The sequence below is a fragment of the Eretmochelys imbricata genome, chromosome 5 (genome assembly GCF_965152235.1).
Source record: "Eretmochelys imbricata isolate rEreImb1 chromosome 5, rEreImb1.hap1, whole genome shotgun sequence".
Taxonomy (NCBI): Eukaryota; Metazoa; Chordata; order Testudines; family Cheloniidae; genus Eretmochelys; species Eretmochelys imbricata.
In genome coordinates, this window is record NC_135576.1 from 92,835,713 (window position 1) to 92,979,891 (window position 144,179).

A 144,179-nucleotide genomic window follows, 5' to 3' on the forward strand; every position below is an offset into this window, starting at 1 on the left:
TACAAATTGTTCCTGAGTGTGGAGAGTTTCCAAAAGACCTAATTAGCAACTCACTGCAAACATTTCTTTGCATTAGCTAATGATCCGGCTACACTTGTAAGCAAACAGTACCAACATATCTAATCAATGCAGAAAAACCAACAGAATGCTTATTAAACATCTGGATGTATTTTTCTAGTTAGAACAAAATGAAAACATATGCAGGTTCCTTTGATCTGTGCTTCAACAAAGAAATTGTTGATAAAAAAGCATACTGGCCAGTCAATGTGTCATTTTCATAAAGTCTGGTCATTTCTCTTCAGATGTTCCCAATTTAATTTTGTTGGTTTCCTGCAATCTCTAATTTTACCATATTGTGCGAAACCACAAGAGATTCTTTGGATCTGATTTTATTTGAGGTTTTACTGCTGCATGATTTGCTACTGATTTTTTTTCCTACTTAGTCTGGAAGAATTTTTTTAACAGCAGGAGACTGAGGGAAGGTAACATAGAGATGCTCTTCTGGAACTTTTCAAAAATTCCTGTGCATAAGGAAAATTATTAATTTGAAAGAAAAAGTTGAAATCATAAAAAATGTAAAGAACAGATATTAACTGTAAGATAGTGAATTATGAGAAATTTAATTCTTTTAACTTTCTCACATCATTTGATTTAATAAATAAGGTAGAATCTTAAAAACAAATACTCCTTTTGCATTTCATCATAACAATTATAATCCCAACAATATTGCACTACTGTATTACATGTACTGTATGACTCAGGCACTTTTACTTTTGGCTCCTAGCTGTACTCTTTGCACATTGCAAACAAATATTTAAACACATGTACTTTCTTTTTCTGACTGAAAATCCAAAGAACTCTGAAATCCAGAATTTTAAAAGCATAAAATCTATTGAATTTTATAATTGTCCTTTTAACATATGTTTTCTCACTGCATTATGGGTTGGAAAAGAGTGAAATAAAATACAAATTTTAGAAAGAGTTTTCTTCTGCATTAGCAAAGTCCTAATAATTGACATCATATAGCATTTTATTATATTGCCACTTTGTGGGAATTTTTAAAAACCTGAAAACATATATTCATATTGCTTGTAACCAATAATGTTAACTGGAAATGAAAAAAAACAACAACCCATAAACATCTAAGGTATAAACTGAATGTCATTTCCCTAACAGAGCAAGATGCTACATCTGAAACCTAATATACTAAAACTACATTTTGTGCCTGATCCTGATTTGTTTGTTCACCCAAAACTCCCACTGACTTCAATGTTAGTATTGGTACATAATCAAAACAGAATTAGGCTCTTATGCTGTTTGAAGTAAGAAAATTACATTAATATGCTCATAGTGGGAAAATTAACAGACTTCAGACAGAAGAGTAGAAATTATGATTAATCGGAAAGATTTCTGGTATATTAATATTGAAGGCAGCCTCTGCAAATTGTACGTTTATTTAAAACATAAGACTAAAGCAGTTTGATTGTTTAAACACCATTATTTTTAATGCAGTTAGAGAATTTAGTAGTATAAATATTACAGCATAACAATCTGGGAGAATATATTACCTTGAATGGGATACAGCTTTCTATAGGCTTATTCACTTATCCAAATTTTGCTCTTGTTCCACTGGTTTAAGTATTAAGGAACATCATAGACTCCAATTGAATTAAATTCAGGTTACATTTACATAGGTGTAACCAAGAACAGATTTTGGTCCCCTTCCATCAACAATGATATTCAACTGTAAGTTAAATATGTGAAAGAGTTTATTTATTTATTTAATTTACTTACTTATTTTATTCATATAGCAGCTTTCATTAAAAAAAAAAAAATCAACCCCCAAACAGTTCTACTACTGGTTTTACTGCTCTTTCATACTGATTTTGATGGAAGAGGCTCAAAATACCCTTAAGTCTCTTCTCCTAGCATCTCAGTAGGTCAGAAAGCACTTGTTAAAAGGTATGAGGAAAACAGAGAGCTGTATTTGTTAAAACATGCCCTGAAAAATTTAAATATGGTAAATAAAGATCACAAGACATTTCAACTTTCATGTAGGTGAGCAATTAAAAAAATCCACTTCTGTTCTTGTTCCAAAATACACTGTTGTTTTAATGCTTTATCTGTTTTTATCTCATTAACAACTTGTGCCAGCAGGTTAAGCATAGTATTAACCAAAACTGGATAAGAAAGTGTTATGTTGTCTCAGGTTCCATAACTACCAGGTGCACCCACAACATATATAATAATGGTTTGTATTTTATAGCACTTTTAATCTGGGGAATCTAGAGTGCTTTATAAGCATGAATTAAGCTTCTTAATGCCTGTGTGAGGTAGCTAAATATGCTAATACTTATTTTTATATGGATAAACCAATACACAGAGAGGTGAACTGACTTGCCCAAGATAATGCAGAAAATCGTTGGCAGAGTTTTGGGCATAGAACTCTCAGAAATTCTGACTCCCAGTGCTCTGCATGGACCACTAGACAAATTTACAGTCTGGTGCCACAATCACTGCCTTCTACTGAAAAGCAAACCTTTGTTGACTGCCCCTAGGAAACGGTGAAAAAAGAAAATATACCTTCTTACTTATGAGATTGCACTCAATTTCAAAACCCTGAGGAGTGCAAAATTCATCTGGTGTTTTGCAAAATACTCGCAGGTAATGAGAGTTTGCTTTGTTTTTTTGTCCTTCCCACCCCCGCCTTTTGTCATTTTTTATTGTAGGTAAAACTGGTAATAATGCAGTTTAAAAAAATAACACTGAGAATTGAATAAAGCCATAAATTGCTCTTGTTTAGGGACGTAACAATTTCACTCCTATTGAATTTTAGCCAAAATCAGTTCTAATTTAAATTACATAGTGAAATTACATAGTGAAATTACATAGTGACAATTATGAAGAAATCACATAAACGTTTAAAGGTAAGTTTAATTGTAGGGTGAGAAAATGTTTACTATAAAATTGCTCCTTTTATGTTCCAGTGATTCCCTTTGATATTTTAGGACTTTTCCTTTAGGTAAAATATATTACCTGAATAAGTATATGAACATTTATTAAAGCATTATTTTAAATTATTTTAAAGCATTAAATTTAAATTATTTATTAAAGCATTATTTTAAAGCTACTAGTATATAATGCTTGATTATTAAATTCTGTTATGAATAAGATGGTTGTTACTGGAGGATGTGTTCTGAAGATGTTTATATCCCATTGTGGGCTGTGTGAGTATTTGGCGGGGCAGTAGTCATACATGGAGCATTTGGAATTTATTTGACCCCTAGTCTACTTCCAATAGACCAAAAACTGTTTATAATATTGGAAGTTTCTGACTACTTAACTCCAGTGGAACCCTCTTGGAAAAAGTCAGTTTTATCCAAAGGACAACTTCAGTTCTGTCTGAAGGCCACTGTAACTAAATTGCAGTTTGTGCATTACAGTGCATTAGATCAAGTTTGAGACTTTCATTTCACTTTACTATATTTTCTCTCTATGGGAGTATACTATAAACAAGTGCCACAGTTTGTGCACCTATGTGTATGTAACCTATAAATTAAATGTGTATGCATGCCATATTTGTCCCTCAGAATTAGATGTAAACTCTGGGATCAAAAATCATAGGCCCAAACGTGCTTTCAATTTACAGCAATGAACAGCACTCAGTTCTTCTGGATAAAAACCTGAGGAAAACAGAGCAGAATGGGACCTGTTTTTATTTGATGTGATTTCAATATTGTTTTGGATGGGCTATATATCTGTATTATAACAACAACTTCCGATGAAGTGAGCTGTAGCTCACGAAAGCTTATGCTCAAATAAATTTGTTAGTCTCTAATGTGCCACAAATACTCCTGTTCTTTTTACGGATACAGACTAACACGGCTGCTACTCTGAAACATAAAGTCCGTGTGTGTAAAATAGTGGGCCACAAGTAGATGTTATGGGTAAACCGTCTTTCCCTACAACCCCCATTTTGTCATGTTCATAATTTTCTGAAAAATTCTCTTTTGGGCTACAGTTGTCCATGTTGGGTCTGGGCGCTGAGGCGAATTATTCTAAGAAAAATTTAAAACAGATAGATATGTGAACACCAACCTCAAAGCCTGGAGCATAACGCTCCACCCCCCCAGCTAGTGTGTGTAACCAGGGTACTGTATGTCTGGTTCTAACTGCAGCTTGTCCTGCTCTATGGAAGGATGCAGTATTTCTCTCTCCGTGTTACTTTCACAGATTGAGACTAGAGAAAGGGGAGAGGGAAAAGTGGAGGAATAAACCAGATCCCAGCAATACACGCCTCCCATCATTCCCTTTCCCTCCTCCTCCTTTTCCTCTGCCCCCCCGCCCACGTTACTTTGATTGACAGTTCAGCCTCTCCCCCTCTCCTTCCCACCGACCTTCCCGTTCTCCCTGCCTCTCTGAGCCTTCCACGGCCTCCTATTGGTCCGCTCGGAAGGGTCCTGCAGCTCCGCCAGGAGAGCTGGCGGGACCAGAGCCTTGTCCCATTGGGCAGTTGAGAGGAGTACATCAGCACCCCACGTTGGCTGGTGAGCAGGCGATTGGCCAGGGATCCCCTCCTCCCCTCGAGTGGGCGGGGCCGGGTGGCTGGTTAGCTAGAGGAGTGCGAAACCGCGTGTTAATGTAACCAGCGCGGGCGGATACACTGTGTCCCGTTTACAGAGAGCCTGCTAGTGCCGCGCCGCGCTCCCCGGGCCGTACCCCGCGAAGTTTGCATACTGCGCACTATTATCCATGGCGGGGCGGCTGTAATTGCGGGGCTGCTCCCCCCCCCCCACCCGGCCGCTGGGATCTGGATGTGTCGCCTCGGGGCGCTGGAGAGAACTTTGTCCCGGCCGTGAGCGGGGCGAGGCGAGGCGAGGCGAGGCGCCGGCTCGGGAGAGCCCAGGATGCTGCTGCGCGCGGCGCTTGCGGGGCGCTGGTGAGAGTCGCTGCTCCCCGATGCGCGCCCGGCCGGAGGAGGCTGAAGTGGCGGCGGTGCGCGGAGGAGCTGCCCTTTGATTAGTCCCGCCGGGGGGTGGGTGGCTTGGGACCAGGGCGTGGGTGTTGGTGCCTCTCTTTGCAACGGCCCGAGGAGTCTCCGCCGTGCGGGGTTCCCCTTCCCCGCGGTGCACGTGCCGCGGGAGCCGGCCCCCGCTACTCTGCCACCGGCCCCTTCGCCAACGCCCGGGAGCAGCGCGGCGCTCGCTGGGGACTTTCTCTTGCGCCCCCGTCTGCTGAGTGTCCCGCCGGTGCCAGCCCGCCCGCGCCCCGGCCTGGATTTCCCCTGCGGGCAGGAGCCGTGGGGAGAGGAGTCGCCTCCGCTCGGAGTTTCCGGTCTTACAATTGCACGAGTTACGAGCCTGCGAAAGGGGATTATTTACTCTGCGGACAGAAGCAGCGGCCAGAGGAGGAGGAGATCGGGCAGCGAGGGGAGCAGTTACCCCCCGCCTTGCACCACCCCCGCCCAGCGGAGCCGCGTGGCCTGGGGACCGGCTGGGGCCGACGCGCCCACGGAGCCGACACCTGCCGGTGACTTTTCAGAAAGCGGCGGGGGCGCGTTGCTGGCCGAGCCCCCAGCCCTACAACAACAAAGGAGGCGGCGGGAGGAGGATGCCGCGGCCGGGCCGCTGAGCGGCGGCGTCTGCCCGCTGGGGCTGCTCGGGGCTCGGGATCTAAAGTTGGGGACTGAGTGGAGAATTGAGCTACAAAGGAGCAAAGCGGCGGCCAGAGCCATGTTCCCCCAGAGCCGGCATCCCGTAAGTAACCCCTGGGCCGGGCTACCCTCGCGGCACCCCCTCCCTGCCTGCCTTGCAGGAGCGCTATGGCAGAGGGGATCCCCTTTGCCCTGCTGAGTGAGCGGCTCTACCCCTGCCTGCCCAGCCAGCCTCTGTCGCTGCCTGGAGGGCTTCGCTCTCCAGCCCTCGCTGGCCTGCGGGCCCCAGGGCTTCCTGCCCCAAGAGCGACAGACCCGCAGCAGGCCACGGGGCAAATTCTTGGCTCTCCTGCCCCCTCCTGGGTTGCTCCCCGTGTGTCCCTTTCCCGGACCATGGACCCGGCCTGTGTACTGGAGGGCACTGTGCGACGGGCTCCTTCTCCCTCTCGCCCCTTTGTTTTAATATGTAACTTATTTGCATATAAATGACAATGGCGGGGCCGGGAGTCTCTTTCGCCTCGCCGCCAGGTTGGCTCCTTCCCCCTTCTTCAGTTGCGGCCAAATAAACTCTGCCTGGAGCAGAGACAGGATATGTGCTGCCCCCCTCCCTCCGCACGTGATTTTACCGCAGGGAGGAGTTAGCACCGACTAGTTTCCCTGGTATGGTGGTGACAAGTGTAATGGGCTGGGGGTGGATCCTGTTGCCCATCCCTGTGGAGTTATATCCCAGGGGTGGAGTGAAAACCAACTTTTTTTTTTTTTTTGGAGAGGGGTGGTGAGTAATAGTGACCGGATTGAGGGGTGAGTTGGGTCCCCAAGTCTCTTCCCCCTTTCCCTAGCGTTCTCCTTTTGTACCCTGTGCTGGAATTAAGCTCCCTCTCTTTTCTGGGGTGCGATGTTTATGAGTGTGGGACCCATTGCTGTTGGAGGTGCCCCAGTTGGAGTGTAGGGTGGCATGGTGCTGGGGAATGGTTCCTAACAAGTGAGCTGTGCAGACAGTGGAATAAGTAGCTTATTTTTCATGCCTATCCTAGGGCCTTACTCACTGTTTTTTATTGAAACGTTTTTCTTTTCTTGTGCCTGCTTTTTCCTCTGTTGGCCTTTCTAGACACCGCACCAGGCTGCAGGTCAGCCTTTTAAATTTACTATTCCAGAGTCTCTGGATCGGATCAAAGAGGAGTTTCAGTTCCTGCAAGCTCAGTATCACAGGTGGGTGCAGCATGCTCTGTTCATAACCAATTCTTTCTGCACCATAGGCCTCAGGCACATACTGCGTTTGAGGATTCAGGCTAGTGCACAACGTGTTGTTCAATGGGGTGTGTTTCTTTTTTCTTGTCTCCACTTTCGCTGGTGGGAGAAGTGGTGTTTTATATCCGCGTCCAGATGGTGGCGTGTGGAGTCTCAGTTAAACCCTGTCATTTACTCCTCCTTTTCTTTCCTTGCCATTGTTTTCACAGCCTGTTTTGCTGCTGTTCAGATGAACTTTTTTCTGTCTGGTTTTTAGTGCTTCACAATAACTGTCAATATTTGCTCTTGGGAATTTTGTAACTGGCTGTGTTCAGAACAGCAGGTCAATGGGTGCCTTTGTCCTCATGTTTCTGCATTCCAGTACCAAGGCACTGTTGAAATAAGCTTTTAATAAGAGCTAGAAGTTCAGTAGGAAGCAGTGGAGTCTAGTGGTGAAAATGAGAGTGACTGAGTTTGGGACCAGTAGGTTCTAAGCCCAGCTCGGTCACTTAATATTATGTTCGTGACCATCTGTAAAATGTTCAGGGTGGGAGTGTGAAATTTAACTCTTTGGTAGGATCCTTAAGTGCAAAACCTACATAAATGCAAAGTATTCTGAGAGAATATCCACCCTAACTCTGTAGCAGAAAATGTTACGGTTACTTCTCATGTAGTGTGTTTGCACTTTTTTGTTTACAATATTAATGCAAAAATATAAAAATGAAAATAAACAGTATTTAAAGAGCAAATAAGGATTTTAAAAAAGCATACAAGTATTTTAGTGTGCTACCACAGATAAGTGAATTTCACTGGTTTGGTAGATTTGAGTGATGGTTGCTATGCCATCCTTGAAGCTGGGAACTGTGTTGCTAGTTCTTGTGCTTATTGCTGAGGTCTCTGTAGATATCAAGGGTGTATTGTCTCCCTCATTGCATAGACAGTACTTTTGGCATTAACAGGGAATGTGTTTCTTGGTGTGTAGCTGTATCCTGTGGCTGAGCAGAGATGAATAGGAGGCTTCAAGTACAAATGTCCTTCTTTTTGAAGTTTGGATTAGGTCTTCATGATGGTGTGTGTGTGTATAGTGTTTATCTATACAGATAAAACCCAACTTATCAAGGCCTCTGGAGCCTATTTTTGATAGCTCTTATATTTAAAAATGGCAAAACTTAAACTGTGTACTGTTATATATAAAAAAGGTGAGCATGCACACCAACCACTTTGATAGATTGTTTACTATTTTCTTTAATTAAAAAAAGTCATTTACCAGTCCATATTACAAAGAAACGGTATTTAATATTTTGTTTTAATTAGAGCTGTTGGGGTAGTAAGGGTACAGGTTATTTGAAACTACAGTTCCCTCACTTTATTTTTGTTCTCATACGTATATAAAAAGAAAAAGCGTATCAAATTCTAAATAATGCTCAAAGGCTATACATCTTCAAGGCTTTGGAAAAATAGCTAAGTACAAAATCAGGAGACTTCTTGGAGTAAAGATTTAGAACTGAAATGCAGGTGAGTCTTCTACTGTGGTTATGTTGTTGAACTCTGGTACACTAACTCCTGTCACCTAGAAAGATCTTTTTACTTCATATTTAAACTATAGTGAATTCAGGCAATACCATAGTCTGGGGGTTGTGACAATTTTTGGTAATCACCCTAAGCATAGTGTATTGATATTAAAGCCTTACTTAGTATGTATTTAAAATGAGTCTGATCTGATTTACTGGATGCTATGTACTCTTTATATTCATATTCAGTTTTTCTGTTATACCAGGCTAAAGTTTATGGTATCTACATTGAAGGGAAAGGACTAATAAGCTATCAGAGTGCAAATAGGGCAGGTAGATGTCAAAACAACTGTCATAACATTTACATTAAAGTGTCTGTTTTATTTCTGTAGCCTTAAATTGGAATGTGAGAAACTGGCAAGTGAAAAGACAGAAATGCAGAGGCACTATGTGATGGTAAGTATAAAAGATTTGTTTTTCCTTTGTGTTTATTACAGCAAATATTTTCTACTACTTTACTGTCGTATGCTGGTTTTAAATTCTACTTTCTTTTATTTGCAGTATTATGAAATGTCCTATGGATTAAACATTGAAATGCATAAACAGGTAAGATGTTCATCTAAGTTCATAACTACTAAATTTATAGTCCAACTTGTAATGTGTTTAGGGTACTAAAACACAGGTTTTGGATTTATATTTGAATTGGTGCACTTTGTCAGAAAGAGTGGATTGATTCATAGTTGTGACTAGTAAACATTGTTCACCTACCTAATATAAAATGACGGGACAAATAAGGTCTGCGGAACAGAATGGTTGTGTTGGTGCTGGTTCTGAAAGATGTGGATAAATATATAGGAAATGGTTCATCTCTGTAAACAAGACACTTGAGTTAAATGGTTTATAAGGAAATAGATTTTTTTGGTACAGCCCCTAGATCTGTCGAATCAGTCAGTCTCTTATGCGTCTGCAGCGTATGTTGATAGTTGCTGAAAACCTAGCAATTTAAAAGTATGAAAAGATTAGTGACTTGGAAAATTCTTATGCCTGAGTTTGCAAGTTCCCATAAAATTCACACTTATGGCCACTATAATGGTGAATAAAAAGAGGTATTGAACTGGAACAAGGCACTAAGGACCTCATAAGAGAAGAAAAGCTAAATGATTGCTCAGCCCAGAGGACCCTCAATTGAGTACTCATTGTCTGCCAAAGAAAGCATTAATGGTAGGGTGTAAGTATTCTGTAGATATGCTGACATTCACTTTTTCATCAAGATACTGGTACAATAAGTCTTTCAGAAATCGATGGCCTCTTAAAAAAAATTATCATTAGATGAAGTTGCACAGTTGGACACATTTCAAAGTGCAACAATACAATTCTTTCTTGATGTATATGTGCTATTTCATCTAAAACTCTTGTTTCATTAAATTAAAGAGCATGGCTGACCGGCTAGGGCACAGCAAAGAAATTGATTAGTTCAGGTTTCAGATCTTCAGTACATTCAAAGACTTTCATTAAGCAAGTATATTTCAGAGCTGAATTCTGTTTTTGTAACTCTGAATTCTTTGATATTTTTTTCTTAAAGTGTCATGCCCTGAAAAATATCAAATTTGGTAATGTGGAGTTAGATGTATAGCTTTACATGCTCCGTTGGAGATGTATTTTGTTTAAATTTGAAGTATTGACTAATACAGAAATATGACAACTTTGTTTTGAGGTAACAATGAATTTTGTAGGGAGAAGATTTCTGCTACCATTTGTGATGCTCAGATTAGATCTAGAGCTGAATGAATTTTTTTTCTTTTGCAACTTAAATTTGGAACCTTGTCAGTTTTTTACTTCAGGCAACTATTTTGGACTCAGTGGAAAAAACTCCTTTTCTTCAAATAACTTAATGGTGATAAGTTGATAAAATTAATATCTAAAGGCAAACCTCTTCTGCTACAAGTATTACATAAACTTATAATAGGATCAAAAGTTCTTGTAACTATCCTGTAGATGGATTTAAAATAATGGAACAGTTGATGAGAACGTGCATTTAGTGTATAAATGCACTAAAAATGTTGACCTTTGTCACTCTAAAGTTAAGTCCACAAAATCAAGGAACCTCAGAGCTCATATTTCCACATTGACCATAGCTTCTGTGTATTGCCAGGCTTTAATGATTACATATAAATGGTATGTAATGTTTGTTTGCTGTGGTGATATAGCATAGAAACTTTTGAAATAAATGAAATAATGTATTATAACCTGCAATAGTCCAGCTGGGAAAGGTAGTATGTTTTGGGTGTGCCTAATATTGTGAATTTTAATGTCTGTTTTTATTTAATCATAATCTTAGGGATGAAAGAACAAACTTGGGACGTGCATGGCAATCCAAAAAATGAAAATTGACAAGAAAATAAGCTGCTTTAATGTTAATGGGTTCTTATGTCTTCCATATCCAATCTTCCACCTGAGTGCAGAATTTTTAAAGCAGGGTTTCTCAAACTGTGGGTCGGGACCCCTCAGGAGGTTGTGAGGTTATTACATGGGGGGGGGTCATGAGCTGTCAGCCTCCATCCCAAACTCCGCTTTGCCTCCAGCATTTATAATAGTGTTAAATATATTTTTAAAAGTGTTTTTAATTTATAAGGGGGGGTCACACTCGGAGGCTTGCTATGTGAAAGTGGTCACCAGTACATAAGTTTGAGAACCACTGCTTTAAAGCCTCAAATTCAGAACTAAACTACAGAGATGCAAAATAGCACTGTTACAGTTCAGTATAAATTGTCTTAAATTGAAAAACATCCTTCTAAATTTCAAATACTATGGAGGCATTTGGTAGATAATAATCATAATTCTTATTAAAACTGGTGACGTCTAGTCCCTAGGGTGTAGCCAGCCTCAAATTGATGCTTTTTGCTGGCTGATCACCAGCATGGCCTAAGTGCTCATTATGTTGTAGAGAGGGCCTTTGGAGCTCTCATTACGTTTGACAGGAATTCTCTCTAGGGGGAAACTGGGCATTAGCTAGACTCCTGACAGGATGAAATTATTCCTGCTTTATGGCTTATAACCAAATGCTAGCAAGGCATCATCAGGGGACACAAGAAATTGTCATTTCTGACAACATCTTTGTTACAGAAAAATGCAGTGATGGGGAAACTTTCCATTGAACAAGCTTTAATGTTCTGAAGGCTTGTCTCCTGTGTAGATGTTACCCTTGCTCTGTGTGAAGCCCTTCAGAGTGTTGGTCTGATGAATTTTTTTTATACTACTTCAGTGGCACTTCACACAGTGAAGTGCTGCACCAGTGTTAAAATAAAAGTGTCACCCAAATAAAAAGTGATGTAATTATAGCGTGCCTTTTCATGTAAAAATATCTGTGCAACACACCAGCTATGTGTTAATGTTGTATCAACAGTTCCATTATCTTTAATTCAGGAGTTTATAATAAATTGTCTGGAATAAATTGTCTGGAATAAATTCACAAAGGCTTGAATGTTGGTATAAACAGCCCGTTAAAAAGTAAATAATCTATTCTAAAATATACTGCATTAAAAGAATGCTTAAGTTAGAAAGTGATGCACGCAGGTCAGGAAATGGCAAAGTTAAGGTTGCCTCCACAGCCTTTACTCTGCCCCATGTGCATATATATTACAGTAGTTTTTAATTACATATGCCTTTCCCAGGACTTCTGCCTTACTTCAGCCTTGGAGCACGGACCGTGCTTAGTGAGCAGTGTCTGTTAAATATATTTATCCTCACTGTTCAGTTTGTAGCTTCCTTTCTTGTTTTTGGCATGAACTAGCTTTGGTACACTTACATTAGACTCCTTACATTGTTTAATATAGGTTTTTATGCTGTTTTATAGGTATCCACATTAAAATAAATAGAAATGAAGAAACACAAAACAAAATTTAATAAATCAAAACAAAAAAACCCCTATAGAATTGTTCTCAACTAGTGTTTGGATGTGTGTAGCAGAGGTGAGAAGATGTTCAGGATATATTGACTTGAATTGCATGTAGATTTTATACTGTTTAGGACATTACATTCCAATGGCGGGGAGGCATTTTATTTTTATTTATTTATTTTTTAATCTTAACTTTCATTCTCAATTCTTTCCTATTGTGGCATCCATGGCCAGCAATGGACGCACTGCAGCTGCTGGCGCCGAGGCATACTGTCTGTCGGGTGTTAATAGCCATATTATATTTGAAGGGCTGCTGTCATCGGGTATTAGAGCAATGTCTCTTTATTTTCATCAGCCATGTCTGTCGTCTTCTGGAATAAGTCAGGAGATAAAGCTTCCTGTGTGTTTAATGTCCAAATTGTTTAGGTGTAAGATTAGCTTTTGTTCAGTGGCAGGCAGCCAAAGAGAGAGCCATCACTTTTGAAGCCACTGACAAAGTTATATCAACTACTACAGTGTGTGGTGAGTTTCTGCCATCCTAAAATTGACAAGTGGGTCTCTGAGTTGTGATCTTTGACCTGCCTTCAGGCAAATGTGTCTTTCCACTTTCCTTGGTTTGTTGCCTTTCTTCTTGCAATATAATAAAACCCTTAACTGCATATACACTAAGCAATAGTACAAGAGTTAAAAGTCCACTTAGTTCAGTCTGTCATGTGAAATCACTTTTTTATTCAAGATCCAAGTCTTTTACTATCTCGTTAGAACATCACTATCTCCAGGAGTGGGTTAAATAGAGGAGAATTAAGAGGCTAACTTGGCTCTCTGCAGCTCTTTAATAGGATGGTGATATTGTTGAAAGGGTTTTAAAGATAAATTTAATTTTTTGCCTTTTTTTCTTAATTGCATTTTAATTATTGGAGTCAATACTTTTATGAATTTTTTCCTAAAGATTTTGATGCTGTTTAATGACGACATTAAGTGGCTTTGTTAACTATTGGAAATTTAAGATACACAGAATCTGTTTGTGTCTTAAAGGAAACATCAAGATAGGATCATAATGACTTTCTTCCCCTCTCAAAATGTCGTATTTACTTTACAAATATGATTAATATATAAAAGAACCATCAACATTTCTAAATGAGCGCAGTCATCATTGTATACCCAATCTGAGCTCTGGGTACTAGAAAGCTGAGAGGATTGGTAATGAGACAGAACATTTCACCTCTTGGTCATTGGCTTGCCCAGGTCAATGATGTAGTTACTACTATCTGTCAGTTATTCAGTGGACCGTGCTAAATCAACTGGTAGTCTTCATCCGTTTCTAAGTAGGTAGCTTGCCACTTTGTCAGACACCATTACTGCAGTCCTTTTAACTAGTCTCGGCAGCTGGACCAGATTTAAACACAAGTTAAACAAATGGGTACTTTATTATTATTCTTCAGATAAATTTAGCACCAAGGAATCGTGGACCAGGACCCCATGGCACTTGGCGCTGTACAAACATGAAACAAACAGATGGTCCCTGTCTCAGAGAGGTTACAGTTTAAATACAGACGCAGCCTGTGGGAATTGGAATACTGTACGGAGTTAACAATGTGATGGTAGCAAGCTTTCCATGGGGCTTGTCTCCCTTATCAGCAGTGCATTTGGAAGCGGAAGAAACTGAAAATTGTTTTGTTTTCAAGTTGGTGTCTCTTTAAAAATGAGCCATTTGATTTTCAATCGTAAGTGTGCTGTAACTTTAATTTTTATAGCTGACAATTCAGGGAAAAAATTGATTTAGACAACGTTTTAAGAATTCAGCAATCCATTTGTTAGTAAAAGAGAAACTTTTATTTTTTTTAAAAAAGAACACCTAAGCAAACTTCAAGAAAATGCAGCAAGCCTTCATTGACACAAACAGAACTAATCACAGCTTTACCTGTACTTCGATTCATCAATTTCCTTGCAAACTTAAGTAAACTGGTGTTAATAACTAAATTGTAAAACAAAATTTTTACCAGGGATATACCTGTGTAAAATCCTGGAATGTGGCCTGTACTTTTCTGGTAGGTGTTTCAAAACAAAACATCTTTGGCAAAGTAGTAATTAAGCTGCTAAAGATATTGGGCTGCAAACTGAGTTTTTTCCCAACTGATGATTTTGTTCTTCTTGCAGCTTTTTGATGTCTTGGATAAACAGTTGGTCAAAGTAACTTACAAGTAAGGTGACCAGTCAGTGTATTGACAAGAATAGACACAATAGAAAACTGCTTTAGGAGGCAAGCCATTGGGATTTGCAGTAAATATATTACAGAACACAAGTGAATTGCCGATACTGCTTGTTTAGCAGTTTGCAAGGGCAATGGCAGTATGGATTTTTGAATTAGAAGGGAAGGACTGTTCTTTCTCTGTGCCGGAACATCTAGTTGATGGCTGAGGAGAAAATTGATTTAGAGAACAAAATGCTGCTACCTCTATTTGTGCCATGTGAAAAGCTTCTATGGATTAGTGAGTGAAAACAAAAAGATGGCTTTCCGTTCAGGAGAAGGGGAGCAGAATGGGTCTGTTTGTTTAGCTGCATCTTGATCAGGTATTACGCACATGAGATGAAAAAAACCCAGCTATTGGGAGGTCAGGATAAGGAAAGGGCATCTATAACTGAAGCTTTGGGTTTTACACAATCTGCTTAAGTCTGCCTAGTTCTAAAATAGTTTAGAAGTGCTTATCTTCTGATAAACCCAATCGTTGTACTCTGCCCTGTAGTAGATCCCATTAAGGTTTTATTTTTAGCTTAATTAAAAGAAATGATGGAAATTAGTTAGCTTGAGTAGTTCTGTAAAATAGAATATGGAAGATTTCAGGTATTCTCCATGTGGTAAACTGTTCGCAATACTGCCGCTCTTGCTCATGGAGTCTTATGTCTGCAGTAGCTTAAGGCAACATTCACATGCATGACCTATTGGTATCAGTGTAGAAACAGGTGGATTTTAGTAGATTCAAAATCAATGCTAAACTGAAAGATTTAACTCTTGTTAAAGAAACATGGCCAGTGTAAACATTTCACTTAGCTTCTTTCTTGGTACCATTAATAATGCCCGAAAATCCTTATTCTTTAAATGTAATTGGTTATTAAATTTGCAACACTCCTTGGTAATATATTGTCATTCTGCTGTGTAAATGTGTAAAAGTTGCATAATTAGTGTACATACCTTTCAGTAAAGACTTTCTGTGTGTTATTTTTATACTTCGATGTACATGGGGATGGCTATTCCGGTTTCTGTGGTATGAGTGTGAATTTTTCCTTATGTTACGCTATCTCCAAGCAGCTCCTTCTCTTGATCCTCAAATCTGATGACTTTGTGTCTGAGTTATTCCACTGAAATCCAAATTGCACCAGCATTCTAATCTTTTATTTGGATTTTGATAGCACCCAAAGGGCCTCCTCGATCAAGATCCAAAACTTATTGTTCTAGGTACCATAAAAGTGCTTATTTGGCCTAAAGAATTCATGATCTAACTTGAAAAACTCTGAGGCCTCCCCAGCTGTGCAACACTTCTGGGTTTTTTATTGCTACTTCCTGATACAGGAAATTTCTATAGAAGCTTCAGAGGGCATTCGTGCACATTGGTGCATGTGTGTGGGTATGACTATGTAGATTGGTATAAGGGCCAAGTCTGCTTGTCAAGACAAACACTTATCAGGGATGGTCTAGATAATACTTAGTCCTGCCATGAGTGCAGGGGACTGGACTAGATGACCTCTTGAGGTCCCTTCCTGTCCTGTGATTCTATGATTAGCATAGGGTAGACATGAAAGAGTTACTAAAGATGACAGGCTATTTAGAACTGGCTACAATCAGTGTAAAATGGGTAAGATTTAAAGTAGTTACAAGGTGTCCAAGAGGGAGAAGGCAGATGGAAGTAAAATGTCAGTTCTTGGTCCTTTTAATTCCTATAAAGGAAGGGCCTTAATGTAAAGGACCAGCATCAACGGGAATCAAATGCTGTATAGAAAGTAGAGATTCTTAACTGCAGCACCAGCATCTAGCTGAAGGAGATACTGTATTCCCCCTCTTTTTTTTTTTTTTGAGGGGGAGACTGTTTCTGGTTGGTGTTCTTTGCGCTTTTAAGTTGGATGCATGTTGGATGGCTTTGGAGATGCTCTTGTTCCTAGGAGGGGACAGTGACAACTAGGTGGAATTGGTGCTTCAAGAAGAGAATTTGGTGATAAACAGTTGACCAGAGGCGAAGCTTCCTTTTACATCTATTCAGTTATGAGGGCTAAGAAAACTTCCGTGTGTATTCGAGGCTAGATATTGAAACAAAACAGTGGAACTGAAAGGCTAGTTACGGGCCTCTGTGAATGTGCATAAGTCCTGAGTGTTAAGTCAGAATTCATGAAGTGGGACATGATGAAAATTTGGATTAGAAGGAAGATGTGGTGATAAGTGTCCTTCTGTTAAGCATAATTTAAAAAGAGGCCTGACATACTAAAGATGTGCGAAAGGCTGTTGTCAAGATGCTAAAGTGTTCCTCATTCCTGCCAGTTGGCCTGGGTTCAACAGCATTTACAGCTGAAAGTGGGATGGGCAGTTGTTTACAGTGCTTGGTCAATAGCTGCTGCAGAGCAGCTCACTGTGCTATTACAGAGAAAATTGGAATTGGAAAAGTGAAATGTATCCAGTGACTGTACTTTAAAGTTGAATGAAGTCCAAACCCACATCTGATAAATATAACAGTTGACTTGTGCATCATATATATATATATATATATATACACACTTTGGAATATTTTGGCCTTTCTATAGCTTAAACTGACATCTGAGAGGCTTCAGAAAAATGTAGCCTAGGGTCTCGAATCAAAAATGTAAATTTCTGCATTGTGAAACATACATAGTATGCTTTGAGACTTAATAGAGATCCTGATATTTTTACTTCCCAAACAAACTACGTGCACCCTACATTTTCAGTGGGGAATCATTAAAGCAAATGTGAGGATGTCATCTTCCGAGGTTTACTCTCATAATCTTGTGGCTGCCTGACCTTGTGATTTAAAGTGAGCACAGATACAAACCTGGGGCAGAGGCGGAGCAACATTTACTAGCTGTCATGTTAAACTGTTGGGTTTTGCCCCAAATACAGGAATTGTTCCCTTTATTTGAAACGAGTACCCTTTGCTGCTTATTAGATAGTTTCTCTTTCATAGAGTGTAAAACCTCATCCCTCCTGTTGAGAATATTAGTAATGACAGTGTTTATAATGTTAAAATATAGTTTAAAAGCCGACTTCTGCAGTTTGTCGTATACTGGTTAATATGGCTGTAAAGAGGAGATGAATGTGGCTACTTTTCTGAGTCTATTACTCAGGGGGCCTGTAAATTTGATTGGCTGTTACAATTCTAGCAGAATCATTCGATTTGAGAGCAATAGAAAGATAAGATATCCAATTACCCAAATGATTTGCAGGGTTAGCCAACGTTGTCATGGAGACGCGAGTTGGAACAAATTAAATTTTAAGCAATAAAATAATCTTAAAGCACGTCTGGGAACAAGAAAATTTGGCAGTGGCACTTACCTGAATTGAATCTTAGCTTGACACGCTGTTGTTTGACATTGATATACTGTGGGGGCCTCAACTTTTAAATGGCATGTTGTCTTCATGTTTTTTTCTTTTTGCAGCCATTGCCAAAACAAGGGCCTGTATTAGTTGTAAATAAATGGTTATTAATAATATATGCTTATCTCAGTGCTCAACCTGAATTCAATAATGCTTATGAACAGCAGAGTTCATAGAGTGTTAAACTTAAATATTAAAAAGCCTCAAATGATTTAAGTTTTCAGCTTGTTATATTAAAAAAAAAAAAGATTTGCAACCAGCATTTTTTAGTGTCTTTAAATAACAATTTTTTAGCAGGCATACTGGAAACTAAGAAGTTTGGAAGTGCCTCTTTGTGGTGGTGGTGGGACTTACGAGTTATGAACACATTTTTTGTTTTTTAGGATCTTGATTTTTTGAAAAGCATAAAAGCTTCACTATGTGTACTGTGTTGCTTTTTCAGCAATGCTGCAGGAATATGAGAAAATACATACCTCTGAACTTCGACTGATGAAGAATACAATTTGTAAACAGAATTGTGATGTGTGAAACTATTTTTTTTATTATTAATGCAATGTTTAACTGATTCCTGGTTTCCAGCATGGATTTAAAACAGTCAAGTGAGTCCCATAAAGAGCTTTTATCCACGTCTGTTAGACAGATGGAGATGAAAATTGGTCTGAGGTCAAGCCATTTGCAACATTCTCACATCCTTCGATTTTCATCTCATCCTCTCCACAGATCATCTCAAATGATTCAGTAATGACCAAGAGTGCAACATTGACCTTTATTCCCTGGTGGGTTAGGGTTACACAGTATAAATGGCTGGAAGTACTTTCCTTCATTCAGAAGTTCAGTGCTGTGATTGGCCTTCCATGTGGGGAAGTGCAAATGAAGGCAGAGTACTTAAATTTAGTTTCTAATGCTGTTGTAAACTTGAATTGACAGTCTATAATTTTTGTCCTTGTGTGTGTGTCTGTGTGTGGTTTTTTTCTTTAAGATACTAGTTCCAACCTTGTCACACGCTAGGATGCCTTTTATAAACAGGATAAATTTGGATAACTTGATTAGTCACTAAATTTATTTTTAAGGCCACTTCTAAATGTAATTAATTAGCTTTGGTCTAACGGGCAAAAACTTGACACAATAGGACCAGTTTTCTTCTTTTAGATTTTATCACTTGTATGCCTGCATTTCACATGCTTTTTTGTTTTTACTTTTTTAAAGCTGCTTTTGTCCTACAATAGAATTCTGGTGTAACAGTTGAAATATATTAGTGACTAGTTACTCTAAAGTGGGTTTAATCTAGTAATTCCTGTAAAAGATTATTTTTGCTATTTCATGATTTACAAAGAATACATAAGAGTATGCTCTTGATAAGCCACACTAAGGGTCAAGTCCTGGTCCCAGTGAAGTCAGTGGGAGTCTTGCAAATGGTCATCTTGCAACACTTTCTATGAATAACTTTATTTTTCTGCCACCTGCCCAACTTTTTGTCTGGAGAGACTTCATGTATAGTACGCAAACTTGTTCGAATCACAGATGTCCTTGGAAAAGTTGCAGAGTAACAGCTGTGTTAGTCTGTATCTGCAAAAAGAAAAGGAGTACTTGTGGCACCTTTAGAGACTAACCAATTTATTTGAGCATAAGCTTTCGTGAGCTACAGCATCTGATGAAGTGAGTTGTAGCTCACGAAAGCTTATGCTCAAATAAATTTGTTAGTCTCTAAGGTGCCACAAGTACTCCTTTTCTTTTTGTCCTTGGAAAAGGTGCAGAACATCGCTACAACTACAGATCTTTTATTTTAACGTGGACTGTAGGTTCATTTTAAAGCAAAGACAAGTGTTTTTTGAATATCAGGTTTTTATATTTTAGACTCTAGCACCTTTGGCAAAGAATTTACTTTTTAAATTATAAGAAGACTAACTGAGATTTGGATATTTATTCCTATTACTCCTCTTAAACTGACCTCCACATTATCATTGCATTCTAAAATGGATATGAAATGTGGCATAGAAAACTGAATAATTATAAGGAGGTTAAAAGGCCACAAATGTGGCATGCAAAATCCTGCTCTCACAAGCTTAACATACACCAGAATCAGACTGAATGCTTTCATATCTTGATCTAGTTTTGTGACCTACAGAGTGCTATTTTCAGATCTATGTGAAAAGAGAAGTCTGCCCCCAAAGTACACTAACCACGGTGTTTCTACATGATATGTTGCTAATGTTTTTTTATTTTTCAATTTGGGCTCTAAGTTTTGAGGTGCCTTTTGAAAACAGATAATGGTATTGAATGACAATATTTAACACGTCTTATTAAATATTCCAAATATATGATTTAAGATAAAGTTGGTTGAGATCTGATATATCATTCACAGGGCTAGAGGTGGTTTTCATGGATCCTTGTTGCTAAGGACACTTACGCCCTTTCTATACTTGTAGAATACTCTTAATAAATAAAATTATTGCATTATTAACATATGGTTAGTTCCTACAGTGTTACCTATGTTGGGTGCCCTAGTGTAAAAAGTTCACTTGCCTTATACTATATGTTGACTTGCCCCAGTCAGAGGAGACTTATGTAACACTGATTCAAAATGCCTGGTGTGCCCTCTATCCTAGGGCTTCTTCTAACATTACTAGGAAAGATGAGCTAGTGGTGGTAATGGTGAGAATTTGAAGTATTTTTCTTGTGTAGCTAAGGCCTGATATGGGGGTGATGTCTTTTAAGATTACATTGCGCTTTTTCCTTTCTCACCTCCAAAGCAAAAACTAGCAGTTTCCAAAAGAAACGGTTGGTTTCAGCATGGGCTTGTATATTATGCTTTTTAAAAACAAGAAAAATTGTTTGCAGGTTGTATTTTAGAGTACAGAATCATCCGCTGGATCAGACATTTGTGAAAAATTTTATTGTATTAAACATCCTTGTACAATATGGAATAAATAAATACTGTTGTATGGGTACAAACACTGCTTTATTAAGTGCTTAAAAAGATCTGTATGACAGAATCTTATACAGGAATAAGCATGGCTGCTTTGTTTTTTGTCATTTATATCAAGAATGCAACTATAGCAAAATGACACATTAAAAATACAAACACTTATGCTTAGCAACAGTTAGGTCAAAATATTTGTCATTAATTAGAAGGAACCAAGGCAAAAAAATTATATGAAGACAACACTGCAGGCTCAGCTTCACTTTGCAAAATGCAGCTGAATTCCTTCATGTTAATTTTAATGATGCTTCAAAAAGGAGGGCAGCACTTTGAATCAGGGGTCTGACAAGCTTGTCATTTGCAAATAAATCAAAAGACCATCATTGCAACAGCAAGAACCAATGAATGGAGTTGCTTTGTCATTCTTTGATAGGCCCTACACTCAAGCCTGCTATTAAAAATGAATGTATTCAAGAGGCTCTGCATTAAGAACATAAACAATTAAGGGCACTTTAGATGTTCTGCTAAGAGCTGCCATACAGATACAAGAGATTTCACATGCAATGCAGGCCTGTGCAGTCTGCTTTGCCAGTGAGCCAAAGAGAACATGGGCCATTCGTGTTCATGTCTGTGCACAAGTAGCTTTCTGCATGAATTTTTTTACCCCGCATTGTTGGTCTTCAGGCTTACATAGGGCAGTTAAAACAATCTGAGGATAGCTGCATCAAATGGGAGACTTCCCCCAAGAAACTGCTAAGAGAACACTTTTAGCAACTGCCAGATGACTAAATATAAATATATATCTTTATAAGCCTCAAAAATTGGTGACTTACGTCATGATTAGCTAAACCATTCAGACTCTCTTAAAGGATTTGAGTTCTGGTTTCCAAGCATATTTCTTTCTAGGAGAATTGTGATGTGAGTTTGTTCTTGCAATAATGGATTTAAATGGCTGTAGTCCTCCCTGGATCTGCATTTGAAATGTTCACAATTGGCAATTGTATTGGAACACAGAATACACTCGTGTTCTTTCCTGGATTGCTAAATGAGCAACTAATATTCTTTACAAGGTAATAAGGTGGTGGAGGTGAATATATAGAAACTGAACTAACTCATTACTTGTATACTTCTAGGTAGCCTAAGTTCATGGGAAATTTTTTTTTTTTTTTAAACCCTTGGGGAAGGAAGACTTCAGAGGAGCCGGGGCGAAGTTAAGTGTACTGTGGTCACTAGTCATGCTTCCAGTGTTTGAGAGAGGAAACTGACAGTTTGGATATTAAATAATCCCTTTAATAGATCAATTTAGCTGTTAATGGATTTTTGGTGGATACTTGAACAATCTCTTTCTCTGAACTGAAATTTCTAACTTTCTGTATTTTAAAAGGTCCCTACAGGCAGGTGCAAAGGAAAATTACTCATTTGGTACATGAGTCTGAATAGAGAATCATTGTTACAATAATGTCAAAATAGAAAAACGTATACGTTACGTATATTTGTACGTATACGTAAACGTATATGTTAAATATTGTGGTATTATCTATGGATATTGTAGGAATTGTGAATGTTGTGGCTAGATGTACATGATGACTATTTATTTCTCATCAATATATGTGTTACATGGTTTAGTCATTTTCATCTTTCAAGCTTAAACTTTCCAAGCTTTATATGTTCCTGAAGATACATTTTAAAAACAAAGTTTTGTTTGATTTGAGAGGATGGTGAAATCTGTGACGGGTGAAACTTGTTTTTTCCTATGTTAGTAAGCTCTTGAAACTTGGCATATTCTGGTGAAAATCGGTTTTGATTTATCAGCCCTTGAGAATTTCATTCTATAGATATGGAGTCAACTTTTTCATGAAACTTGTTGCAAAGGTGATACAATAGGCAGCGAAGGCAAGCTAGATTGTGCATGATATTACATAACTGGATTAACTATTCATCCTTTAGTTCCCTGATCTAAAACAATTTCCAGGCATTTTGGTGAAATGAACAATAAATGGGGTCATCAGCCTACTGTTCCATTATCCCTACCAAAATACCTACTTTGCTTAATACTGTATTTGGGGCATGTCCATAGGAGTTGAGGGAAGATGGGAGGGAGGGGCCTCAAAAGACCACTAATGGGCTCACAGAAGACTTATAAATTATGATTGCTAGGGTCTTCAGTAGCAAAGGGTGGGTTTGTAGGGGTGTGAACTTAAAAAAAACAAAAACAAACCCCAAACCATACCCAGACAATGTTAAGGGTTTTGCTTCCCCATTGTTTAGGTTCAGAAGGGACTTTTGGATGAGACCAAGAGCAGATATCTCTTCACTCCCCTTTGTCTCAGTGCACATGTTCATATGCTGACTCTTTGGTTTCAGGTTTGCTGTTGTGGTTATTCTAGTAGACACTTTTGCAGGGCCTTGGGAAATATGTAGGCGTGTGCATCACCAGAACAGTCCCTGGGTGCTGCTCTTATGCTAGCATGTGATTGGCAGTGGTGCTGTCTATCCATAGTTTAATCCTATGAACGTAAAGTTGAATATTAGACATTTCTTTTTCAGCTGTAGTAATAAATGTTAATTTTTACAATACTAGGGCCAGTGTCATAAAATGAAAATGAGATTTTCAAATTGATGGTGCCCCTTTGAAGTAGTAAGTTCCCATTTTTAACATGAAGAAATTGGTCCAATAAAAGATACTACCTCACCTACCTTGTCTCATGTTTTAACAACTAACCTTTCAATGTACAGTAAAAGGTGACATCAAGAGTTAAGAGTTGAGGGGAACAGTGGAAGCAGTGCATTTAAAAAAAAACCCAAAAACCTTTTATTGATTTTTTTTTTCATGTCACAAATCTCTCGTAACTTTTATTTGATTGAACTATGTAAATATCTTAAAGTTCCACAAATTCTGAAATACAGATTAGATCTAAACTAATTCTCAAAGACTTCAGAAATAATAGAAACACTTCAGTGATGTAAGGTCAGAAGGCGGATTATTTTCCCCCAGTATCAAGAGATTCACATTTGTCTGACCCATTTAGTGTTTTTTTAGAGAAAAGAAATCTGAAAATTCCATGAGAATGTTAAATTTCATGGAGAACTACTTGGAATCAAAAAGTTATCAGCAGTCCTGTTGTCTTGCTTTACTGACTTCGAACCATTTTTCATTCAATTTCTTTAATTCCTGTATATGCACAGAAGGCCCAAACCTCAAAGTGTGAGACTGCCATAAAACACCAAATATTTTAGAAAACTTGCTTTAAAAAACACATAATTAACCCAAAAAAGCAAAATCTCTAATCAGTTACAGTAAAGGATTACAGGCCAGAGAACTTAGACCAGTAGTTCTCAAACTTTTGTACTGGTGACCCCTTTCACATAGCAAGCCTCTGAGTGCGACCCCCCCCCCTTATAAATTAAAAACCCTTTTTTATATATTTAACCCCATCACAAATGCTGGCTGCAAAGCGAGGTTTGGGGTGGAGGCTGACAGCTCGTGACCCCCCCAGTTTGAGAACCCCGGACTTACTCTTCTGACCAAAACTGCTTTTCACCTGAAACGAGAACTCATCTCCTCCCATCCTGAAAACAAAGGACTCATGACCTAATTTTAATTAGGTCATTCATTCGATCAGGAACTATATATTACCACTCCTCTCTCATGGGGATGCAAGCCCATTACACAGCAGTCTACTGGCATCCTAATTGCTGGCAGATCTCCATCTCAGGAGGGGCAAGTGTGTGGGGAACATCCTGAAAAGAGAGAGTTTTGGTAACCATGTATGCAACTAACACTTACGTAAAATGCACATAATGCACAAACTGGCCAACAATAGCTTGATCATTTTTAAACCTGCTACAGACACATAACAGCTTTCCTATATTACTGTTGCTATTCATTTTTTATTTGGATTGCACTATCACTGAAGGCTCCAGTCAGACTCTGCCCTTCTGGACTAAGAATGCAAACAAAATTATCTCCACTCCCCCCGCCAACATTTATTTAAATAAAAAAGCTGTTTCTGGGCACTTACCTTTCCTTCCCATTCCACAGGATGACAAGAGAAGCAGCCACCCCTTCCTCCTCCGAGGAAAGGGAATTGCCTGCCTCCTTTCCACCCTCTTACCCCTTTAAAAAAAATTCACATTAAGGGAATACTATTGCTTGTGCTAGTCTTCAGTGGAACAGCTATCAAGTAACTGCCTGCTGGTCCCTGATTCTCTGCTTCAGCTCTGATGCAGGCTATAGGGCCCTGGGACTACTTTAACTTGCATCAGCTGGCTATAGTTCCCTAGGATGCTAAGCTCAGTGCATTCCCCTTCTCTAGCCTCCCTGCCAAGGGTTGTGGAGAGGGGAGCATTCAGACAATTCTACCAGTTCTGCACCCGTTGGGCACTACCGTACACCCAGGGAATCCCCAGCAGGGACTTGCAGGTGGCTTCCACGTCTCTTCTGCTTCCTGGGTGGTGCAAAGAGCAGAATTGGGCAGAAAATCTCCTAGGATCATTAGGGTGGTTGGGTGAGGGGGAGGTTCAGTGATTGACTCATAGCACAATCTTCAGCTGTGAATTGCAGCTAAGATCTTTGAGTAAGAGTTCCTCTATTCACCATAATATTGGAATTTGACTTCAGGTAAATGGATGGGGAATCCTTGCTATCAACAGACAGATGGGGATCTGGGTTCTTCTGATACTGACTTGCTGCAAGTTGGAGGACACTTATTGTATAATTAATAGGTGTGTAGAGAGGTATAAATGTCTTAAATTCTGTAAATAAAAAAGATGAATGTCAATGACAGTTGGGAGTAGAATTTGGGAGTTTCTGGTCCCCCAGTGCGGGGAGAGGGGGGCGGCATATGCTCAACTCTAGACTGTGCTGTGACTGAGAAGGAAGGTAAAAACGTCCTTTCCCTTTTCCATTTTAATTGAAGTCTTGCAAAATTGATAATGAAGTATTTGAGATTTGCCTCTTAAGCTCTGAACTCTACTGTCTTCAATGATACTGATCATTTTCTCCTCTGCTGTTTCTCCTTTGGTTTTTACAATTCTGTAATCTTGTTCTGATAAGTTATCCACTGCTTCAGTGATTCCTTATCCTTGCCATGCCCCCTGTATGTTTGCCCTCAGGGTTCTGTTCCCTCCTTCATCTGCTCCATTATTTCAATTGTTCCTAAATGGATGTTTCCCAAATCAATATCTCTGCCCTGTCTTGCATCTGTCTCTTCGGTATTTCGTATACACTCCTGATTCTATCTTGCTGTCTCAAAACTTCCTAATCTGTCTTCACTGTCCCTTCTCTATTAGATCAGTTTCTTCATTAGCTGCTTCTTTTACCACCTTCTCAGTCTTCATTTTCAAGGTCCTGTAAATTTTTTTCCTTCAGCTCTCAGTCCTCTGTTGCTTTCTGCTCCTTTTGTCCATGTCACATTCTTCATGCCCTTCTGTCATGCTGCCTGCCTCTACTTACCTGCCAAGCACCCTCTCCTCTTTCATATGCACCTCTTCAGTAATCCTTCCTGCTGTATCTTTTCCATCCTCTCCATTATTTGAACTGTTGTGTTCTTTTTTTTCTTGACTTTTAAATTGTAAATTCTTCATGGCAGGCAATACATCTTGCTCTCTAAAAGCATTGTCTAAACTTACAGCACCTGATAAAAATCACATGAAAGGATATTCACTTCACACGCCATTTTCATAGAACACTGTTCTGTGCAACTTGGTAAATTGAGTAATAAATCTGCCTTTTAAAAGGTTTTAGCTTGTGTTGGATTTGAACAAATCCTTTACTTGTTAATGACTTATAAAGACCAGATTTTTTTCTTAAATGTATATAGAGATTAGGTACTTGAGACATAGCAGATGTCCGAGAGTAATGAACTAGGTCAGTGGCCTGATTAGGGACCTATTAGTAATCATTTATACTTTCACTAGACATCTTTATGAATTTTTACAGTGCTTGTACTTAATATATGACCCTATAAAGTAGCTGATATATGATAACATACCTCATCCATGTTTAAACCAAAATAGTTACTTTTTTTTTTCTATAGACAGAAATCGCCAAGAGATTGAATACTATTTGTGCACAAGTCATCCCGTTTTTGTCTCAGGAAGTAAGTAAAACTGTTCAGCTGTTAAAGTGCAATTATGTTGCTTCTCTGTTTGCAAATTAGCTAGTTTTAAGATGTTAATTTTATCACAATGCTCAAGTGTGAGGAACATCTGTTATAGCTGAAGTGTGCAAACCCCCCCTTACTAATTTGGTCTAACATCTGAGTTTAAACTGAAAAACTGGTGACAATAGCTCAACCTCAAATTAATTCTCTTCAGGAAAAACTATAAAATAACAAAACAATTTTTTGTTTTCATTTTTAATGACAATGCTAAGTTCTACTTAATAGTCAAGTGTTAAGTTCTGTGTAAATAAGAATGTTGGCCTTCAATACAAAAATATTCAGATATTATTTTTGGGTAGGTAACACACAGTTGGTAACTCAAATACAAAATGTTGTTCAAGGGTATAAAACATTGCTTGACTACAACTGTAGCATATTAAAGACTACTTCTGTTCAGTTTTGGAATCTGCTTTGGATTAGACTAGGTGATGCTCTTGTTAGATTAAATGTAGGAAGCTGCCTCGTCTTTTTGTTGATACCTCCACTGTGTTCATTATATTGGATGCAGGAGTTATAAATGACTTATAAAACAGACACTAGTTTAAAGTTGTCAGAACCTTCTCATCTCAGTTGGAAACTAATGATTTAGTTCCTAGAAGATATTCTCTTCAAAAGTTTTCAACGTTTGTTACCTTTATGACTTTTGCCTCACTCTTAAACAATGAGTAACAAATGGCATAAGATGACGTATAATAGATAACCTGGGCTTCTGTCTTATTGTGCAAATTTCTGTACAAAAACTTTCTGTGCATACTGCAAATGTTTCTGGTCTCGATTTTTATGGGGTGGTAAGAGGAGAAGCTGGTATAGCTGTTCAACAGCTTGATAACACAAATTTTAATTTTTTTTTTTTTTTTAAATAGCATCAGCAGCAAGTCGCCCAAGCAGTAGAACGTGCCAAACAAGTGACCATGGCTGAACTAAATGCCATCATCGGGGTACGTGGCCTTCCAGGTCTACCTCCTACAGTGTGTATAACCAGCTTTCATTTCTTATTGCTTTGGTCGATTTAAAATAAACTTGAGAATTTTTTGATATCTAATTCTGTTTTGATACCTAATATTGTTGCTCAAACTTATTTGACTTGGCTCACTCAGATTTTAGAGGAGGTAGAATTAACAGCAGCTTATTTTGTAACAGAATGGCTTTTCATTCCCTGCACCCATATATTATATCAAAACCTTTGTTGCAAGAAAGACCAGGGAGTTTGGGAAAGATTTATTATCTATTGATCGTGGGTATTGTATGCTACTTGATCTAAGTTACCTTTGTTTTGCCTCCTGCTTTTTGTGACATTTGAGTTTTTGGAACCTGTACAACTATTCAGTCTTCTTCCTTTTCCTTTCTTCTGCATCTTTCATGAATTTTAAAGTAGCAGGCTAATGAAAAGAAACTTCTCTTGCTTTTGAAGTAGTATTAATTGTCTGACATAATGTTCTAATAGCCTTTCACCAAGTTTGTGCTTCTAACTATGCTGAAATAAGTTAATACTACTTGCTTGTGACTGGTTGTCAATCACAAGTCATTTGTTTTGCATTAATGAAGTCTCTGAACCGTACATTCCTTCCACTGCATGAGTTCATTTTCCCCATCACTAAGTCTAGAATATATCTCATGTTTTCTGCCCTTCCAGACTAAGTGAAAGAAGTAGCGGAAACAAGAAGCCGTCCTTTCTGATTTTATTCATATGTGAGCGCCTTGAGCGGATTCAAATTACTCATTTATCAATTTATGTTAATTGCTTGTGAGAAGATGCCCTGCTGGTCTTTATAGTTCCCTCAGACACTTTGTAATGATAATTAGACATGCTGCTGTACGGATTAACAGTGCCATAGTCCAATGACGTCTACAGACAATGGAACCAGTTAATCCATCTGTGCTTAAAATTACATCCCAACTGGAGATGGGGGGGGGGGGGAGACCCATAAGAGCGAGGGAGGATTAAAAGAATGAGCCTCAGCTTGAAAACTCTCCTTTCATCAGTTTCTCAATTGCAGATCTGCAGTCGGTTTGCCTGTGGTAAGCTATTGGCAGTCAATTAGGTGAAATAAACTGGGAGGGTGACCTTCATTTCCTTTTAATAGCTTTTTTGCTCCCTCAAATGGGGAGGTTCAGTGGATTTTCAGCTTAAATTTTATTCAAGCTGCTTTATTACACTTGACAGATTAGTGTTGCATAAACATACCCCCCCTTCAAATTGGAGCCCTGTTTTTTTCCTTATTTTCAAATTTTGACTGTTACTGAGTTAATTCACTAATCATGTTTAATAAAAGTTACATCTGCATTTTTCTGCAGTCTTCTCTGTGCTTTGCTTGCGTAATGAATTGCCTTATTTTGAAGATCAAATCAAATATACATGCAAGAATACTGTATGAATAATATTTGATTAGCAAAGATTAATAGATCTGTGTTTTCTTGCATGTGTTAAAAGTGTACAATTTCACTGAGCGCAGATCCTGAATAAAAAGTCCTTTCATAGTGGACTAAACTTGTAGGACACTTTTGCAGAGTGTTTTTTGTTTTTTTTAAAAAAGTGCATTAAAACGTCTTTGTCATTAGACTAAGAAATTGTCCTGACAGCGAGGACTTACTGTATAGCAAAACTCCTCTTACCAAACTCGCTATGATAGTGTTGTCCCAAGTGGCATTTGCTGAATGTGTTCTGTTCAGTTCTGTGCTCTTAGGTCTAGAACTACAGTGTACAATTAAGACTTTTTATGGGCAGGGTTTTTTGGAGGTAGGGAGAGGTATGTTAATCTGATTAATAGAAACCTCAGAATTTTTTAATTTTAAACTACCAATGATCCTTCAGTATAAGCATTTCCATTTGTTTTATGAACAAATACTCAGCAATGCTGTCATAGTTCAGATGTTGTGAATGAGGGAATAAACACGTAGTTAGTACAAATGTATTTTAATTTTCAATGTAGATCTGTGTATTATGCATACCAGAAATCAGATGCATGTCAGTGATCTTTTACAGTTTTAGGTGATCGATAATTATCCTGTGCTGCACAATAAGTTTCATGCTCTGACATATGCTTGATTTTGTTTGAAAGGGATTGTGTGCATCCTGGAAAATCAGAGTAGCATAAAATTGGGTTGACAATTCAGTGGACCTTTGCTCTCCTTCATTGAACATTCAGTGTGTCAACCTGTCTCCCCAGAGGGGAGGAGGCATCAGGAGGCTGGCTTTTCCTACAATCAGCAGCTGCACTGAAAGTAAACGCAGACCAGTTTGATAGCAGCTGTCAGTATTGTTCAGGGACCCGACTTAGTGTAAAGAACAATAGAGGGGCCATGCTCTTAAACTGCGGTGTCTTTCAGGCTAAGAAAAGAAATAGTAGTTTAAGGGTTTAGACATCTATTATGAGTGTGAAAGATCATGAAAGACTTCTTTAAAATGCAAATAGGCCACAGCATTCTCTAACAAGTAGCCTATGGCATCATAGTGCTAAAGATATTTCTGTATCATAAATGTTGGGGTTGGGAAGAAAGTTAAGCATTTTCTTAGCAGATGTTCAGTTAGGTGTTCTCCCTGACTAGGTAAAATCTGTATTCTTGGCATTTGTCTGAGCACTGATTTTCTTTCCTTTTTCAAAAAAGGATTGTGATTCTGTGACATGGTATAATGATTCAAAATAACTGTTTGCAAATTCAGTCTTGCCTCATTAATTTGTTATTAAAGAGTCAAGACTGAGTTTGTTTTTCCATTGGGCGCACATACTGGGTTGGGGGAGAAGCAAAAACCAAACTTTATAATTTAGTGAAAACGGAGGGCTGGTGGACACTAAAAAATTAGATTGACCCAGCTATGTCGCTTGGAGGTGTGCAAATCCACACCATTTAGCAACACAGTTAAACCGACTTAAGTCCCTTTGTAGACAGCACTTGGTCGACAGAAGAATTCTTTCATTAACCTAGCTACCACCTTGCTGGGAGAAACCCCCCCCCATCAGCCCAAATAGTGTCTTCACTGAAGCACCACAGTTGTGACACTGTAGTATTTTAAGTGTAGATAAGCCTTAAGACTTGTTTCATGATAGGCCACTTTTAAAATACAAACACACTACTACTTTAGTTACTTGGGAAAATTGAATTTAGAGCAGTACTGCAAGATATTGTGGGGGAAGGAGGGGAATTATCTACCTAATGTAAAGGCAATTTTAGTCAATGTATAAAAAGAAAAAGTATATTTAGATTGGAGGAATAAGGAATAATGAGTGCGTTGTTGCATTCAGAAACTTTAATGAGTAAAAATGAAATAATTCAGGTAGTGTTAACTTCTTTAATTAGATGTTGGAAGATCAGTTGTGAGATGTGTTTGTGCATATACTCATCCACAGCCCCTTACTAATGGTTACTGAAATGTGTTGTTGGGATTGTCTAATTATTCATGTCAAGCCACTACATGTGTGTGTTTGGCGGAGCTAAGTATTTTACTTTTCAGCCATTGTACATGTCTGTACGTGTTCAGCCATTGTACATGTCTGTAATTTTTTGAATTACACCAGTCAGCGTTCATTGTACTACTATTTTTCACTAAAGTTGATTGAGTGAACTAGTAGATTTGCTAGTACTTAAATGAAAAGTTTTGATTGTAAAGGATCAGTGCACCTGTTAACTCCTTGGCACCACTGATTTCAGAGGTTTGCCTGAAGTCTATGTTTGGGGGTTGGGGAGAATCCTGATCATGGCATGAAAGGATTAAGTGGATTATCATGGTAGAACTTGAAGGGATTTTTTTTTTAGATATAATTAAGCAGCAAGATGGAAAATCAGATGCCTATCAGCTCACACCAGGAAGAGCTAAGGGACAGTTATAATTAGTCTATCACAACGTCAGCAATAATGTAATTTTACAAGACTTAAATACGGGCAACATTAATAAAATCCAGACATTTATATAAGTGTACATTCTTAATTTAGAACTACAGATCTATAAATTGGAAAGGTAGAGAATGTAGCATACAGATGTGAATACTTAGTTTGACATTAGTTGCTAATGATTCTGTAAAATGTATCTTTTTGGATTGACAATACTTTTCAAGACAGATTGAGTTGTAGACCTCCAAAAGAGCTCTCCACTGTTGCATGAGGTGATTGGCTAAAGGATTAGCAAACTGCTGAATTATTTTTCTCTCCTTGGCTGTGGTTGCCAGCTATCTCTGGGATGGTAGTGTGTGAAGCTTAAGAGGATGAGGTTAACCTCTTGAGGGTTTATTCTTATGAGTGTGTAGTTAATCCTTGGAAAGCCTATAAATAACTAGGCTGTATGTTTTTTGTTATAAAACAGAAATACAGACTAGAGCAGAAATGAATGCGAAATTCTGTGCAGGGGAAGAGCTAAGCAGCTGTAGCATTACTTTAGACCCTTCTCAACAGTGATCTGTATTTTGTGCCATTTGTGGGGGGTTTTAGAGCAATGACTTATTAGCTTTCTGTAAAAAGAAGCTGAGTGCAAGATACTTATGCATCTTTTGGTACACTTCATAGTGTACCAGCCTATAAGAAACAAGCTAAAACTTTGCTGTTCAGATATTTATAGTTTTTATGTATGTACAAAAGTGTGTACACAAACTTGCTGCTGTACCTTAAATTACATGGGATTTCTTACTGTGTATTTACATTAGATACAACCCAAGTAATCTGTTTCCTTTTAGTTATCACTGCTGAGGCAGGATTCATCATTTCGAGAACAAGTGACTTGCTTAATGTTGGGGATTAAGTAGATACCTTGACTTTCAGCTCTTATTTTATAACCTGGTTTCTCCCCCACCCCCCACATCCATCATAAAAAAAGCAAAAAAGGACACAATACTTACATCACTTTAGACTGGTGCATAATTGAGCTAATCATCTCTGCATCTCAAAACAGTATGGACATGCTTGCATTGGTTATGTTTTAGAGGTGTAATGACTGAACCTGCAAATAAATGTAGATGGAGATGGGCAGAATTACAAAGATTATGTGTTTGACCTAACAAAAATTTATTCTTTGCTTTTAGTTGAAGAATTTTGAGAGCAGTACACGTGCTGACAAATTTATTCTAGTAATATTCATTAGACTTGTGAATTTCCAGAACAAATTGCACATATTTGTCTAAAATAGAAAAGCATGCTTTAAGTGTTTTTAAAGGCTGCTCCTCTGTCCCCTAAACCACTTCCAAAGTGGATTAGGCAACTGGTTTCAGATGCCCAGCCTGTAGGCTCACTCCAGATGTAACAATCTAGTTCCATGATGGAGTAAGATATTACAGAATATACCTGCTTGATTAGTTTCTAGACCTTTATGGTTAGGAACACTCTTTGAATGTCAACCAGTGTAGTATTGTCTTCAATGTTCAGGGACACTCTTGGCAAATAAGCCAAGTGTGCTTTCCTTTATTGTGCTTTACCCTCTCCCCTTTGTACTGTTCTCCTTGGTCCAATAGTCCAGGCTGCATCCTAACTTTTTTCACTTTTCACAAATTAACTCAGGTAGGGAGAAACTTACCAACAATTGGGTTATGATATTATTGAACTTAGAGATACAACTAATTTGACAGCTTCATGGACAAACACTCCAGCCTCATGGATGCTGTGCTTATATAGCTCAAAAAAGAGCACATCACAATGGTTGGGAAAACGTATTCTTCTCTGCTGACGGCCTCTCGTTGGCATAACCCAGGATGGAAGTGTATGGTATCTAAAAGATAGATTTGAGGGACGTTTGGCGTCTGCTGTCATTGGAAAGCCTGGGATAACATTGTCCTTAATGTGGGCCTTTTTGCACACTTATACTAGTACTGGGATTTGTTTTGGTATACAATGTACTTTACAAAGTTCTTTATGCTAATCAAGAACGTACTCCAGGGCACCACAGGACACTCTTCCCGCTAGACTACCTTCAGAACTCTAGGTCTCTAGCTGAAACATTTTCCTATAAGTGTGGCTGTGGAAGTACAGATAAGGGGCAATAGCGCTTAGGCCCTCTGTATCTTACAAGGTGGCTACTGGCTTTAACTTTCCTGACTGCTAATATACTTTTGAGTGAGCAACTAGAGCAACAGTATGATTTCTTTTTGACTGTGCTTCCGAAAGGGTAAGCAGCTGTATACAACACCAGGTGGAGACCCAAAGTGGCCTGTAAGATTAGCTCCAAAATCAGTGGATTTAACCTTGAGGCGACAAAGATGTATGTATCCTTGAAGAGTGATGACCATTTTTGAGCTAGCAGGAACTGAAAAAGGTGTTTCTGGCCCCTGCTGCTTTTGTTGTCATTCAGGAATATTGAGGAGTCCAAGAAAACCCTGAGATTTTCTTAGCTATCATGAGTTTCCAAAGCTGTGGGTTTTTTAAAATTGGGTGCTTATATTTAAACAAGGCAACACTAGCACACATGAGGATGAAGAGGCAGTGAAGCTGAGTGTAGCAATAAATGTTTCCAGACTTTCTATTTTGGCTGAATTTGGAAAGTCTCTTTCTCGCAAAAACAGGTATTTCAAGGCTTTAAACGGTATCTGTGCTTCCCAAGCATTCTTCAGGAAATCTCCCACCTTTTCAGTACCCCTGGAACAGCTCCAGTGGTAGTAACAATGGAAATATTGCGGGAAGGGCATAGGTGCCTTACCATTGTGTTGTATGGACATGCTTAGAACTAGTGGCTGTGACATGGTGGTAGAAATACTAGTCTTTTCTGTGCTAGTACTAGAATCCTGCCACCATCGATGGAGCTGCTCTAGTAGTGGTGCAGAGTCAGAGACTTCCTGAAAAATGATTACATAGACAAGCAAGGAATCACAGGTGTTAGAACACTTTCAGAACCACCCCCCATTATTCTCCATAGGATTCTCCATTCATCCGTGGCAGAATCCTGGAGGGCCAAAAGTCCTTTAAGCTCCATGCTCACCAAGATTGATGTAGAGATGGAAGTGGGAAGTATGACTATAAAGTTGGGGGTGTTTTCACTCCGTTATCTATCTCAGTGCAGCTTTGATGTATGAGAACACGCTTCTTCCTTCCCTTTCAAATTCAGCACCAATTGCTAACAGGAGGGTGTGCAGAAAAGTTCAGCTTTCCTTAGTTAGGACCCTGTTCATTCTGGGGCCAGTTCAGGATGTGAGACACAGTGACATAGCCTTTTTCCTTAGCCTTCCGTATGATAAGAGACATTAATGGCTGTTGGAAGAAACATATGCCTGAGACGGTTTACGTTTTGCAACGTGTACTCTGTTCTTATGACCTGAGAGAGGTTATGAGTTACAGGAATGAGGGTGGGAATTGGGGTAAAGTTAGATAAAACGCGTATATCCACACAGAAACTAAGCTCAGTTTGTTCTCTAGGAAAGTGCCACTACTTCTTCCAAACTCCATGTAGGTGTGCCTGTTTTAATTAGCAATTTACAAATGTATTTACGAAGAGTATGACTTTCTGCTCAGAGTGCACGCTGCACATCTTTGACCTCGCATTCTCTAATGGAAACACACAGCAGCATGTACATAAAACACAAAAACCAAACACAGCATTGCAATACACATGCACTTCCTCCCTGAGGGAAAGGATGTGAGAATGAATGCCATGTAACAGATATTAACTATGTCACTTAATACGCTACTGGAAGGTGCTCAGACACTATCCTGATGAGGGCAGTATAAGAAGTTGGAATTAAATATTTCATATGCTCATATACGTTCATAGCTGTTGTCATCTGTCGTCGTCCCTCTCCCCCCCCCCCCCCCCTCCGGTTTTAATTAGATGTTCTTATTATTGGGGGAAAACCATCTGGATACAATATTTTTGCTCATAGTCCAGATTTCTAGGGTTGCAGTAGAGGTGGGATAGAACTTCAACTAGCACAAAAGAAGGTGGCAGAAAGACTTGTGGCTGTGGGGAAGGCAGCTTTAGTTTTTGAGGTTAAATCTGGCAATAGCAGTACTTATATCTCTCCTACTCATCTTGAGTTTCACCAAGGTAGTCTGAGCTTACCGCTCTGTACATAATAGGCATTAAGAATATGGTTCAGGCTTCTGCTTGGGTGGTGAGACTGTCTGCACTAGCCTTGCTCTTTGGTAGGTGCTGTGTTGATCTCTGGCTTGGAGATAGCCCTGCAAATTCTACTTGCACCAGGGCCTAACTGCAGTACGACAAATCCCAATTTAAAAGTCTGCATCTACCCCATGTCCAGGCTGCTGAGCATACTTCACCTTTTGAGTCTGTAACCTGGTCTCAGCCCAGTCAGGTAACCTCTGAGTGCTTGTTCATTTCTAAGTCCCTGGCTGCTGGTTTTTCCTCTCTACACCTTGACTCTAGCCTGCTGCTCAGAGCAGGGACAGAGAAGCTACATCTGCCCATAATGAGACTAGTAGGATCTGTAATTTATGGCATTTTTAGTGGTGGGCTGGGGATCACCCTATAGGAAGAGCTGAATATGTACTACCCATAACCATTTTCAGAGCTTAGTGCAAAATGCATGTTTTTGAAAAAACATACAATCCTAGGAAGTACGAGGAGTGTATAAAGATATAGGAATGGCACGTATACTCTATACTGTGCTGTCTTTATATAATGTGTGACTATATTCATGCACTGTGCATATGTGACAAGGTGGAGCTCTCCCAAGATGGTAGTCCCCCCTCACTTGCTCTACCTCAACTCCTTTATGCAGCATAGATAAGGAATGTATACAGCATCAGTCACCTTAATATCTAGGCACTACACATGAAAAATAAGGGACACAAGACATAGATCTTCTGGGGCTCAGCCACTTACCTAGAAACTAAATATGCTTCCGTTACAAGTGACTGAGCCCCAGAAGGTGAAAGCAGAAACTGCTTTTTCTACATCTCATGCCCTTTATTTTTTCTGTCCATTGGCAAGATCTTAAGGTGATGGATGCTTTGTACATATCTTATATCAAATTGCATAGAGAAGCTGAGGAGGAGAAAGTGAGAAGAGACTTCTGCTGGGGAGCTCTCCACCTTGTTATGTATGCACAAGTGAGAGAGACTACTAGTTTGGGAGTGCTTCCCTTAGTACTGCAGTAACTGAGGAGGGGTGGAACTGCTGCTTCTGTCTCTGCTTGACAGGGAGACAGAACAAAGAACTTACTAGACAATTGCATGGAATACCTCAATTTTTTTCCATTGTCAGGAACTGGGAAAAGAGGGGAGTAATGGAAGTCAGGCTGCGGGGGAGAGAAGGTTGAAGAGGAACGTGGGATGTGGGGCAGGAAAAGGATGACAGAAAAGCCCGAAGCTATCAAAGTGAACACGTAGTTCACAGCAAGATGGGGTGTAAACCTGCCCCTCAGTAGCGTGCTGTGCAGTAAGTGTTCGCTTAGAGAAGTCCTTAGAAACTTAATGTAATCACTGTGTAGGGAGGAGAATGGGCTCCTGGCAAAGATTGCTAGCCTTGGGAACCCTGGATTAAATTCCCTACTCCACTACAGGCTTCCTGTGTGACCTTGAGCAAGTCACTTTAGGACCAGATCCACAAATCTACTTGGCTGTTCCTCCGCTCAACACCTAACCAATAGGTGCCCTCTGCCACAAGCTGTGTGCTCACATTCCCTAAACAGTGCATGAGGAGAGAGAAAGAGATCCTCAGAAGTCAGCTGATGGGAAGCCACCTAAACTAGTCAGCAGTGAAATGCTGGGGAAGGAGGGATTGGTTTGTGCGCCTGGCTGACAGGCTGGAGATAAATGTTTCCCTGTGCTTAGGATGAGTCATGAACCCTGTCCAGCAGTTAGGTGCCTGACCCAGGTCAACTGTTTAGATAGCCCGTATGCTAGCAGCCAAAATCATTTGCACAAAATAGACACATTTAACAGCTTTTACAATAAGGGAGTCCCCACAATAGCTAGTAGGCCAGGGGTTAGGACACTGACTGCACATGTGGGAGACCCAGGCCTGATTTAGAGCAGGGACTTGAACCCAGGTCTCCCACATCCTGGGTGAGTGTCCTAATCCCCAGGAGAGAGATGGGAAGACACGCACACAAACATCCTACCTTGTCCCCAGGTGTCTTGTGCTGGCTGTACTATACTGGCCCCCTTCTGCAATCAATGGCCTGCATCTGGCCTTACTTCTGCAGGGTCTGATGGTTCCTAGCCATACTCAGAGCATGCCTACAGTACTGGGTTATTCTAAAGAGAGAGGTACTTCCTCTGCAAAGCTTCAGGGCCTCTGTAGCTTTGATTTAAGGTATTGCTCCAAATAGCTTGTTAGTTCTGGGATGGTGTCAGGGCTTAGGTGGCTTTGCAAATGGCAACGGGTGGAAACTTTGGGGACTTAGGTGCCTACAGCATTAGGTGGCAGCTCAGTGATGGCTTTGAAAATGTCAGTGTCTAAGGATCTTTGTCGGTCTTGGCCCGGGTCTTGCCTTACCTTGGCTTCCCATCTGTAAAACAGGGGTAACAGTACTTCCCTACCTCACAGGGTGTAGTGAGGATAAATACATAAGAGTGTGAGGTGCTGAGATACGACTGTGGTGGGAGCCAAATAAGTATGTAAGATATAGACATAGGAACCCCAGGCTAGGTCAGTCTGTATGGGGTAAGTACAATCATATGCTAATGTGACACACCTCTGCAGACTTAAGATGTTTGAGGTGGTAACCATAAGAGAAATATTAGTGGTTTGAATCATTAGAACCTCTGTTTAATAGATATGAATAATCTAGACTTAAAGAGCATCTTTCAAAGTAAAGGATTCTAAATCTTATTACAAACTTGGAGTCTTGCTCTGCAACCTTTAGTAATGTGGCCCACTGAAGTTACACTCTGTTAAATTTGGTGGAATGTGGCCCTTGATTTTTTATATATATACATACAGAGATCCATTTTATCCTCCACAGAATTGCAAGTGCCTCAGAATTTGAAACATAACCTCTGTTTTAGTAGCATACAATGTACTACACAGCAGTTGAAGAATGCAAGAACATTGGAAATGTAAAACTACAGGAGAATTTAAGTAGGCCGTGGGTATTTAGACACTTAAGAAATCACACTATATAGATGTATAAAAAGAGCTTACAATCTAAATAAAGTAGATGAGTTAAAGAAAGGAAGAAGTATCACCATTTTGCAGATGGGGAACTGATGCACAGAGATTAAGCCTGCTCAGCAGATCACAGGAAACGCCTGACAGAGCTAGGAATTGGACCTAGATTTACTCGGTCGCAGTCCCATGCTTTAAACAAAACTATTTTCTTAATGACTAGAGTTGTACTTTGACAACACCCTTACTCCAAACCAGAGGACCAGTGAAATATTGCCCCCTGATAGTATAACTGAGTTTTTTAATACTTGGTCTTTTGGGCTTTGAGGGTGAGGGGAAATTGGGACAGAAATTTTGAGGAAATAAACGCTGCTTGAATCAGCTTTCAAATGATAAACTGAATTGTTCTTTTGCCAATATTAAAAGGATTTGGGGAGGCAGGGAAAGGTGGTTGTAACAAAGCAGTTCTGGTCGAATTAGAGATTATTTTTAAATCAATACTCTGCTTAAGTACCACAACACAATTGCTTGTGCATGCATCATTGCAATCCCCACCCCCCAAAACTGGACACTGCTCTTGCTCTGCAAGTAATAATAGTAATTGGTGGTAAGGCAGACCTGTTACTCATCCTTCTGAGCACATTTCTTATGGTAGGTGTCTGGGTTTTAATTAAGTGCTAATGAGCATGCCTAGCAGACCTTGATACTCTACCAACTTCTTCAGTTTTATGGCTCACTATTGCTAAACTCTTAAAAAGAGACAGAGCAGGCATTAGTGTCTTTGAAGTGACAGGTGGTTATACGTATAATATAATTGTTACCATCCTCTAAAGTGGTGAATGCGTATTTTGTAAATATGTCCTCTGATTGTTGCTGTTATCTATTCTGCTCCCTCTTTTCATTTTCCCCATTTGCAGACAGCACAGGCTGTCTGTTTGGAGTGGGTGCTGGGGAAAAGGACTAATATCTTAGGCTTAGTCTACACTGGCACTTTGTCGGAAAAACTTTTGTCATTCAGGGCTGTTAAAAAAAAAAAAAAAAAAAAAAAAAAAAAACACGTCCCGAACGATAAAAGTTTTACCGACAAAAAGCGCCGGTGTGAACAGTGCTTTGTTGGCAGAAGCGACAAACAGCCGCTACACCGCTCTGCTTTTAATGGCATGGCTGGAGCAGCACAGCTGTCAGTAAAAGATGCGTAGTGGAGCCATACCTTTAGTAACCGAGTTTTTCTAAAGGACACAGAACATGAGTTCTTTGGGGCTTGGATTGTCTTCATCTGTGTTTCATATAGCACTCTCAGTGCTATGCATGGCTGGAATATAAAGTAAGTTGTTTTAAATTGAAGCTAGATTCAAATCATACACATTCAAGTGCAACAGCTCCAGTGGTGCAAGAGACCAAATTTAGTCCCTTATTTTATAGCAATTATCAATTTATAATCATTCTGCAGATCGTTATATAATGGAGAGTCCTTACAAATAGGCCAAGGTCTGTCCCTCTCTTAGTTGCTGACACAGCACGGACCAAGATCAGTTCTGTAAAGGATCATGTAGGATTCTTCCGCAGTTCTACCGGAGAAAGCGTTTTCCCCATGGCTGCTGCTTTGATGTTTTGGTGAAAACTTCAGAGTACAGCAGGTGAAATGAGTGATTGCAGTCTTAGCCCTGGTCTACACTAGGGGGCAGAGATCAATCTAAGTTACGCAACTTCAGCTACGTGAATAACATAGCTGAAGTCTATGTACTTAGATCAACTTATCATGGTGTCTTCACCGCGGTGAGTCGACCGCTGCCGCTCCCACGTCGACTCAGTCTGCACCTCTTGTGGAGCTGGCTTACAGGAGTTGACGGGAGAGCGCTCAGGGGTCGATTTATCGTGTCTAGACTAGAAGCAACAAATTGATCCCCGCTGGATCGATCACTGCCCACTGCTCCAGCAGGTAGTGTAGACATACCCTAATTAAGGAAGAATACCCTACTCTTTGATTTCCCAACAAAATGCATGCCTGGCACCACTATGAATGGATGCAGGAACAGATGGCGGATACCAAACAAATTCAGTTTTAATATTGATATACTCAAATGCTTTCACCAAACCTTTACAGCTACTGAACTTAGCTAAAAGGAGAGTGAGGTATAATAGCTGCCCCAAGGGAGGGAGGGAAAAAAAAGCTAGTTTAACCCAAGCACTTCAGGTGATGTACACTAGAGAATGCAGGTATCTACAACAGACCTGGAATGCTCATAACATTCCAAGTATTGCTACAGCTTCGGCTGTGCAAGTCCAATAACTTTACTAATATCAGTTCTGTCTGAACTCTTGGAGTACTGCTGTGGGCTGGAAGCTGCACCATTTCAGTCAAGTAGTGTTCCTGGTCCACAATGCTGTGTCAAGTGATAGCTCTGATCACTTAAAGGATTGGATCAGTCTGCTTGTTAAGGTTACCTAGCTGGCTGTGTGTGGGCGCAAGGGCAGCTGAGAAGATACTTGGCTGGTCTTGGCTCTGCTCCCTTCCTCCTCATTTGACACCGCAACCCCAAGACAAGAAAGAAGGAAACAGCTTCTTTAAACCACAGTTTTAATGTAACCTTTCCCCCCTTCCACCTCATGTGTACAAGCCCAGTCAGTCAGTAGGGGCTAGAGATCCTCAGCCATATGTATGGATTGTGTGGAGATGTAGTAAGGCATAACTTTTCCCTTTCCACCACTTGTGCAAGACTGTTCTTTTTGAAACAGTAATTGGACCAAATAATAATGTGAATCAGGTGCAAATATGCATCTTGTGCTAATATTAGATATGTAATATTGCATAGCTCTGAGAAATGTAACCAATGCTTTACATGTGAACACACAAAAGAAAAATATTAAGGTTGCAAAGTCAAGCACTCTGAAGTTACTATGGTAGTCTGTGCAACATTAATTTGGTGTCCTTGTTTGTGTGCATTATGATGCAATCTTTAATTACATGATCACATGCTGTTTTTTCCACAGGCCTCTTCCCTCAGAGTGTACAGAAATAATTGATCACTTAATGAGCAACTGTTCAGTATTTTGTTTTCTTGTCATTGATCATGCCCCATTTAGTGCATGCTATTCCAACCCTGCTCTGCGGACAGAATTATTAAATTTACTCTTGGGCTTTTCTGTGACATTCATTGCCGTACTATTCAAGTGCATCACAAATATTAAATTTATTTTCACAACATCTTGAGGAGGCTGTTTTAGATGGGGAACTGAGACACAGACGTTAAGGTCAAAAGTATCTACTAAATATGGGTGCCTAATTTGGGATGCATAGATCTGAATTTTCCTCAGCCACTTGATCTTATGGAGTAACTGATAGCACTAGTAGGTTGTCATCTTCTGTGTGGCCCAGCACATTCCAGAGGGGAATGAAACGCACTTTGTCAGTGAGATTTCACAGATGTTTGCAGACTGAGGAGGAATAGGGAGACACAGGAATTTTGGGTTCCATTCCAGGTTCTGCAGAAAAGTGTCTATAGTGGTCACAGATATTTCTGTCAAGCCTGACTCCCTTCTGCTCCTCCAGCCTGTCTCTCCCCTCCTCTTTCTCCTCCTCCCAGTCTCTATCCCCATGGTTTCTTGTCCCAGACCCAGTTTGCTAACCAGTACCAGTCTCCACACACTCAGCCCTTGAGCCCAGACCCACTCTCCTTGACTGGTCAGTCCTAGTCTATTCCTCTCCCAGGCCTATTTCTTTCCATCACCCAATGGCTCCTTGTCCCAATCTGTACCCTCTGCAATGTCCCCTTGCCCCACAGACTGGTTGCTGTTTCCTCTGCACTCCAATAAAGCTACTCTTTTCCACACTGCCATGGTGCTAGCACAGGGTGAACTGAAAGCACAGAAGAGATGAGACAAGCCCTTAGAGCAGGGAGACTTCACTGGCAATTTATAGCTGTAGCAAAGCAAGAACTCACCACTGCAGCACCTCCTGCTGGTTATCTCAGGAATTAGCTCTTCCAGCCCAGAGCACCCTCTGCAGGCCAGTGCCTCACCTGCTGCTGGGCCCTGTGTCCCTCTCAGACCCCCGGTGCCCCTTTACCTTGGGGTACTGCCCCTGGCAGTGCCCCCACACTCTGGGTCTCCCCTCCCAGGGGAACCCCCCAACCCTCTAGCCACACCCTACCTCAGTGGCTGTTGCCAGTCAGCATTTAGCCTCTGCTCACTGGGGCAGACTGCAGTCTGTAAACCACTCATCAGCAAGGGGGGTTTGGACCTGCTACCTTTTGCCTATTCTCAGGCTACACCTCTGTAACCCCAGTACCTTTCCTGGCCTTAAGCAAGGCCTGGAGCTCCTCTAGCCCTACCCCAGCCCTGCTCCACTCCACTCCACTCCAGGTACCCTTTTCTCCCAGGCAGCCAGGTCCTTCTTGCTAGAGAGAGAGAGTGCCTCAGCACCTGGCTCACAGCTCTTCTATAGGGCCAGCTGTGGCCTGATTGTGACGTGGCCCCAGGTGTTGCTGTTTTCCCAATCAACCTAGAGCCTTTTCTCTCAGCCCCAGTCTTCTCCAAGGGCTGGCTTTTAACCCCTTCTGAGCCAGAGCGGGGTGACTACCCCGCTACAACAATGCTGTAACTTTCTCGCTCAGGAGGGTGAAAAAATACCTGCCTGAGCACAGCAAGTTTCAGTGTTGTAAAGTGACAGTGTAGACAGTGCACCAGCGCTGGGAGCTACGCCCCTCGTGGGGGTGCGTTTTTTGGAGTGCTTTAAATTGCCAGTGTAGACTAGCCCTTAGTTCCTGCGCCCAGGGCCACAGGTGTGCATAACAGTCAGGATCAGCAATTGCAGGAAAATCGCTGCCTAACTGGAGTGGCACAGGCCCTTTACAAGTGAAATCTTTGTGGAAATTAGCTGCCAAATTCTAACAACTGCACATTTAGAAATTTTGATGGATTTACATGGGGCAGTAAAAGGCACATCCTTGAAGTGAAGGAAACCCCCTGCCAAATTTCAAATCCCTACTTCAAAACAGGAGTTCTCAATAAACTAATTGAAGGAGTTTTTTTAACTTGAGCAGAACAACTTATTTTCCTCTCATCTTGTTCTTGAAAATGGCAGAACCGTTTTTTGCAGAAACTTGACCCAAAAATTTCCATTTGAGGCACGCCCCCAGCATGGGAGATTTCATCCTGAATGGTTAATGTTTGGTAAAATTATAAGCAACTTAAAACAGAGCCTTATAATAGGAAGTGTTAGACAACCTTAAATATAGGCAGAGGTATTCACCTGATCTAGGAAGCCGCACCTGAAATTGAGAGGTCATAATCCATAAGCACCACAATGCTTGCAGGGAGTGCTGTATTTGAATACACAAACTGCCTGATGCTAGCTAGGTTTTTTAGAGTGTAGACACTAAAACATTTTAGGAATACAGGTTCTATAAAAGCTCAGTTGGACTATTTAAGCATGAAAGGATGTCTTGTATGCTGTCTTTTTGGTAGACATTTTTTCTTAAAAATGGCACCCACCATTTCATCGCTGGTGGCAGTGCTGTTGTAGACAGGGCTAATGTGTTTTTAACCACTTCGTTTAGCTTTACTCAAATCAGGAGTAGGAGACACGCAGTGTGGTGGGGTGGAGAGGAGAGGAAGATGGGTAAAAATAGGATATTATTGATTATGAATAGCTAACCAACATTTTTCTTCTCTTTTCTTCCTCAACTATGTGCTTCGCATACTTCCTCCTGTGAATAACAATGCCATCCATAACAGCAGCAGCAGCTGCAGGCTCAGCATCTTTCCCATGGCCATGGACCTCCAGTGCCTCTTACACCACACCCATCAGGACTTCAGCCTCCTGGAATTCCTCCGCTTGGAAGCAGTGCTGGCCTTCTTGCCCTCTCTAGTGCTTTGGGTGGGCAGTCTCACTTGGCAATAAAAGATGACAAGAAGCATCATGATGCAGAACACCACAGAGGTGAGAGGCATGGCAAGCCTGATTAGGACGTTGTCAGATTCGCACATTGCTGCAAATTATGTGCATCTCTAAAGAAATCGAATTATATAGAATGAAAACGAGAACAAACTGTTGTAAAAAATTTTTTTTTAAAAGTGTGTCTGCATTTCTACCACTGAAGCAAAATTAAGCTTGGAAGTTTTCAGTATTTGAAATAGGCTATCCATTAGGTGTCTCCTGCTTTATAGATTGCAGGGCATTTTGACATCCTGGGGAATGATTAGTGTAACACCAGTGCCTGCACAATATTGTGGATAATTGTTAAACTGCATAATCGGGTAAATTTTTTCAAAGAAACTAATGTTGTTAAATGGGTGGGGAGAAGGGAAGACGGGAATGAGAATTTAAATTTTGAAGTGAATGTGTTAAATGAAAGGTTTAGATAACTGTATCTGTTACTTTAGTTTCATAGGCTTAAGTTCTAGTACACATTTAAATATTGGGCAAAATTGCACTTGACTAATTTTTGAAAAAAATAATTTATTCTGTCATGAAATAAAAACTAGGCTTTGTGTATGTTTAAACTGTAAATCTATCATGTTTACAAAATACTGTAATTTTCAGGAAATCACTGTATTAGGAATGTGCAATGACTTATATAAATAAAAGCCATTTTAAAACTGTTCGGGGCTTGTGTTCTAATTTTTCCCCCCTTTTTTTATTTCTGTTCTTGCCTCTGTGTCTGAACGGGCATGTCTGTGCATTTCTTGGTTACTACGGGAGCAGACAGAGAGCCGGGCACAGTAAGTACCAATACTTCTGTTAACATTAAAATGTTTCTGCTTCAACAGTACTTGATAAACAAAAATTACTCACACCTGTTCTTTCTCTGTAGGTGTCCTTGTTCTCCCTCCTGTGTAGTCATAGTGTGATATGATAGGCATAATATGTACCCTGTTCTGATAATGCAGTACTTTTTTTAAGTTGGAAAAATTAAAAGAAACTGTTTAATTACAAAATTTCTGTGGTCATGATAAAATCATGGCAATGGCGGAGATTTGAACTTTAATCAGACTTGATTTGTTTGGCTTCTGGAGCTACTTCTTTTTTTTAAGTCATGTTTATTGCTGCTCACATTTTGAGTGGCAGTTAAGGTGTTTTTTAAAAAAAAAATCTGCAAAAGTTTAAGTTGCAGAACAGGTGAGAAATCAAAATCCACACATTACTGCTGTTTGCAGTCTCTTGGGCATTGTAATTTCTCTAACTGAATCTCTCTACCCATACAAATGTCTTCATTACTTGATTTATGCATCATTTGCAATTTCCCTTGAATAATTTTCTTTCAAGCATGAACTGTAATAAAAATTTCATTATAAAATAAGGATCTGGCTTAGCCCCCACCCTTCTGTCCCCATCCCAAGAAAAGTCTGCCAAAGGGTGGTACTTCGTTTTTTCTTCACACTTTTGTGTCTGAGTAATGATGTCAAATTCAGGTGTCAGCAGGTATTTATTTTGATTTATAAAATGAAACTGTATTCACTAATGCCATGGTTGAATTTGGTCCTTTTATGCAGCAAAATGAGTTGTGATTATTCTTTCTTACTCTCAATTAGACAACAATGTAAGATGCAGTTTCACTGGGAAGGGTTATTCATTGTCTGATAGCCTTAAGACACTTACCTCTTTTTGTTTATAATGCTTGTAAATGCCAGTTATTTGAATGGCAGGGCTTGAAAATATCTTAATTAAAAATGTCCTGCATGCTTTTTATATGATAAATTGATCTTTTTCTCTTGCTTCCAAGTTGGAATTAACAGTTTTTGTTCATTTCCTTGCTCAGTGCAGTGGCATCATTAAAGTCAGTACGTCTGTGGAAATGGTTAAAGGGTAGGATTCTCAAAAGCACTGAAGGGATTGAGGAGCACAAGTCCCATTATAGAACGATGGGATTTTATGTTCCTAAGTCTATTTGGTGCTCTTGAGAATCCCACCCTCAGTTAAGTATTTTCTCAGAGTCAAAAGATGGATCTAACCACACTTTTTTTTTTTTTGGTTCTGTGTAAAATACTTTGCTAAAAATATTCTGCAAATAATTTTAAGAAAAATGTGATAATTTGAAAAATATGCAGTATGCTTAAATAGCAAATATGCAAAGGATACTTGAGATGTGTTGACTTTAAAGTTTAGGTGCCCAGAATGACAAAGCAATGTTATAGAATGCAGACTCTGTGTGCAACCCTTCATTATGCACAACAAAGGAAGTAGATGCAATCTAAATCTGGTCATCTGTGTAGCGCTGCCAGAAAAGCCTTTTTAGTACATTGGGTGGGTTGCAGTTTCATTTTCTTAATTATAATTCAACTCATACAGTTAACTAAAACAGTTCCACCACAGTCACAACTTGCCACCATACGTCAAATCCATGTTACTCCGCTGTGGGTGTGAGGTAACTAGTATAAGTGCATTCTGGGGTGTCACTTAAGATCATGCAAGCAATGTGGGACTTCAGGGCCCTGAAGAATGAACAGTAAATGTAAAGAAAATTACATGCTGATTGTCTTTCTTGCTGTTTGGATATGCCACCTAAAATTGGATGTCTGCCACTCTTTAGATCCCAGTTCAGCAAAACAGTTAAATGGGTTTACACGTTTTGCTGAATAGAGATGACCTTAAGCATGGGACTTAACACATATAAAATGTGTTGCTATTTTGGTGTATCCGTTTCATGGCAAACAGAAGTTTGCTTTTTTATTTTTTTTAAAGATATTTAGAATCCATGGAACGTTATCCAAATTCAGATTTAATATTTGTGGCTAACATTTATTTGACAGCGAGTTTTGGTTGGTTTGAATTTTCTTTCTCAGTCACATCTTTAATGTCACTTTGAAATGGTTTTTATATTTAAACACCTTTTAAGGCTAATATTTAAGTGGTCATAGTTACATAAGTCATATTCACATGACTATAAATCTTATCATAGTGTTTCCTAACCTAGTACTATAGTCTTATCTTGCAGATTACTATTTAAATCATTCATCTTAGTGACCTACATATTTATTTCAATGAGGCTTTGCATATTAAATGCATATGGTGATGCTGCCAAAACTGCTGACAGAAATATGCTCTGATCACTCAAGACACTAGAAACCATGTTGTTAATCTAAGGTAGCTGCAATATTGCTTTGCAGTACTTCACTATAACTTCCAGTGAAGTTAACTGGTGTGAGCTTCCAGTGAAATCAATGGGTGTTGATTATTCTAAGTTGCAAGGTAAAAGTATTCAAATACAAAGCAAGCTTTTAATGCTCATCTGTAATTAATGTAAATTAATTAATGTAAATTAATGTAACTTAATGGATTAAAGCTGTTCAGGGTTTTTTTCGTGAGGCTCTTTTTGGAAAAAAAAAAACCAAAGTGCACCCAGACTAATACATGCAGTCAGAGTTTATAACTATGGTTTGAAACAGATGCATGAGATAGTGAAAGCTGGGAGTAAAATACTCCACATGTGGAGGTGCATTAAACAAATTTATTATAATTCTGGATGATTATGTGTGGGCAATGCCTATAGAAGTTGCTACTGTACATACTCTCACTGCATCTGGGTGGCTGGACTACAAAATCTTTTTTTCTCCCTTACCTTGTCACTCTTCTTACCCTAAAAATCCGGAAATTGGTATAAGTGAAACTTGTCTGCAAGATTTTATTTTTCAAAAAGTTATTTTGTGCACAATTTCTGATGAGAATAATAACTTTAAAATTCAAACTGGTCGGTTTTGAAGGCAGAGGTGTGCACTTATAACCTCAGCCAAGTTTCCACTGATGTGATCTCAGCTGTCCAGAATTGAGCCACCTTAACAGAGTTTGGTGGGGGAATGCAGACATTTTAACTATTGCGATCCTTTTGGGGTATGGCTAATGAAGATGACCAGTCAGTTATGCTAACTAAGTTCTGTAACTGAAGTTTAATAAGAGTTTTAGGAGACTCCGATGCAAGCAAGCTTTGTCCAAATTTTTCTGTAAAGGGTACAATAGCAACATCCATCAGACTCATCTCATGTATTCATTTATCACTTGTGCTGTCACTGTTCTAGCAGTCTATTTGGACAACATAGAAATGCAAATGTTTTCAAGTACTGTATTGTATCAACAGTAATTCATAGATAGTGGAGTTTTAATCTTTTTTATGCACTTGCGATTCATATTGTCTGAAGACAAGAATTCCGACAGTAAAGTATATAGAGTATATAGTATAAAGTATAGTATACTTATAAAGTACCTTTAGGTTTGAAAGTAGTTAATTTTTGCTTTGATTACCATTTGTGAAAACAGCAATATTTATAAAGCAGTCACGTTCTTTGTACAGTGAATAGAAAACTCTTTCTCGCTCCCCCACCCCACCCACAAAGAACTCAAACAACACCCAAAGACAAACATCCTAAAATATTTCTTTGGGTGCTTCTCTTTCTTGGGGAAGGTGATTGTGGTGGACATAATGTTTTAAGTAAACTATTTAAAATGAAATTTTGAATAAATAATAATTTGAAAAGCTTAGTATGCATTTATATATTAAAGAACCAATACTTTAATATCTTCACAAAGAAGATAGTACCTTTCCTAGAGCTTGTAAGAGGGACGCTACCATGCTTCCTTTAACCATATGTTATCCCTCTCTTATTTTTAAGGGCCATGTCAAGTTAAAACATAAGGCCCAATCCTGTGTCCAAATGCATGCACAATACCAATTAACTCTAACCAGAGTTACCTGCATGCAAGGGCTGTGGAATGCTGTGTTGCAGTCTAGTGTGAAACTAACTAGAAGCCACAAGTGCTGATGGCTGGCAACAAAAGTTACAAAACAAAAGAGGAGAGCAATGGGCAGTGGAGCATAAATATTTATGGATAATTCCTGACCCCCATTTTCACAGGCATTAGCTAGAAAATATTGAATTCAACAGAAGCCTTATTTTATCCGTTGTTAACCTCTTCTGATTATTAAAGCACAGAGGAAAGCAATTTAGAATTTCTCACTGTGCTCATATTATCATGTGACAATACCAGTTTTTATGATGGTGGTTGCTGCCATTATTAGTTGAAGTTCCAATTAAACTTTTTCAAATACACTTCAGTTTTTATGTAGGAAGCCTTCCTCATTCTGTGCAGGTCATTACCAGTCTACAGTAGTGGTTTCTGTAGCTTATGATAGGTTCTGACAATTGTGATATTGTATATGTAAATAAAAATAATTATTAAATTAGTGTGCACACTCATTTCAGTTAACCTTTCCTCCCCCCAAAAATCCAACAATGTACTCTTCAGTCTGTTTCTCGGTGTTTGAAACTTCTGCCCCTGTTTTCAGGCAACTTGTCCCGCTGAGCAGGTAAATAACTGGCAGCTTTTTAATAGTATCTGAGGTGATGCTCTATCCTGTAAAAATATAAAATATTTATAATTTCAAGTAGAGGAAGAAAACAGGGATGCAGGGTATGGGAGGATAAAAAGAAGAGAAATGAGGGAAGATGGCAAAAGAGCAATAAGACTTCATATTTAAAACAAAATCAACTTATTTTAACATTAATTTTCTACAACTTATTTTTCTGGAAGAAAGTTCTAATATCTCAGGGTGGTGGGGGTTGGGTAGAGAACACTGGTAGAGTTGTTACTAACTGCAAGTTGTTAGGACTTCAGTCAAATAAATCTTTACTCTTAGGCAGATATTTTAAAAATTTACACCCTATAGGATCTGTGAAATGATCTTCCCTCCTATTCAACTCATGCTGTTTATTCTTGTTTACTAGTGGAGCATGAATAGTCATCTTTCTCTTGATAGTGAGCACCAGAGCTTACATTGGCCCTCTGATATTTTGGTTGTAGATGTTAGATTTGCTCCTGCTTTTCTTTCTGACAAAGGATAAATGTTTGTTTTCCTGGTATATAGGGATGTTGGCAGATAATGCTGGTGTGCAGTGCAGGAGATCAGGTCTACTGTGTTAGCTAAATGTACATAGCAGCCTTTTTTTTTTTTGTCTGCTGACAGTGCAGACAAGTGTGAGCTCAATCTCTTATAATGGTTGAGGTCAGTCATTGCAGTTGGTTAGATGTTTAGCAGAATCTGTAAAATGACCAAGCACAGTGGAAAAAATCCAGCTCTAGAGAATGTCTTAATGGGTCCCAGGTATAGTTAAAGCATGCACACAGATGTCATGGGAACTCTGCTACCTAATTGTTATGTTCAATGTAAAGCTAATTGTCAATGTGGTGTGTGTTAGCAAATTAACTTCCCTATGCCATAGTATAACCGAGGATAAATGAGGTGTTTTGGGCTCCCAGTCTGTACTGCTGACACAAATACTTTTCTTGTGGTTTGGAAAGAGTTCCTAAGGGGAATCAGAATGGCAGCTAAGGAAATCCATTTGAATAATGTGCATTATATTCACATTAGGGAACCTGCCTTCTCTTTCTGCATCCATGAGCGGGTTTTCTTTTCACATTTGTTGCCGATGGTTTCAGTGTTCGAATTTTGTTGGCAGCAAAGTCGCTTTGAGATCCAAGATTGCCTTTATGCTGTCTGGTAACAGTGACAGGAAGTAATGTCACATTAAGCTTTTTTTTTTTTCCCCAGGAGTTACTGAAGAAGGGAATCTATGCAAATAAATAATAATGTTGAGCCATTGGAGAAAAATAAAATGTTAGTTATAAAATTGATTTAATCATTTATGCCAATCTGGATACATTGTATGTAGACTTTGCATTCTTAATCCCTGATAAATTGGGTTCTTAGCACGAAAAGAAGGATTATCCTCAATTAAGTGTCTAGTCTACTGAAATTAAGACACAACAAAAATTGGTGTCATGCTGTTTTTCTTCTTAGTGAGTCAACCAGATTTTTTTTGACACACAATCAAATCAGTTAACAGTGTAGATTTCAATCCAAAATGAAAAGTCTGTACTATTATCTATAAAATCTCTATTATTCCTATAGGGAAAATAGTAATTCTAACATTTCAAATTCAGTCATTTGTAGAATGGTAAGGCTACCTTTTTTATTTCATTTGTTGTATTTAAATTAGGCATAAAAGAAGAAGATAACTGATTAGATATCTCTAGAGATATCAGCCTCATGAAGGTGCTGTGAAGCTCCTGCTCTTTCATGCTATCAGTCCTATATTATACCATTTAGGGCACTAATCATGTGGGAAATATAGACAGTACTTGACCTGACATGATGGGAGAATCTTCTCAGTTTGCTGTTCTAATTGGTAACTGTTCTCTGAACCCTCAAGTCACTTCTGCTGGCAGGAGGCATGCTGAGCCCTGGGTAAAAAAATTTGATACTGTCATCTGTGTCCTAGTTTTTTGTTTACTGTCATTTGTGTCGCTTCAGTATTTCATAAAGCGCTAGTAACATGAGTGGAAAATGGAGACCCTTTCATACCACCCGACGAAATTCCATACAACTTATACTCAGAACTAAAGAAGGAGCAGTTTGCAGTAACAAGTGTACATACTTAAAAACATACTTTCATCAATTGTTTTGAAGCTTGCTCTTAACTCTTTAAATATTTTAATGTACTGTTTTCATTTTTTGCCCAGACTAATCATTGAATTTACTGAGTCTAAATCCCTTTATTGTCGACTGTGATTTTATACAACCCAGAACAGTGTTGGCATAATCTGGGAATGAACACCCAAACCATCCAAGATATCAAACTCTAGGATGTTGGACATGTCATGTAGGAATGTGAGCAGGATCAATTAACATCAAAGGCCTCAGCACTTGTCAGGGAGAAAAGATTGCCAATAAGTTCAGTCTCTCAGCTCCTTGCTACCCATTATCCATCCCCAGGGTGACCCTCCAAGGTAGTGAAACTGTACTGGGGGTAGGTCTAACATGCCTTGCCCCTCCCCATTCTCATTCTCATTCTCTCTCTCTCTCTCTCACACATATTTCAAACGACTCTCTTCCTTCCCCTACTCCTTTGCCCCCGATATAAATTTTGGTGAAAACAGTTTCTGCATTTAAGACCTGATCCAAAGTAATTGGGAATGTTTGCAATAGATCAAGTCTGCATTTAGTACCCAATAAGATAAGTTATTTTTTCCAAGACCTTTAAAATAATTATCTTGTCTGCTACACCCCAAACTATACCGAATCAAAATGGTTAGGTTTTAAAAATATGTTGGAAGTCGCACATAGCTGACATAAAGAAAGCTAGGTAGCATTTGAAGTGACCGTTAAAAATGGTGATATTAACACTTTATAAATAAGGTACATTTTGCTTTATTGTTAATGCCCCAGAGCAGTGGTTCTCAACCTTTCCAGACTACTGTACCCCTCTCAGGTGTTTGATTTGTCTTGCATACCCCAAGTTTCACCTCACTTAATAACTACTTGCTCACAAAATCTGACATAAAAGTGTCACAGCACACTATTACTGAAAAATTGCTTACTTTCTCATTTTTACCATATAATCATAAATCAATTGGAATACAAAAATTTTGTACTTACGTTTCATTGTATAGTATGTAGAGCAGGATAAACAAGTTATTGTGTGTGAATTTTTTGTTTGTACTGATTTTCACTAGTGCTTCTTATGTAGTCTGCTGCAAAATTAGGCAAATATCTAGGTCAGTGAATCTGCAGCCCGTTGCCACTTGCGGCCCAATCAGCACCGATGTGCGGTCCATGTGACATCCTCAGTGCTATACAAGTAGTATAGCTATTATGTGGTTGCAGCCCACATCACTCAGAGAGCTGCATATGTGACCCACAATGGTAAATGGGTTGAGAACCTCTGATTTGGATGAGTTGATGTAACCGCTGCATATCCCCAGGGGCACACGTACTCCTGGTTGACAGCCACTGCCCCAGAGCATTGGGGAGCCAAGAGGTGGTGCTATATAGGAAGTTTGCAGATGCTCTTATCTATTTGACTAGATGTTTTCAAGATCTATAGTCTTCCTGCTTTTAGGAATTCCAGTTTGTAACAAAAAATAATGGATAGGATGACTAGTGGTTATTGGGATGGGGAAGTTACATCCCAGAAACTGTGGACCCTTGCCCCTTAATTACTATTCTGTAAACTAGTAATTAAATGCATATCATAGGAACTGCTTGTGTGTGTGCATGAGTATGCTTTCTGGGTTTATATAGTGCCATGTATGCTTTTTGGATTGATAAATAAGTTTTTCTTTGTTTTTTAGAATACTGTATTGCACAGAAGTGTGTCAGCATTGTTTTGTATAGACATGTGCATGTAAACATAGGTAGGATACACAAAAAGAAAAGGAGTACTTGTGGCACCTTAGAGACTAACCAATTTATTTATAAATTTATAAATTGGTTAGTCTCTAAGGTGCCACAAGTACTCCTTTTCTTTTTGCGAATACAGACTAACACGGCTGTTACTCTGAAATAGGTAGGATACAATCATGTGTGCAGGAACTATGCATTAAAAGGACACTAAATTTAAAAATACAATAAAACCTATTTCTTATCTTTGTGAATACCTGAAATTACTCTCTACATATTTTAGGCACAGATCTTGCAAGCTTCTTGCATGACTGGAATCTACACCCATGTGGAGTAATTTGCAGGATCCAGGTCTTAAAAATACAAATTAGTCTTTCCTTTTTTGCAGTTATTTTCTGTGAGTTTGGACAATGAAAACTAATGAAGTCAGTTTTACGTTTTGTTAGTTTCCCTTGTAGCTTCTCAATACTGCAATATTTGAGTTGAGTTAAAAATTATTTCTCAGCATTTTTTTTAAAAGGTATTATTTCTGTTGGCCTTGGGTTGAGCAAAAGCAGGCTTTTTTTTTTTCCTCACAACTTTTTAATTTGTAGTCAAATTTGAGTTGACAGTGTCTCTTTAAGCTAAAAGAAAAGGAGTACTTGTGGCACCTTAGAAACTAACAAATTTATTTGAGCATAAGGTTTCATCAGATGCATGAAGTGAGCTGTAGCTCACGAAAGCTTATGCTCAAATAAATGTGTTAGTCTCTAAGGTGCCACAAGTACTCCTTTTCTTTTTGCGAATATAGTCTAACATGGCTGCTACTCTGAAACCTCTCTTTAAGTTGTATCTTCTATTGCAGACATTGGGTATTCATTTTAAAATACAAATCCATTTTTCATCAGAAATGGATTTTAGTATATATTGCTTCCAAAACATTGGCTTCCTTATCTTTGTGTGTGTGTGTGTGTGTGTGTGTGTGTGTGTGTGTTTGGAAGGAGAAGATGGGTTAAATTCTGCCTATACTTATCAAGGTAATTAGTTCAGTCATCCAACAAGCCCACCTTCTAACCGCAAAACATTGTGGTAAACACATTACTGTGAGCTTCTTTATACTGAATTTCATTGGACCCTCCCATATGCTTTATGTAAGCCCTCTGGTATTTGTGTAGCTTGAATAGTCATGAATAAAAGAGCTTAGAGCTAGCTTTAAAGTACAGCCTCTGAAGTAGGCAAAAGAGGATTCAAATTGTCTTGTGTACCCTGTTTTGTTTTCTTCCTCCATGTGGTTGAGCATTAATGTTTGAGCACTGCAAAGCTTTGGTTTCAAATGCGGAGTCATTCAATGAGTAGTAAACTGACTATTAGGTTATTGTTTGATATTTTAAGAGTAAATATCCATGGCTTTTAATTATATTTCCTTATGGACTCACCACTGTATCTGATTTGGCCTGAAGTAAGTTTTCTTTTAAGTAAGTAAATGTATATTGGCACCATGCTTCCTTCTTGTGGTGGTTTTTTTTTTAGATGGCTTTTAGAAACCAGGCTTATCAGGTCTTTTTAATAGGAGTTTTTTGCACAACTCATTCAGCATTGTTCATGGCATTAACACATCACTGAACAAATTGCCCTCTTGCATATGCTAATCCCGTACTTAAAAGAACTCATTGTAACATGTTTTAATGCTTTAGCTGGAGGGGAGATGGGAATCTGAGGCATGTCCAATTGTGTCATGTGACCCAAAAATATTTAAAATGCCTTTTTTTCTTTGGGTCAACAGTTTGTACTTAGCATATCTGAATGAAAGTAGCCTGTATCATTTGTAGAAAAGATTAGTCTTTGCTCTTGTCTTTGTGTGTGTGTGTATTGGCCTCAGTTTTTAAGTCCAAGACTGATTAAACAATGTGATAGCGTAAAATTCACACTAAGGGTGAATTTTATGTTGGCAGTGAAAATATTTAATCTTTCTGTTGAGGTTATTATCACAGCTAATAAATAAATGAGCACTGGGTAATTTTACTCTGTAGCTAACACCTACTTAATTGTTATTGTTTTAAGAGGTAGTGTTCATAATGGTACATGCAATGGGCAGATCCTCCAAGCTTTATTTGCTTTTGACATTGTAAAAATGAGAGATCCATCCTTAGGTAATACAATATAATTGTAAATTTAAAGTTATAAATGCCATTGTATGTTTGTGTGTGAGAGAGTACATATAAAATACTGTATGCTCACAAATAAACATTGTTTCTCCTAAAGTAAAACAATAAGGCGAGTTAAATTAAGTAACCTCACAAATAGTTACTGACGAGCGAACTAAATTTCTGATAGGTTGATGTATGGAAAGATTAAGCAAAATGTAAAATGCTTGAATCTCTATAATTTGCCTTTGAAGACTTCGGTGAGTTGAATTAAATCGAATGAGAGATTGAGACGGTATTACATTTCTAAAATATTTATTGCATCCAGTTTTAATTTTCAGGTGTATATGAAGGAATTCGGGAAGGAATTTTTGGTTGACCTTGGTTTTTTGTCTTTACAGAGTAATTCTCTGTTGGTACCGGACAGCCTGCGAAACACAGATAAACGCAGGAATGGTCCTGAATATTCCAATGACATTAAAAAAAGAAAGATGGATGATAAGGATTCCAGCCACTATGTAAGCAAATCTGTTTCAAATAAATGATTAATTTATTTGCACATATTTTGTGTGTGAGCAGTTAAATAGTTGTTAAAAGTAGGGCAGATTGATTGATTTAAATCAAAGTTATTTAAATCACCCATTTTAATAATGATTTAAATGAGCAAACAGGCAACCTCATTTAAATAATCTATTATAATCTGGTTTTGTGTTTTATACTTTTTGGTTATTTTCCTCAAGAAGGTTAGTTCTCATGTTGAATCACAACTAAATATAGCTTCACATTAAATTTGGTGTTTGTTTTTGCTAATCAGGAGGATACACCACCTTTATTTAAGCAGTTATATTGAATAATGTACATTTATTTGGATTCTTAATTTTTCTTCATTCATTTTTAATTTTTTGTTAGAAAATGTGAATGGTGCATTTCTTATTTATTAAGTGATTAATTTTAACATAAGATGTACGTCAAGCTCTATTTTGATGGAATTTCAGTTAAGAGCACAAAAATGGGATACTAATTTTTAATTAAACTGTCTTAAATGTACTGCATACATAATATGAAATTTTATCAAAACATGATAAAACTATTCAAATTTTATCAAAAATTTTAACAAAATATGTTTTGCATTTAAAACAATCTGATTTATTAAACAAAAGAAGTGTTATCTGTAGTTGGTGAATCTGAGTGTTTCTGGTCACCATGTCTTTAAGATTTTAGAACTAGTAGATCTCATAGTCTCAAACCTAGCTTTCATTCATTGATTGGAAGAGGAAAACAAGCTTTCCTGCATTTTCAACTTCCATTAGTTCCTTAATTTTGAATGAACTAGTCACTGAACTGAAATAGTTGAATAAACTGAAATGAAGAAAACTCTCTGCACTTTCAAATATGTACTGCTTAATATTATTTTTGCATTTAAATTAAATTATTTTAATACATTATAATAAGTTTAGGCCTCACCATAGGTTGTCATAATTCCAATTTTAATTTTAAATAGGTTTATTAAAAACAAAAATAAAAACTGATTTAAATTCAAAAAACCTGTTTAAAAAAATCCACCCTCGTTAAAAGCTGTATTTCAGGTTTCATGTGGTTGTTGCCACACTTACTGATATTCTTCATATTCATTCATTCTATGTAGTGTAATGACTGAATAGCTTAACCTAGTCCCAAGATTATTACTGTCACTGGATTTTAGGGAACCAGCTGTGCCTGCCTTTAGGAGTCAAAAACTTTCTAGGATTCAGAAGCAAGTTGTTTAGCTCCGTTTCTTCCCCTTATGTAAGTTGTAATAGTAGCCGCCATTGTAGCTTGAATGTGCCTCAGGGTCTGTGAGGGTACATCTACAAGGTAAGCAGTAACCTGTGGTGAAATCCATCCCCTTCCCTAACTTCGGAGCCCGAACCCAAATGTCTGCACAGCTATTTTTAGCACTGTAGTGCAAGCCTCTCAAGCTTAAGTCTGTACAGTCTCTGAGACACACTGCCACAGGTTTCTGCTTGCCATGTAACCTAACAAAGCTACCTACTACTTACGCTGGTTGAAATTACAAAATTACTATGAAAAGCAATGCCCCCCCGACCCCCCCCAAAAGAAACCACCAGTAAAATGTTTGTGCAACTTGTGTGTTGTCTTTTGACAAGCTTTATTTGCCCCTGAAGTTCCAAAGAACCAACAGCCGAAAGGGTCGTGGATCATATGCACTGGCTGCAATAGCTCAGCATTTCTGCCCTTAACCTTCTTCTAAGATTATGATAAATAAGCATGGGAGGAGCAGAATTTAATGTAAATTAAATAGAAATAATAGTAATTGGAGAGGGAATGGAGATGTTAGTCACACAGAGAAACAGAGGGGAGGGCTGATCTCTTTTTATTAAAAGTGCAATTGTGACACAATTGTACAGTGGCAAGAATGCCTTGGGTCTGTGGCTTCAGGCATTAGCTGCATTGCTGGTCACTCTGACCCAAGAAAATTAGATTCTATTGTAATTCTCAACATCTGTGGGTATGATTTATCTCCTTCACTTGATCCCAAGTTTTCACCAGATGCTTGTGTTGATCACAATAGGTTCCGTTCTATTCTCAGTGAAACCCTTGTAGTCTCTTTGATTTTGGGGTTGCATCAGAGCAACTGTAAGCAGGTTGGGGCACCTTCCCTCTCCTGTTAACCTAGCCCTGTATTACCACTGCATCTTTGAAACCAAAGTCTGTGATTTCTTCCATCTTGTATCTTGTTTTGTTGCTGGGAACTTTTGACAAACTTTCCTATTTACTAAAATCTTTCAACTCACTAGTGTCCAGATGCTAGCAGTTTTGGGGGTATTAGTAACCTCATTTATTCAAAGGAGAGCGTGCTTAAACCATTGTCTGTTTCCTTGGGAATCATATACAATGTGAAACTCTTGATTTTTTGGAAAACAGGACAACTTCTCTTTTTGGTAGAAGCACTAGGAATGGAATTGGATTATTAGTAGATAAAATAAATACTTAACTCTTAAAACAAAGAGTTTAAAATATTTCCACTCTGGAACAGGCTTAATATTTAAAGATTTACTAGATTTCCAACTGTACTCACATGTTTGCTGCTTTCCTAAAAGCAGCACTTTTAATGTCAAGGAGGCATTTGTGTCTAGAAAGCAGAAATAAGTTGGCTAAGGGGAATTGTGGGATTGGAAATAGGACAGTAAGTTCAAGATCTTTCAATTTAATTTCTGCTCAAAACTTTTTGATATTATGAAGCTTTAAAATGGAAATTGGGATGGCCTCAAACTGGACTCTGGACTTCTCCAGGAAAATTACCTTGGACTTAGAAAAATCTTCTGAAACAAGTAGTACACATAGGAAACTTCTTTGAAAATCCTTGCCATTGTGCTTTACATGTTCAAAGCACTGTGAAAACTGTAACTAATTCTGCAACTCTTCTTTTACAGTTGCTAGGACTAAAATATACAGTTTAACAATGAGAGCAGTTAAGGATGTCTTTTTCCCTCAGAGTGTAAACAGTCATTGGACTAGCCATACATCATTTATATTTTATAGTTAAATACAAATATTCTTTCAAATATCTCAAATGTAATGTAAAGCTAAAAGGAAGAAAAGCTGTGCTCCTATTTTCATCAAATTTGTATGTTTGCCCTATCATTTATAAAAGTGGCGAAGGGCTCTCTGCTGTTAATGGTGTGGCTCTCCTCTTTCTGTCTGTCTAATTTGGGTAGGACAGTGATGTTTAATATTCAGGTTGTGAATACAGCAGATGCTTAGCCTTTTCCCATGCTTTTCAAGTGTATTAAATGGAATAAACAATTTTTTTCTAGGACAGCGATGGGGACAAGAGTGACGATAACTTGGTTGTGGATGTGTCCAATGAGGTAACTCAGTTTTCATTTTTTGCATTTTTAACATTTGCCCAAGCATTGAAGGAAAAATTCACTATCATCTAAATGTATATAAAAATGCTTGCCTATTTTCTTTTTACTGATATTGGAAATTAACCTGAAAAACCTTAAAATGTAATGCCTGCTGGCTGCCATATTACAGGACAGAGCAAATTGGGCTGACTTATATGCTCCCTCTTGCACTGGTTCATACACATTTCAGCTTTCCCATAAGATGCATTCCAACATTTTACAGCCGCTGTCATGACTGCCTCTGTGTGGTGGGGAAGAGTTAAGATGAGGATGTATGTACAGGACCGGGGTTGATCAGGCAGTGTTTTTAAATCAATGTATCTTTGGCAGGGATGAGGTTGGAACACAGGGTTAAAGCAAACTGAGAGTTGAGAAGCAACTAGAGATGTCCACAGAATTTCCTAGGGCGAGTGGCCATTTAAGAAAACCCTACTATTCTTCAGGAAAGACAGTGTAGGTAGCAGCAGTTCCTGCCAGCAGCACCACAGTGGAGGGGGCTAGTCCAACTCCCTCCTCCCCGTCTTTTATGTCCTGCAGATACAAGACTTTGGGAGCATAGGATGCCATCAGTCCTCTTCCCTTATTCCGATCTGCCTTGGGAGGCAGGGCCTTTACCAAGCCATGGTGTACAGAGGAGGTCTACTCTGTCAGCCGTCAGTTTCGTAGGATTGGATGGTGGAAAGTGGGTATCTGAGCAGGGAGCTAGGTAACTAGCAACATCTTCAGAAGCCCAGACCACAGCAATATCTGAGCATATGATACAAAATTGATTAATAGACTTTCTGCTCTCCTGCACCTGATACCACCTGCAGGGGTCCACCCGACCCCCAGGAGAGCAGCAGAGTGTGGAGGAACCATTGGAATCCTGGTGGCTTTGCAGCCTCCACCCAGGGCAGGCACCCGGGGGGTGGCGGGGAGAGGAGTGAGGGGAAGGTTTGCTACACAGAGGGGTAATATGGACAGTCTGTATAGAGGAAAGAAAACAATAGACAATACATATTCTATGGGCCACGAGCTGAGGGTCATTTTCTTTGAGGGTGGGGATAAGCAAAGTGGGTTATCATTTGACAAGAAATTTTTAAAATAATGTTTACGTTATTCAGAGCTATCATGCTGTGGACACTATGAACTGCATAATCTTATTACTGTTACTCTTGTCCTCCCTTCCCTCTCACTGTTTGTCACACACTTGTCATATTTTATCTGTAATTAGATTGTAATCTCCTCTTTATATATTTAAGAAAAAATTACCATGTTATTTAAAACTCACATGCAAAACTAACTGGATTTATTTTAATCAGTGGGCTTAACTGCCCCCACTGACCAGATGAAGAGGAGGCATTGTCACAGAGAAACAAACAAAAACTAATATTTAAAAAAATTATTTATTTAAACTTACCTGTTTAAAACCTTACAGTTTTTCCATGGTGATAATTCCATGGCAGTGCTCTGTACAAGCCCATGGCCATAAAGCAGTTTTCTGCTGTCCTTCCTCCCCCCATTTGTATTTGTTTTTTGTTTTATTAGTATTATTATTATCTTAGGATCCTTCATCGCCACGGGCAAGTCCGGCACATTCGCCACGTGAGAATGGCATAGATAAAAACCGCCTGCTGAAAAAAGATGCCTCTAGCAGTCCAGCATCTACAGCCTCCTCAGGAAGTTCCACTTCCTTGAAATCCAAAGAAATGAGTTTGGTGAGTATTAAAAGCAGTCTGTAGCCCAGAGGAAATACCTATCTATTTCTCACATGTATGGTCTCACTACTAATTACTGTGCATAGTGGCTTGCTTGTTGGCTGCGGATGTCTGATTTTATACACTTGAAGTTGAAGCATGTTCTTGTTCCCCTAGACCTTTATAGTACTATACAACCCTCTTCTTCGCTGATAAAAGCTTCTACTTCACACTGATCTTTCCTATGCACTTATAGCTAATGGTTTCCAAATTTACTGTATAATGCAAACTGTTCACTTTAAACAGTGTTTTCTTTTTGGAGCTGAAAATAGCTTACACTTATTCTTCACTATAGACAAAACATACACACACAGATCTTTTAAATGTTCTGCAGAATCATGGTTCCCTTCTTCTAAATAGGTTGTTTTACTCTCGGTAAAATGTCATTAAATTATTTGATCATAAGATCTTTGGTTGTTATACTGGCACAATTTATTAAATTATTTTATTTTAGGAGATTATTAATTACGTATCACTCTCTTTTTGGACTTTAATCTGGGACATTAGACAAATTGTTTTCTGTAATATTTGAGATGCCGATTTTAGACTGAAGGAATTTGGCGATACATAGAATATTGTCCTGAATTTAAATTATCTCAGACATTTTTAATGCTGTGGAGGAAGGAAAAAATGATCTTCTGCATTTTTTCCTTGTTTAATTTTGGCAGGAATAGGAAAGGTCAGCATTTCTCTCTCACAAGTTAATGCTAACAACATTGTGTGGATTTATGAAAATTGGCTGAGGGAGTAGGTAGTAGGTGCCCAGTGTCCCAGCTGCTGTTGTGATAAATTGTGTAATATGGCCTGGATTAAAAATAATACTCATTTAATTTGTTTAATGATACCAGCATGAAAAAGCCAGCACGCCTGTTCTGAAATCCAGCACACCGACTCCTCGAAGTGATGTGCCAACTCCGGGCACTAGTGCTACTCCAGGACTTCGTCCAGGCCTTGGAAAACCTCCAACAATGGACCCTCTAGTTAATCAAGCTGGTAATGCATTGCTTTTCATGTGCTTTTCTCAGTCTTTCATTAATCTTTTACTTATGTAATTTGTGAATACTAAATAAATGTATTGCTTCATTCTTCATATTATTGAAGAGGTTTGATAAGAAACAGATGTTCAGACTTAGTTTTCAGCAGCTTGTACCTCTTTCAGACTGACTGTTTACATTTGTTTTTATCTTCTTTGAAAATAATCTAAACTACGTAATGACTTCCTTAAAGTTTCTGATAAATATTCTGAATGCAAGCTCCTTCCTAGCCCATTATCCTGTATTTGAAGCAGCTAATATTTGCTGAAATGTAAATCCTGACAGATTCAGAGAGATATTCAGACTTCAGACGTCAGTTTTCTAAACTATACCTCTCAGTCTTATTGCAGGAATTGGAGAAAGACCAAATAACATCAACAATGGGGAGGAGGAAAATATGAAGGAAGGAATGGACAGTCTGTGTAGGGAATATTAAAAGTAATCAGAATAGCTATGCATATAAGAGCTCTCATTTACACAGAGCCAGGATGAGTGGTGGTGATGAGCCTAGTTCAGAATGTACCTAACAACATTAAAAGGGACTGTGGACAGAGGGAAAGACTGGGTGTTGCAAAAGACGTATCCATCTGGAATTACAGTGTTTTCTTCTCTGTGTGCAGAGAAATAGAAAGAAAATTACTTGAATTCACAATGAGCACATTATTTCATTAAACTGCAGCTGCTGGCTTGAGGACACCCTTGGCAGTATCAGGACCATACCCTACTCCATTTGGAATGGTACCTCATGCTGGCATGAACGGAGAGTTGACCAGTCCAGGGGCAGCTTATGCCAGTCTACACAATATGTCCCCGCAGATGAGTGCTGCTGCAGCTGCAGCCGCCGTGGTTGCCTATGGACGATCTCCTATGGTAGGAAACACATTGCTTGCCATCTCAATAGGATGAGGTTTGGTTCACTGGGAAAGGCTACATGCCTTATTTAACATTGTCTAACTCCCAGGCCATTACAATGCCAGAGGCTTAACTACTTCACTGTATGTTTCATTTTACTCTGTGGCTAGAGAAACAAACTTGTGCCTTGAAAACAAAGAATCTCAGTGTATTTATGAATGTTTCAGTTTTTGTTTGCCTTCATTAGTGCTTTGGTTCATTAAGAAACGCCAAACTATTTATGTATGTATTTATTTATTTGAATAAAAAGGTAGTGTTGGAAGCTACAAAGCACTTCATTGGTTCTCTGGACATCTGTGTTTCTCCCATTGGAGCAGATTTGTACACTTTATAGACATCCTAAATTAATCTTGCAGCACATAGAAGGCTTTTTATCCACTTTTCTGTGCTTGTAGTTTCATTTTTTATGAAAATAAAAATTTGAAGTTGGCTGGTGTCGTTTTTTTATTGCTTTGTGGCCTGGAAAGTTAGAAAATTCCTTATGCCTGGCAACAGTGCAAATAAGGTAGTCTGTAGTCACCACTACCATAAAGTAAAACTAAGTAGGGGCCCAGTTCTTCAAACATTTAAGCGTATGGGTAACTTTAAGCACACAAGTAGTCCCAGTGAATTAATTGGGATTATTTATAAGTAAAGTTGTGTGTCAGTATTTCCAGGATATGTGAGGCTTGGTGCTATATTTTCTAAATTCTAGAATGAGGCTCATCTTTTTAACTGGAAAACAGTTTTCTTGAGCAGGAAGGATGGAAATTGTAAGTGGCATATACATGTCTTTAAAACTACATGCATTATGGTTTTAAGTTATGTATACCGTTTCAAAGGATGAACTTGAATGCACTTTGGCCCATATTTGTTGTAGGGATTGCTTGAAGTGTGTATTTATGCTAGATGAATTAATATAATAAGATTTAAAATGCTAGGAAATCCTAAAGTAGTACATAATGTATTAAGCATATCATTACTGTCATATTTAAGCTGTTACGATCATGTACATCTATTGGTTCAGTTTTCAGTGTGAACACTGAAAAACAAAAAAATAAATCTCTTCAGAGAGTCCCTTTAATGCATTCCAATAAGTAACATTTGCATTTCTAAAATGCTCTACACCATATTTTTTTTTTAATATATAAAATGAGTTGGGGGTGAAGGAAGGGGAAGTTGTGTTTTTTTCATTCAACAGGCTGGAATTTTATTCATTTTTCATTACCAGGTTGGATTTGATCCTCCTCCTCACATGAGAGTACCTGGAATCCCTCCAAATCTAGCAGGAATCCCTGGGGGGAAACCGTAAGTAACTTTTAACACTTTAGTAACATGTGAAACGGCGAGAGCATTTAGTTATATTATGTCAGCGAACAAGACTTCCAAATGGAATGATATCTTGGGTGTTTTGAAAGAGATTGCTGTTGTCCTCTCCTGATAAGGAGTATTTCTTATAAAGTCTCAACTGGCAGCTGTAATCTTAATCACATTTGTGAACATTTAGTTATTTCTGGAGAGAAGCTGTTGGTGGGAAACATCCCTGAGTTTCCTTTCTTTCAAGCTTTGCTATTGAACTAGAGGTAGGTCGGGGAGTTGGAAACTAGTAGAGCTCACCTTTAAATTTGAAACATGTCAAGCTGTCTTTCAGCCACTACAAATAGAGGGTGCAAATCACATCCTCCTTGTATTGGTAGATATTTGAGCAGGAGTGAAGGTCTGATGAAATCACTGTGTCTCCAGCTTCAGAAATTTAGGTGGTACTTAATGGAGATCATAAGTACTGACTTTGGCAAATGGTACATAACTTGCATAATGAACTTCTGAAAACTACCTCAGAGATATGCAGCTGTAGAGCAGCAGGATACACAGGCAAAGATGTACAGTGAACATATAAATGTAGGAGGATTTATTTTCACAGCAGCGCTTGAAATTAGATGCTTGTATTAATACTGAACTCACTATATAAAGAAAAGGGCACTTAGCACGGTCACCATTAACAAAGTATTTTATTCTGTTTTGGATTTTTAGAGTAATTTCATTTTTTACTGAGGAAGTAAAGGTAATAAAATTAAAGCAGTCTTACAGTTAGCTAATATTCTATTCTGTCAGATGAATTTTGAAATTCTCTTAAAGATGTCTTGCTTTCTGGATTTTCACAATATAGTGTTTTGTTGGCATATTAAGCAACATTTTAAAGTTATGCCACTAAGATATGTGTTTCAGTTTGGTGGGTGAGCATTTTGTTGAACCTGCAGCATTTGCAGCAGTTTTATTTCAGTAGATTGTAAAGGTTTAAGTAGCCTTAATTAAACCTGGTTAGGTTCCACATTTAGGGTAGAATCATAGATACATACAGCCTCTTTTTAAAAAACAAACAAACACACAAAAAAACCAACCTCTAAAACTTCTTATTTTAGCAGTTTTCTTAAATATTTTTAGAAAATAATTGTACACAGTTTTAAACAGAGCATAATTTCCAAAGAATACATTATTGATAAAACTTCATTTTCTGATGGTATTTCCTTTAAAATAGGTATATAGTTTCCCTCTCAACCTGCTCAGTCTCCTGGCAATGTTTATCTATAATACCTGCCAAATTTGCATATGGGAAATCCTTCCTGTTGATTACAAATATTCTGCAATATGGTTCTAGTTTCCATTAATCTATCTGCCTGATTTAGTAGTGAAACTGGTTTAAATTTTCTCCCCGTCACTTACGTCTTCCTCTCACAGATGCATCATATGTCTCCCGATTGCCTCATGACTTTATTATGAAGCTTTGTGCTTACACATACACAGATTCACTTGTCCTGCACAGCTTTCAAAAGAATGCAGTCACTTAATTTTTGGTATGAATTGTAAGTTCTAAGAAACATTTACTGTGTTGAACCTTACAAGCTGAACCTTTACAAACATACCTTGATTTGCTTCCACCATGCTTTTCAGCCTCATGTGCCGCCGTGCCTGTCATCCTGACTGATTAAATTGTGTAGGGAATATGGTGCCTTGTGTAGTGCATGTTTCTTCTCCCTCTTTTTCCTCTTTCATAGGAATTAATGCAAACCATTCCTCCTAAATCTGTTTTCTTTGCTACTTATTGCACTTTTACATGCAGACTCCACGAATAGGTTGGCACTCTCAAGCTCCTGCTTGGACCGAATTTCATGTATGAAATCCCCACCTGAGGGAAAGATTAGAGAAGAGATACTGAACGTACTGCATTACTAACAAGGGTCTAAGGATGGTATTATGCATCAAACATTGGCTGTCAAGTTAAATATTGCAGAGCGGACTAGTTCTTAAAATAGATGTTTCTGTTTATGGGGCCAGATTCATTCCTAGTGACTTCAGTGAAATGTGGCCCACAGTTTTATAAATAAATTATTGTTGGATCATTCATGGGCTAATAGATATGGGTAATTTTAATTCTTGGACTTCATTTATTAAACCATTTCACTATTTCTATTTCATGACTTCCAGAAATATTTAATCAAAAGTGTATTGGGGAAGGGGGCTCAAATGTAGATGTCATTTTTGCAGTGTTCAAGGCACATCAGCCATGTCTGTTTCCTATTGCTTAAAAAGTACTATTTGAATGAAAAATATTGTGTTCTTTATGGTGTTTTCCTTCTGGTCACTTAGCTTTAAACTCTCGGTCAAAATCTTAGTTATTGAATCTGCTTCTGAGAACCCTCACTTGCAGTTAAAAGTTACATACTCAGTCATACTCCTGGTCATACTTTCTTGCCTCCTTTGCTGATAGTTGCTGCCTCCTTTTCCTGTTCTTACTATAAATAGACATGGTAAACTTTTGAAATCCCAGGAGATGGGGTAGTCTAAAATTGACTGCGTTAGGATTTAGACTTATTTTAGCCCTGTTCATCCACAACTAGCAGGATGTCTTCCGTTGCCCAGAGTAACTTTATGGTTGCATCTTTTATCTGTGTTAAGTCTATTGACATTTTCTGGTACAAAGTATGGGTGTAATGTGGCATCTGTCACAGAATTTCACAGACTGCAGGGGAATTCTCGGTTTTGTATTTGAAACCAACTTTCTCCCAGACACACACATTGAGATGCCACATGAGAGACGGCATTTTAGTTGTGTATCCTGTTGCAGGTGGGATGGGGGAGGAAGTTTTTCAGTTAGAAATACTGAATCCCCTGCCATCTGTCTGCTGGTTACTGTAGTTATCCGTAGCTACTCTGGGGCCCTTGTTTTTTGTTGTTGTTCTAAGTACCATTGACTCAGTTCTCTTTTTCCAAAGGACCAGCATTCTGTGAGCAGCTGTTCTTCTTTGACCACTCTATATTTTTCTTTTGTCTGCCTTTAACTGCTGTTATGACTTACTACTTACACACTGAGATCTTATTAATAGAATAGATTGCTGTTAGAAAAATAAGCTGCCTCTTAGGAACCTGCTCTTGTTTTTCAGTTGGCTGCTGTTGAAAGAATTCCCTCTGGAAAACACCTTACTTTCTACTGCTTCACCTTCTGCTGTGTCACTAAGTTTAAGTCCCTTACTCCCAACCTTTTCTGGTTTTGTTTTTTTTAAAATCTGCCACTGGCAAGTTCGTTCTCTTCAGAGCCTAATCCTGTTACCAGTGACTCTGGGCCATTCCATGCTGACCTAGAAAGCTGTAGGGTGTTTCAAGTCTCAGTTCCCCTTGCCACAAATTAGCTGGTCTTGGCAGATGAGAGCAGGTGCCCCTTAGACATTCTTTTATTTTATTTTTCTGTGTTTCTCCCTGGGAACCATTCCTTCCATTTTCTCTTCATCCTGCTGTCAAGCTGTATTTAGTATTTATTCTTCAGTTTTCCTGCCCTCTTTCTGTGGTTGTGTGACGTTTTCCTTTTCTCCTATATCATTGAAGCCCGCTGCTAATTTTTCCTATTACTGTGGAACTCATGTTTCTCTATTTTTCTTTTGTCTGCCTTTAACTGCTGTTATGACGTACTACTTTTTAGAATTTGTCCAGTTTCATGCTTCCATCCTCATACCGAATGATTCAAGCTCATACTTTAAAATCTCATACTCAGTAGTGTTTGGAAGAGGTCAGATCTAAAACTACTTCAGTTTCTTTAGCTATTGGCCAATTATTAATTTATCTTGTGGTATATTCATCATGTTGCACAAGAGTGAATTTCTTTAGATTTTCCTGGCAGCACTTGTTCTGTTGTTTTTCTTTTTCTTCTGGTGTGGTCTCCAAATCAGTAATTAATTTTCTCCTGAAATCAGTACTATTTTCAGAGATGACTATCTGGTGTATGACAAATTGTGCACCTTGTCCTTTCTCTCCCTACTGTACAGTGAGCAACATGCAGTATTTTATACTCTTTTTGGCTTAGTGCCATATTCATATTTGCTCATTTGATTAGTCATTCCAATGGAGTTTTTAGCTTTCTTTACAGTCCCCTGTGGTGGTTGTGTTAACGATCTTACAGGTTTTCCCAGGGTGAGAGTTCTGACTTCTTCTAGCACTAGGTTGCTGCACTTAGCATTGATACTAGAGTTACAAAATGGTAGCAACATTGTGACAATTAACCTGATAATTAAAGAACATGCTATCTTAAAACAGAATTGAAATGATTGCAGAGTTGATTTGATTTAAATCAAACTGATTTAAAACACTAGTCAGGAAGACTCGATTTAATCATGGATTTCTACATAAAAGTGCATTCTTGTTGGTTGTTATAACCTTAATACATATTCCTCACAACTCAGAGATAGAGGTAGGTTCTTCTTCGAGTGATTGCTCATGTGTATTCCACAACAGGTGTGCGTGCTCGCCATGTGCACCGATGCCGGAAGTTTTTCCCCAGCAGTACCCATGGGGGGGGGAGCGCCCCCCCTTCCGCCCCCCGCTGACCCCTGGAGTGGCACCTGCCTGGCACGGTATAAGGGGAGCTGCGCGCTCCCCCCACCCTCAGTTCCTTCTTGCCAGACAACTCCGACAGAGGTGAAGGAGGGCGGGATATGGAATAGACATGAGCAACACATCTCAAAGAACTCCAGTTACGGAAAAACTTTTCTTTTCTTCTTCGAGTTATTGCTCATGTGTATTCCACAATAGGTGATTCCAAGCTATATCTGTTGGAGGTGGGTAAGAGTTCACAAGTTCCCAGGACAGAGGGCAGCCCTGCCAAACCCAGTGTTATCCCTGGCTTGGAAAACGATTGCATAGTGCGAGGTGAACGTGTGAACCGAAGACCACGTGGCAGCCTTACAAATGTCCTGGGTGGGGATGTGGGCCATGAAGGCAGACAACGAGGCCTGCGCCCGAGTCGAGTGTGCCCTCACAATGGGTGGTGGGGGACACCCGCCAGCTCATAACAGGAGCGGATACATGAAGTAATCGAATTGAAAAGCCGCTGAGTGGAAATCGGCTGGCCCCTCGTGCTCTCAGCCGAGGCGACGAACAGTTGCAAGGACTTTCTGAACGACTTGGTCCGCTTGAGGTAGAAAGACAGAGCCCGCCACACATCGAGCGTGTGGAGACGGCACTCCTCACTGGATGCGTGAGGCTTGGGGCAGAGGACCGGTAGAAAAATGTCCTGACCCATGTGTAGGTGGAGACCACCTTTGGGAGGAATGCAGGGTGGATGTCGTGGGCTATACAGAAGTCTCACAGCCTGAGGGCTTCGTGGCAGAGGATCAAGCCTTGCCTTGCCTTGCCTGTTGATATAGAACATCGAGGCCATGTTGTCTGTGAGGACCCTGACTACCATGCACGCCAGCCACACCGCCCTGAGCTCCTTGAAGTTTATATGTAGGGTCGGGTCTTGAGCCGACCACAGGCCTTGGGCCTGAAAGTTCCCCACATGGGCTCCACGCACACCTAATGCGGAATACACATCAGCAACACATCTCGAAGAACACCAGTTACGGAAAAGGTAACTGTCTTTTTCACTTTTAGAAGATGCACACTATACATTTTTAAAGTGATTTATTTTGAAAACTTTTCAGATTAGTTTTACATCTATATCAGAAAAGCAGGTAATTGAATCAGATATTTATGAAGTCACTGGGAAGTGAACTATCTCCAATTCAACAGGTTAATTAATAATATTTGGAGGATTTTCTTGCCACGGTGTATTTGGAGGAAAACATCATCAGACAAACATTTAAAGTGTTTTATTTTAACTAAAACAGCAACGTTATGTATTCTGGATTTTTTTCTTCAACAGCAAACATATAATATTTTAACAAAACAGGCATATGAATTTTTGAATTTAGTTAAACATCCAAGTTTTTTAAAGTCAGGTTTGTTTTTGATAAGTGTTTTTAACTGAAATAGTTAAATGAAAAATTTTTAAAAAAATTAAATCGATTATGTCAGCCAGGTCAACAGGAGAAACTTAAAATATTGGTTTCTTCAGCCTACTCAGTCATCTTCACCTTCATTTTCCTGTTTCTTTATAATCTGGGGGGAAAAAAACAAGCTTTCAGGTCCCAAACGATTTCTCAATTTGGAATGAATTAGTCAAAGAATGAAAATATTCTTTCTACACCATCTGAAGAAGCTATTCTGTTAAAAGTGAGATTATCACTTCAACAGTCTCTGAATCCAAGTGGTTAATTGACTTCCAACAGTTCACTGGTGTGACTTTCTTTAAAACATTATCAGCAAACATAGATTTCCTGAATGGTTCACCCTTAGCTCTGAAGTTTATTATAGTTGGCATTATGGAGGGATGATTGCTGGATGTCCATGTCCTAGCCAACTCCTCTAATTCAGCAGTTAAGGTTTGACCCTGGTACTGAGTAATGAGAATATTCACAAGAAAATGAGCTGGAGATAATGCTTGTCCTATTTGTTTTTTTAATGCTTGTAATTTAACTCTATCATTGCACATTTTTCTTTTTAAGATCTCACTCGGTTCCTTCCAAATTTCAACAGCGTCAGGAATAAAACAGCTATTTCACCTCATTTTGTTCAAGGCTACAGAAATAGGCTTCAGGGTACTCGGCATGTGTTCAACATTTCTCTTAAGCCCAATGTTGAGAACTCTAGCTGTGACAATGCTATCTATTTTTTCACTATTTTGTTCACAAACTGTCATCAGATTAGGCCAGTTCATAGAATCATAGAATATCAGGGTTGGAAGGGACCTCAGGAGGTCATCTAGTCCAATCCCCTGCTCAAAGCAGGACCAATCCCCAATTAAATCATCCCAGCCAGGGCTTTGTCAAGCCTGACCTTAAAAACTTCTAAGGAAGGAGATTCTACCACCTCCCTAGGTAACGCATTCCAGTGTTTCACCACCCTCCTAGTGAAAAAGTTTTTCCTAATATCCAACCTAAACCTCCCCCACTGCAACTTGAGACCATTACTCCTTGTCCTGTCCTCTTCTACCACTGAGAATAGTCTAGAACCATCCTCTCTGGAACCCCCTCTCAGGTAGTTGAAAGCAGCTATCAAATCCCCCCTCATTCTTCTCTTCTGCAGACTAAACAATCCCAGTTCCCTCAGCCTCTCCTCATAAGTCATGTGTTCCAGACCCCTAATCATTTTTGTTGCCCTTCTCTGGATTCTCTCCAATTTATCCACATCCTTGTTGTAGTGTGGGGCCCAATGTTGAATAGAGGGGGACGATCACGTCCCTTGATCTGCTCGCTATGCCCCTACTTATACATCCCAAAATGCCATTGGCCTTCTTGGCAACAAGGGCACTGCTGACTCATATCCAGCTTCTCGTCCACTGTCACCCCTAGGTCCTTTTCCGCAGAACTGCTGCCTAGCCATTCGGTTCCTAGTCTGTAGCGGTGCATTGGGTTCTTCTGTCCTAAGTGCAGGACCTTGCACTTATCCTTATTGAACCTCATCAGATTTCTTTTGGCCCAATCCTCCAATTTGTCTAGGTCCCTCTGTATCCTATCCCTGCCCTCCAGCATATCTACCACTCCTCCTAGTTTAGTATCATCCGCAAATTTGCTGAGTGCAATCCATACCATCCTCCAGATCATTTATGAAGATATTGAACAAAACCGGCCCCAGTTCTTGATATAGTGCTCAAAACAGTCCACTACTGAGTTCCACTGTATGTCTTGTGGGAGAGTTAGCTTGGTTCCTCCCACTTTTTTCAGAGCAGCTGCTGCAAAGTGGTTATTACGGAAGTATTTTGCAGTTTCAACAATATTAGCCTTTATTTCTGGAACACTGAAGTCTTTGGCTAGGAAGTGCATCAAATGAGCACTGCAACCGTATGTTATGAGCTTGGGACTCTCTTCTAAATAATTTCTTCTCATCTTGAATACATTTGCAGCATTGTCTATGACCAAGCTGCGTACTAGACATTTGAATTTTTTTTCACAGTTTGTTATAGCTTTTACTGTTACTTCTTCTTGTAAGTATTCTGCTGTGTGCACATTTCCTGATGTATCAGTTGTTTCTGTAAGGAAGACATCCCCTTCTTCTGTTTCAGAGTAGCAGCCGTATTAGTCTGAATCTGCAAAAAGAACAGGAGTACTTGTGGCACCTTAGACACTAACAAATTCATTGGAGTGTAAGCTTTCGTGGACTAAACCCACTTCATCGGATGCATGCAGTGGAAAATATAGTAGGAAGATAGATATACACAGAGAACATGAAACAATGGGTGTTATCATACACATTATAACGAGAGTGATCAAGTAAGGTGAGCTATTAACCAACAGGAGAGGAAAAAAAACCTTTGTAGTGATAATCAAGATGGGTCATTTCCAGCAGTTGACAAGAAAGTATAAGGAACAGTATGGGGGAAAAATAAACATGGGAAAATAGTTTTACTTTATGTAATGACACATCCACTCCCAGTCTTTATTCAAGCCTAATTTAAGGGTGTCCAGTTTGCAAATTAATTCCAACTCAGCGGTCTCTCGTTGGAGTCTGTTTCTGAAGTTTTTTTGTTGAAATATTGTGACTTTTAGGTCTATAATCGAGTGACCAAGGAGATTGAAGTGTTCTCCAACTGGTTTTTGAATGTTATAATTCTTGACACCTGATTTGTGTCCATTTATTCTTTTACGTAGAGACTGTCCGGTTTGGCCAACGTACATGGCAGAGGGGCATTGCTGGCACATGATGGCATATATCACATTGGTAAATGTGCAAGTGAACGAGCCTCTGATAGTGTGGCTGATGTGATTAGGCCCTATGATGGTGTCCCTTGAATAGATATGTGGGCACAGTTGGCAACGGGCTTTGTTGCAAGGATAAGTTCCTGGGTTTGTGGTTCTGTTGTGTGGTGTGTGTTGCTGGTGAGTATTTGTTTCAGGTTGTGGGGCTGTCTGTAAGCAAGGACTGGCCTGTCTCCCAAGATCTGTGAGAGTGATGGGTCGTCCTTCAAGATAGGTTGTAGATCCTTGATGATGTGCTGGAGAGGTTTTAGTTGGAGGCTGAAGGTGACTGCTAGTGGCGTTCTGTTACTTTCTTTGTTGGGCCTGTCCTGTAGTAGGTGACTTCTGGGTACTCTTCTGGCTCTATCAATCTGTTTATTCACTTCAGCAGGTGGGTATTGTAGTTGTAATGCTTGATAGAGATCTTGTAGGTTTTTGTCTCTGTCTGAGGGGTTGGAGCAAATGCGGTTATATCGTAGATCTTGGCTGTAGACAATGGATTGTGTGGTGTGGTCTGGATGAAAGCTGGAGGCATGTAGGTAAGTATAGCGGTCAGTAGCTTTCCAGTATAGGGTGGTGTTTATGTGACCATCGCTTATTAGCACCATAGTGTCCAGGAGGTGGATCTCTTGTTTGGATTGGTCTTGATGGTGGGATGGAAATTGTTGAAATCATGGTGGAATTCTTCAAGGGCTTCTTTTCCGTGGATGATGAAGATGTCATCAATGTAGTGCAAGAAGAGTAGGGGCGTTAGGGGATGAGAGCTGAGGAAGCGTTGTTCTAAGTCAGCCATAAAAATGTTGGCATACTGTGGGGCCATGCGGGTACCCATAGAAGTGCCGCTGATTTGAAAGTATACATTGTCCCGAAATGTGAAATAGTTATGGGTGAGGACAAAGTCACAAAGTTCAGCCACCAGGTTTGCCGTGACATTATCAGAGATACTGTTCCTGACGGTGTCACATAAGCACACACAACAGGATCATTGTGGACATTTCTCCACCCATCAAGACTCAGGTAAACAATTTTACCCTCTAGACCTTTTGCACAGTGCTCAATTTCTCTTTCGTACACTTTATCCAGCAATCTGCCTGTGACATCTGCTCTGTTGGATGGACGGTATCCTGGTCTTAATGTCTCATTAATGAAGTGTGGGTTCTCAGTCATACTGAAAGGAGAGTTTGTTGCATAAACAAACTGCAATTTTTCATCAATTACCTCCTTTTGCAATCTGCTGGTTCTTATCACAAACTTATCTATGGTTGTTTCTGGATGCTGGAGATTTTTTTTCTTTTTGCTACAGGTGATGTACCGTGGCTATGTGACTGGAACACTATCATTGGCAGATAACTCTGAAACTATAGAAAATGATGGTGATCTTGAAGGTGGATAGTCTTCAGAATCCTGTCTGAGGATGGATTCTCCTAAACAAAATATATCAATGCAGTTATTTAATTATTATTACCATACTACTCATTTAGTATTACTCATTGCATTCACTGACACTCAGTACTACTTTAGAGGTGAAATTATAAAAGTAAGATCTGCCTATTTCAGTTATTTATTTTTTTTATCACAGCTGCATCTAAAATGATAGTACCATTGAGTAATAACTATATTTTTTAGTCCAGAAGGAAGACAGGCAGTCCTTAAGAAAGAAGTATGAAATAAAAAAGTTTATCAACCTGAAGATCCTGCATGTTCAGACATGTTCCTTTCATCATCTTCAATGCAGCTTCCTCCTGAGAAGGAACACTTCTCATGATGCTGTTTCAATCAGGCAACCAGGCCTTGCATTTCTTTGTTGCACTGTTTGCATTTTGTATGCATGCCTGTCTTATCCACAGGTAGAAGACCTTCATTAAAATATTCCCAAACTGGGTCTCTTTTACGGCCTTCTGCCATTAAAGGTTTTTCCTTCTAGTGAGAGAATGGTATGGTAGATCTCAAATCAATGAAGGTTACGCTCAGAAAGACCTCAAGACTTCTGGAGTTTGCTGCTCAAACAGTTTCACTTTTGTTTCTACTGCCTGTCCCTCCCTTCCCACATTTATCTCCAGACTTCTTCTCCTTGTCCAGATCTATTCCACCCCCAACAATCTTCTATTCATTGAACTTTTTGAAACTTTGCACTTTTAGAGAGAGGTAAGGCATTTGACTCTGTGTACACGAATTTTCAGAGGGACGATAGGGTTGAGGTCTGTTATTTCTCCTCTCTCTGTATGTATGTATGTAGGTATGTATTTATTTATTTTTTTTAAAAAAAAATTTTTTTTGCTGTTAACAAACATGTTATCTCTGAAGACACAAATCCACAGTTTGAGAACTGCAAAACTAAGCATGTCTGATTGTATCTTCTAGACTAAGCATTGAGTCCCATTGGGTAGAAGAAAGATTAACCTAAATAATCTATACAGAAGCCCCTGGAACCCCATAAGATTGGGTCCCTAATCCATGAACTATTGGAACTCATTTACAAATCTTTTCTTAAACATTACGTGACTAGATTGTCGTATACTATAGAATTAGAATTTATAATCCCTATTCCATTATAAGATATCTTTGAGCTATAATGTATCTTAATAAAAACTACCTTTAGGTAGGTTTTTTCCTCAAAAAGCATTTTATCAAAAAAATCTGATCTAAATTAATAAAATCCGATTTTTTTTAAAGTAATTGATTTTTATCCACCCTGAATGATTGTATTAAGGACTTGTGTTCTTATTGGTGCTCTATTTGTACTTTTCTAATCTAGTTCAGAGCATATAAATGTTATAGACAAGATTTAGATGGAGGCAAAATGTAACTTCTTTTTAAAATAATGTCAGTAATTTTAATAAGGAAATGGCATTTCATTTGTTTAAATGTTTAGCATGCAAGTCCTAGTTATAAGCTGTCTGGGACACTTTCTGCAGAACCCAAAACTATTGCATTTTTGCAATTTTGTTGAACAACTAGAGTGAGAGAGCTGGTCAAATCAGTTTCTTGACTTTGAGGAAGAATTAGCATGATAAATATGATTAAAGTTCTGCAGTTCAATTTTATTATGAAAACACTATTTCTAGATATTTCTCTGAAATGGAAAGAACAATTCTGGACTTCTCCTGGGAGGGTCATAATCATAAAACAAAATTATCCTATTTGGAAAATGGAGAGCTAAAAGTGCCAAATTTAAATTTGTACCAAATTAATCTGAGACAAATTAATACATTACTATTATTTGTATTATGGTAGTGCATAGGAGAAACAGTGTATTCCTGGTACCAATCCAAAATCCTGGGTACAAATGGAAAAGCAACTTACTGTCTCAGTAAACCAGGGTCAGAGAGACTGCTTCAGGGTGGATTGATTTAAATTAAAATGAATTCAAATTTATTCATGATTTAAACCAGCAAGCAAGAAACCTTGATTTTTCTTCGAGTGCTTGTTCATGTCCATTCCAATCAGGTGTGTGCACATGCACGTGCATGGTGGCCGGAAGATTTTTTCCTATAGCAGCATCAGTCGGGTCAGTCTGGGCGCCCCCTGGAGTCATGCCTTCATGGCACTCAATATAGAGCCCTGCGATCCCGCCCCTCCTTCAGTTCCTTCTTACCACCAGTGACTGTTGGCTGGAACTTCCCGTAGCCCTTGCTTAGCAAGCGCATTCTACAGTTCTTTGTATGTAGTTTACCTTAGTTATTAGTATTAGACTAATTAGAGTTGTTGGGGGTCCCCTGCATTTCGACTCTCCAGAGCCGTGGTATGCCGCGGTCCCCATGGTTTAAAAACACACCAATACCTCCAGCCTCGGCACTGACCTCGGCACCAGTGACTCGTCCAACTTCAGTGCTGGCACCAATCTCGACTACAGCGCAGGCATCGATGCCGGCGACTGGCCCGCCACCTTCATTGGTGCAGATGGGGTTTGGCACTGGCTCCATCGACATTTCCACCAGTGTTGCTGATGGCTGCGCCAACACTGGGTTTGGCGTCGACAGCACTAGCAAGCACTCCGTTGGCGCCGACACTGCTCCAAGGGTCACGGGTCCCCTTGGGAGCGGATGGCAGGGAGCATCCACTTCTTATAGGTGCTTTCTCCTCATTGTCACCAGACGAGGCATTGGTGGGCACAGCTGTAGCCCCGGTGCTTGAGGACAACAGAGTACTGCTGCAGTTGCTGCAAAGGGCTGCTCAGGATCTGGGCATTAAGGTTGAGGAGGCTGATCCCATGGTGGACATCCTCGCCTCCTCAGGACCTTCTCGTATTGCCCTACTACTTATTAAGACTATTGTGGACACCACCAAGACCCTGTGGCAAACTCCAACTTCCTTGCTGCCCACTGCCAAGCGCAATGAGAGGTGTTATTTTGTGCCCTCCAAAGGGTACAAACATTTGTATTCCCACCCATCTCCTGACTCTCTTGTTGTGGACGCTGCTAACTAGCGTGAGAGGCAGAGTTTCCAAGGGCCTTCCCCAAAAAACAGGGAGGCTAAGCGACTAGACCTTGTCGGGAGAAAGGTCTATTCTACTGGGGGTCTGCAGCTCCGTATTTTGAACCAGCAGGCCATCGTCAGCCTGTACTCTTATAACACCTGTGTGGCGATGGCCAGATTTACAGAGCTCCTCCCTTCAGACTCCTGAGCAGAGTTTTAGGCCTTGGTGGAGGAGGGGAAGCTAGTCTCCCAGGCTTCCCTCCAAGCCACTTTGGACTGTGCAGATGCCACCACTAGGGTCCTGGCTACTGGCCCCAAGTCTCTGGGCTCCCTTATGAGGTCCAGAAGACTATTCAGGACTTCCCATTTGAGGGTGTGACTCTTTTTTTTTTCTGAAAAGACAGACAAGAGGCTACACAGCCTGAAAGACTCATAAGGCACCCTCAAGTCTTTGGGCCTTCACACTCCCGCCACACAGCGGAGACACTTCAGACTGCAGCCTCCTCCGAGATTCCCTCAGCAGAACCGCCAGGACGGTTCTCGGAGGAGGAACAGAAGTGGCAGGAGGAGACAATACCCATCTTCAGGCCAGGGCTCTGGCCAATCCAAACCGCCTTCTGGCCCTAAACCGGCCCTTTGAAGGTGTGGTTGAGGATGGTGCACCAGATCAGAGCTGGGTCTACCCCACCATACCTTTTCCACCCGACTGTCCCCTTTTTACCGTGCATCGTCCTGTATCATGTCGGACTGCTGGGTGCTCTGCATGGTAGAGAGGGGATACTCCATCCAATTCTGTGCCCTTCCACCCTCCTTCCCCATCCCTTTTCAGGGACCCTTCTCACAAGCAGCTCCTTATCCAGGAGATTCAGTCGCTTCTAATACTAGAGGCAGTGGAGGAGGTTCCTCAGGAACACAGGGGAAAGGGCTTTTATTCCCAATATTTTCTAATACTGAATACCAAAGGCGGCCTCAGGCCTATCCTGGACTTGCGAGAACTTAAGTTCATGAAGTAACTCAGGTTCCGCGTGGTCTCCTTGGCCTCCATCATCCCCTCGCTGGATCTAGCAGACTGGTATGCCGCCCTTGACTTGAAGGACGCATATTTTCCTATCAAAATCACTCAGCCCCACAGGAAGTACCTCAGGTTTGTGGTCAACAGTACTTTTATTTTTCTTCCATACTTGTCTGTGTGTGTGTGTGTGTGTGTTTCTGTGTACCAGGGCTGTAGGCCTGGGGTTGGAAATACAGTTCTTCTGTAGAAGCAGCAGAGGAGGTTGTCTTTATTTATACAATGATTAAGATAAGAGGTAGCCTGGAAATCTGCGAGGAAAGTTTGAGGAATAAATAAAGCCATTTGCACCTGCATTGGCAGTGCTGTACTTGTTCTGAGGAAGGATCACTTCATTTTCACAAGTGTTAACATTTTTTTTAAAAGAAAAAAAAAAGAAGCAATAAGTTGTTATGCCATGTTGTTGGTTTAGAGAGACAAGAGGAGTGAGGTAATACCTTTTTTTGGCCCAGTTTCTGTGGGTGAGAGAGACAAGCTTTCAAGTTTACACAGAGCTCTTCTTCAGACCTGGGAAATGTTAAAATAAAAGATATTCCCTCATCCTTGTGTCTCTAATATCTTGGGGCAACATGGCTACAACAACATTGCATATTGTTGGTTTGATATGTTTAATAATTGAATTACTTGCATTAAAAGAGAATGAACATACACTGGCATGAATGTACAAGCCTTAAATTAGGTTCAAGATTTTACATTCTAGGATTAATCATTGACATATTGAATGTGCACTTTACACACACAGGAAGATATTGTCTCTGCCCCTCCTCTTCCCCAGGACTAACAAACTTTGCATATTAATTTATAAATAAACTGAAATATTAGAAAATCTGATGTTTTGAAAATATTGGGAGTCAAGCAGTAACCTTCAAAAGTAAGATTTTATATATTGGAAAAAAAATTAATGTGCACAGGTATGATTATTACTCTGAAAGGTGCCTGAAAAAAATGGCTTCTGTGGGGGACTTCATGTTTCTTACCTCTGTCACAGCCAGAACAAATCTGGTCAATCTACAAGTAAAAAAAAGAATGTCTTCATAACTGCCAGCCCTGCAAAACCAGCATGAGATCTAAAAGTCGAGTTGTGTTTTACTTGTGTATCTTTCTGCCTGTGTATTTTCACCAGTAATAAAAATTTTGCAACTGGAACTTAAACTTCTGCTTGTGTGTGTGTGAGAGAGAGAGAGAGAGACAGAGAGCACGCCAGACTATAAGCCCAACTACAGCCTCTCACAGCTGTCATGATTCTATACCTGGATTCTCTTCCTAGATCTGACCTGTTGTGTGACCTTGGGCAAGTCACTTCACTGCTCTATGCCTTTGTTTCTTCTCCCACCCTTTGTCTGCCTAGTCTATGTAGATTATAAATTCTTTGGGACAGGCATTATCTTTATTATGTGTTTGTACCTTGCACAATGAAGCTTTGATCTCTGTTGGAGCCTCTAACCACTACCGTAATACAATCCTGTGTGTTTAATGAGGCAGGAAATATGTGATCATGCAATTAAATACTTTATTGTAGTTCATTGGCAACCTCAGTTTTGGCATTTCCTAATTTTAAAGAGCTTGATTTAGTAACCTAAATAACGTTTAGGGTTTTTTCAGGCAGGAGTGGGGTTGTTTGTCATATGTTTTTAATTTAATTACTTACAGACTATCTGTTACTTGTCCATTGTACACAATTAGAAGTTTCCAGCATCCTTGTGGGTTAATCTTAGCTCTTGTGTATGAGGAGACTTGGAGGAAGAGTAAAAATTAACCAAAAAAGGAAGGGGGTAAGGAATTAATCTCTTCCTACAGAATGTAAGAAATGTATGTTTTGGTGGTGTTGGTTTAGTTTGTATGTGTTTTTATTATAGCTGGGTCTGGTAGCAGTGTCTATTATTAAGATTGCCTGACATGTCTGCTTATAAGACCCTGGTTTCAGTTGCTTCTAACTTTGCCAAACTTCAGACGTTTGGGCTGAAGTTTGCCATGCCTGATGTCTGCCTCAGGCTGAATTTAAAAAAATAAATTTCAGAAAAAACAATTCAGTCACTTCCGAGAATGAGGGTAGGGAAAAAAAATATTGTTTTGTGCATGTTAAAAAATTCTGGTGACATTTTCAATGAAAACTCAAGGACCCCATGCTTTGGAGCGGTGACATAAAATTTGACAAGGGGTGACCTTTGTGTCAGGACTCTGTCTTTTGCCATCCCTGGGAAAATCTGCCGAAATATTGGGATTACAAGCCTTTGAAAAATCACATCCGGTCAATAAAGACTTCTTCGATATTAGCAACTAAGTTGCAGGGACTAGCTGGGCAGTGAGATTGAGACAAGGAGTTGGAGTAGGGAGACAGTGAGATTGGATGAGGAGCCTGAGGAGAAGCCTTGGACTGGAGCCCCTGTGGAAGGGAACATGGGTGTGCATGAAGACCAGGGAGACTAATCAGATTAGGAGCCAGTGGGTGAGGGGTGCTTGAACTGGCTGGATAAACAGACTGGGACTGGAAAAGGGACAGAGACTGAGGCTGGAACGGGGAGTCTGAAGGAGTTGAGACTAGGATTTGCTGGGCAAGGGCACTGGGATTGGGATGAGAAGCCTTATGAGTGGAGCCTGGGACTGGATAGGTGAGGAGACTGGGACTGGAATGAGGAGCTGTGTGGGGAAAAAACTATACGCACGGGCTGGGCGGAACAGAGCAGAAGGGGTCAGTCTTGGGGGGGGGGAACAGACAGACGGTGTCTGTGCCCACTTAGATCACACTCCCCTCAAGAGCCTGGAATGGAACTCAAGATTCCAATTCTTCTGCTCTCAGTAAATGTCTGTGAAACCCACTGTAGGGCTGGTCCACATAGAGGATGATAGTCTTCTATCAATTTCTCCCTGAGCTCAAGTGGCACAGTGGTGTGCAGTGTGGTAGATATAAAGATTCCAAACCTGCTGATGACCCCTGGTGGTGTCAGCCTGATGGAGAATTTCAGCTTTTTCAGTTTATTACTTTTAAAAACCTAGGAAATTTCACACAAGAAAGCAATGTGTAAAAGAATACTAGTAGAGTTGCAAAGTCAAAAGTTAGGAAATGCCAGAATTATGGTTGGCTGTGCAACCTTAATTTTGTTCCCATGCACATGCATTACGGGACAGTCTTTAGTTACATAATCACATAGTATTTTTATCACAGAGCCTCATTTTGTTCATCCCTTTGTTTTTGTTTCTTAGAGTAACAACGTTGGCAGTAAGTATGGTATTTAGAACGGTGGGCTTTTTGAGTGAATAAAAAACTGCCCTCTAAATCAAATACTAATGGTATTTATAAATACTCATTGGATGAAAGGAGATATAACTAGTGGAGTCACCTACAAGATATTAACTGTTGAGGGCTAGTGTTCACTTTGTTCCTGTGCCCTGAAGGAGGAAATGAACAAAAAGGAAGTGCTATAAACCTGAGACAGTCAATAAAACAGAGAGAGGGCAATAGGCAATATGAGTCTGGCTATCAGCATCATGAAGATAAATAATATATTCAGTTCAATGCAGGGAATGTATCGTGACAAAACTTGAACATTTTATATTCAAATTATTTTATTAGGGGGCTTCAGAAGTTTTCCCAACATCTACTATTAACCAATGTGACAAACACTTGTGCCGTCACAGCCCCAAAAGCCATGCCCTAGACAATTTAAAAGAATACTGTGTTTATATTTTGCATTATCAATCTACTTCCCATTTAATAAGTTTTGCAGCAATATAACTTTGTCTCCTGTGCTTTTTCTTGTATCTTGTTTCCCCTTTTTGGCTTTACTCAACTTTTCCATCCTATTATATACATTGTGTTGTTTGGAGTGAGTATCCTTCCATTCTTTTTCTCTTCATGCCCTTGTATCTTTTTCTCTTTCTTTCCCAATGTTATCTTCTATTCTTTACCGCCAGTCCTACATTTTCTCTTGCGCACATCTGCCTGAAGATCTTTCTCTCCTTCACTTCTTAGCTAGTATAGCCCCCTCATTCTGTTTTTTGCTGTCACTCTCATCCGTACTCATGCACTGTGTGCATTCACTCAAGTATGAATTCCACCACATGTGGCCAGCTATAAGAAACATCCATGCCTTAACATAAATGCAGCTTGCTTCCCTCTACTCTTTTGAGAAAACAATAATAGCACGTGGGCTGCTCTACTCTCAGACTTAATCCCTTCCTTCAAGGGAAGGAGCCAGCTGTTCTGTCTATTCTCTCCCCATCCCTAGTCAGCATACTCACCCCATTTGAGTGAGTTTTTCAGTCCCTGGTTCTAGCACATGATATTACAGAAAACACAAATCGGAAAAATCTGAGAGTAACAGTTGTAGGATAGAATGCCAATTAAATAGTGCAATATGTAAAAGAAGTGTATGTAATACTGAATTTCATCTGATTTACACTGACTGAGAGGCTGTAGGAAGGCTGTATTTGGAATATAGGGTAGGTACTTTGATCATCCTTTTATGAAAAGGATATTTTAAGGAAAAAATAAAAGGGATAACCAGGGAGAGCACCAAACAGTGTGACTCAAACTGCCCAATTTGTATTAGTGAGCAGGTAGTTCATTCTCCTCTCCATGTTCATTCAGTTTTTGGCCTTTTTGAGACTGTCATAAATGTGGCATCAGCGTTGATGGTAGTATTGGTCTTTGTGATGTGAATCAGACATGTATTAAAAACATTAGGATAAAATTAGGGATCTCACCGAGGCAATAAAATGTGTTAAGTTAGTGAAAAGGTTTTGTCCTATAATGGTATTTGAGCTATAAAAGAAATACTCAAAACACTAGGTCCTATCTACTATTAGTGGAGTATTCTGAAAGTAATACATGTGGAGCATCTGCCTATCTACATTTTTTTCAAGGAATATGTATCTTTATTCAGCTACCATTCTCCACATCCCAGCCCATCAGTTTCAGTTCACTCGTACTCAGACGCTGGCAGGAATGCAAATATCAAAAGCTGTACAAATAATCAGAAATGCCTCCATTTGTTCATAGAATCGTAGGATTGGAAGGGACCTCCAGAGGCTATCTAGTCCAATCCCCTGCATGCATGGCAGGACTAAGTATTATCTAGACCATCCCTGATAGGTGTTTGTCTAATCTGCTCTTAAAAATCTCGAATGATGGAGATTCCACAACCCCTTAGGCAATTGATTCCAATATTTAACCACCCTGACAGTTAGGAAGTTTTTCCTAATGTCCAACCTAATCCTCCCTTGCTGCAATTTGAGCCCATTGCTTCTTGTCCTATCCTCGGAGGTCAAGAAAAACAATTCTTTTCCCTCCTCCTTGTAACAGCCTTTTATGTTCTTGAAAACTCTTATGTCCCCTCTGTCTTCTCTTTTCCAAACTAAACAAACCCAATTTTTTCAATCTTCTCTCATAGGTCATGTGTTCTGGACCTTTAATCATTTTTGTTGCTCTTCTCTGGACTTTCTCCAGTTTGTTCACATCTTTCTTGAAACATGGACACAATACTCCAGTTGAGGCCTAATCAGAGGGGAGTAGAACAGAAGAATTACTTCTCGCATCTTGCTTACAACACTCCTGCTAATACTCCCAGAATGATGTTCGCTTTTTGTGTAACAGTGTTACACTGTTGACTCACATTTAGTTCATATTTGCAGTCTAGGTGTTTGGTTAAATTCCCTGAGGCTAAAAGGTGATTAGGAAGTTGCTATGACCTCATGTATATAGACTTTTTTTAAGGGGACTTGTTAATCGTACCACTTAATGCACTTTTATTTTTTGCTCTAGTTACTTCTCATGCAAGAGGAGATAGAACTGTCTGCTTTGAGTGGTCTCATCCCATCCCAAATTTTCTGTGCCTATAGCATTTGGCATTGCAGCTTACATTGATTATAATGTGAAAAATAAAATTAGCCAAGCAAAGAATCTGCTAAAGGTTGCTCTTATTTCTCACAACTCAGCAATGTAATGGTTGACCTAATTCTCTTTCTGTCTCTTTCTCTCCTCTTCCCTCTTTCCCAAAAAAGAGCATACTCCTTTCACGTTACTGCAGATGGTCAGATGCAGCCTGTACCTTTTCCTCCTGATGCCCTCATTGGACCAGGAATCCCTCGCCATGCTCGTCAGATCAATACTCTGAATCATGGGGAAGTAGTGTGTGCAGTTACCATCAGCAACCCCACAAGACACGTGTACACTGGGGGAAAGGGATGTGTCAAAGTCTGGGATATTAGCCAACCTGGCAACAAGAGCCCTGTCTCTCAGCTGGACTGCCTGGTAAGCAAACAGGAACTTGTGCACAAGGGTAACTTCTCCTTGGAGATTCAATAAGGAAATAGCTCTCCAGGCCTGGATTTTATTCATATTATAAGGAAATATCAGGCAGTTCTGTTTCCTGCTTTAGGTATGTAACTATTTTTTAAAATAAAATGGTGGCAGTGGTAAGAGAAGAATCGTAGTTTATTCATCACAAATATGATCGGTAATAATCATATACTGCACTAGACAGATGACTTTTAAATGTAAATTGTCCCCCATTCTCCCTCTTACAGATAATGGGGGTTTCCCCATTAGATGAGATGAAAGTGACAGAAAGAGAATGCAGTCAGGCTTGCTCCGTGATGCCTAGAACATTCCATAAGTATTTCTCTTTTGCTACGGTTCACTTAAATAGAAGGTAGTTACAGTGTGCCTGATTATAGTACGGGGAGTGGTCTTAAACTTAATATGTATTTGCTCTTGTTCTGAACATAAACGTACATTTGTTGAGAGCTGACAATGAGTTCAGTGCTGTATACATCATGGAGCAGGCAGGGTCTGCCTGCTCAACTAGCTCAGAAAGCTTCATACACCATACTCTGCTCCACAACCAATAAAACCAGCTGAAAAAGTTTGGAAAGAAAGGCAACCAGTAAAATGTGAACTGTGAAGGCAAGTGCTCTACTAAGGGTATAAGCTATAAATCCCCACAGTATCTATTTAAAACAGTTTGCTCTCAGTATTCAGTGGTGTTGGTATGAGCCAAGGTACAAAGTCTGGCTTTGTTACTACTACTATCCCAGTGCTAGCCATCAAATATCATTGCTGAATATATAGGATGTGCTTTGTGGAGGATGCAGTCCTGGAAGCAGTATTCATAGCTATCTACGTGTAGGTTATGTAGTCTTATTGCTGAATATAATAAGGCAGGCAAGGATATAATACAGCTACTGCAAAAAAATGATTGTTCTGCTGTTGTAAGGAAAGTGGAACGCAAAACAAATAGTAATATTGCTTTCTTGAATGTTTTGAGTTATAGGCTTTATTCTTTTGGCTGCTGCACAGTGCTCATCGCAGTAATTTTGCTATTTAAAATGGGGAAGTCATGACAGCCAATAATTTATGGAGTAAAACTTGTAATGGCTGAAGCCTGGACTGTTTCCCCTTAGTACTTTTTAGTCAGCGGCATTATCACAAGTGTGAAACCAGTTATGTGGTAAGAGCCCGGCTGACAAACGAAGACCCAGTCTCAGTCCCAAGAAACAGGTTAAAAGCAGTCAGGACATAAAAGGTGCAGCGTTTGTAGCTGTAAATAGTAAGCACAAAATAGTGTTTAAGGAAAAAAACTCGAAGGCGGCATTGGTTTTACAAACTGCTTTTCATAGATGGTTTCTTCACACTGCCAAAGTAAGAGGTCATTTGCTCTTTCGAAAATATTCCTGCAGTGTTGGCAGTCGTAGCAGAAGGAGTGCACTTGTACAGCAGGCAAGCTCTTGGCTCTGTTAGCTTGGCTCTGTCAGTTAGTAATGAGATGTAAGAATTGCTACCCATCAGATTCAAAACAAAGTAGGCTTCCGTACTTGCAATATGAAAACTGTAGCTCAATTTCTACAGCTGTACTCTCTGCTCAGTGGTGAAAGGTAGGAGATGGAAGCCATTTAGAAACTGCTGGTGAATTTTGTGTACTTTGGCACCAGGAAAATACAACCTAGTGTTTAAAACTTGGATGCACCATGGATCATGTCATTGGTTATTATCAGTAGGCATTTATTAATGTAACTGAGGTGGCTTGTATTGTACAGAACAGAGATAACTACATCCGCTCCTGTAAATTGCTGCCTGATGGATGCACCCTCATAGTTGGTGGGGAAGCCAGCACATTATCTATATGGGACCTGGCAGCACCAACTCCTCGTATAAAAGCAGAGCTGACATCATCTGCTCCAGCCTGCTACGCTCTGGCTATCAGCCCCGATTCCAAGGTCTGCTTTTCCTGCTGTAGTGATGGGAATATTGCAGTGTGGGATCTGCACAATCAGACATTGGTCAGGTGAGTTATTCTTTCTTTACAAAAGGATTTTTACTGAATATTCATTGTTCCTACATAATGTATTTCATGACAAAAGTGTTAAACGTAGATAGTTCCTGTATCTAGAGAACAGATTGAATCCTTGTTTAGTGATGATCTCAGCCTAGTCCTGGAAGACATTCTCCCAGCTCATAAAGGGCCTGATCCAAAGCCCACTGAAGTCAATATAAAACTTCTCATGGACTTCAGTGAATTTTGGATCAGCCCCAAATCACTGCAGACCGTGGCATATATATCACTTTAATCTTCATGGTTGATGAAGGGTGAATGCAAACTTCGGGGTAGTATTGAGGTATGTTTCTTTGGCTTGTTTTGACCCTTATTACATAAGTACCTGCTTATGGTAACAAAATTGGACTATCCAAAAGTGATTTAGAAGAGTGTGGATTCTGCCAACTGTATCAATAAGGCATGAAATACCAATAGTCCATTGTGCTTGAGAAATGGGTGTTGACAAGGCATTATACTTTTGACCATGTGTTACTGGAACACAACAGCAAAGATGAAGGAGATTTTTTTTAACATACAGTGGATTATACTGGCATTGGGATGCACCAAAAGTGTTAAACGAGGCTTGGAGCAGCTCTTAAATTTTGTTTAATTTAACCATAGTATAAATAGTGTTAAATTAAAGTTGAAACAATTTCATGTATTCTGTTTTTTTCTGCCATTCCTCCCCAGTTTTCTCCCCTCACATTTTTAAGATACTATTTTTGACAGTTGGTCTGTTTTTCTGGAGGCTAATAAGTAATACTCTTTGCACCAATCTCTGATTCTTTTAGGATTGGTTGGCAGGGAGTATGATTAACTTAATGCCCAGATAAGTCATTTCCTCAACTGACTTCCTTTTAAGACTTCAAGACAAAACAGTGACTGTGCTAGAGGCAGAATCCATTTCTAAATGTGAGCGCCCGGCATGGTAATGTTATCCCTTTCTGCCATTATGCAGAGGCTGGATTTGGAATTGCCTGGGATAGCTTATAGTATAATAATGCTGTGGTCCACTGAAAAGCTAAATTTTGGTCCATTGCTACTAAATTTGTAGAGATCCATGGTACTGTAAGGAAATGGAGCCTAAATTAGGAATGGCCCTGATTGTCTGTAAGTGTTGATTACACACTCTGGGCCTATTTAAAGGTCTCCGAGTGGGCACCAAAAAAACAGAGGCACCCAAATCCTAGTCACTCTTTAGAATTTAGGCCCACATACTTGCACAAAGTATAAAGCCTTTTTAATGTTTAGATCCACAAATTTGATTTTGGCATGTCCTAAGATGTGGATGTAAGAGCTTCTGTGTACGCTCTTCCTACGTATTTAAATTATGTCTGTGTACAAATAAAATCTTTCTAAATTTTATGATACTCTCATGAATGACCAGGACTAGCTGCCATAGTGCTGTGATGCACTTCTTACCTCTGTATGTTTGCTTCTAATCTTCCATTGCCTGCTACTTTTACTAATTGATAACTCCTTGTGTTTTCAGATCAGTGACTCAAAACCAAACATGCCACATGACCTTTATTGTGGCAGTTGTAATTTATGATTTATAGTTGACTCCCAAAGTCTTTTCTCCCCCTCCCCACCACTCCTTCCACCTTTGACACTAAGGCATAGGACTTCCCCAAAGCCAATCACCAGTGAAAAATGCAAGCATCTCAGAGGATGTTGGTCTGTGGATCAAGGACAACTTGAGTTGACCCTTTGATGCTGAGAGCTGGGAGTTCCTAAGGCAAAGCTTTAAAACAAAATATGCTCTTTAGTGTCAATGGGATCTCACGATCGACTACCACTGAGGGCATAATTTTGCTGATTCAGTCATGGTAGCAGTGTTTGTTTTTAGTTTTCTGGATTCCTTCCTACTAATATTTATGTAACCAAATCTGCTAGGTATTTATCTTCTTGATTCACAGATAAATAAAAACGCAGAAATAACTAGTTTGTACCCTGGATAGTCTGTTCTTTTAATCTTGGTGTTTCATTCATTTTTTCCAGGTGTGATGGCTAACGTACTTGTACTTTGGGTTTTAAATAGCTTTCCTTCCTCCCAAAATCTGATAGGAAATATTTGACTGCTTTTGTTCAGCTAGCTGTACTACAGATCATTTCCCTAACACCTGCAAAGTGGTTTTTGTAATGTGTGCATTTCATGTCCAGCCAGGGGGAGGGGCTGGCTCTTGCACATCAGCAGACTCAGAAGAGATGACACACACAAACGGAATCCAAAACTAACAACACAACAGTGTTTACCTTGAACTCTGGCAGGAAATCATTATTCAATCCGGTTTGTTTTATCAGGCAATTCCAGGGCCACACAGATGGAGCCAGCTGTATTGACATTTCTAATGATGGTACCAAGCTCTGGACGGGAGGTTTGGACAACACTGTCAGATCCTGGGACTTGAGAGAAGGTAGACAGCTACAACAGCATGACTTCACATCACAGGTGACTAGTTTTTCCTATAATTTTTTTTTTAAATTTGCCAGTTTATTTAGGATGATACTCAAGAACTAAACCCGGTGCAAGTGTGAAATTTTATATTGCTGTTAGACGACAAAACATGCATTATGTTTTGGAATTCCTATAGATTATTGGCTCACAAAAATGCAACGATAGCCTAACTGACATCTCACTTCCCGCTCTCCCCTAAAGCATAGTTTGAATTACATGAATAGATAACTAAATATTCCCCTATTCTCTTATTGGAATTGGAACTGTATTCTTGCTGGTGAACAGTTTGGATTTGGTTTTAGTCTCTTTCCTCCACTGTGATATTTCATTCATTAACATTGCAAAAAGATAAACATTTTCCTCATTTAATTTCTCCAGATCTTTTCCCTTGGATATTGCCCTACTGGTGAATGGCTAGCTGTGGGGATGGAGAGCAGCAATGTGGAAGTACTACATGTAAATAAACCAGACAAGTATCAACTACATCTGCATGAGAGCTGCGTGTTGTCACTTAAGTTTGCTTATTGTGGTAAGTTGGCCTGAACATGGCACTGGAAGCCAGGTGTTCCTGTGTTCTAATCCCTGCTCTGCCAGTTACTTTATGACTTGGGGAAGTCACTTCACCTTTGTGCCTCTTATTCGCCATCTGTAAAATGATGGTAATGCCCATCTACCTTCCTCCCATGGCTGTTGAGAATTAGTTAATGTTTGTAAAGTGCTTTCTTCTTACCAAGTCGTTATTTTTTTTTAAAAGTATTATTATTACAAGCAGCATTCCTCTGAGATGGGTCTCATATCCGCCCCCCCGCATCTCCCGCCCACACAGATGTAAGCAAAAACCATGTTGATTAGTACCAAGAGCTCTGAATAGTGCTAATCAGGCAGCTAATAACCCCTGAGGTTAATATGCCTATTGAGTTAAACTTCATAAATGTGAGTTGAAAATGTAAAATCTGTCAGTTGTTGGATGTTTTTTTATATGTTATCATTGCCTTTGTTACATTTCTAGGTAAATGGTTTGTGAGTACTGGAAAAGATAACCTTCTTAATGCCTGGCGGACCCCCTATGGAGCCAGTATATTCCAGGTAAGAGTAATAGCCCCCTGCCCCTTTAATTTCTTCACAAAACAAAAAGTGTTGGAGGGACGGTGAAGAAAGGATTTTTTATTTTAATGTTATATTTTTCTTTCAGTGATTGCTCATGTCCATTCCACTTCAGGAGTGTCTGCACCCAATGCACCAAAGTTGGAAATTTCCCCCCTAAAAGTACCCACTGGGGTGGCATATGTGCCCTCAGTCCCCTCATGACACTGCCCTAGTTCCTTCTGACCTCCTGGGATCAGTAGTCAGAGCACATGGGCATGCTGCTTCAAGTTTCTACCTTTACACGGAAATTATCTTCCTTTATGTAAATAGTGAAGTGATATTCATTGGTGTTAGATTACTGTAGGTTTTATTGGTTGTTTTTCTTGAAGCATTGGTTCCCTCTTATTTGTAGGTTACTGACATCCTGTACTGAGGTATACGTTGGTCTCTGGGTTTTAAGTCTTGTGCTGGCACCAAGAAATCTATGCCAGTGAATGATCCTCATTTCACCGGCCTGAAGTGCCTCATTCTGGGTCACATTCAAAATCCCTGCCAGATTTGCAGAGACTTCAAACCCCAGAGGAAAAAGGACAGATAGGTGAGATTGTGCCACATCCTCCTGGAGGCCGCTCTGCATCCACCTTCTGTACCTTCCTGTCAAGGAGGGCATCAAGTACTTTGGCATTGGTGAGGACTGTCCCTTGGGACACTGCTTCTGAAGGTCGGCACCAATCCCCTTTTCTAGTGGCAAGAAAGAAGCATGGAAGATCAGATCATTTATCAGAGGAGCCGAATCTTGGATCTCTTAAAAGATCAAGGTCCCTGGGATCATCCATCAGTAAACAATCTGGAGGACAGAATAGGATATCCTCTGGGAAGAGAGGCTCCTTGTTACCAACCTCTTCTCATCAAGGGTTATCAACTCCAGCACCCATGCCTGAGCCATTGAGAAGGACCCCTGCTACAGTGCTGAATCCTTCAGTACCACAATAATAGCACCAGGAAAATCTCTTGGTATTGATGACACTGGAGACCTATGTGGCAGCACAGGGTCTACTCTGTCTCATGGTGCCAGATTCTCTGATGGTCCAGGAGACAAGCTATCTGGTACCAGTGAGAGGCCCTGTCTGTGGACCTACCTCAAAGACAAATTCAGCCCTCTATACTGTTTGGGGCTAGCTCTTTGGAGTGTCCAGCACTTTCTCGTTCAGTTCCATCCAGAGGTAAACAGCATGCTGTTCCCAGTTCCAATATCTCTGGAGAGACACCCCCAGGCTCTGGCACTGCTTGGCACATTACCACCATAGTCCTACAAATCAGGGTCCTCCTTGATTGTGAGGTAGGCTCCTATGCCCCTTGCTCCTGGGTTAGCTGACAACGCTCCCCTTCACCTTCATTGCAGGAATTCCGTTCCTCGTACCTATCACATGTGCAGAGACATGGATCCTTGGAGTAGTTGTGTCTGGGGTCCTATGCCATATCTATGCCTTACTGGAACCTGTGGGGTATGCCTCCCACTTCCAGATCCTCCTTGGTTTCCTAGCTTTATAGATCCCCTAGCAGATGACAATCACAAGGTCCATACCAAGAAGACTCTCAATACCAGCTTCATACTTCCGAACATTGATCCACTGCACCACAGGAGGATTAGCCTCAGCCTCCTCTGTATTTTCCCTCATCTCATCTGATGAGTCTGTAGTCCCCCAGGATTCCTCACCTGTAGGGGATGACGTCAGGGCTTATAGAGAACTTTTAAAAGAGAGTAGCTACCTCTTTTGATATTCCTGTTGAAGTGATTCCAGGAGAGTTTCCCATAGGCTTTTGGGTTCAGCATTATGGATTCAGCAGGGCTTTCCAGAGTGGCTCTGCCCATCAGCAACATCTACAAAATCCTTGTGGCAAATGCTATTCTCTGCCTTTGACAGCTAAGAGAACTGACAGAGGGTGCCATGTCCCTTCTCAAGGCTATGAACGTTTTTATACCCATCCTTTGCCAGGTTCCTTAGTTATCTTGGAGGTGAATGAGAGTGTGTCAGGGTTGACCATCTTCTACACCAAAGGAAAAAGACATGAAGAATTGGACATTTTTGATAGGAAAATTTATTCTACATCTGGGCTACAATTTCATATCTTTAGCCAACAAACCTTATTGGCCAGATACAACTTCTCCCTCTGTGACAATATTCTGTAGTTCTCAGACGAGTTGTGAGATGCTGCTTGACAGGAATTCCAAACCCTGTTTGATGAGGGCAGGCTGGTGGCTATGACCTCTCTGCAAACATCCTTAGATGGGGTAGATTGAGCAGCCAACACAACGGGATCTACAGTATCTATGCACAGATGTTCATGGCTTCAGTCTTCAGGTCCCCTGCAAAAAGTCCATCAGATGACCCAGGGTCTCCCCTTGAAAGGTCCTACCCTCTTCTCTCAGAAGATGGATGAGACGGTCCACAGCCTCGAGGGCCACATTGACATTGTTGGGAATTTACATGCCTTTCTTTAAAAGAAAGCAGTCTGCTCTCAGTCTCTTTAGAGATCTCTGTTTTCCCCACCTATGCAGCCTGAACATTCTAGAAAATGAGGGGAAAAACCACAGGATAAGACCACCTCCTCCTCAGATTTCTACTTCAGTGGGTTCTTTGAGACAGTAGGGAGATCCCCAGCAGTCCGTTAGATTGTCTTGTTGGGGATGGAGTACTGGATTGTGATGTGCCGGTTTCTCCCTCCCATATTTTTTCTAACTTGTTTTCCTGGTCCCTATATCCTTGGTCCCATATTACCACAGATCAGTGGGTCCTAGGTACTGTGAAACAGTATCTTGCTGTTTATTTCCACTCCCCCCCCACGCAAATTCCTTCCCCACCTCTCTTCAGAGAACACTCTCACAAGTATGTTGTCCTCTGACAAGTGCAGTCTCATCTCCATTTGAGAGCTATAGAAGAGGCTCTCCTCATTATAGAGGTTTCTAGACACATTATTTCCTGATTCCAGAGGCAAAAGGAGGTCTCAGACCCATCCTGGACTTGTAAAAATTTTAAAGAAAGTAAAATAATGTATGATAACCGTAGCCTCCATCATCCCCCTCCGTGTATCCAGGCGACTGGTGTGCTGCCCTCGACTTGAAGAATGCACATTTTCATGTGGCTGCACCTCAAAACTACAGGAGATTCCTAAGATTTCTGGTTAACAAGACCCATTATCAGTTTGCAATCCTACCCTTCTGCCTGTCTGTTGCCCTACGTCTGTGTATTTATAAAATGCATGGCAGGGGTAGCTGCATTCTTAAGGACAGCAGGAGTTCCAAGTCTTTCCTAACCTGGATGACTGGCTGGTACGGGATCGATCCAAGCTACAGGTGGAAGTTAGATCCAGGATCCAATCCCTCTTCAGTATTCTGGTTATGTTGAACAATCAGGACAAGTCAATCTTCTTCCCAGTTCAGAGAATACAATGTATAGAACAATCCTGAATGCTCCAGTAGCCCGGGTGTTCCTGCCTTTAGCCTCGTTCTGCTTTGAACAGGGGGTTGGACTAGATGACCTCCTGAGGTCCCTTACTTCCCTGATATTCTATGATTCTAAGTCCTCATGGACAAAACTGCAGCGTTGTTCTACATGAACAGACAGAGAAGGGCCAGGTCAGACAATCTCTGTCAAGAGGTGATACATCTTTGGGAGTTTTGCAATTAATTTCAAAGCCTGTCACCTTCCTGGTGTTCAGAGCGGCTTGGAAGGTTGCCTGAGCAGTTTGTCCAGCATAGATCATGAGTGGTCTTGTCAGGTCGGAGCTTGTGAGGTTCATTTTTCAAACCAGGTCTCTCACATAGACCTGTTAACTACTCATGAAGTGTCAGCTCTTTTGTTCACAGTCAGGGATTGCTGACAGATGCATTCCTGCTTTCTTGGAAAGACAAACTGCCTTCCCTCCTATTCTGCTACTTCCCAAGCCCAAGAAGAGTCATGTTTGTATGGTCCACATAGCTCCAACTTGGCCGCGCCAGCATTAGTTCTCCAGTCTGCTGAGCCTCTCTTCCAGGTTTCCTTTGATGCTATCTACAGAACCCAGCTTGATTTCCCAGGACCACAGTTGCCTGCTACATCCCAACATGGCCATTTTCCATCTTACTGCCTGGATGCTCCATGCTTAACATTTTTAGAGGTGGAGTGTTCGGAGAATATGCAAATGTTCTCATGAATAGCAGGAAGCCATTTACTAGATACACTTCCCTGTTGAAGGTGAAACAGTTCTTCTGATCAAAGCTGAAAGGTGTTTTTGCAGTCATGGCCATTATCCAACATGTTTTGGACTGTTTGTTCCATCTGAACAAAAAGGCCTATTGATTACTTACATCAGAGTTCATCTGACAGCTGCTTCCATTCTCCACCCACCAATTGCAGGCCACTCAAGAGTTTTCTAATCCTATAACAGTCAGATTCTTAAAAGGTCTGGACAGGCTATATCCCCATGTCATGGATCCCATTCCTCCCTAAGACCGAAATCTAGTGATAACAAGGTTGATGGGTCTTCCCTTTGGACCAATGGCTACCTGCTCTTTACCACATCTCTCTATGAAAGCAGTGGTTTTAGTAGCTATTACCTCCATGAGAAGGATGGTGGAGTTATGAGTTTTGGTAGCTGACCCTCCTCACTCAGTTTTTTTATGAGGACAAGGTATACTTGTGCCCACATCTGAAATTCCTGACTAAAGTATTGGAATTCCACCTCAGTCAGGCCATATACTTACTGACTTTCTTTCCTAAGCCCCGTCCTCATAAGGATGAGGAGAAGTTCCATACCTTGGATGTTAGAAGAGAATTTGAACAGAATTAGGTTTTGTAGATCATTGTCCCAGCTGTTTGTGTCAGTTACAGTAAAAATAAAAGGACTTCCAGTCTCAACTCAGAGGATTTCATCTTGCATACATCTGTGCTATGGTGTTGCCTATGTACCCCCTCCAAACAGGACGGTAGCACGCTCTACAAGATCTCTGGCAGCTTCAGCAGCTTTTTTGGCTCATGTACCTATAATAGACATTTGTAGAGCAACTTGGTCATCAGTGTATCTTACTATTCATGAGACTATATCTCAGCATTCCAAAGATGATGCCACTTTTGGACAAGTAGTTCTTCAGTCCTTGTTCAGGTAGACTCCAAAACCCACCTTTGGATTGTACTTCTTGTGCGTCACCTGAAGTGGAATGGACATGTGCAATTGCTTGAAGAATTAAAAATGGTTACTAACTTGTTCGGTAACTGTTGTTCTTTGAGACGTGTTGCTCATGTCCATTCCGTGATGCACCCTCCATCCCCTCTATATTGGAGTCTGTCTGGTTAGAAGGAAATGAGGGTCTGGGGTGGCTCTGTTCTTTATACCATCATGCAGCAGCATGAGGTGGCTGATGGTGCATTCACCTCCCCGAAGGGTACTGCTAAAGGAAAAACCTCTGGTTCACTGGGCACACACAGACCTGAAGTGGATGGACATATGCAATACGCCTCAAAGAACAGTAGTTACTGAACAAATTAGTAACAAATTTTTATGTTGTTTTTTTCCCCATCTAGTCCAAAGAGTCCTCATCTGTGCTTAGTTGTGACATCTCTGTGGATGATAAATACATAGTCACTGGCTCTGGAGACAAGAAAGCTACAGTCTATGAAGTCATCTACTGAAAAATGTGATGGGGACATAACTTATAGAGTTGAACTGGGCCAAATGTTCTTAATTTGTAGAAGTAGAGAGGTTTTGCCTTTTTAAAAAAGGAACAAAATATCCATTTTCAGACCTTGACATGAAACAACTCCAAGTATACAAAATAAAATAAAAGGCAACATCCAGCAACTAGGTATCAGCTACCTGGACCAAATGAAACACAGAGGCAAGATGGACAGATGTAACCTAGGTTTGGGGGATTTAAAAAAAACTGAGTCTGCTGATGAATGTTGAAGCCTTTTATTTTTCTTTCTTTCTTTCTTTCTTTGTGACCTCATGCAGATCTTTCTCATTGCCTGAATATGTGGGATTACTTTTCTTTTCCTTGCGGTTCAACTTGCATTCTGTCCTGTGTAGAGCGGTGGTGTCTCAGATGAACTTGTTTTCAGGTTTTGCATCTTGTGATATGTTTTTGTATTTTTGTTGAAGGTCAAACATTTGTATAAATTGTAAATATATTTGGTTTATTACAGTAAAGGCTTTAGTACCAACAGTCTTTTTTGCTCTCACTTATTAAGTGATCTATTTAAAAACTTTTTGGCGATATAAATACCTTTTATAGGAAAATGCAAAAACTATGTCCTATGCTTTATTTACTAACCATCAAGTTCATTATCATACCTGAAAATAGTAGTTTCACAGATCCGTTTATAAAATTCAGTAGGAACTGTTTTATGCTACAGAAAACTGAAAATAATTTTTTTTTGTAACTGATCAATTAGTGCCAATATAAAAATTGAAGAACAATTCATAAAGATGTGCATTTAACTCTAATTTTTCTCAGATGTCCAGTATGTATTTGATTTGGCAGATGTAATATACATATGTGTGCCTAATTATAACCCATTGAGCTCTCTCCAAAACACATACAGTAAGAGGTGACTTTTCTCACACACCTAATTAATCAAGTTCACTCAGAACTACATTTTAAATTAATACATCAAATCTCTCGTGTATTAAATGGAGATTAAAGTGAATAAACATTATTGGACAAATTATACCACTTCAGATTCTAGTTTCTCTTTGAGGAAGTGATGTGGCCTGGCAACTTATGGTCATTCTGTATGTCTAAGGCTGTGTGAAATATTAGTGAGGGCTCCCTGAGTTAAATTGGATCGTATCCCTGCCATTGACTGTGCCACTGTTATTGTAGTTTTGAAGAACTCTGCTTTGATGCCAATTACCAAAGCTAGAAGCCCCCAAATTATCTGACTTGGCATCATGTGCTTTAAAGATAGAGCTGGGAAGAGAGTTTGTGAGGACTACTGCTGATGCACTTAAATTGTGTATATTTTGGAAAACTGCATCTGTTTGGTTATGATAGACAAAATCCTATTAATTAGGACTAATGTTTGCATGATAAACTCAGCTACTATGCTAAGGAGAGTCACATATGTACCTTGGTCATAGATAATAAGCTGAATAACAGCATGTTATATATGGAGAGTACAGAGGAACAGGAGGGAAGTCTTTGAACTGATGCTTCAGGTTATATAAATGGCAAACTAAGGTTTATTGGCAAAGAACGGATTTTCTTCCTGATGTTTCATAAGTGGCCCACATCTCTGCTCTTACAAAAAAAGACAAGTTACCAAGAAGACAAGGCTGTGGTTGAGAGATTCATTAGCTGGCTGCAGTGTGTCCCGTGTGGGAGAAAATTTCCTCTCTGGTTTCCAATGCCTGCCGAGACATTAGTTTTCTTTTCAATTTATGTGACCATTCTACTGAAACCATTTCATAGCACTATGGAATTGTAATAGCCGTAATATAGAACTTTGCATTTCGAATGTAAAATGTTAACCATTCTTGATAGTCTAGTTTTGTTGCCGTTTAAAATTGATGCTTTATCTATACAAATCCATACATGTGCCTAGTGCTGTGCATCTGTATGACAATGATAGACCGACCAGATGTGGTTAAAAATTTTCATTCTCTTTTGGTACATTGTTAGGTGTGAGGCTGAAACACTCTGGTTTTCACCATCCAGAAGCATGGTTGATATAACTGCACAATCGATTTTTTTTAAAATGTTAAACCATTTTTAAAAAGAAGAGTTTAAAAAAAAAATGTACAAGCTTACTCCAAGTTACTCTTTTAAAAATGTCCCTACTATTCAAAAATTTTAGTTATTGGGAGCCTACTGTCTGTATCGCACTTTGCTAACCAGTAATTGTAGATCCCAAAGGAGACTAATGCTAGATGGAAAAATAGGGCTAAAGATTTTAATATGTTAACTTTATTAAAGTTTCCTTTTATATTTTTTATTTCATGCGTATTTTCAAGGAAATGGCACTGGAATGCTTTGCTTTTGATAGTCTGGGATGCTCCTTGTAATCTTTGCAAATGCCAGTTTGCATTAAAAAAACCAAGAGGGATAGGAAAACATAATTACACCTAAAATGTCCCCCGCCACCTTTTATGTATAATGTTTAATCCAATGGCAATTCACTAACAACCCCTGATTTGTGTGGTTAGGCTCTGCACCCACAGAGTTGGAATGTTATTTTTGAAGATAAGCTTACGTTACATAAAAGATTTGGGGAACTTTTAAATCCAGTTTCTTGAGGAGAACAACTAGATCCCTTATCACATTTATTTCAGGTTCTGATCCAGGAATTTTTTGGTGCCTTTGGGGAGACTGCTGTGTCTACAACCATCCCCACTGAATCCACTGGGGTTGATTGTGGGTGCAACAGTCCTCTCACATGTAAGTTGACAGATCAGGACCTTAATATTGAATCCATATTGTTGCTCTTTGGTCTCAGTCATTTCATTTTTCTGGGCATTTTTGTAAGTTTTGCAACTGTATTTCAACATGACTATCAAGCTGTCAAGCTTTTCCCATGAAACACGGCAAAGGACACATCAACTTCCTAAATGTTTCCATTTTTTTTTTTTTTCATAAAGAGATGCTCCCTCACTCAGTAAAATCTTGGAACACTTCTGCAAACTTCTCAACAAGAGCCAGCAGCTGTAGAACCTGTAACTTTTTGTAAAATAATGGGTGGAGTAGGGATGTGCATTGGGGAGAGAAACAGGCCAAAATTCTTCCTGTGTTGTGTGCTGCTGCAGTAGCAGAAATGGCACTGAAAGACGCACCCAGAGACATGAGCATTCGGGATATTCTAGGAGTAACTGCAAAGTTGTTTAAAATATTTATCGTCTTCTTTGCAGTGTTGTTGTTGCTATGTTGGGCAAGGATGGTTTCCCTAGCCTCTGTTTGCCAGATGCTGGGAACGGGCGACAGGGGATGGATTACTTGATGATTACCTGTTCTGCTCATTCCCTTTGGGGCACCTGGCATTGGCCACTGTCAGAAGACAGGATACGGGGCTAGATGGACCTTTGGTCAACCCAGTATGGCCAGTCTTATGTTCTTATATTGTCTTTCATATCCTGGGACCAAGGTGGGTGACATAATATATTTTATTGGACAAACTTCTGTTGGTGAAAGAGAAAAGCCTTTGAGCTCCACAGAGCTCTTCTTTGGGTCTGAAAAAGTAATTGGAGTGTCACAGCTAGGTTTCTTCCAACATGTGTTAACGCCTTATGCTTAGCAATCTGTTCCTTCTTGTATTTAGCTGTGACACTGATTACCTTTTCCAAATCTGAAGAAGAGCTCTGTGGAGCTCAAAAACTTTTGTCTTTCACCAACAGATAGATACTATCTCACTCACCTCGTCTCTCTATTTTTCTTCTTGCCCTTCAGTTATAAAGGAGTCTCCTTTTTAGCCCCTTTCTGGAAATACCTACCTTGACTTGCTGTGTGGCCTTCAGTACTTTGTATTGCCTAAACAACACACAAGAGCACTTTAATGTCAGACAGAAGCAGGGAAGCCTTATAGATTATATATTGGTTGTCAATGCAAACAAAGACTGATGGAGACAAGATTTGTGGAAATATCAAAGACATTGTACTAGTTCACACATCTATTTTGTCTGTTTATATTATGAATTACAGCATGACATTATGAGACATTTCCCAGTAATGTATCCTATTTATATAAAATCCTATTTATATCATTCAAAGCAAAGAACTTCCCCCCCATCAACCCAAAAGCCTCCAGCCCTCAATAAAAGACCCTGAATATGTCTGAATACTTGTGATGGATTCTTTTAAGAGGCTTTAATATTTCTAGAGCTCTTATTTTCAAGAAGTATGTGTAGCAAATGGAATATTAAGTGCATAGACATTTAAAATGGTAAAATTACATTTTGCCATAGTGTAAATGTCAAAACTGATTCTCTATCATGCAATCTAACATACACATTTATATACAAAATATGGGCCATCATTGAAATCACTTCACTATATTAGCAACATCATTTGTGTAAGTGGGTACAATTTTCAAAAGCACCCAAGTCACTTAGATGCTTTTGCAAATTTTACCCAGTGATCCTACTGAACTCCATGAGACTACTCACATGATTAAAGTTATTCAAATGTCTAAATATCTTCAAGATCTAGTCCAGTAATAGAACTAGAAAAATATTTAATACAACGTTTTGTTCTGTGTTTTGCTTTCATTTTTGTTTGTATTTATTGTGTTGGCAAATTTGGTTCTGCAAATGTATAATAATGTAAAATAAAAATACTTTTAAAAAGCCCACTCTATAAATTATGAACAGAACAAATAATGAAAACACACAAAGGATATGAGAAAACTGAATGAGAAGCAGTTTGTGTTCAGAGGACCCAGTATTGTGAGAGATTCTTTCCTTGAGACAATGTGTGTGTGACTGTAGTACTTCACAAAGCTGGATTTATATTTCCTTGGGTTGGAGTTAAAAGTGCAATTCTGCTCTGCGAAAGTGACTGTAAAATTGACATTGTGGGGTTCTGTGTTTGTTATCTCAGTGACCTCCTTATCAACTCTACAGTTTACAACTAAGAAGATGGCTGGCTTATATTTCTAATTGCCAGCACCACAGGCTCTTCCTAAAATATGAAAAACAAGCTTTTCTTTCTGGTTCATGGATCAGCAGCAGTACAGATTCTGGAATTGCACCTTAGTTAGCAGATCTGTTGGTGATGCATGGGCCAAAAAAGAATCTGGTTTATTCTCCCACTTGTGTGTTGGCTCTGCAGCACTGACAAGAGTAAATTATAGTATCTTACTTATCTCATTGAAGTAAGCAGAAAGGGTTTGAAAACTGCTCAGGGAAAAGCCTGGAGTAAGAAGGTGTCACTGTTTCCTACATACAAGAACAACCACACTTTTTTAAAATGTATTTTTCAAATACCAGGTAATCAGCATACTTAGTTGTTTGGTGGTTTCTGTGGGGTAAATGTAAAATAATCTGAGATGAACTCTTCCAACCAGAAATGGTGGGATATGAGTTTGATGGTCTGTAACAGTAACTTAGTCTTGCTTTCATTTTTGAAAAAAAAGTAGTTCTCAACATTATACAGAATATTATAAACGTTATAGGTGTGGTGCATCTCTCATCTTTTCTGAAAGCAAGGAGTACAAATGCAGGTGCAGTAATCTCTTGAACTAGTCTGTGCATTCTGGCAATCTGTTTCTTTTTGGGCTATCTGCTATGTTTGTGGGTGAGAGGGTCTGCTACCTATTCACCCCTTGTAAGTTTTGGATAGAGAGACTAATCCTTTTTTGTAATTTTCCATGCAAATTTTGCCCATGTTATGGCCACACTAATTCATATCAAGATAATGGAATCAGTACTATGAAATTCTGATACTGTACATAGCTTACCGAGGGCTGCCTTTTTGCTGTGTCCACAGAACAAAGGTGTTATATTTCCTGAACGTCTTTTATATCTGTGAATTCTGCCAGGAATGAGTAAGAGATTAAGATCACAAACAGTTTGGAGATTAAGTAATCACACATACTGCTATGCTTAGTCTTTTGATGCACTCTGTTATGAGCATAGAAAATGGAGATGGTAGCTTGCAACTGAAAATAATAAACATTCATGTTTCTTCAAGGAGAACATTTAATGGCAGGAAAAAACTAGCAAGCAAACTGAAAAGGTCACAAAGGGAAGTTAACCTATATCATGGAAAACTAAGAAATCATTTATTACATCCTTGGTAGTGGGCCTAATTTGTTTAAAATAAAATCCATCTGTTCGTTTCACACTCTTTGTTCCACTTCCTTGCAGCAATCCACAGTGGATTACTCCATTACTGTAAAAATTGATGCAATTTTGATAAACTAATAATTCTTATTTTTGTGGGTAACTGCATCAGGATATTTTGGAAAATGCCCAAGCTTCCCTTTATTCTTCTGAATGATCCCAATAATTTGTTTTTCCAGTCCAACCCAAGAAATTTTTTTAATTGGGTTTAAAGTAAATGCACCATTTTATTGTTGGTGAATTCTAAAAGAACACTGGCATTTAACAAAATGTTTTCATTGCGGCTGATGATTCAGCTATGCACTTCTGTCCAGAATGTTAGTAACCTAGCACACAGCATACCTTTCCAGGACTTTGGGGTCAAATTATTCAGATTTCTTACTTCCAGCTCACATGAAATAAAAATGACACTTGTTTCTTCCTGGGACAGAGTGTGATCACATTCCATGCAGTGACCCAGTGCAGTACCATGCCTCACTCTGCGTCCATTTGAGTGCATATCAATTCTCCTGAGATGTTCTAACCCATTATACAAAGTGCTTCCAGTGAAGTAACCTAATCAAAGTAGAGTGTAATAATTTAATACAGTGCATAATGTGTGCTGCTGACATCAGTTGGGTGATCTGGAAGATGATTGAGTCTTTAAATATGTACTTCACTCGATATAAGTCCATATACATTTATCCAGCATTATTTTTGATTTGTTAAACTCCACTCAATCATGGTAGCTATGATACCAGTGCATGTTGCCAGTCCAGCTAATTAAGCAATGAGTAGCTTGCTTTTTTATTTAGTTTTGATTAGCGTTATCATTTGTCGGCTATTTTTTATGTGCATGTCATTGTCTTGATACTGTATTTATAATTTATAATTTCCCTACTCCTGCAATGTTTTTAAATAGCTCACTAAAAGCTCAAATATGAAATGGCAAGTGGTTTCAAATTGAGGATTTGAGAATGGATGTTAGAATATTTCAACATTTGTTCACAGTAACTTTATATTTTTCATTACTGAGATAATTCAAAAAATCCTTAGGGCTGAATTATAGTAAAAGTTTATAAAGCCCAGTACTAAGTACAAACTAATTTTCTCTGCCAACAGACAGCCTTAACTTAAATGGGAATTTTTTTATTCTACCTAGTTTATTCATGTTGAGGAATTTTTTTTTAACCTTGCTACTTCTAATGACTATAATTTCCTGAGTATTCAAATTATTTTAAATGACAAAAATATCATTTAGAAACTTGTTCACTTATAAGGTGCCATTAAAAAAGATGTTTACATTATTTACCCTTCTCCTACAATTTTCACTATACTTGAAATGGGAAAAACAGTAGTAAAAGTAGCTGAGGTTAATTTTTAATAGTTCTTTCAGTGTAAATTGTTTTTGTCTGGGTTTAGCTGCTTCAAGCTACCAATATACCTATCTGTATACAAAAAGATATTAAGATAATACTTTTAAAAATCTTTGCCATTGTTACTAATCCCCAGATCATTTTAATGTGGTGATTTAAAATATTTACGTTTTGTTTAGTTCAGTTTTAGTTGTGTGTCAGTAAATTGATGAAGTGAAACTACAGTCATCAGTTTCACATTATAGTTCTCAAGTACTTTGGTCTTCAGAGATTGTGTTGTCAACATCTGATTATTGTTTTAGAGTCTTGTTTCATGAAAATGTATATTCAAATGAGGTCTAAGACAAGGGGTTTTTTTTAAACACCCAAAAAGTGAGTCCCTCAAGGGCTTTGTTGTTGTTGTTTTGTTTCCTTAGTTTGTTACTTAATGCAATACATTCGAATTTAGCCAACAAATTAATCCCTTTTTGTAGACACATGCCTTGTGCAGAGACCCCTGACAGGTATGAAAATAAAGAGAAAACATCACTGCACATTTAACAATTAAACTGTACATTCCTGTCTTTTAAAAGTGAACAATGTCTAGTAAGCTATTTAAAAGACAGTTAAACTACTAATCATATGCGATCCATTTTTAACTCTGGTTTCCAGCAAAAGTGCTACAAAGTGATATGTGGTGATAACAAATTCAGAAGGAAAAGAATATGAAATTCAGATAGCAGCTTGAATGATTTGCTGTTAGCATGGGGCCAAATAACACTACAAAGCTATAAACTCTGTCGATTTAGATTGCCCAGTTAGGTGGCAGAGATGCAATTTGTCTTTTCTGTAGCCGCCTGCTGCTTGCTAGCTCCATCTCCTGTCACAGCCTATTAGCTCCCCAAGAAAATTGGTGGGAAATTGCCTGCAGATTGTAGGAAATTGCATCTCCAGGCCCTGGAAAAAATGTAGGATAGCACGACACTGACCCTCCCAGAGCAGCTATTAATACAGCAAAAACTGACCTTTGGCTTGGTGTGAAACGACTTTGCTATTTTCTGAATAAAGACTGTATTATGTCTGGTTGAAGGAGGGAACAAATTATTATCCTAGCCAGGCTTGTAGCCAACCTGCCTGAGGAAGCTTAAATATTACTGATAGGGTTTTTTTCTTTTACTTTTGGAGGATGGAAAGGGGTTGTTGGGGCACTTATAGATAAAACTCTATCACCCAGAAGCAACCTTTCAGCATTTCAGCAGCATTTTTTTTAAATCAAATTCAAAATGTCTTAAAGAAAATGTTCAAAAGAAATTTCTCAAACTAATCTCAAAGCAACAGAATTTGATAATCCCCTGCACTGGCCCAGCCTTGGCAAGAGTAAAATCAGCCTAGTGGCTGCTCTGTTTTATACCACTGGCATTAGATTCTTAATGGGCCACACACTAGTGGAGGATCACTGTAGCAGAGTAAAGCCCACTCTCTGCCACCTATGTTGGGGGTGGAGGTGGCTGGCACTCCAACTCTGCCAGCTTTAATTAGTGAGGAGTTCATCTCTGCCAGGAAATTCTCCGCCAGACATTTACAACCAGAATCTGAGTGAAAATTTTAAAATTCATTTCACCTTCTCTTATAACCCAACATGCAATGAACCCTCCCCCCATATCCTATTTCTAGACGTGCTACCTTGTGTTTAGGCCATCTTCACAACACAGCTGTAACTGCCTAGTAGATAGACCAGGGCTCGGCAACCTTTCAGAAGTGGTGTGCTGAGTCTTCATTTATTCACTTTAAGGTTTCGTGTGCCAGTAATACATTTTAATGTTTTTTAGAAGGTCTCTCTCTATAAGTCTGTATATTATATAACTAAACTATTGTCGTATGTAAAGTAAACAAGGTTTTCAAAATGTTTAAGAAGATTCATTTAAAATTAAATTAAAATGCTGATCTTACGCCGCTGGCCCGCTCAGCCTGCTGCCAGCCTGGGGTTCCGTTCACCTAGGCTGGCAGCAGGCTGAGTGGGACCCTGGCTGGTGAGGGGCTGGCGGCCAGGACCCCAGACTGGCAGTTGGCTGAGCGGGGCCGGCGGCCAGGACCCCAGACCGGCAGCGGGCTAAGCCGCTCAGCCCACTGCCAGTCTGGGGTTCCGTCCGTCGGCCTCTGCCAGCCAGGGTCCCGGCTGCCGGCCCCGCTCAGCCTGCTGCTGGTCTGGGATCCCAGCACTGCTCACATAGAGTGGGTACCTACCTTCTCCCTGGTTCCAGCCATTCTCTTCCTCTCTCTCTCTCTGCACTGAGCTGAGGGTGGGAGTGCACTGCACACAGGGCTGGGGGTTGGGGTGTAGGGTCTGGCCAGGAGCTAGAATGAGGGAGGGGGCTAGGGTTGGGGCAGGAGATTTGGGGTTGGAGTGCTTACCTGGGTAGCTCCCATTTGGTGCGAGGGGTGGGAATGTAGGGGGTGCAAGAGTCAGGACATGGGGTGTGGGGGGGCTGGGTATGTGAGTGTGTGGGTGCAGTAATCAGGGCTGGGGTCGTGGGGGGTGCAGGGGTCAGGGTAGAGGGCTGGGGGTGTGTGAGGGGGCTGCAGGGGTCAGGGCAGAGGGCAGGGGTGCTCCCCGCCCCCTGCCCTGAGCGGCTCACGGCAGGGGGCTGGAGGGGATATGCCCTGATTCCCCGTCCCCACCCCCACCCCCACCTCTACCTCTTCACTGCCTCCCGGGAGCAGCAAGCGTGTTGCGGCTCTGCTTCTCCCGCTCGCTCGCAAGGGCCATCAGCTGATCGGGGGCAGGGAGGGAGAGGAGGAGGGGCAGAAACCCAGCATGCTGGGGGAAGAGGTGGGGGTGAGGGGGAGCTTGTCTGCTCTGCAGCAGCAGCCAACAGGACCAAGCTTCTTCACCCTGCCTGGGGGCAGGGAGGGGCGGAGAAGAGAGGGCCAAGGCAGGCAGGATTTTTAATGGCTCGCTGCCTGCCAGGGTCCCGGCCTGGGTTCGGCAGTGAGCTGAGTGGGGCTGGTGGGGATATGCCCTGATTCCACCCCTGTCCCCACAGCCCCGTCCCTATACAAGTAAAGGAAAATGGATGGGACAAACACAGTGGGCTGAGCCATCGTATCAATATCAGCTTATTTTTTAGGGATCCCAGAAAAGAAGCCCTACTCTTTCAATTCACTGCAGCAAATTGGATGGGGCAGGTCAGAGAGACCCGAGGTCAAAGTATTACTGAGCCCCACAATAAGAAAGACTGTTCTGTTTGTTTGGACTTCTGGATTTACCTCTGAAGATGACTTTATATTTGTTTGGAGAGCCAAATCACCCAGCTGCCAGAATGAGAGCACTGTCTTCGGAGGGGACACTGAGACATGTTTGGAAGGGAGAACCGAGGCGGTGGCTGAGATTTGATGTCAGAGAGGTAAGCTAAACCCCTATACTTCCATAGTGTGGCATAGACCAAACCCTGGACTAAATTCTATTGGCTTCTATAGTGTCTATGGGCTTCATGTCTTCTTTTCTCAAGGCTAAACATGCACTGTTTTTAAAACTTTCTTCATAAGTCAGGTTTTCTAAACTTTCTGTCATTTTTGTTGCTCGCCTCTGGACTCTTTCTACTTTGTTCACAAAAGTCTGGCACCTGGAATTTGACACAGTATTCCAGCTGAGGCCTCATCAGTGCTGAGTAGAGTGGGACAATTACCACCTGTGTCTTACATATAACACTCTTGTTAATACACCCCAGAATGATACTTGCCATTTCTGCAGCTGCATCACATTGTTGACTCTCATTCAATTTGTCATCCACTATAGCCCCTGGATCCTTTTCAGCAGTATGATTTTTTAGACAGTTATTCCCCATTTTGTAGTTGTGTGTTTGATTTTTTTTTTTTATTCTTAAGTGAAGTACTTTGCACTTGTCTTTACTGGAATTCTTCGTGTTGAATTCAGAGTAGTTCTCCAATTTGTGGAAGTGGGCATCATTTGGCTAGCCTATAGGAAGAAAAACTACTCGCCAATATTTCCATTCATCATGGTTTAATTTTTTCCCAGTCTACAAGTTTCGTGTTCTTGTATCCTGCTAGGTGTAGCCAGAAGGCAAGGTGCCAGTCCACCCTCTCTCTCCAGTTCAAAATTCCCATAGCAGGAATAAGTTATAGGAAATCATGGAAAAGAAATGTAAAAAGTGGCAACTTCAATGGGGCAAGTGTTTACCTCATTGTTTAGTTTGCCACACCTGACCAAGGAAGTGTCTTACATGGCAGGTAGATCCAGCTGGTCTTATTCTATGGATGTGTGAGGAGATGACCATGTTGCCACTCTGCACTCACTGAGGTATTTTATTTATAGACAGAGTGTGTATCCCTTTTGAAATACCAGTTGGTAAGAAGGCCATCGTAGCCTGCTGAGCTCGAGAATGAGCCTTTGTGTTCCAGACTGCAGTCCAGAAGGTGCCAAAAGGCTTTTTGCTTCTATTTATCTGATCTGTAACCTCCTCGGAGCTTCCTTCAGGAAGCTGCTATGCTTATTTCCAAGCTGTTAACTTGGAGGTGAGGATGAGAGTGGAGGTCAAGGAGAAACCAAGATGGAATATCAAATTCATGAGATCTGACTGAGGAGAGTGAGGACAACAAAGAGAGCAGTGATGATATTTCTCTCTGTCCTTGATTTGCTCCCACTTCAAGTATCTTTGGGAGATGGCTTGTGAAAGAACCGGTACTCCAGTTCCACTCTGCAATTCTGTGCACACATTTATGATTGTGGGCTTTGAGCTCAGAGAGCACCACCAGGTTAGGTTGGCTAACCAGTATACTGTATGTGTGACACATTTTTGGCAGTCATGTAATGTATGTATTAAAATCTCATAAGATTCCCCTGTTGTCAGTTGCTGAACCAGTTTGCTTAGGCATTGTTGTTCTCGTGGGAAACTTCCACTTCCTTGGGTGGAAGGCCTTTGAGAATGGTCTCCCTGCGGGTGTCCCCTTCCTGTTCAGGGAAGTGACAAGTAGAATGAGAGTTGGGAAGCAGAGGATTCCAGTTCTACTTGAAGTTCAAGAATATTGATGCTCAGTTTCAATTCCTCCAGCCTCCAAATGCGCCGAGGCCACCTGGTTGGGCTCCATGTGGTGATGCAGCAAGAGGGTAAGAAGGAAAGACATTTTAAGAGATTAAAATAGTGAGATCTCCAGACCATATTGGCCCTTGAGGGAAGCTAGAGAAATCAGGCATGTTTCCAAATATGATGGAAAGGACTACAGGAGAACCTACAATATCAAATTCCAGAGAGGTGAGCATACGTGCTGGCTTCCGAGATGTCTCCCCTGAGAATAACCCCTTGCCTTCTGTGGGGGCCTGAGCTGTATAGCCCTTTGTCTTCCAACCTCTCCCTCTGATTGCAATAACACCAACTGGTTTCTGTGAAAGGGTCCAAGATCATGGCTCTTCCATGTGTGGGGTTTTGTTTTTTTTTTTAAAAGGGGCCTAAGCAGAATTAGAAGCTAGGGAGGAATAGGAGCAGATATCAGCTCAGTGGGTGAGGTGAAGTCTCCATGCTTCCTTATTAAAATAGACAAATGGCCTGGGGGAGTAAGGTGGACTAGGGGCTTACATGGAGGAAGTCTCGTTCACAGTCCTATCTGCCGCCTCTATTGTTGGTAGGTAGAACCTACCAAACTGTCTTGTAGATGAACAAGAAGTGTGTGTGTGTATGTGTATATATATAGGTCATTGCCACAAAAGGCCCCAAACTGCTGAGTGTTACAGGGAAGTCACCTTAAAACCATTAGGCTGAACTATTAAAAATGTTTTACAATTAATCTTGTTCTCTGTGCTGTGCAAAATGACAAATAATATAACGAAACATACTTATTGGTGAGAGTGCTGCTTTTTAGGTGTTGTGGGTACTGTAGAAAAGGCTAAAATAGGTTTTGTATTGTGCGGGGCTTGTTTGTTTGTTTTGTTTTAAAATCTTATACACGGTGACTTAGAATCTTCTTCTACCAAGAATAGAATTGTGTTCTGATGCGTTGTTTTTGAAATGTACTACAATATTTGTTATAGCAAGTGTCTTCCCCACTACACTACTACTTTAAAGTCTGAGGTTTATCCATAGCAATTTCCCATGCTTTCCTCCAAAGCCTGAAAATATGCCTCAAGCAAGACATTCAATCAAAAGTAAAACATTGCCAGTTATTTGACTGTCTCTCCAGCTCCCTGGGAGGTAGCTTGCTGCTATGCTGGTCTGAAGAAACTCATGTTATGAAAAGCAAAATGAAAGAAAACAGAAATTAAACAATAAGAACAGCTTCACTTCAGAGAAATTGTCTGAGTATCCCATAGCAATCAACTTCCACCTCCTAGAAAAGAAACTTTAATTCGATTTCATTTTAACTGATTTCTTTCCTGTTGTTGTTTGAGCTTTTTAAAAAAAGATTCACTTTTTACACACATTTTGTCTCTCTAGTCTTAGGTGTGGGAGATAAGAAAGGTCTATTGAATTCTCAGATTATCCTCTTATCTTTCCTGATTTTAAAAAGAACAACAACCCTGTTCTCCAAGTTCTTCAGAGGGCTGAGTTATTTGCACTATTTCATATGAATAGGTAAACTGTGATTGACCTCATAAATAAGACTTTGTAAGGATGGCAATAAATCCCACCCTTTCTGTGCTTGAGTTTCCAGGATGTAGAAGGCGCATGTACTCTTGCTGCTTCTGGGGCTAATGAGAAGCAGTCTAGCAGACCTATGCAGGATGGAAGGGAGGAGCTGTTTTGTTCTTTTGATAGCTCTAGCTCGTGCAAATTTTATTTCCTTCCTGAAGGAGTCCCATTGTCCCTAATTCAAGCATCTGCAAGAGGACCTGTTTGGGAGGAAGATAAACTGTTGAAGAAAATAAGGTCTTTCTGAGTAGGCTCCATGAATCCGAACCTGTCTACTGGTACAACTGAAGGCAAAATTACATATGTGAACTTCCACCTCATGTCCACCAGTTATACTTGCACAAAGGCATTACTCTTCCCCCCAGTTATTAAAAGAATTCTCTTCCTCTTTTCCTTATTGACTATGCTCCTTCCCATCGCAGTCAAGTAACTCTAATCCTTCTTTAGTTTTCCTTCTCTTCCCCACCCTGCCAAGTCCCTCAATTCCCACTTAGTCTCTCATCATGATCCCTTTAATGAATTAAGCCTCATGCTGGGAAAATTCTACCTCTTGTTCTTTTGGTCACCTCAGAAAGGTGTCTAAGCTCCTTCTCTCTTTTAACTTCCCAGCCAGCCCATTCTTGCCAGAAGTCCAGATTTGATTGGGAAATCCCAGATTTCTTCTTGGTGATCTGTGTTCTCCTGTCTTAAGAATTAATAGGGTGTAAGACAACCTTCCGGCTCCTATGAACTATTGGGTCTCTGAGCAGAGCTACCTGAGTTTTGCATTTCTCCCATTCCACTTCCCCACTTGCCCAGTTTTCATTGTTTCTCTTGTTTTAGCAAAGTGGGGCAAGCAGTAGGAACCAGGGAAACGATCTATTCCAGTAGCTTCACCAACCAGCACTCTGTAGTGACAGCAAGTTACATCAGCCCCCATCATGGGGGCGGGGGAGCTCAGGAGAAAGAGGAGACACTATAGTAGGGAACGAGGGAAAGAAATGGGGAGAGTGGAGGTGAGAAGATGGGAGGAGATGTTAAATTAGCAGACAGAGGTATAGGAGAGAAGAACTGGAAGAGATTAAGCTCAGACAGGAAGGAAAAAAGAGAACACTGAAAGATTAAATTATTCTGTGTTCTCCTCTGTGTGTGATTCAATGTAGAGTGGTCTGTAGAAAACCGTTGGGCTCTTTGAGTTTTGCTTATGTTATGTGAAGAAGAAATTGGTACATTAAAAATACCAGTGTGGTTCCGATATGCGGGGATGCCAGAGATGTCACATGCACATCACTTCCCCTCCTGCAGTAACTGATGTGCTCTTGAAAAATACAAGTGAAGCAGTCACAGGCATCCAACGAAGTGGGTATTCACCCCTGAAAGCTTATGCTCGAATACGTCTGTTAGTCTATAAGGTGCCACGGGACTCTTTGCCGCTTTTACAGATCCAGACTAACACAGCTACCCCTCTGATAAGTGAAGCAGTGTAAATCCTCTCTATCTAGAGTTAAGCACCCACGTCAAGATTACAGTCTAGAGTATATGGAGATGGGCTTACAATAGGATGCATAATTAAAATAACATCAAAATCATCAAACTGTTAGCTTGCATGCACTTATCTCACGTAGCTGATCCCGACCAACGGCTTCATGTATCTTGACAGAGCAGTTTCCAAAATAAAGGATGGGTTTCAGAGTAACAGCCATGTTAGTCTGTATTCGCAAAAAGAAAAGGAGTACTTGTGGCACCTTAGAGACTAACCAATTTATTTGAGCATAAGCTTTCGTGAGCTACAGCTCACTATGCTCAAATAAATTGGTTAGTCTCTAAGGTGCCACAAGTACTCCTTTTCTTTTTGCGAATACAGACTAACACGGCTGTTACTCTGAAACCCATCCTTTATCTGCAAAATAAAGGATGAGACTGTACTATAAACCAGCCTGATTAGTATGGTGTGGAACACTGATCTATTTCTACTGAATATAAACGCAGTGCGTTGTGGTAATTGGAAAAATCACACAGGGAGTGTTAGAACTGTCCTCATGTAACTTTTCCAGTAACCACAATCCACTGATCAAGAATATATAATATATATATTTAAATATATATTGTACATTCGTTATGATCATAGCACTAAGCAGTATATATATCATGTGTATACTGTTAATTTGTACTATAGTGGTGACCAAAATCACAAAGGGGGTTTGGGGCCCCCATGTGCGAAGAATGGTACAAATACACAAGAAGACATGGTCCCTGCTCCAAAGAGCTTACAGTCTAAATGAGACCATTCAGAAAGTTTGTGTATTTTATCTACACTATAGTACTAGTAAGATAAAGTGTGGCTTAATGGATGAAATACAGTACAAAACCTTGGTTGTAGACACAGCTGAACAAACTGCTCCTGGAGCTTGAAGGGTCACTGCAGTGTAAACAGAAAGCAGGGGTGATCTGTGGTATAATCTCAAGACATAATAAATACATGCTTCATGCTGCTTCTTACCTTCTGCTGATTCTGGTATTTTAGAACACAGTGGGGCTTCTCCATGCAAAGATTCTAATCTAACGCCCTGTATTTGAAGTGGGGTTTCTTTTAATTATCTTTGAAAATTCGCATGGAAATATGTTTAGAATGTCTTAAGTTTATCTAGTATAACATGAAGGTAAGGTTGTGAATACTTGGTTCTGGCAGAATACAAATGCAGTTAACCGTTTCCAGGAAGTAAAGCTAGATGCTCCGTAGACAGTGAGGGCCAGGTCTGCTGCAGATTTAGATCAGCATAGCTTCATTGAGCTCAGTGCAGCCAAACAAGCTTACACCTACTGAGAATAGCCCTATATCTGAGCTACTTGAAGAGCCACTGACCCTTATTTTTCCTTACTGTGAATCCCCTATGTGTCTATTCTTCTTATACTTCACTATACTAACTTCAGTTTCTGACCGGTCCTCATTTCAGTGGAGTAGGGCTTTCAAAAGAGCCATGCTGCCTATCACAGGTTACTGCTGTGCTAAATATGATGCTTCTAGCCATATATGTTGGCAGTATGGGCTGAAGGCAAATAAATACCCAACAATCTGCAGCAACTTAATCTAGATGGTCAAGTTTGTTTTCTTTACAATGCAAACCGACTCCAGTGAATGCGTGAAATCCATGTTGTAGCTTTGTTTTGCGGTATAACTTTTGCGGTAAGGTTTTGTGTCTAGGACTTCCAGAGGGATGATCAGATGCTTAGGATTAAGCAGTTCAAAATCGTCAACTTTAGTTAAAACAAAAATTGCAGGTACTGTTATGTCTGATGGCATGGAGGATGGTGTGCCAGATAACGTGCTGGCCTTGGCTGAGAGGAATAAGTTAGGAATACACTAATGGGATAACAATACTGGATCGAATTGTCTCTGCCCTGGTCCATACACGGAGATGGTTCTCTGAGCAATGATTGTGCCATGCCCACGTGGACAAAGCAACTCTGCTACCGCTACTGCAATGTCTTCCCCTGGACTTATGGAGGGCTTTCCATGGGTTTGGGATCCATGTAGGGGGCAGGTCTTGGGTGGGGGGAGGATAGGCTCAAGGTGATGACACTGTACCCCCATAAGAGCCCTGTGGAGTTCATAGTGGAAAAATACCAGATCTCCTGGGGCCACCATTGACTGCTTAATCCGTGATAGAGTGGTTCTGCTGGAGTGACTCTTTCAAAGTGTGTGTGAATATGCACACTGGGCCATAGATAGTATGGATGGCCCTGGACTTCTATGGAGTCCTTGGGATCAAATCCTGTAGTTTGTGCTTCACCTCCCAAATGGAATTAATAGAGACACTTCTTTCTATGTACTTTATTGCATGAGAGGTGGCAAACAAGCCTATTAGGCTTTATATTCGCGCAAAGTGCTTTTATCTGAGGATCTCAGCTTGCTTGTCAAACATTTAACTTATCTCACCACCCCATTTTACAGATGAGGATAGAAGATTAAGACCAAAGTAACCTAAACAATTGACAGTACTGAGCACCCACAACCTTTAGATATTTAGAATCAGGTCATTTATTTAGGTGCCAAATTTGAAGTATGTGTATTTGGAAAAAAATTATCCTAAGTCACACAGGATGTCTATTGTCATTCACGTGCCCTGACTCCCACTCCTGTCTCAGTGCTATTAGCAGCTAGCTATCCACAGTCCACTTATGATGTGCTGCATTGTTAAGAATTTGTCAAGGATGCCTGAAGCCCATAGGATTCTCTTTTGCAGTTATAAATCTAAATAAGTTAAATAAACACAGGGCATGGAAGAATCTAATTCACTGGTGGTGTTCAAATGATTCCTTTCAAGCTAAAATTGCAGTGAAGTTTAAACAAATCTGATGTAAGAGAGCACTGTGTGCTGTTCACTAACCCCTTTTGATGATGAACTTGCTGTTAAACTGAGAAGGCAGATATCTGACAATAGAATAAAAATGAGCACTAGGGTGAATCATAATTAGGAGACCTATTGTATGGTCTCTAAGCGGACAGTGTCAACTTGCGATCAAGTTAATATTAAAAAAAAATTAAAATAAAAATCCAGTTTCAGATGCCACACATCCCCATGCCAAATTTGGGGGTTTGACAATTATATCTTCTAATAAAGAAACAAAAAGTTCCCCTTTCTGTTGTGTGAAAGACCCACACAAACACTGGGGGGGGGGGGGGGAATGTCTGTCCAAGAGAAATAGTGAAACTATCTACTAAGTGCTGTCTAGTGCACCAATTCAAGTACCTCTGGGGGCGGGGTGGGTGGGGGGAACAGATGAAAAAAGTTGTTTTTCGTGACTTTCGTTTACAGTCATAAATGGTTCTGGTAGAGTTGTAGCTATAATAGGCTAAAAAATCCAGACAGAGGTGTGACTTTTAAATTGTGTGTCCTCTGAACTGTCTAGCAGGAAATTGTTTAAAAGAAATGACTAACAAATCAATGGAAAAAATAGACAGTGCAATGAAAGTCACAGGCTTAAAGAGTCTCCACTTTACTGACTTTTTTGGTAACACTTTTCTCCCTTAAAGTGCACCTAGAACCAGTGGTGATAGTGGAAACAGATTCCTTTCCCCTCTTTGACCATAGAAAAGGTGCAGCAAATACAGCAGCAGTGCAAACATCTCTGTGCTACTCCCTTAAGTTGTCTGTGTCGATCCTGCCCTGCAGAGACTAGGTCTATTGCTGAGAGAGCAGTTCAGTCTCCCTGGCCAGTCAATACTCTCTCTGCTGAGACTGCCTGTGTAAACACCCTAGGTCACATCAAATTCTAGCTGACTGGTGTGTGCCAGGTGTCACTTTGTGTTGTACCGAATGCACTGTGACAGTCGTACAGTGGGGCATCATCACAAGATTGTTCACAGGCCAAGGACTGGCTGATTTCTGTGGCTGAATCTCATGAGGCTGCAGTTTGAATATGGTTTTAGAATGAAGGATAGTAGTATTCAGAGGCACATAAACCATCTGCCATGTCCACAGTACCACAATAAAGATACAAGATCAAAGAAGGAACAGACTGTGTCTGAGAGCAGAACTATGTTAATATCAAACACATTGGAAAAGTGAGTGAAGTTGCATTTGTTGCCATATGTATTAGGTCAGTATAAGCAAAAACATCTTTATTTAATAAAATGTTAGTAAGATTTACAGTAAAGTTAGCTTGAAAGGATATGCAGATACTGGTGATTGTACATTTGAGTGACCTATAGCTACCCTTAACTTGACAATTACCTTAAAGAATTCAATAATATTGCACAATATTCGCTATCTATTTAAGACATTATTATTTGTATTGCAGTATGTCTAAGGATCAGTGCTCCATTATGCTAGAAAATGGACAAACGTTTATTTAAAAACACACCCCAGTTGCTAAAGGGTTTGTAATCTATGTTAGAACAGATAGACTAAACAAACTTTGGAAGGCAGGATAAGCTTAGCACAATGAGCCCTTATCTATTTAACTAAGTCAAAATCTACCAGAGTAACTACTATATGATGCAGGACGAATAGGGACAACTGCATGTAAGCATTCCTGATATTAGTCATGCATCAGGGTGCCCAAATGGGAACATACACATGAAACAGAATTACCTTCCTCCATCCATCCTGCTCTGTTACAAGCCAGGATAGTCCTGATAACCTTGCACCTATAGCTTTTAAAACAAGTTCTTATTAGGCAAGGGCTGTCTCCTTCAGCTGGCAAAACTGGACAAATACAGCTCTAGAAAACCTGCCTCATCCCCACACTGGAGAGTGTCCACAAACAACAGCTGAGTAAAGGTTAGAGATACTATCTGCCGGGGGATGGCATTGGACAGCATGAGCATTATGATTCCTACTTAAAGGCCTTCAGTTCTCAGTCTGGCTTAATAGCTTGCAGCTCCTTTGTTATACTGTTGTCTCATAAAGAGACTTTATGACAGCCCAGCTGGCTCTTTTCAACTCAAAACCATACTGTATAAAACTCTATCTTCATCTTTTTGCCTTCCCCCCACCCCCTTCTGCCATCAAAAAGTGTGAATAGCCAGAGCTAGTACTCCTTGAGTACCCATTTGCTTTCCTAGCAATTTTGCGCAGAAAAAACAAAGGCAGCTCAGCATGTGAAGGAGGGTTGGTAGGCACCTCTGTGTGAGGTCCTTGGCAGGATTATCTCACTCCAAAGATCTAGGTGGCTGGAATTCCTCCCCCTCTCCCCCCTTTAATACAAATCCTTAAGTGTTAAGTCGGGCAGAAAATGAGTCTACTCTAAATTTATCTTACTGAATGGCAGTCAACTCCCGCCTAATCTTTCAACATATATTTGTTCAGTGGATCAACAGATTGTGTAAGCAGTATGACTGACGGGTTTAGAAATGTGTCTGCTCATGTTTGGTTTGTACTGAACCATTGACCATTTTGTTTGTGAATCCATCATAAATTATATCTCTGGGTTACCCAGTACGAGTGAGGGATGGGGGATACTTACCCTGGAGTGAAAGACATCTTAAACAGCTGTCAGCCTTCAGAAGGGAAGCTGAATCTCATTAATGGTTTTATTTTTGTTTTTCAAAAGCCCCCTAACCATTCAGCTATTCTTTCACAAACCTGTTATAATTTTCTCTCTCTTGTATGCTGAAGATCCCACTTAACCAAATGCAAGGACATCACTATTGTTGTTTAAAAAAAAATTTTAAATGTGAGGAACGAGACTTTGCGATGTCACTACGAATTTTTAAACTTACATTAGCGGCATTTGCAATATTTGATCACAATTAATACTAGGAGGCACATGTACAATGCTTTCACTAAAAGAAGAGGCAGGCCAGAGAACATCGCAGTCCAACCTCTGCTACCTGGGAAAAAATTACAGGTAAAAAAATTCATAAGCTACAAAGTGAGTTAGACTCAAGTGCCTAAAAGTCACTTTTGAAATTTTTACTGTATGTCCCTGGCTCAGAGTGCTAGGAGTCTAGATCTGACCCAGCACTCTGGTCACTAAGGTACTAGCTATTACCCCCAGGATTGGCCTTAATTGGGAGATGAGTGCTCCATGGTTTAATTGGGCAGGAGGCTGATGCACTAAGGGAGTGGAAGGAAGGACCAGGGGAGGAAGCTGGTAGGGCCAGGGTCTCAGGATGAGGCGATCTTTCCCCCTCGCTCCCTGGAGAGTAGGCTAAGGGGAAAGCTTATGCCAACTCGTGTGTTGCTTTAGAAGGCTATACTGATGAACTGGTGGAGGGGACCCAATAAATAACATCCTGGTGTTTATAAACCTGGAAAACACCAAGCCTGTTTGTGGTGGTCCAAAGGGTACAGAAGGTAGCATGGTCACAGTTCAGTGATGCCCATTTAATGAATTTAAAATTCCTTCAGTTTTCAAAAAAATGGATTAGCTTAAATTATTCCAGTAAGAAAAAGCCTCTAATCCAAAAATGAGCATAGAAATCAGGTTCTCTTGCTCATTAAGCATGTGAGAGTGACTAAATTTTCCAAGGTAGCATTCTGAATTATCTTAAAGATTGTTCAAACTACCGCTGATGGTCTCCATGTAAGTACCTAGATCGAGAGTTCTCCGCTTGTGAGCATTTCTTAGACCTCTCTCTCGGGGTTGGAGGGACAGCAATTCCGGCTCCATGGGAATGGCAATGCCACTCTGCTAGCACAGGTGATAGAGGCAGCCCTTGGAGTTCAAAACCTTCCTTTCTTATTTCCTCTGAGAAGAAAACACAGGCAAGAAACAAAGCTGTCTGGGGAGGATCTACAGGGGTGGAAAAGGGAGCATCTTAATTTTCAAAGATCAAAGCTGGGTTCTGCAGGACAACTAGAGAGGGGTTTGTGCATGATTTGGTGAGTTGGGAGTGATTTAACTCTCCTTCCTCGAAGAAGCAAATAACCTAAACTTCATGGATTGTCACAAGTGGATCCTGGCCATAAACATTTATTTAGCCCTCTAAGGTAATGTAATTATTCACGGTCATTTAATTATTCCATCTTTTACTTACTGCAGAGTTTTGATACTGACCTTGGATGATAAAAGTGTACCTTTCCTTACTCCCAATTTGTTTTGGGGGGGGAGGGGAGAGATGGAGGGCTTCAGAAATTGCCTCTGGGATACAATGTACTCCAAATATTAGCTCAGGGAATAGGAGGGCTATGAACTGCCATGTGCCATTGTTTGCTGGAATATATAACCATACAAAGGCCCATGCTCTTTTTTCCCCACCTTCTTGTGTTTCAGCAGAGTTCAAACGGGGGTTATTTGCAGGTACCATCTTGTATGTAATTGAAAGCTTTCAAATACCCACACTTTACAATCATGCTCTCTTCCTTTTTTCTCTGCTTCTTTATTTCTTTTCCTGTCCTTTCTTTAAACCACAGTTGATGACACCATTGTCCACTTCCTGAGACTCTGACAAATCTAATTGCAGTTTAAATATTTGTACTGTAGAAAGCCACAAATGAATAATCTAACCAATGTATATTTAAGCATGTAAATATCTTAAGCACCAACTGCCAAAAATCTTTTAAAAGGGTAAATGTATAAACTCTTGGATACTGTGGGTTCAGTTTATTGAATGCTTGCATTTCCTTTGTGCACTTGTACTTTATATAAAAAAAAAACAAGGATTAAAAATATGACTTGCAAGCAAAAATTAATAATTCTGCCTCTTTTAATGTGCAATATATATCACACTGGCAATGTGAAAATTACAGGACACCAGTAACCTGCTCATTTGCAATGAAATTTCCATGGAAGCACATATTAGGTTCACATTAGTATCAGATAAGTTAACTTATTAATTGTTATAATGAACAACCCAAGGAATTTGGTTTGTATAGCTGCTGCTTTTGTATGCTTGCAGCCCTGAGCACCTTTCAAGAGCAATGGTGTGGGTAATACAATGGCTGTTGGTCCAGGTTAGGGCTGGCGGAAAATTTTCTAATGAAACTGTTATGAAGTAAAATTGGATTTCTGACCAAACAACTTTTGGCAAAAAAGTCTGCTTTCTGTGGAAAACTGTTTTTGTGTGGGGTTTTTTGGTTTTGTTTTGTTTTTCTTTGAAAAATTGAATTTCCAAACCTCAAAATATTTAGGTTCTGAAATGCTACAGAGGTGCCTCATGGGAGTGATAATTTGGGTGCCTCAAGCTCCTATTCTTCTCCATGGGTTGAGTGCCCCCATCACACTTCATCTCCCATGATGCACTGTGGCCATTTGACTTCCCTGATTCACTGCCTCTCCACACCAAGAGAAGAGGCTATGGTGAAGCATGGGAGATGTAGTTTGACCAGGAGTTTTTATATATATATATAAAAAAAATTTTTTTCGGGTGTATTATAGAGGTGCCAAGCATGGCTCCATAGTTAAGGTTAAGTTCTGGATTTTTGCACTTACAGCAAGAATTCAAACTCCTTGATGTTCCCAAACCAAAACTATATTAAACTAAAGTTACGATTGGAAGTACCTGTTGCTAACTTGAAGGTAAAAATCTTACAGGGATGTTTTTGTTTTGGATAGTTAGAACAACATCTTCTCTTTTCCTCTTCCACCCCCCCCCCCCCCCCCCCGCCAAATATTATGAACCCAGGGAATTAAGGCTAATCTCACAAAAACTGAAGATATGAAAATGCACAGTTACGGCCCCCAGATAGCCTTAACCTGTTGTGTCCCCATGAGGGGAAAACTAAACTTAATTTGGGACCATGAAGGCTAAAATGCATTCATGATTATTGTATGGCTGTTTTAGCTATGCATTTCCATGCTTTAATGTGTTTGGATTTTTAAGAGTAACCTTAACTTTGATTTTTCTGGGTTAGAGGTTTGTTTGGGGTAATTACATCATCTTTGTAATATGTTGTTGTGTTTTACCCTTAAATTACTGACACACACTCTTAACTCTAACTCTGTCTTAATACAATTTTTTTCTCTTGGATTTATAATTTCACTGAATCATTTTGGTGGGAAGTGACATCTATTGGGTTACCTAGTCAGTCCTCCTGCATCATGGGAGGACTGTTTTATTTATTCATGGGCATTGTCATAACTGATCAGATCTGGGGTCCATCTAGTCCAATATCCTGTCTCTGACAATGGCCAGAACCAGATGCTTCAGAGGTGGTGTAAAAAAGCCTCCTAATTACTAGTAGTTAGAGATTGGGTTTTGCCATAAGCATATGATTTAATATCACTTTCAAAGTATGTTAGTGTTAACTATTATAACTGGATATTCTTATCTAAGTCAGTGTATTGTCCCTTTTAGTCTTGCTAAATTTTTGGCCTCAAAGATGTCTTGTGGCAATGAGTTCCACAGTCAATTACACACTATGTGAAAAACGATTCTGCAACTTTCCCTGATAGACTTTACAAATATCTAACTTAGAGGTAATTTGGCCCTGTGGATAGAGGATAGATTGGGATTCAGGAATTCTATATTCTATTCCTGGCTTTGCCACTAGCCTGCTGTGTGACCTTAAGCAAGTCACTTCACCACTGTGCCTCAGTGGCACCATCTGTAAAATGGGGATAATGATACTTACCTTCCTTTTATAAAGCATTTTGAAATTGACGGATTAAAAAGCATAATATATGAGGTAGGTATTATTATTCTATCCCCAGCCTCCCTTGGTAGCCTGTTAAACTGTCATTATTGCAGCGATACATTTGTAACTGCTGTGACACAAGATAAATGTGACAAGTGCTAATTCCAAACACCCACATTATTGAAACTGAGAACAGCTTAATTCAAGCACTTTGAATTTTCTAAGGACATCTGAGGTTTACAGTTACAGCACTTTAGTTTTTCCAGGCAATAACAAACTGAAGTGTTACATTAAAGATCTAAGACTAAAAGACGAACAATTGTATTACAAGAAGAAAGCAAATAGTAAAAGTAGAAAAAACAAAGCAAATAATTCTCATTGTTAAAAGGAAATAAAACTGCAGTTGCAGGATTTCACTGCTCTCCCCAAGGACATGAGACAACTTAAAAGCCAAAGCACTAAGAATTAGGCTTTCAGGAACTGAATTTTACATCTCCCTGGTATTCCCCTGAAAAAGCTTTGTATTGCAAGACAAGAAAATATCAACATCAGTTACAGAAGCATAAAACATTACACAGAAGAATGAGAAAAATGGTGATTTGCCCAAAGCTTTATGAAGGAATAGGCTGCTTAATTGGTGAATTCAAGGTAAGCCCATTTTCTTGCTCAAACTAATGGTGAGTTTCAAATTTTTCTGACATGCATAAAGTGCAAGGTGACTATCAAGATATCAGTCTACTGAGAGTGGCCAATAATATATGTTGATATTGTAAATCCTGATCAACAGAGAACCGCGCCTTCCTGAACTGTCTTATCAGTAGGGGGTCATCTTTGTGGATGAGGGCAGAACACTGAAATGTCAAATGTCAAATTGCAAGCAAGTAAAAAATGTCAGCCTTGCAATGAAGCAGACAAGGCCTTATAGGCTTATTGTCCAAACAAATAACTTGTCAGTATTTCTGGGAAAGGCGAAAGTCCACAGCATGCAGACCATTGTCAAGAAATACAGAAGGTGTTTTGATATGACGTTATTGTGGGATTGCAGAACTGGCAAAGGGCAGCCCACAGATGTGGCAAAACAAATGAGTAGATTACCCTTCTGTAGCTCCAGAGGCTAGTTTCTCTCTAGCACTCTGTAAAGAGTGCACAGCTTATAACATGGAATAGTCACAATGCCAAACAGAAGGCAGAAAGAAAGGGCTCTTTCCTGTAAGGATAGAGGGAAGCTTCTGGTGTGGCTATATCAGAGTAGAGACAAGAAAGACCACTTGGGGCATCCAGTCCCGACTCACTATATCATAGCCACAATGTCCTACAGAACCTCTTCTTGCATATCAGAGTTGCCTGGAAAGTGACAATTTTGTTCTGAGGCAAATTCTGATATGACACTTGTTTTTCATCCCAAAATGGGAATGCCACAAGGTGAGCTATATCTTTGATGGGGTTATGTCTCAGCCTCCTCACCTGTGCCAGGTGTAGCATACCTCACCAGGTGAAGGAAAGGAACCCAGGAATCATGTTTAGTATTTATTTAGTACTCATCTTTGTCACTAAAACCCAACTGAGAACAGGACGCCATTGAGCTAGGTGCTGTACAAACAGTCAGTAGTAGACAGTCCCCGCTCTGAGGACTGTACAATCTAAATATGATGGGGGCATGTGACTCAGTCAGGCTTGCTGGAGAATACAAGGGTGACCTGAACTCTCAGAGAGATGGGGTGGGGGGCTTAAAGAAACACCAGGGCTGTGTGGCAGGCTCCAAACAGAGATTCTCCTTAGCACCCTGGAAAGAGGGCCTGTGGAGTGCAAGCCTGCAGAGGGAGCAGGAGTCAGTTAGGAAGGCTCGAAGGACACAAGCTGGCTGGAGGAAAGTCTCAGGAGGGACAGGACTAAAAACCCTTGATCAAGGGGGGTGAACCAGCTAGGAAGGTGAGGTGAGAATTTTCTTTTGAACTCGAATATTTGACACATTAGAGCACAGGAGGAGTTACTAAGGAACTCTGAGGGGGAATTCTAGGACTGTGAAAAAACTGAATCCAGATCAGGTAAGTCCCTGCTGCACGGATGAAAACATAAAAAATGTACATAGAATGAAAAGTTCTGAAAAACTTTGACTTGGCAGTAACAAAACGAAAAACATTAAAGTTGTCAATTCAAAATGAAACATTTTATTTCAACATTGCAAAATGTTGACAGGAAGTGCCGTGACTGTTCCCATGATAAAAATCAGAAATAGGAATCAGTCCTCCTTTTTCATACGAAAAAGTTAGTTTAAAAATGATTTTACAGACAAAATTCCTTGACATCAAAAATTTGAGTCATTGATCGAGAATTTTTTTTTCTTCCTTGAGCTGTTGTGGCACTGAATGGTGGAGATGACCTAAATTTTAACATTTCTGAAATATCAGTTGCCCTGAACAAATATTCAGAATGAAAAGTTTGGGGTCTGTAAGAATCAGTTTTAAAATGGATTAGCCCAAATAAACTTAGAAACTCAACTGGACACAACATAAAGAATTTTTGAAATGGGACATATTCTACTTTTTATTATAATCAGTGTGATGCTGCCTGTATATTACATCAATGTGTAATTCTTTCCCACTTGTATGGGTCGTAATTGTGGGGAATGGAAGGGAAGAACTAGAAAATAGTGCATAGTTAGATGCTGAACATCTGGAAATTGATCCATACATCATCTCTGTAACTACCCCATATGTGAATTGTATATAAAAATAAACTGCTCCCAGGTTCAGGTCCTGTTTGGCAACCACGATTGTTTTGGTTGCTCTGATGGGAAACCATGCCAAGAAGGTGTATTTTGCTACATTGCTTTTGGAAGTCCTACTGAAAAGATGTTTATTTCCTTTGACTTACTGTCTCATGGAATAAATGAGTAAGGAGAAGTTGGGGCACCTCGAATAGAGTAAGAGGTTGGAATCTGCAGTTAAAACTGTTCTTGGGACGACCTGAAAGATTAAAGGAGGAGTGTTGAAAATTCCCCAAAGTGACTGAAAAGATGTTCAGGGGATGTCTCCAGAGTGATATAAGCCTCTCTAAGAGGATGTTCGTAAGACTTCTCATAAAACAGCTTTTAAATAAATGTCACTACTGTTGCCCTCTAGTTGCTGCTGTTTGTGAAGTATTCTTTCTTTATATACAAAATATTTTCCCTTCTGTTTCAATGTATACAATACGTATCTTGTTTGGACAATCCCTGGAATTTTTAGTACATAATTAGCTGCGGTGTTTTGTTAGACTTCAGGAAAAACTTGTTTTTTAGAATATGTCCTTCATCTTGTTTCTGGAGGGTACAGATCTGGGAACAATTAAGGATGGAGCGAAGCGGTGTAACATGTCCATCCTGGACTCGCTCTTGTGTAACATCAGGGAGGCAACTTAGTATCTGGGGAGGGATGGCCTTGAGTTTCAGGCCTTGGGACTCATGACTTCTGGGTTGAGTTACTGACTCTGCAGCAGACTCCCTGTGTAACCTTAAGCAAGTAACTCAATCTCTTGATGCTCCAGGTTTGCAGTCCGTAAAATGGGAATGATACCCCTTATATAATTCACAGGGCAGTTGTTGCAATACATTTATTTACATTTTATAAAATGATCAGATATTGTAAGAGTTAAACGATGATCCTGAAATAGACACACAAAGCAGCATCTTAGGATGAATAAATTATGGGTAAGAAAATAAGTGTTCTGGGACCAAAAATTACTAGAGAGGAGAAATTTTATGTGATGTTTGTAGTGTATATTAATATACACATGCACACATTTTCTTCTTACTTTTCTGTATCTTGAGTCTTTGCCAAAAGATCCTGCATCACAGCGACACCTCAGATATCTTTTACTTTAGCTCCCTGTCCAGATCATAGAAGCCAATATATCCTCCTTGTCCCTCACTACTGTACTGCTGGGTACCGCAAAGCTATCCAGTAGTACCTCAGGCTGCATGGAGGGGTAAGTTCCAATGAATCAGTCTATATCATCATTGAATGTACACACGTTTCTCCCTAAACTGGACGTATTATTATTATTTTAGACTTTGTTATAATGGCTTTAAGTATCTTGATCTTTTAATTTTATTTATTTGGCACTGTGTGCTGGTCTGAGTAATGCCCCTGTGACCGGGATCCTAGTGAGGAGCCAGCTACAGTCACTCAATTAGGGTGAACTGCAAAGAATGGGGCAGACAATCCCCATAAAGCTGGAGGATATTCCAATACTTAGATTTACCAAGCCAGCATAAAACATCTTCTTTATTACCTTACTGGTTACTCAGAAGTCCAAACAACACAGTTCCCTTAAAGGGATGGAGGCCTGAGGCTAGATCAAGGTAACCACGTCAAATATGATGATAAATTCTGTAAATCTTATTTAATCATATAAAAGAAAAGGTTATACCAATCCCAAAGGATCAGATATTACATTACTTCCCAGGTTAATGAATGTTTCAGATCTTACCCAAATACACACTACAGCCAATTCTTATTAACTAAACTAAACTTTATTAAAAAACAAAAGAGAGTATGGTTTAAAAGATCAGTATAAATACATTCAATTCATTGAGGTGTAGATTCATAGCATAGATGGTGAGCTTTGTAGTTACAAAGAGTTATTTCAGAAATAGTTCATAGGTTATAGTCCAATGTCTAAATATCATATTCAGGACGTACCAGCATAACTGGGGCCTCAGTGTTGCTACTCAAACTTCCCCTAATGAAGCCTAAGCAGATCTGAGATGACAGAATCAGGACCCAAGGATCTTTTATACAATTTCATGTCTTTTGACAAGATGGGAGTTCAAAAGGTAATTAGCATGACTTTGAAGGAGGTCCACCACTGGTTCTTAGCCATAGATTTAACATAAGGCAATTTGCTTGTTCCTCCACCATTCACTGATTATTTGCTATACATTTCAGAGAAAGATGAATGCAGAGATATCCCATGTTTACAATTCATTTAAATGATAGGATGTTCTTTTGACCTCTGAATGATCAGAATACAGCATAGACAGGGATTGTTGGTTATGTTGTCGACCTTACTCATACCTATATAAATACACAAAAAGACACACATTATCTCCTCACATGTCTTTTGAGCGTTATTTATTTTGCAGGATGTTTAACATGCATCACAGCTCACCTCAGACATATGGTCTTACATCAGAGACCTTTTTATGACTGAGTGCAGCCAGCCCTGGATCACCTCATCTCCGCAGATGGTCACCAATGGCTGCACGTTAGCTTTTGGCCATGTGGCAACTTGCTCATAGGAAGACCTTCTCTTGGACATGTTATGAGTAGAAGCAGAATGGAGAAGAAGTTGTTGTTGAAGTCAATCACTGGGAAAATAGCCTGAGCTCTACTGTGTGCAGCCGGTACTTGTTCAGTTAACTGGCTTCCAGCTAAACAGGTAACAAAGTAAATCCAGTGATCCACTTAAGTAGCGATCGTACATCGTGAGATGGTCATGAGGACTATTGGTTATCAACATCTTTTCTGGCACTGTACCAGTGATGACTAGAGGACCACACAGTGGTTAGTGTCCTTCATAGGAAGTCTAATTCGAATGGCAGTGTGAATGCCGGTGCACCACTGGGAACAATTCTGTGTGTGAATGCTAGGAGTGTTACAGGCACACCAGAAGGACCACATGATAGCTAGCTTGTCCACATTTTTCTGGAATACACCAGGCCTATATTTATTCCTGAAATGCAAATTTTAAACAGGATTAGAACTAATTATCTACAGTACAGTGAAGTGCCAATAACATACTCTTGGGGAATTTTAACATTAGAAAATTAGTGTTCTCATTGCATGCCTCAGCTTTACCTACTATCACAGGTTGGCTGAACTATTAGAAATTAATGCAGATGGTTCGTAAACTAGTGAGTCTGGGGAGCGCTGCATGTGCACACCAATGATGCAGGACCACTTATTTTGCATTCATTTCTACCTGAGTTTTATCAAAATTGCCTATGAATTTCACATAAGTATTAAAGGATGTTCTGAGAGCTTCTGTATGGTCAAGGGGAAAATGCTTCCTTGATTAGTATTCATGTATCTCTTCAGCGTTGTGGTATGGCATGTGGAAACTAAATATCTGAAAGCGTTCTGTTAAAAGAATAAGCATGTGGTTCTATTCATGATGGGTTTGCACAGTGATTGTTCTATATAACTTGGTCCAAAGTGCTATGCACGACAGGTGTACCTACACTGTTTATTTAAAATTAAAAAGAAAAGACGTGCAGTCACGCGGCTCAGAGCCTGGGTCAACTGACATGGGCTCATGCTATGGGGCTAAAAATAGCAGTGTAGACATTCAGGTTTGGGCTAGAGTCCAGGTTCTGAGATGCAACCCGCCCCCCCCCCCTACGGTTTCAGAGCTGGCTGGACTCCAGGCAAAGCCCAAGCATCTACGCTGCTGTTTTTAGCCCCATAACACAAGCCCTGCGAGACCAAGTCACTTGACACAGGCTCTAAGGCTCTCTGCCATGGATCTTTTTTTGCAGTGTAGACTCAGACTCTTCCAAGCACTAGACTCAAAGTATCTGATTCTCCCACTCTAGATGTGGGAAATCCCCATGTGATGGTGCCGTAGTTACAATTAGCTGTGGCATTCAAGCTGGAATTTCCTTGGTGTAAAAGAAGGGGGATGCTGGCAGGACATTGTCTATGAGGGGCACTTGAACATAATTTTGCATTAGCTGAACTGTTTTAAACATTAAAATAATGTTACTATTATTTATTAGGCTAACTATGTTTTGACGCTTAAGCCCTTAGTTCAAATGGTGTGTATAGATGATTAGTAATGGTGCCTAGAGAGGCACTCCTTGATGACGGGCATGTTAGAAATATCTAAGATACACCGTTGTTGATGTATAATCACTATTTATTGATGCAGTTTAATTATGTTGTTAATGCATCACAATAATTTAACTTTGTATAATAAAACTCTGTCTAGGTTTATAGTCTGGTACATTCTTAGGAAACAGGCCATGGCTATTGGGAAGAACTTTCTGAGTCTTATCATGATTCTCGCACTCACTAGATCAAATACCAGTCTGATCTGAAGAAACAGTCCAATATACTGAGGAACAACATAGCTTTCTGGATAAAAGATGTAAGTCTGAGTGACAGATATATCCTTTTTTTTTCTTTTTCCCCGCCCTCCCCTGTGTGGAAGAGCAGATGAAAGAATGCAGTAGATGTCTGACTGTGTGCTTTTCTCCTAATAAGTACATTTTTATTTGCAGATATTTGTTGTTAAATCTCATAAATGGCATCAAATACTAGCTTGCTGGAGGAAACATTGCTGCTAGAGCCTATTCCAATTTCAAGGAGTTGATTGATTGATTATGAATATTTATTTATTTTTGCGATTTATCAGTGCCTGAAATGTGAATTGTTTTATACCTGAGGTTATTGTTTTGAATAAGCAAGTGGCGCAAATAGTGCATGGCTCTCTGACTCGCTTAAAAAAATGCAGAATTCCACAGGTTCTCTATTTCCACAGCTAAAGAATTATTGATCACTCCCTCCCCATGAAAAACCTAGTTCTCACATGGTCCAGAAAAAAACACAGATGTATTTCTACCACCTATTGCAAGCAAAGATAGCTAACAATTCAAGAGAAAGATGTTTCTGGCTTGATGGTTACTTCATACCAGTCATAGTCTGGAAACACAGAAGTAACTTAAGCTGGTGGCAGTGGAAGTTGAGTCTGTAAGAACATAAGTGCTGCCATACTGAGTCAGACCATTGTCCATCTAGCCCAGTATCCTGTCTCTGACAGTGGCTGTGCCAGAGCTTCAGGGAAGTGTACAGAACAGGGCAATAATGGAGTGATCCACCCCGTCTTCCTCTCCCAGCTTCTCGTAATCAGAGGTTTAGGGTTATCCCAAGCATAGCATTGTGTCCCTGTCTATCTTGGCAAATAGCCATTGATGGACCTATCCTCCATGAACTTCTTCAGTTCTTTTCTGTGCCCAGTTATACTTCTTTCTATCACAGCTTTCCCAGACAACTCATTCTCCAGAAGCACATCAAAAACTGTTTTGGTAGATGGAGGGACACATTTTCTGATGGTGTATCTCTGTCATATTCAGTTGGAACTTTGCCAACTAGCAGATAATTTAGCTTGAGAAAGTGTGCTATGATTTATGCTGCTTTCCACCAAGACTCACTGCAGGAGCTGTTTCTGAAAGAGAAACCTTTCTCTCATTAGGAGGAACATCCCACATTTTAGATGCCACTTCACCTCTGTCCTACGCAAATCTGGTTTTGTCTTTCTTTTATTATTGCCAGGAGCAAAGATGAATCATGAAACTGAAGTTACAGGAAGTTGATTTTTGTGACAAATTACATCACTCAACTAAAAATGCTGCCTCTCTCCCTTTCCAGGTATCCTTTACTAGTGATCTACACCCAGCATTGAGTTGGACAGCTGGGCTTTGACACTTGGCTGGGCATGAGGAGAAAAAGTTTTATTCTCCCAAATAGATAATATTTTGATGTATTTAGACGAGTTAAATATATGCCTATATGTGTGGTGTGCAAGTTATGGCCACTATGGAACCAAATGTTCATTTTCTTGTGTCTAAATTTCTTACCTTAAAGTTAACAGATTTTAATGCCAGAACTGACCATTAGGTCATCCAGTCTGACCTGTGCAAAACAGGAAAAAGTTGTACTTTAAAATATATTTTCATTTATTTTCATTTTTAATGTCCTTCGTTTTTAAAAGATGGAAGAAAAATAATTTTTAAGTGAGAAAAGTCAGTCTCCTGCTAGTCATGCCCCCGCACCCTCCTAGCCATCCAAGAGCTGCTTGGAGTGACACTACAAACACTTAAGCACATGCTTAACTCTAAGCATATGAGAAGTCCCATGAATATTATGGAATCTTGAATGCTGACAGATCGGAGAGGAACTTATGCTATAATGTTAATTAGTCCTAAATTAAAATTGCACTTTTGGTGGTGGTTGCCTTCTATTACAGGAGCACCCAGAGGCTCCGGTCACAACTATGCTATTTCCAAACTCAGGAAGACATAGTTACTGCCCCAAAGAGCTGACTGATCTTAAAATATACCAACCAACAGTGGTATACCAGTGGTGGTACTGAACCATACCAATATTATCTAAAATTGATGGATATATAAACTCATTATCTTCATTGTACTTATTACAGAAAATAGCTCATCTTAGTATTTGCAGTGTTTAAAGTAACTGCAATTTTTATTTTGCTATCTAAGGCAAATGGCAAGCTGTTTTCCAGTACCACAACTACCAGACCCAAACTTACAAACAGGTGGGGGGTAAATAGCATTCTTCTTCACTGTCTCCTGTTTGAAAATTTAGGTTTAGTGATGATATTTGGTGTTCCATATGAAGAGACAAAGCATATTTTTCTTGCGTATTTGGTACAAAGGACCCCATACAGTTTAATTTAGAGATTAGGCGTCTGATCGTGCACTCTTGTTCACTAGTGTAAGTATCTGATAACTCCACTGACATTAACACAGTTACAGCAGTGTATGTGGTAATAGAATGCATTCATAGATCTAACAATAAATTGTTCTGATAAACCTAAAATCTTATCAGATGCCTGACCTTGCTGATATAACATAGCAATAGGCGCTCAAGCATAATAGTTCTCAGAGGCCTTGGCAAGCTACTCATGGACACCATATACAAGCAAAAGCAGTCAGTAGAAATTGCAAATGCCAGTATCAGTATTTGAGTGGTACATTGCTTCATCCTAACCTATATCCTTTCTTTGCCAGTTTTGGTAATGGCGGTTAAAGGTACAGTACTGCTACTACACGCCATCCACCATACACAGAGCTGCACAACATACAAAATAAAATACCAAGAACCTAATAAGATTTAGCTTTCCAGCAATATAAATAATTTAATCAGATTAATGACATTGTTCTACCTGAGGGATTCTATCATTAGTAGATTATTGAAGCAGCACGCAAGTTATCTACCATTAGCACCTGGAGGAATTCCTGTTGTCATAGACAGTGGAATCAAATGATATGAATATTCCTGTCATGCAGACTGTAAAGATAATAAGCCCCTGGCATTTTGTAAGCTATATAAATCCTCGGATTTCACATTAAATATTTAAAGCACAGGAGGTGTTATTTGTTAGGATACTGATAAAGGGAGTTCAGCCATTACAACCTTCTTTTTCATTTGGTAAATCCCTCTGTTTGACTTGCTTTCAAGCCTTTATTTGTTTTCTCTTTTGGTTGTATATTGTTTCAGTTCCTCTGGAGGTATAATTTGGACTTTGCAAGAGAAACATTCAAAATATTTTTACAGAAGGTTTATCCTTTTTGATATAAAGAGGAAATTCAAACCAGAGGTATAAACAGTTGTGAATCAAGCAGATCTCAACTGAACTCCAGAGAGATCTTGACTGAAATATTTGGAAAAGGCTGTCTTTCTTCCAGACATATTTGCAAAGAAAAAGCCGCTTGACTCTGATGCATGCCCCAGTCGGATGGGTTTATGTGTTTGAAAATGATACCTAAGAATAAAACTTGGTGACGTCAAAGTATACATACACGTATCATAAACGGAATATTGTATAGTACATAGAAAATAAAGGCCATGAGGAAGATTACTGATGGCTTAATAGACTGCAGAAGTAGAACAGAAGCTTTTTAAGATGATAAAAATATGAGAACTATGAGTTTGAAAGTGAGCTCTTTAAATTACCGGATGACTGAAACTGTTAAGTGCAAAACTTTGTTGGGCAAAAGTGTTTCTGTTTTTAATAGATTGCCACATCAGGCTGGAGCTGCAGCCAAGATAACGGATGACCTTTGAAGTCCTTAGGATAAATTATGGTTTGTGTGCAAGAGATGATAATGCAGTTAAAAAAGATTTATGTAATAGTTCTTCAAAGAGCCTGAGACATTAGCACAGGGTCATAAATTAGGAGGATTTTCAAGTAAGGAATTACTTTACATAGGAAGGCCCGGGAATTTTATCCCATATGGCTTTGCCTTCAAGAACTTGCTGAAGTTTAAGTGAGGAGTTACCTGATAAGCCTTCACAGGCAACTGTGAAATTACAGGGAAGTCTGGGCTGATAAGAACCAATCACATTTCAATAGTGATCAAATACTTCCCCGGTAGAGAAGTTAGCTTGTACTTGTAGGACATATGTCAGAAATTTATCACTACCTCTTTCAAGAGACCTCAGGCTGAATAACAAGTTGAAAGCCGTCTTCAATCTTATAGGCTTCAGCGGTGGTCTAAATAAATCATTTTTAAACAAATATGTTTTAAAACCTTTTACCCTATTAAAAATGATAGGCTAGGCTTAGTAAATCCTCATTAAATCATAGTGGTGCCATTTCCCCTGTCAATTAGAGAACCCTATTTTTAGAGTCTTGTAAATCAGATTTCATTTTGAGCTGAAAGTTGGCATGTAGAGTCCGAACTAAGGACCAGTTATAATGTATTACTGTTGTTGATGCCAGGGCTTTCCAGCATAGGACTGGGGAGGCAAAAATCTACAGGCAAAGGAAGGAGGGAGCTCTGAGTATAGTCTAAGCAATGGGGGGTGAGTAATGCTGTATCACCACCTCTGGGACACAGGGACATAAGGGTAGTACTATGATCAGTTGAAATGAAGTCAGAGGGCCCATGCTCCCTGGACTGTTACTGAGGGGACACCCATGGAACAGGGAATGTAGAGAGCTAACCTTGAAACAACTCAGACACATGAACAGAGCAGTCCACAGGATTTACTAAAATTTCACTTGTTCCATTTAACCTACATTCAGCTTCACTCTTTGTGTGAATGAAACGCCACATCAATCATAATATAGTACTAAGCTAAATTCAAAACCGAAAGGCTACAGAGGATAAACAGAGCTTGCACATGTTCAAATCCTGAGCTCATTCTTCTCCGGTGGTGGGACTTACCTCAATGGATGTGTATATCTAAGTTCTGTTAGGCCTGGGACGCCCAGCCAGCCTAGGACTCCCATTCATATTTCACTGGATTCTCTGCTTAATCTTCTACCACTTAAAGGAGGGCAGAGGCTAAAAATTCTGATGCCTCGTGGGAAATGCCTTGTCCCATAAGCCTGCCTATACTTGCTCAAAATAGCTTCCATTTTTAAAAACTTGAACTTGGCAGGAACTTAACAACAAGGCTAAGAGCCTACGGAGATTTTGGGAAGGGGAAATATAAACACCACCCATATTATTCCATCTGGAAAAGTAGCTTCTAAAAAATAAAATAGTGAGGAATTCCAGTATGCACAGCTTTTGTTCAGAGCCAGCACAAAACAGGAGATAAACAGTAATGACATTAGTGTATGGCTTGTCAGGTATATTATCAAAAGGACAAGTGAAATAATCCGGATGTTCAGGGAGTGTCTCATACTTCCAATGAAGGCTTTTAAAATCTGTGTCAATATTTCAATCTTTCAATAGATATAACACTGCCGATGATAGTTGTCACTTCATCAATCAGTTTCTCTCTCCTATTAACTGTGCAAAATTGCAAAGAAAATTTAACAGTACAGGCAAAAATCTATTGGATCCTCTTTATTACTAACCCCAACATATACAACTCCCACTTCTCCTATCACCGACTCTCACTTGGACACCCAAGCCTTCTCTCTTTTTAACACCCTCCGCCCACACACATTCTTAGACTGGAGCATGCTGAACCAGAATCCAACTTAAAGCAGCTCCCCATCTGCTGGCTAACACCCTCTAGAGGCTGTCTTTCTGCCATAAGGGCACATTCTCACAGCCCCCCTTGGTTGGCAGTGCAGTTGGCAGTGAATCAAGCCCATTATATTTGAAAGCTGATTTAGGGCTGGCCTATGCACTACTGTTTCTTGCTAAACTATACTTAATTTGGAAGACCCAGAAATATGTATTTCAGGATTATTTTGAAGTGAAAATTTGTATATTCCCTTTTAATCCCATTTCTGAGCCTCAGAATAGAAAAACTGAGGACGACGAAGTTTTGAGGAAACCTCAAATTTTCTATTAATGCAATCAGACAACTCTATTTTTCAGTGTGGTGTGGTTGGTGTTTTTTTTTATTTTAATTTTTTTATTTTAATTGAATGTGCTGTGAACATGTCTATGTACTTGATTATCTGTGTTGGTTCATTCCACCCACACCTTGGGCTTGTTATTAGCCTTGTCATTAGATAAGACTTCTGTTTATATCTACCACTTGGATGAAATTAATTGTTGTTTCCTTTCTCTAGGCTAGCCAGAGATTGAGATGAGATATTTTGGTACAATATGTGCTATTTCCCTACCCCCATTATTGAAGCTTCTAATTCTTAGTTTATAGACTTCACAGAAGAGGGAGTGTTAAGTATGCTGTTATGGCTATTTGTCTCTGGCTGTATATGAAGATTTATTTACATGTTGGCTCTTCTCCTAGAGCTTGTATTAGCAAGTATGATGCTGATGATTATACATAAAGGACCTGACTTTCCTACCAGCCTTACCCGAGCCTGCTTTTACACCCATAATTTTGCTGATGAAAGCAACTACAGATGCACTTTTGCACCTCTGCCTATTCTCTTTTTTTAATTTCACTCTAGTTCATCTAGGCAGCCAAGTTCTGATTTACAGCTGCAGTCATGTACATCACTGCATGCTCACACTGAAAACACAAAAAGGATGCCACTTTCTTCACACACACACACAAATCAGGCACCAAACACATGTGCTAAACCCCAGATGTTATCAGTCTGATTCAAACTAATAAGCAAACAACTTCTGAGGCTAAAATTTTGTCATTATCTAATGCCACAATATTGATACTTAGCAACAATATAGATTCCCAGGCCAGAATAGACCACTGTGATCATGTAGTTTGACCTCCTGTATAACATAGCTCATAGGCAAAAATAGTACCTAGAGCATATCTTTGGATGTTCTTTTCTAAATCAATCAATCAATCTTGATTTAAAAATTGCCAGTGATGGATAATCCACTATGATGCTCAGTAAATGGTTCCAGTGGTTATCACCAATGTAATATTCGTCATCAAAGTGTTTACAAATGTTAAATAATGCTCACAACATCCCAGAGGAGGTGAGTATTACTGCTGTGATAGCCCTTGTAGCAGAGACTGTAGCAGAGAGCAGGTGGCATTGTGCCACCTTTAAATACACTACTGCCGTGGTGCTCCATCATGCTGCCTCCCTTAGCCAGAGCTTTGCCTTATTAGCCACAGTTTAGCTCTGTGTAATTTCACTGTCTTTTAAGAAGAAAAAATGTGCAAGTTATAATTTTAATGTTCCAGGATATTACAACACACTGCCATCATGCTGTGATGTAAACATGAGTGCAACGAAATGCAGCAGCATCTGTTTAGTCTGTTGTAGGTAATTGTGTAAGGTGAATGCGAGGATCTAATGACGCTGCCTGCATTCAGAAAGTTATTGCAGGTCAGTTTAACTTTGCACGATCACATGTGGAAATGATGATGATCCTGAGATATGTGGTTTTCGTGGCAAACATCTGCACTCCTTTGCTGCCATATCTCCACATAACTTCACAGGTTAAGAATGACATTGCTGCCTCATCTCTGCAGCTTGTTTGCTTTGTGGGTTTGTCACACCTTTGATGTATTTTAATCGACTCTTTTTGGGTGGGTGGTTCAAGCAATGGCGGGCCATGAGACAGAGGTGCAAGGTAATTAGTAATACTTGGTCTTTCCATGTCATTTACTGTTTGGGCCTTGTGAAGGTGGGCACGGAGGTATTATCTGAGAGTAAAGCTTAAAACTGCAGGGGATTCCCACCATCTTTCTGTCCTTCTACTATGTATCAGGGTGGTTAAGCACTGGAATAAATTGCCCAGGGAGGTTGTGGAATCGCCATCACTGGAGATTTTTAAGAGCAGGTTGGACAAACACCTGTCAGGGATGGTCTAGATAACACTTAGTCCTGCCATGAGTGCAGGGGACTGGACTAGATAACCTCTTGAGGTCCCACGATTCTACTAGTCTATGTACATGAAAGGCCTCTATTATCATAGTATCTGAGTGCCTCACAATCTTTAAATATATTTATTAGTGTATAAATGTATTTATTTCTCCAGTGCTGTACAGAGAGAAAAAGCAAAGGTCCACTCTTATGGAGCTTGCTGCAGAGAGAAAGGATATCAAGCAAAAGGGAGGCAGGGAAACACAAAATATTGGTAGTTCCTTTTAAAATAGCTCTCATTTATTCACACTTTTGGTGCAGGAGAGTGAGACTGTGGAAAGGGGAGGGTTTTGAAGGAGGGGACGAAGCAGTGGTAGTCAGGAGCCCCAGACATGGACTAGAGAAAATAGACCGAGAAGCGATACTACACTTGATCTTAGCCAAAAGGCCGAGAAGAGTAATCCTCTACTTTGGCAGAATGACAGCTTTCGCAATGCTAGCCTAGACTATGCCGCTTATACAGAGTCTGATTCTGATCTCACTTGACTGTCAGTGTAATTTCATGGACTGCAGTGATCTTTCATGAACATCATATATGCACAATCAGACACATCTTTAAATATAAAAAACTAAAACCAGACCCCTGTTCCCACCCCCAAAAGGTTTTCCCCACTGATTTGCCCATGAGACAGAATACTACACTGTACCAAATCTGTGTTCAGTAGGAGATTACAGCTCTTGCATTATGCACACAATGGCCGCTTGGAGGGGTAAAATGCAGATGCTTCTTCTCAAAAAGCACAGGCCCCTACTGCTTATGATAAAGGAGAATCTTTACGAGCAGTATTGGGACTATGCAGTTTAGCAGGTCTAAATCCATCTAGTAGAAGTCACTGGTACACACATAGTCCAGCCACCTCATTACAATATTTAATTGGGAAATGGTATTAATGTAAATGTAAGACATTGGACTTTAGAGACCCCTCTTCCAGAAGAAAGAAGATATTTAATTAATATTGGGTCTGAAAGGGCCAGTGTATTTAAATAGTTTTCATTTTGCTGTCAAAAATTGCTGCACCTTAGTTTCGTTCCATCCATTTTTGCCTACTTTGAAGAGTAACATTGAGAAAAGTATTATTTATGGAAAGCGGATGGATGTGCGCACAAAAATAATGAATCATTGTTCTGGTGTTCTGTCTTTGCTATAGACGATCCCATATACCTAACTTATTGCCAACTGCAAGGCAAACAAGTGGATACAGTGTTGATCATCAAACTATGCCATTATCTTAATAAGACCAGGAAACTGGGGAAAAGAGGTTCAAAGACTTTCTTTTAAAGTCCTTAGTTTTAGACCATCTGCTTGTTGATGCATTGGTCTCATTTCTCCTGTCTGTTTGTTTACATATCAGCACCAGCTGCACCTTCAAATCCTAACTCGCTGAATTAATCAAGTAGCCACCTGATTAAGAACCAGGCTACAAACTGACAAACAAATACTGAATTGTTTTTAATAAGTCACAGAGTGTTGGGGTTTTGTGTCAGCGCTATAACTGCTCTTTGGCAGTTACAATAACTAGCTACTTTTCTTTCATTCTTAAAACAAAGGAAAAAGATGCCTTTGATTTTGTACTCAGAAATTCCACTCATTTGCCTAATGTTCTTTTTTAATTAGAAGGATACACATATGACTTAATTAATCAAGCCTGTCTTAGGGAATTATGCATTTATTAATGGTTTCTGCACTCAAACACATTATTAAGGGATTTGTGCTAAGTACCTGACATAAAACAGCCTAATTTTGCTTGCTTTGCTTAATGTATTGAGAAACAGCTGGCTGATCAGATTTAAAAACATTCATGGTATGAACTAGTGTCTTGTTTAAAAATGCAGCACTTCAGCACTCTACAGGTTTGTATTTAAAAGAAGAAGAAAAAAGTTCTAGACAGGACAAAGAAAGAAACTCTTCTGACTAGAATGCTGAAGGAAACAAAGGAGCAAAGTTAGACAGACTGCTGTCTAGTCAGACTCCTTTAAAAAAGTAAAGTTGTGGGGTAAATGGATTCTCCATCTGTTTTCCTCGAGGGCCACATTTTCAAAAACTTCCACTCCCAACTTCCACACTTGCCTGCCTGAAACTGTGCTTCTATATTTTGTCATGTTTAATGTTTACCACCTGTGGTTTTTGCCTGGATGTGCAGCCATAATGCATGATCTTGGTGACCCAGCAGCCACTGGGGAAGAATGTCCTGTAGTGCAACTAGCTGTAGAAAATGTGTGACTGACCTGCAGCCTTGCTTTCTGCTTTACGTTTCTCCATAAATGGAGCAAATGGATACTTTCAATCTGATTTTTTGTTTGTTTTGTTCTCAATGTAAAAATCAAGTCTCTGTGAGACAAGATAGTGTATGTCTCTTTCCTCTGTAGCATTCTGTACTAAACAATAATGGAAGTTTAAATTAATCCATTACTTTGGATTTAGCCAAGCACATTTTCATCTGCCATTCTGCTGCCCAGAACCTGGCATATGTTTCAAACCATCTACAATTTCTCAAAGTTCTCTCTAATTTTTGTTAATAATTATCTTGATCACTTGGCAGTCCATTTCCTCCTCCAAATCATTGTTAATTGCAGTAAATATACAATATGCTACTGACCCTTACACTGACCTCCAGAATACTCTTCTCTCCTGATACACATCATACATGATGACTCTTTAAAAGAACTCCAGATTAGCGTTCTGCTTTTATTTATAGAAATAATACCGTCTTGATGCTACTAAGTTATACTTATCAAAATGCTGTACTGATCTATTCTGTAATTAGACTCTGTCATGCTCCCTGGAACTGAGGTGAGGCTCTCTTAATATGCTGTAACCCTGCTAAGATTAGGGTTGGGATGAATGCTGTGTCAGGGCAGATGCAGTGCACCCAGTTAGAATGAAAAATCTGAAACATTGAAACGGTAGCTTTCCCCGTCATCATCTGTTTATAAAGTTGAAATCTGAGTGCTGAATGTATAACTGTGTGTGTGTGTGAGAGAGAGAGAGAGATGGTGAGGGAACGCTGAGAAGAAACAAATTACTCATCAAGACCGAATACTTCTGAAACAAAGATGGAAGTTCAATATCTTTCAGGACAGATATGAGTATATATTGGCTCAGAGATATCAACGGGTGCAGCAGATAGACCTTTTATATACTGTATAACAGGAGGCATCTGAGCTGTACAATGGCTTTAGAGTTTCAGCAATGGCAATGGGTCAGATAAGAAGGGACAGGATGTCCTTGAGACCTAGAGTATTGAGGCCAGGAATAGAGGTAATTGGAGTTATGGAAAGGGACAGATTGTGTTGGGAAATAGAAAAGTGTCTTGAGTTTTTGGAGGAAGGAAATAGGGTAGAGGGGAAGGAAGGTAAGAAACACATTAAACTCAAAAGGTTCAGCTGTGGTATTCGACTAGGCTTCAGATATTCATCTGAAACTCCACTTCCAAGCCTCTGGAGATCTACACATCACTCAAGTGGACTAAGACTATATGGTGTCAGGATTCACCAAAATGTTAGCTCATAAGCCTCTTGGTTCCAACTTGTCCTATCCCCAGTAGCAGAGGGACTAATTCTCCTAGCCTTCCAGAACATACTCTTGTCTTGTCTTCCTTCTCCTCGTCCCGGTTGGTGGTGGTTCCTTCAAAATGAGGCAGCACAGGTGGTGGCAAATTGAACCACTGTCTGCTGCTCTGTTCTTGATTTATTACTCATCTTAAAGGTTGTCTACACTTGAGTTATTTCAGATTATATTTTTCCACTTTAACTAATCATGTATAACTATTCCAAAAGAGAAGTTGTGACTTGACCAAGGCCACAGAGAAACTGGAGCTGGAACCTGGCAACAAGTCATGCACTAAAGCTACTGGACCGGACTTCTAAAACAATATGCTACATTGCTTTATTAGTCTCCTATAACTAACTCCCTTTCTAGGTTTTTTTATGTACAATCATTCTGTCAAACCTAGCTTGATATATATCCAAGTATTTGCATTCAGAAGCACAAAGTGGATATATACTCTTTTTTAAAAAAGACAAGAAAATATTGCTCTTTCTGTCACTAGAAAATGATTGTATTCGTCTGGAAGCAATTTCAAGAGTTGCCTGCCATTCAGTGGCTGTCAAATGTTTTTAAAGGACAGTAGACATTGAATTTAAACTTTCATAGCTGCAAAAATGGGACCGTAATTCCTCTAGTCTGGATCATTAGAAATCATTTAGAAGACATATGCTCAGATGGCTAGTAAAATTGAGAGCCATGATGTGGAAGTGATGATTTAAAAATTATGCATGTTTTTTCTATAGTTAGGAAAATGTGTTATATTTTTAGTTTACTTAGTACAGTATGCTTCATGGCTATCATAAAAGCTCCTTGCTGAGGTGTGTATGCTGGTATGTTGCCAGGACAATAGCTCTGATAAGATTAAGTGGTAAAATAAATATGGCTGGAAATTTTGGATCCACATGGGAACTTATAACAAGTACAAAGGAAAATTTGATAGTCACAATAATTGTAGTGACCTGGCAAAGAGCTGAAGATGGGAGTCAACCTAGTGGAGTCTCCCTTTGGTCAGGTACAAATGGAGGGAAGAAAGGACTGGCATATGGAACCATCACCACATCTATTGGATGGTCTCTGAAAGCAATAGTTGGGTTCACACACCCTGTGTAGTTCAGTGGTTAGGCCATTGGCCTGGGAGTTGGAAGGTCTGGAATCCTGAATCAGTTGTTTATCTGCTGTGATCTTTGACCAGTCGCTTTATCTCTCTGTGCTTTTGTTTCCATTCCCATTCTTTGTTTGTTGGTCTATTTTGACTGTAAGTTCTCCAGGTCAGGAACTTTTTCCCACTATGTACATGTAGAGCACCTGGCACAAAGGAGGCCCTGACTTTGGGTGGGGCGTTTGGCACTACTGTAATTTTGAATAATATGGTTCAGGACATTTTTGACAAGCAACTGCTTGCATCTGTTTAAACAGATGGGTTATCCAATTCTGGGGTTCAAAACTAGCTTATTAGACAAATTTTAAAGTAGTAAAGTCAGAGATGAAGGTAAAGTTTTTTTAATGTAAATACTCAGGGATGCATCTTTAACTTGAATGATTAATAAAACAGAGACTTTCTGTAGAAGGAAATCGGACTGTTTAATGTCTCTAATAAGGAGTATTGGAAATATATGTAAAAGCTATAAATGATTCTGTACAATGAAGACTATGACCCTGTGGCCATAACTGAAAGTTGGGGGGATGTTTCCCATAACTGGAATGTTAATGGTTGGTGCAACTCTTCCATCATGCTCCTTACAACAGAAATTCTCAAACATTCATAAGAGGAGAACATGTTTGAATAGTGTGTGTGTGTGTGTGTTGTGAACACTTCCTCTCCCACTTGTGATTGAACAGACCACCTGTGGCACCATCTGACTGCTTGATAACCACATCCTTGTGGCGATAACAATTTTTATACTTTCATCACATTATGTTTCCACATATTGGTTTATTATTGGTTTATTTTTACCTGTTCTATTGGTGGCGGCAGTCCCTGAGAGGGCAACTTTTGTTTCCTCCCCTTGTCTTTCTTGGTTACATGATGAGATTGCTGTGATAAAAGTGGCTGGATTCAATGACCAGGGTGTCCCTTCTTATCCTGTGTTCCTGACTTCCTCTTCTCACATAGAAGTGGTCTCTACTAGAGCCAGTTAGGCTGGCTCCACCCTGTTTCCAGCTGCTTTTGCAGGCTTTCATGCTTGTCTGTTATACATCCATGGCAGCAGCTGGAAATAGTGAGGTGGAGTCAGTATCACACTACTGTGACATTATGCCCCATATTCTTCATAGAAATATTATGATATGAATATGGCGTAACTAAGATGTTTTATGCAAGATGAGTCATATGAGGGATCATTGGGAAGGCTATGATTTACTAAATCATGGTATGATTTACTGACTTACAGAAATATTGACTATGTAATAATTACAACTGTCTTTTCCCCTGGGAACGCCCACCAAACAGTATGCAAACAGTCTGGATGGGCCATTAGGAAGGACAATAGTACTTTGAAGATACTAATCTCTCTCCTTCCTGATAAATTTCCTGGGATGCTGATTTGACACTGCAGGATCAGGTGATTGTGCCACTTGTTACTGCACATTATTTTGGACTTCTGGTATTTTTCCACCGGAAGGGGGTTGGGGTCTAATTGGGAAACAAAGGATTCCTGCCATATGTAAATACTATTTAAGGCTGGGAAGTGAGTTAATCTAGGCTCTTCTTCACTGCCTCCCCACCCAAGAAGGAAGACTGGTGAATACACCGGAAGAAACAAAGGAACTAAGATTGGGGGATAGGGAGGGCAGGAGCTGAGCCCAGGTGAGAAAGGTCAGCCTGTTAGGGGTATACCTGGAGATCTGAACTGCAAGCTGTGCAGTTTACCTTCAAGAAACTCTGCAAACTGCATAAAACAACATTTAGGATGAGAAATTACTATTTGTAACAAGTTTCTTTAATGTATTAAGCCTAGTTTGCGTGTTTGTTGTATATGCTCAGCAATCTGCTTTAATTTGTTTGCCATCCTTTATCATCACTTAAAATCTATCTTTTGTAGTTAATAAACTCATTTTTTGTTTGTCCTATAGCCAGTTTGTGCAATTCATAACTGGGTGGCGGGCAAAAGCTGTGCATATCTTCCTCCACATTGAGGGAGGAAGCGAATTTCATGAGCTTACGCTATATAGAGCTCTATACAGCACAGGAGAATATCATTTTGGGTTTACACTCCAGACGGCATCTGCACCAGAGTGCTGGGCAATTACCCAAGCTGAGTCTTCCCACACAGAGCTGATTGTAGATTCTGTGTAATTCTACAGCTCGGTGTGTGTGTGTAGCAGGACAGGGTGAGGCAGCCCAGGCTGGTGGAAGGGGTGGGCTCAGTGGGACCCCAATACATCAGGTGGCACCCCAGAAGGGGGGTCCAACCCATCACAACTACTTCCCTGCTTTCTGCAGCTATCCTGCAAGTACTGTGCAGACTGTTCATATTGCATGGACCACAGTTTGAGAACCACTAAATTAAATTGTAAGGTCCTCTAAGTCCCCAAAATAGCCCTAAATTGCTGTTCTTGGGCACTAGTGTGAGGGAAGAC

General features: G+C 39.8%; 1 protein-coding gene across 5 annotated transcripts; it reads left to right on the forward strand.

Moving 5' to 3' along the window:
- Nucleotides 1-4,995: 4,995 nt before the first annotated feature.
- Nucleotides 4,996-101,529, forward strand: TLE1 (TLE family member 1, transcriptional corepressor). Of its 5 annotated transcripts, none has more exons than XM_077817537.1 (20): nt 4,996-5,756; nt 6,762-6,862; nt 8,784-8,847; nt 8,953-8,997; nt 26,841-26,903; nt 27,830-27,934; nt 44,683-44,887; nt 45,653-45,669; nt 56,644-56,760; nt 60,061-60,114; nt 61,698-61,850; nt 62,738-62,882; nt 63,603-63,793; nt 65,046-65,122; nt 85,403-85,652; nt 87,437-87,684; nt 90,019-90,166; nt 90,551-90,701; nt 91,182-91,258; nt 96,820-101,529. In XM_077817537.1, the coding sequence occupies exons 1-20, from the start codon at nt 5,733-5,735 to the stop codon at nt 96,925-96,927; spliced, it is 2,343 nt and encodes a 780-aa protein (XP_077673663.1). In that variant the 5' UTR covers nt 4,996-5,732; the 3' UTR covers nt 96,928-101,529. The 5 variants fall into 5 exon arrangements, with proteins under 5 accessions (XP_077673663.1, XP_077673665.1, XP_077673666.1 ...); XM_077817539.1 differs by having other exon boundaries at nt 44,686-44,887; XM_077817540.1 differs by having other exon boundaries at nt 27,830-27,904.
- The last annotated feature ends 42,650 nt before the right edge of the window (nt 101,530-144,179 follow it).

What these genes read in the sequence shown, in the direction of transcription:
- TLE1 (XM_077817537.1), top strand. Translation starts at nt 5,733, where the DNA reads ATGTTCCCCCAGAGCCGGCATCCC. An exon ending in CCTATGGACGATCTCCTATG is followed by an intron (nt 63,794 to 65,045) that starts GTAGGAAACACA and finishes TTTCATTACCAG; the next exon opens with GTTGGATTTGATCCTCCTCC. An exon ending in GGAATCCCTGGGGGGAAACC is followed by an intron (nt 65,123 to 85,402) that starts GTAAGTAACTTT and finishes TTCCCAAAAAAG; the next exon opens with AGCATACTCCTTTCACGTTA.